We start from the raw sequence: 137,340 nt of genomic DNA, 5'->3' as shown, positions 1-137,340 counted from the left end.
GATGACACAACATCCTTCCTAGAGCTGCTGGCCAGAGCTTGGTCCTCTGGGTGGCAGGGCCATCATCCCTGTGTGGATGCAAACAGTGATACACAAGTCCTTTGCCTTCTTTGATGCTTTCAGGGCAAATTCCTCTAGAGCCTGCAAAGTTTGGCTCTCTATTTCACATTAGCACTAGTTTGTAGCTGCCCTCTGGCCCCCAGGGTGGAAGGTCAATCCTTTATTTACTTAGTTCATCTGCAGCCCTTTCAGTGCTTTGGATAACAGACACAAAGCAGGCTGCTAACCTGCTCCCTGGCCAGGAACCTGCAGTCCCCAGCTCCTGTGCTGGGGAGAAGAGCATTGTCTTCTTCAGGTGATAACAGAGCAGCACAGTGAAGCAGGCTGGGAGGGCAGCAGCTCTTTCCTACCCAGGAGCAAGATCTGATTCAGCGTGGAATGAAATGAGGGATGCAGATGCTTCCAGGCACTGATATGCTCAGGTTAAAAATCATGAATGGGAGGGGAAAACTATATCCCCAACATGACCACTGGCCTGGCAGGTCCTGCTTGCTGGTGCCTCTGGAGCTGGTTGCACCAAGTCCTTCACTGCCCTGTGGAACAGCAGCATCCCTGGACATTGCAGCATCCTGTGCCATTGCCCTCCTGGAGTGACCCAGGGCCTGTCCTGGGCTCATGAAATGCTCCTGCACTTGTGAGAGCCTCAGCAGGCAAAGCCAGAGCCCTGTGCTGAGCTGAGGAAAGTGCCATCTCCAGGCTGTGTGCCCAGCACAAGCAGCCAGCTCCCCCCTGCCCAGTGCCCTCTCCGCTGTTAGAGCATCCCCAGGATGTTGGAGCCTGGTGGGTCCCAGTCAAGCCCTGGACCCCCTGGGGTAGCTGATGAGTGGGCTCAGAGACAGAAAGTCTCCCAAAAGCAGAGAGGTGCAGCTCTGTAAGGCAGCCACAGCCCCCCAGCTGGGGCTGACCACAAAACCAGCAGGTTTCAAACCTTGTCCACCTGCATGAATTCAGGGAGTGACATTTTCCCAGTCCTGTCCCACTTGGGGACAGCCACCCCTGAGCATCTCTCACCTTGTCCAGGATGCTGCCACTTGCTGTGGGGCAGCTGAGCCTCCTCTCAGCCCCCCATTGTCTGTAAGTGACATCAAACAAAAGCAATCAATAGTAGCAAACAAGCAGTATTAATAACCAAAAATGTTATCAAATCATTGCTATTGAATAATATATTAAAAGGGTAAATTAAAGTAGTTCTCAAGCACACCCACACTTGTGCAGGGTTTAGGTTCTGAAGAAGCAGATGAGAGATCTCAGCTTTCTCAGAGGAGACCATGAACCAGATCTCTGCACAGGAGCTGGAGGACAGTCCCGTCCCACCCTCTCCCAACAGCAAGGGACCCGCGGTGCCGCTGCCGGCACTGCTGGCTGCAAGGGGCGGAGGTGGTTTCCAAGGGTCAGCCAAAAGCAGACACAAAAGAGGTTTCCTTGAAGGCTTCTGGCACTGGGAGGGAAACATGCCCTTTGCCTGGGTGCCCTGGGCCGAGTGTTTATTCAGGTCCTGCAGAACAATGCCGCAGCCGGAAAAACTGGCCTCCCCCCTCCACAGACCCGGACGGAGGTGCCGTGCGTCCCCGCTGCCGAGCTTGTCCCCAGGGTAGGTGAGTGGTGCCTTGGCTCACAGCCATGCTGCTCATGTTTGTCACCACGGGGGATTTTTTTTTTTTTAAATCTTTTTGTTTCCATGCTCTCCCGTTCCTTCAGAGGACGGGAAGCGGCATCTTCTTGGAGAGGAGGTTGGGGATTTGGGGAGTTTCAGGCTGGGAGGGAACGTGAGCTCACCCATCCTGACCCCCCATCGCAGCCCTGTCCCACAGCATCCTCTGGCTGCGGCAGTGCCGGCTGTAACCCAGCACATGCTCCTGAGAGCCCGGCTGATCGCTCCTGCCAAAAAACCCAAGCCCCTGCTCTAGGGATCCTGTCAAGCCCCAAAGCTGACTGCAGCCAAGATCAGGGAAGAGAAGGGTGACCACAGCCTGTACTGTGGTCTGTGCTCCAGCCCACCAGACTTCCAGAGGATAGAGGCTTCCCAGGACACCTGCAGCCCAGGGATGGTGGGGTTTCAAGGCAACACTAAGCTAAGCTTTAGCGTCCCCTGCACAGCCACCTTCTGCTGGGCAACCAGGAGAAATCAGCCAAACAGGAGCAGTGCCCCTGCTGAGGGTTACGGGGCCAAGGCTGGGCTGTGCCCTAGGTGCTCAGCATTTAGCAGGATTAAACTCTCACAGAGGTGCAGAGTTTTTGTCAGCTGGAGGGTGTTGCAAGGCAGTGCTCTGGCTCCTGATTGAGTGCACCTTGTGTTCCCCCAGTGACATGTGTTCCCACTTTGATTGCATTATAGGATGTGACAAGCTGATCCCTGCCAGGAAATTAATGAGCCCTGAACACCTTGCCCATCCATCACCACCCCAATCAGCTACCTAACTCACTACGCACCCTGGCCACACACCCAGCGCTGCTGGGCATTGAAGGTCACCGAGATCCTGGAAACTTCACTTTCCAAGGACCTAACTCTGCTGCCAGGCTGGCAAGGGGCCCAGATCACCGTTGGGCCAGCACAGCACAGCGCTGCTCATACCGCAGCAACGGCTGTTTCTCCTGCTGATGCCTCCCTCCAGGCTGCTGTGTCTGAACAGTGTCTGTTTTCCCTGCCTGTAGCCTGTAGGAGTCCCTGAGGCCACCATGGTCCTGAATGCCAGGGACATGGAGAAATGCCCTATGACTACGAGCAAACTCAAACCTCATGTTCAGTGCTGGCTGGGACATGTTAACACAGAGCTGAAAATGAGAGTAGAAAACCTGGGAGGCTGGAGAATTGTCTTCTCACTGAAACAGAGCCAGGATTTGGAGAAAAAAAAATTAAGGAAAATGAATAAAAGTGGTTCTAGGATACATTGGTGGGGAGAGCATTGTCCCAGGGCTGCATTTCCCAGACGAAGGTGCAAAGGTGTTCTTACAAAACACTAGCAAGTGGTTAGGAGTTTTCATAAACCATGATAAAAGGAGCTGGAAGGTCAAAGGTATGCAGGCACTACCAGCTCCTAAGGGCTGGCTGTGCTCCCCAGGGTCTGGTCCTTCTGTGCTGCCACACCAAAACTGGTACTTAATGTGCTCACAGCCTTGCAAAAGTTTTTATGAGACACTGGTGCACCGTGGTACATTTGCTCATGTTTGCAGCTTGCAAAGTGGATCCCTTGAAGCTGTTGATGGGTTTTGGGGCACTGATGCTGAATGCCTGATGCTTAGCAGCCTGGTGGCAGCGAGACGACAGCTCCCTGGGTTTGTGCCAGGTGACCAGCCGTCCTGCCTGGCACCACAGCATCCTGCTCACGTGCCCCACTGAGTACACATCTGGGGCTGGTGAGGGGCAGAGGGGTGCTAGAAGGTGGGGGAGATGGGGTTCCCCACCTCCCTGGGAGGAGATGCCCCTAAGGGGAGGTCTCTGCTGAGAGACCCCGTGCCTGGGTGCAGCCCTGGGGAAGAGGACCAGGCTGGTAGCCACTTCTCTCCTGCAGTGGTGGGACTGAGGGAGCTGGGGGGCACTGATACCCCAAAACCTGCCCAGGAAGGACTGGTGACAGCACATGCAGGGAGTGAAGCATTTTGCATGGCAGACGAGGCCAAGCAAAGCCCCTGTGGGTCTTCATGGGGTGAGGGCATTTGCAATGCCCTTTTGCACATTCCCAGCACGTGCAAAGAGTCCAGGCAGGAAGCAGGGGATCGGGTCCCAGGGATGGGAATGTCTGCAAATGCTTTCCAATGAGCTGCTTCTTTCCCTGAAAAATGGAATTTCATTAAATCAGCTTTGAAGTAGTGGCGGAAATTCCCACGTTGTGCTTGCACTTCACTTTGTCTCCATTGGATAATTATGAAAAATGCTGCTTTCCAAGCATGTCACTTGTTCTTCTTCAACTTAAAAATTTCTCTTTTACCTCATTCTCCAGGCAGTATTTTTTACTTCATCTCAATTGTGGAAAAAAAAATTAAAATCTTCTATTTCTGTTACTAAAAGAAAACAGAGACCAAAACTTCCCAGTTTAAAACTTTCTCGCCAATAAAATAAGGACAAAGTGAAACATTTTTTTCCCAATTTCTTCTTTGTTCCTCTTGAAGAAATTCAAAAGTAAAAAAGCCACCAAAACACAAAAATTCAGTAGTTTCCTCCCGGAGCTGATGGGGGATCTCTCTAGAGGAAATGTGTCCGATAAGCTAAAGTGAAGCCGCCTCCCCTGCTTTATCTCAGGCAGTGTCAGATGGGTATTTCTAGCAGGATCTCTCCTGGACACTCAGGGCATCAAATTACTCTCCCATCCTGTACTCCTCCACTGAAGTGTTTCGGAGCTCCTGGATCAGCGCTTAGTGGAGACAGCGGGCAGCCACGCTGCAGCGGGATGTGGCCCGTGGCGGGAGGGAAGGGCTCTCGTGGCAGGCAAACGTGCATCTGCATCCTTCAACCCAGCTGCTTCGCTGGAGGGGGCTAGGGATGCCCCGGGAGCTGTGTCCCGTGCCATGCGGTATGGATGGGAGGGGCCCATTTCATCAGGGGTTTTTCGGTCTTAGGAAAGCTGCTTCGGTGCCTCAGTTTCCCCACTGTGTTGCAAGCAGCCACCTAACTGCTGCCTTTCCTAAAACACGTGTGGATCAGAAATGTTTGCATTTCCCAGCATTAGAGGCATCTCAACTCACCTCTAAATGCAAAGCCAGCAGCCCTTGCTTCTGCCCCCACCTGGGGCCATGCAGGGAACTGAACCCCTGAAAGCATCCAGGTCCCATGGCTTGGACTGGACACCAGCTGCCAGCCTGGCCAGGGCACAGATGTCAGTGGTGAGCACAGGGCTGGTCACGTCCTCATCCCAGAGGGGTCCATTTTCCCTGTCTTGGGGTTTGCTGCTAATATTCCCACTTGCCCAGGGAAATAACCTCCTCAGCTGGCATCACTGGGGGATCAACCTGCACCTCCATCTACCGTGTCCCTCGGGGCTTTGCATCCAGGCGCTGGGATGGGGATGCCCATCCTTGCAGCAGAGAGAGGGCCAAAAGGAGCCCGGGCCAGAAACTCTGACCTAAAATGAGGCCAATTACCCATTAATTGATGCCGCCCACTCCCCAGTGATTAATTGTCAAGAGAAACCATGTCACATTTTGCAAGCCCAGACTCCAGAGCAGCGACACCGTGGGTCCTTTATCAGCCCCGGGGCCAGCCATGGCACCAGCCTGTCTGAGCCAGCCAGGTACCTCCACATCCCAGGGCTTGTTTGTTTTGGTGTAAGCCTGAGTATAATTGGGGCTAAAGAAAAATACCCACAGCAAAACAAATGTGGCGCCAATGATGGACACAGCCCTGCAGCCAGCACAAAGACAGATGGGAGGAGACCCTGTCCCGAGAAGCCCAGGTGGAGGTGCTGGGAGTGTTCAACACATGGCTGTCGACCATTTCCAGCAGCCCCTGTGAGAATGAAGACCCCAGCCAAGCACCTCCTGCAGCCTGGATGTGCCCAGGGCTGGAGGGAGAGCCCCACCACATCCTGCTCTGTCCTCCCAGCCAGGGGAGCGGGGCTGCCTGCATCAGCCACAGGACTTTCTCGTGGCTTTCCTTGCCCTAGCACCACCCTGAATAATTCATGTACGAGACAGAGAAGAGGATAAATCACAAGCAATGATTAACATGAGTTATTTTACGTGCTGGGAAGATCTATCAGCCTGGCTCCACCAGGTTGTGGTGATTAATGCAGCGCTGCTCCCCTGGATAGAAGCCCTTACATTCAATTACAGATGCTGGGGGGCTCCCGGACAGCAAATCAAACAGAGACAAGACTGACTGGGGAGACCCCAGGCCACTGTAAGAGATTTCAAGTGGATCTGCCCCATATTAGCCTCAACCAGGTTTAATGGGGTTCAGACAGGTTGAGAAACCAAACACACAAAAAAATCAGGCACGCATTGACAACCCTGTGCATTTGTGATTTAGTGCAAAGCCATCAAAGCTGGTTCCTAGGTCACGTCCATCATGCGAGTCTGAAGGTTTATCAGGCCAGCCCTCTGATGCCCTGGGAGCAGGCTAGCCTGAGGTGCAGAAGTTATTTTAAAAATAAATTGAAAAAAATGCAACATCCTGGCTTGATTAACATTAATTAACTAACTAACAATTCTTTAACATTAATTAAGGATTAATTGAAGTAAAGTGAAAAATTAAAATAACTGAATGTTATTTTAATTCCTTGGTAAGAGCTGACTCTGAATGCCCTTCTTCACCCTGTCCAGGGCTGCCTCTTGTGAGGCATTTGTTTCCAGGCTAGCCTGGAAGCTTTGCTCTTTTGAGGTAGGATCCCTCCTGTGCCCCACAGATACCAACTGATTTTTTTTTCTGATGACCAGCATCCTTATAGAGATGCTTCTGCATCTGCTGGAGGGCCCAAAGAGGGAAGCTCTGGGGGTTTGTAGCCAAACCCTTACCAAGCTCACGGGTGTCAGATGTGATGTGGTTTGAACCCAGCTCCTGAGCTGGCTCTGCATAGTGACTATTTTTTGCTGTTTGATCTCTCTGCTGCAGTTATACTTGACTCCTTCCTCTTGTATCATTGGCTTCAATAACAAAATAACTGTTTATTCAGATCTAAATCTTGCTAATCAATGCAAGACCAAATTTAGGACCAGGAGGGCCGCCACTGAGCTGTCTCCATGTGGTTTGGCTATGACTACGTATTTTAGAGCCTTGATCACATCAGACCTGCAGCACCCATTGAAAAGAAGGGCAAAGGCTGTGGTCGCAGACCTCTCGGTGGCAAAGCTCCCTGCACTGCTTACTGGTGTGCGTGGCCCCAGTTCCTTCCGCAGCCTGGCCGGCCTCTCGTTCCCCACCACACGGCACAGCGATCTGCCAGGGATGAGTTGTATTAGCCCAAGCCATTAACACAGAAAGTTATTAGTAGGCTCTTGGGCAGAGTCTATTTTCATATTCATTTGGCTAATTGAATGTAAATCATTGCTCAGGATTGCAACGGAGGACCCCAACCCCAATCAGTTAGCCTGTATTCACAGGGGAGAAAGGGTGTCACCCCCATGCAGAGGTGATTCATGGTCACACAGGACATGCCCGGTCTGCTGTGGCAGTGAGTGGCTCTGTCACCCACGGGTGATGACAGACATGGGGGCAATTTGAGTTGCTCCAAGGAGCAGACACCACTGCTTTACAGCTGCGGGGTGTTTAAAGCAGTGACATCTGGCCGTAGCTCTCTGCAACGGCAGGGCTTGCAAGATCCTCTGTGAGCATCCTGGCCATAATCAATATTTGGAGCCTGCTGGCCCTGGCTGCCCTCCCCAGGGTCCCGCAGAGCATATGGGTGTTCCCAAGCCAGCGGGTAGTGTTGCAGCAGCTTTTAATCAACTTGCAGGGACCCTCTGCCAGTCATGTAGGCTGAAAGGGTGGGAGAGTCCAGGGACCTTTCCAGGGTCACACCACCAGCATGGTCACCATGCCCGTGTTGGTACCTGGCACATCACATGGCAGTGCTACAAAATCACAGCAAATGAGATTTTCTTCTCCACACAGGACACTGAATGGCTGCAGGTGGGGATAGGAGGGGCAGAGATGGGTGCCCTGAGAAGCGGCATGGAGACGCTTCCCTGTGGCCCAGGCACTCACACGAGTGACGTGGACTCTCTGGTGAACACTAGCATCCTGCCTCTGTTTACCATGTTCCCTGTGTTTGGGTTGGGGCCTCGCCACAAACAGCAGCAGAGTCAGATTTGGTTTCACTCCTTTTCTCAAAGCAAACAAACACAGACAGCATCGCCGATGTGTCGGCCTGGGGGCACCAGGGCAGGCGGGCAGGATTTGTCCTCCCGTGGGCTCTGCATGCAGCTAGCCCCAGGCTGGGTTGGGTGCTCCAGGCTGCACCCACCATATCCCCCACCTCAGCCCAGGCACTGCCTCCTCCTGGCATCCCACTGGTGGGAGGAGCCAGCTCTTTTCCCCCCATGGCAGGGGGTCTTGGGACTTCTGTACTGCTCGTACAAGGATGAAGCCACCCTTTGCGTGGTACAGGCAGGATGGAAGTCAATGCCATGCGTGGGTGGGGGAGCCAGTCCAGCCCTGCTGCCTGGTGTCTGCATTTCAGCACCTGCGGCAAAATCCACATGCCACTCAAAGCAACCCCGCATCCGCCTGCCCCACAGCTCAGCTCCAGCTGCATGTCCTGGCTGGTTGCAGACAGATGGGCTGGGAAAGCAGGTCCCTACTTTTTGTCTCCAGCTCCATCCCAAGGCTGGGCAGCATTCAGGGCCAGCACTGCTGAGGGTGCCCTGGGTACTCTTGCTGCCCAGCTGTGAGACAGAGCTGCAGCATCACGCTCATCCTCCGAATTCCTTGTTTATTTGGCATATGCTGCCCGGCTCCCTGGAATCCAGCTCAGTGCTGGTAGCTGGCAGCATCAACCAAGCCAAGCACACACCTACAACGAGCCTTGTGAGGTGGGGAAAGCAGGGGATAGTGTCTCTGGGAATTCAGGGAGGGCATGCCGTGGGCAGCCTGTGCCACCTGCCTGCAGTCCCATGGACAGGGAAGGGGCAGGGGGCTTACTCTCCATCGCCTCCAGGTACCCAGCAGCCCCTTGCCCCATAGCCAGGCTGGTCCTGCCTCTGTCGGCTGCCGGCCCCACCACACGCCTGTCTCTGCTGCCTCCTGTTATCAGCCAGTGAAATCCCACCTGTTTTCCCTGCCGTTTGTAGTAGTAGCCCCGTCCGTATTAACCCCTGACCCCGCTGAGCTGCTCTTTTTTTCTTTCGACAATTGTGTTTACCAAGTGCTTGCAGGTTGGCTTTTTTCTCCATGTCAGAGCTCAGCCATCCTGTCTCCAGCCCAAGATGTTTCCTGGCCCTTCTCAGCTTGGAAGGTCCACAGCAGCCACAGCCCAGCACAGAGATGCTGCTCCTGCCAAGCCAGCCGATGAGCCAGAACAGCCCTGTAATCACTGAGAAGCCCAGCAAAAGCTGGTGCTTACCTTTTCCTGGGAGATCTTTGGAAGAAGTCCCCTATCCTCTCCGATCACTGTCCCCACTGAGTTCCCACAGGACCCCAGCCTTGCCTGGGTACTGACGAGGAGGGTCCCAGCCTCACCCCTCCCAGGCATGGGTGACCTGTGCTCCCAGCGGCTGCCCCAGTCCCAGTGGAGAAGTTGGACCTGCCTGGGACCTTAGGAGCAGGGGCAAAAGGGGGTTTGAGAGGGAAGGCCAAGGGCAGAACTTGTGGGGTAGAAAAGCTTCTGCAAGTACTCACCAAGTGAGCCCGCCCCAGCCTCGGCAGACTTCCCTTCACCCTCCTCCCTTCACTCACCCTTCCTTAATTATTCTTAATGGGCAAGCTCATAAGAGCTTCTATTAAATTTATTACCAGATCAATTAGTGCTTTCTTTCCCCCCTCCTCCTCCCCCTGTGCTAATAATCCCATCAAATATGAAGACAGCATTCGTGCTGGTACCCAGCAACCTGGAGAAGGTGCTGGGAAATGCAGCCTAGCTTGAGCTCCAGATGCTTTGTTGGGCACTTCCGAGATCAATGGATCCTCCCCAAGATGTGGCTCAGCAAGGAGGGGAGGGAGCCAGGGAGGGAGAAGATTAATTGTAGAAGACTTTGGCACTGAACTGTTCCAAAATCCGCCGACATGAGCTGAGCAGGAGTGGCTTGGCACCGGGATGCAGCCTTTTGCCTGCAGCCCTGCGAGCTGGTGGGGCTGGTGCAGCCGGCAGAGGATACAGGTGTTTGTCGATGGGTCTGGGGGAAGGAGCTGTGCCATCAATCAGAGCTCTGCAGGACGGCAGGGATGGGGCCATGGGGACAGGAGATGGAGGAATGGCTGCGGCAGAGAGGAGAGGACACTGCCCAGCACAGGGGTGAGAGCAGTGCCAGCACCTCTGCTCCATGCTATGGGAGACATGAGGAAGGACGGGGACACGCCTGGAGCACACACCAGCCGTCACAAGATGGCTCCGGGGAGCCCTGTATTCCCTTCAGAGAGGGAGGGATGCAGAGGATGAGTGCTGGCACTGGGCACATCATCCAGCAATCTTTCCCCAACCTCTGCCCCCTTTGGGGACCCAGCCCAAGCAGCCCGAAGGCAAGTGCCTCCCTCAGCCCTCGGCACAGCCCTTGCATACACACATGTGCTGGATGCACAGGTACAGGAGCTGGCTGTGAGCTGCAGCCGTGCTGGGTGCCCTGGCTGGATGCGGGGCCATCGCAGCCAGACTGACGGCCCCTGAAGGGAATGTACAGGGAAACTGTGGGAGCGAGAGGATTTTGAAATGTTTGACCAGGCGACCTTGCTTGGAAAGCAACTCCTCTTCCAGGGGCGCCAGCTCCCACCCCCGAGTGTTTCTCAGAGACCCCTCAGCCGCCCACGCAGTTTGTTCCAGCCTGAAAGGACGCACTTGAGCATCCCAGAAAGGCCACAGCATTCCCAGCAGCCTGAGCCATGTGTCCTGCTTGTGTCATGCTGACGGCTTGCAGCTTTGGCACTTGGAAAGGATTCCAGGGCCACTGCAAAACTCCAGTCTGCCCGGGCCATGGGGCAGCACAGCTCTGAGCCAAAGGACTACCAGCCCAGGGGCTCAGCATGGGTTATCAGCCTCTTGGTGAGCTGGGACAACCAGAAGGGCTGGAGTATAGGGAGGATTCGTGCCAGAACCTTTCCATTAAACAAGCACTCACACTCAGATGGGGTCCATGTGGCCACCAGCCACCAGGAGTAGGGCCCTACAGAGCCAGCTCCCAGTCCCTATGCATTTGGGCCGTGCTTAGCACTTGCATTCAAAGCTAGGACCAGTATGAGCTGGCTCACCTGGCCAGGTCCCCTCCCAGTTCCTGGGGATGCCAGATAGGGCACCGTATGTTTGGCCTGGCAAAAAAAACCCAAGAGCTTTTGGTGGCTGCTTGCAGTGACTTCTGCATGGAGATATTGCTCCCTGACTACATCTTCTGAGAAGATGTCCCCAGCCAGAGAGGAGTCAGCAAGGGATGGTATCCTGCGCTCCTCATGTAAGGAGGTCCCACTGCCTCTTAATGTCATGGGTGTTTTGCTATGAACAGCCAGCAGCTGGGTGCACATCTGTAGCCAATGATCCGATGGGGCACTGGGCATCTCCCAGACATGCTGCAGTGCTGGCTGCTGGCTGAGCACCCCAAATTCCTGCTCTTTCGGTCATCTTTCCAGCTGGCCCAAGTTTAGCTCCCTCCTGAAACAGCCCATTCCCAGGTCCCTGGCTGGACTTGCCCCTGCTCTTGCCTGCAAGCCTCCTTCTCTCTGTGGGGCAAATCCAAGACTCTTTAGACTCCCAACCCTGAACCTGTAGGACCTGCCCCATCCACTTGTGAGGCAGGACCAGATAAGGTCTCTGCACAGCACCTGGCCAGCAGAGAGGTCTCCAGCCAATACAGGTACAGCGTTCCTCTGCTGCCTGTGGGCTTGTCACTCCCAAGGCTCAAAGCAAAGAGAGAGCTGCCCAGCTCTCACCACTTCTGATCTGCTTCGTTAGCACTCCATTCCTGAGGAAGACCTCCTAAGAGAGCTCCTGGCCTTCATCCGCTATGGGATCTGCAGACTCAGCTACAAGAAGCTCCAATTTCAACTGACCCAGGGTGGTTCAGTGGCTCTGGGACCCTTTGGGGACACAAGGGGACTGTGCCTGTCTAGGGGATGCCCTGGGCTGAGCGTCACAAGCCTGGGGCCAGTCCCAGCCTCGGGGCTGGTGGGGAAGAGTAATGCCACTGCCATGGGTCTGGGAAGAGGAGGAAACCCAGCCTGAGTCTTATCAGTATCAGGCAGAAAATCCAGTGTTGTCCCTTGGAAAACTGACCCCAAAGGCTTCTAACTTCATGGCCGAGGGCTTCCGCTTCACACGTGGAGGTGGCAGGCGCAGGAGGGGGAGAACGATGCTCTGCTTGGATGGGGCTATCACTGCCGGGGATGGAGGAGGAGAGAGCAAAGCTCTGCTGCCTGCCTCCCCGCCCCCCCCCCCCCCCCCCCGCGCCCAGCCCTTCCAAAATAAACAGGCCTAGGAAATAATAGTCAATGTGAAAGGAATTAAAAAGGCTTCTGCATGTGTGCGTGTGTATGTGTGTGTGAGTCCTGCCAGGTTAATACTGCTGCCTATTCGCCTGACAGCTCCAAGATTGATTACCCGCCTCAGCGCTCTTTATAACTTGATCAGTCGAATTAATCTCTGGCTGCGGGCCCATCTGATGCCAGGCATCACAAATTTAATTTGGAGGTGTACAGGATCTTTTATTCCTCCCTCCCCCTGCCCCCCCTCCCATCTCTATCCCTGTCCCTGTCCATTTTTTCTCAGCTCACCAGTATGCGTGATGCTCCTACCAGGGATGATCTGGGCTGTCAAAGCTTCCTTGGGGCTGCAGGGAATAACGTCAGCAGGTAAACCCATGCTACCCACAGAAAAAAAACCCCAACAACAACAAACGGAAAAAAACTAAAAAAACCCCACCAACAGAGGCCAAAGCAGACACTAAGTAAGACATATTAATGTACTAAAGACTTAATGAAGTTTGGGGGGGGGGGGTGGGGGGGGTGGAGGGGAAAGTGCTTACTTTATTAGTTTATGGCCGATTAATGGGAACGGTCATTACAATGATGGAGATGGATTGCTCCCATCAAACCCAATCACCAGCCCCTTTTGGAAGGTAGAGGGGTGCCAGTGTTAACGCCTCGCTGCTCGGCCGCGGTTTGGGAAGTTGGCTGCTGGGGAGGGAGGGGAGATGGGGTCAGGGTGGGCAGGGGGCTGCAGGGATGCCAGGGGTGTTTTGGAAGACGCCATGAGCCAGAGACTGAATGAATGAGGGGTTCAGGTGGTGGGACTGAAAGATCAGTGCTTTGGAGGAGGAATCCTGCAAAGCAGAATAAAGCAAAGGGCGAAAGTGAGGAGGCAAAGGAGACCCCATGCCAGCAGGCAGACTGGAGGTGATTTCAGGCCCCCAAAGCTGTGTTCAGCTTCCAGGTCCAGAGGGATAGCACCTCAGATGTGTTTTAGTACCTGGCTCCCAGACAAGGAGAGCACAGGACGGACAGACGGACTAGGCAGGAGCTCAGGAGATTGGCTCTATGGGTAGTAAGGAGCTCTCACCCCCTGCCCCTCCTGGGCTCTGTGCTGGGACTCCCAAGTGGGGTCTGCAGGACCAGATCCTGGCCAGGATGTGAAAGTCACTTTGGCTCACTCGAGAACATGGTTAATTACCTGCTCACAGTCCAGGTGCCCCCTGGTGATGACCCAGAGGTCCCCAGACACCTCATGATAATCAGAATTATCCAATAACTCTCAAGACACTAATTGGTAGTTACCCTTTAACTCCCTGGGGCAGATCAGTAATTCTCATCCCCATGAGCCACGCTACAAGGGCCATTTACTAGGGCCAGGGGAATAAATGCAGCAGGGAAACGCTCACACTTTCATTTGCTCAACAGCCTTTGATTCCTCCTGTACCATGTTTGAAACCCCTTTCATTCACCTCATGTCAAAATTTACACCAACCATGGAGGGTAGTTTACTTTTTTTACCTTTAATGGCACTGAAGACAGGAGTTGGGAGACAGGAGGGAAGATCTTAGACATTTGTGCAAACTTTGCTGCTTATCTGGAAAGCTAAGGTCTGTTGAGCTTCACATATGAGGGAAAGGGGCAGAGGGAGACACATCTCTTGCCTTTTTCTTGGATGCCAGAGGGCACAGCCGGGACCTGCTCTGGCAGCTTCCTGACCCGTCTCTCCAGGCACCGGGTGGCAGAGGTAGAAGTGCATCTGCCAAACCCTTGGAAGAAGCCGACTTGCACCCAAAGCAGCTGCCTTCCCTGTGCAGCCTTACCCGTGTCTGTTCAAGCTGATGTTAAACCCAAGCTCTGGCCCAGGCTGGGACGCCGGCCATCCCTTCTCCAGCTGCCCAAGCTCCGCTCTCACAGATCATGGCCTTTCTCCATAGGGCTAGGACCAGCTTGTTGAGCATGGTAGTTTGTGGGTTGGCAGAGCAGTGGGAGATTGGTTTTGCCCTGCAAGCTTACCGTATAATTAGCCCTCAGGAGCCATAGGAGAGTCTGATGGAGCAGAGTGGGGCCATGGGTTTCCATCCCTTCAAGTCCTCTTCCAACCCAGAAGCTCTCCACCTGCGTGCATTACCCGGTGCTTCAGCCAGTTTCCCATCTGATTGCTGGACAAGCCTAAGACGACTTGGTCTCTGGAGCTTGGAGGAGCAAGACTAGCTTGCAATTTGGTGCTATGATGGGATTGGGATCACCCAGCAGCTCACTTGCCATGCCCACAGGCGGTCAGGCTCAGCAGTGAGGGAAGAGCTCACAGCCGCACGCCGGCATCGAGCAGTGCTGCTGCTCTCCAGCAGCCACGTGGACTCTCAGCCTTTCATCATTCCCGAGTGATGAATAACCACCCTAATGAATGGAGAGAAATTGGATTAGTGCTGAACACCCATGTGCTTAAACTGTGCCTGATTAAACCCCCATCTGTGCAGGGAAAGGCCGAGTATCACCGCCGCTCAAAAGCCAGGGAGCTGGCAGCACTTGTGCATGGCCTCATCTGCAGCCTGTTCGGACATTTCAGGTGTTCAGGAGCATTTCCCCCCTCTATCCCTGGCAAACTACCCCTTGAAGGCTGAACTGGAAAGTCTGGGGTTGTTTTTTGCACTCTGCTGACCTGTTCCCAATGGATGCTTTTGCAGCTAGAAGAGGAAAGATGCATGAGACTTCGAGTCATCTCTGGGCTTGCTACCAGGTCCCTGCCTCATCTGGGAAAAATCAGTCTCATCCTCTGTGCCTCAATTTCCCGATTTCCAACTGATATGAGCAACAGTTTCTTACATGCAAAGACTGTGTTTACTTTAAAGCAGAGACTGTCTCCCACTAGGAAATTGCCCCAGATTCTGGCCTGTGCAGAAGCCACCTCTGCCTTTCTTGATGGCTTTTCACAGACCCCTTAAAAACAGCCTGGGGACACCAATGGGGCTGACAGTTCATAAGACATAGGTGCCAGGATGTGGAGTAAGAAACCTGCCAGGACCAAGGCTGCAACTAGAGAATTCAAGGCTAGGAGAGATGCCAGGATCTTCTGTAGTTGCCTCTGAAATTACCCAGGCCAGGTCATATCAACCTGCCTGCAAACACTGATAGTTGTAGCTTGGATTTGCTTAAAGCATCTCTATGACAAAACCACATGGAAAACGATCCCAGTTTGCTCTGCAGACAACAAGAGCAGGCTAAGCCGCCTCTGATCTTGGTGGATGGGCTTATTTCAGCCACTTTCACAGTTAAAACAAAATTTATCTTATTTTAAAGTGTTTTTCTCTTAGTTTGAACTCAGGTCCAGATTCACGTTTTCCCTTTCTCAGTTTCATAAGCCAATCCTTCAGTACTTGGTGATTCCTCCTGACAAAGTGACCAGGGGCCCTTCTGCTCTTTTTGATAAGCTCAATCCACCAGATCCCACAAGGCATTTCCTCTGGGCCTGAAATTGCACTGTGGATCTTCCCTGTGCCAGCTCCAGTGGCACCTCCATCCTCCCATCCAGGAGAGGGCACTGACCCACTGACCCTTCATCCTGGGAAGCTCGCAGACCTTGTATGATCATTCCTTGCTGCAGGCCCTGGGGACGGCAGTGGGACCTGATGCCGAGCTCCTGGCTGCTCACAGTCCTGGTTGCTTGGGACAATTTTTGTGGAGGAACAGCCACTGCAACCCATCTTATGGGCAAATGTGACATGCCAGTGCTACCCCAAAGACACATCCCAAGGAATTCTTTCTGCTCCCCTCCCCAGACACAGGACCTTCCATGTCCAGGGCACTGCAAGACACTGCACAACAGCACCTGCCACACCAGGATCTGCACCTACACCAAGTCCCCAGCTCTGGCCAGTGCTGCCCCATCCTTCCTCAGCCTCCACAAACCCACACAGAGGACCAGGAGTTTGATACATTGTCAGCCTGACCATGAGCCACTTTGGATCAGCACGATGCCAAGTGCTTTTGGCATTGATTTTCTCTCACGCTCGTATGAGATGAGGCTGCAACATCTGCTGAATGGGCATCGGCATGTAATGAAACGCAGTCGCTGCTCTGATTGACAGCCCGGCAATCCTGCAGAAGAACTGAGGAGCAGACAACCAAGCCAGACACTAACCCTGGATGGCTTTTACCTGACTTCCATGCGGGAAGCTTCCTTGGGCTCCATTGGGTTCACAAGAACAACTGTTGTCTTTACATCTCATGGAGCTTGGCTGCTTTAATTGCTGGGCTCCTTTGCTACCAGGTCCTGAGCAGGCAGGTGCAGAGCTGACTTTGTCAGCTGTGCAGTGTCACTGCTGTCCCAGCCTTGCTGGGAGATGGCTGTGGGGCCACCCCATCCCAGGGATTTAACACAGGGACTCACAGGCATACAGGGCAGGGGACTGCAGGGACCAAGGGGGATGTCCAGCACCGTCCCTTGCCAAGATGGCATTACGGTCCAGCACAGCATCACAAGAGAGCCCAAAAGCCCTCAGCCCCTCTCTCCACTTCATGTCCCCATTGAGGAAACTTTCCAGTCCAGGACACGGTTGCCACCAAGGATCTATCACAAATAACGGGCGCTCAGGCTCCGTAACACCCAGGGTCCTGCCCTAGACCTCAGGCACATCCCAGCAGCTCACCCTGGGGCTGGGACTACCCATCCCAGACCACCTCACCAGCTCTACTCCTGCACACTTGCATTCCAGCCACACCAGAGATAACTTCAACACGTAAATGTACCCCCCACCTCCAAGGACTGCACCATGAAAACCTGAACCCAGCCTGCCTGCAAACACCCCGAGCGAGTTTTGCCTCCCAGCTCCACAAGCAAGGGTGGTAGGGAGCCTTCACTAATGCACCCAGCAGGGAAGGGCTGCGGGTGCCAGCAGCTCTTCAACCGTAATGAAAGTCTCAGGTATCCCAGCCTGGCCAAATCACCTCCTACAGATGCAGCAGTGTGCTGGAGTAGCAATAAAAGTGTCAGGGACGTCTCCTCGTGCATCACCAGACTGCAGCATTTCAGGAGCGGCCTGCGCAGAGGTTAATTATTGCTTCCCTCTCTTCCCCTCTCGCTCCCAGTTTAAGATGGATCTGACTGTCAGGAGGGGTGACAGATGAAGACAAAGCACAGGTACGGCTCCCATGAACTCTGCGCCCGCCTGTATCATCCTAGAGCAGCTGGGAGAGTGTGGAGAGAAGCCGGGGGGAGGCAGAGGAGGGGGCAAGGAGGGGGAAGAGCTGAGAAAGCAGCAACCCTACCAGTGCTGGAATGGATCCACTGTGGGGGACGTGGGGTTGCTAGACTGGGAGAAGAGAAATTACAGCTCCTTTCACCCCGCTTTTATGGGAGAAGGATGTTTTTTCCTCCTTGCCTCTTCATGCAGCTTCGGGACTTCACATAAGATTGGCAAAGACCTTTCCCCAAATATCAAGGAAAGAATGAGAAAGAATACATGGTCAGATGCCTTCTGCTCCATGGAGCTCCCATTGCTGCAATCACAAATACATATTTGAGCATCTCCCCTGTGAGACTTAATGTAAGAAAATCTGGGATCAGGGTCCCAGCTCTGCCACCATCACAGGTCTCTGAAGTCCCATTCCATAAACGAGCCTCTGGCTGGAGTAACATTTGAGTCTTTTGGGTGGAAGAACGTTTGGAGGTGCTGTTATGAGCAGTCCACAGCAGAGAGACATCTCTGAGCATCCCTCCTCCAAGTGTAGTGACAGGTGACTTGTCCTTCACTTTCCTCCCTGGCCAGTGGCTTTAGTACTAGCGTAATCATTGCCATTAAAACCTTGCTTCAGCCACTGGAGGTGGAAGAGATGACCATGATCTTTCTGTTTCTCAGGATGCATCCCTCTCTCCAGAGAAGCTTTCAGATTTACTGGCCTATTTTGACCATCATTGCCCTCCCAGTGACCAGACCCGCTGCCCAGGAGGCACCGAGCCTCGCTGTCCCCAGCAGGGACAGGACACAGCTGCCTTCGAAGTACCTTCTCTGCATTTTCCAGCCAGATGGGGAGAATCAGTTCCTATGGAGCAGACAGGAGCACATTGGGCTCTCCCAGGAAAAGCCAGCTGCTTTGCCTCCCAGGCCGTTTTCTAGTAGTTAAGGGATGCCATGACAGGGGAGCACGTGCCCTGCTGTTGCTGGTTTTCCCTGCTGCTCCCACACAGGAATTCCCCAGGCGTCAGGAGCAGGGGCCAGTCTTTTCCACTCCAGGAGGGTTTGGAGGGGGCTCATCAGGAAGATGGATTCATGCCCCTTCCCCTGGTGCTCCACACAATCTGGTTTAGCTCTCGCCCATGCGGGGGAGCTGCCAAAACAGTGCTAGGCATCCGGCTTCAGGGGGTCTGCAGGCTGGGAACCACAAGCCTGAGAGATGTGCTGGCTCCTCGGGGCAGAGCAGCATCCAGGTCTCCATCTCCTGCCTTTCCCTCGCTCATAAGCACAGACCCTGCAGCTAGTTCAGAGGGGTAGAGCTGCCCTCAGGCACCCAGGATGGCAAATTACCCCTGTTCCCATTCCCAAAAGGGTTTGGATTTTATCCCATGCCACGAGCTGAGGGATGAGAAATGCCAGCATTGGCAGTTTTCATTCCCCCTGGAAAGGCTTTTGCGGATGATCCCAATGGCAAGGTCTGCCTCGAGCCATTCCCAAACAGTGCCTTTCCTTTCCAGGCTTTCCAGACATTTCAGCTTCATCCAATGCCATTTAGCTGCAGTTGCTGAAGGAAACATCACTTCAAATTAAACCAAAGGGGAGTACTTCAGCTGGACATCTTTGAAGTAGGAGGTTTTGATAAAAGCCTGTATTTCCTCCCCCTCTTGATCTTTTTTTTTCTTCCCCCTCTCCAAATGGCAAGCTTTGGTATGGCTGCTCCCACACAGGCAAGGGAATGCTGCAACTGCCCCCCCCACCCCCCACCCCCCGGGCATCTGCCCTCACTCGGCCAAACAGCCTCTCCTGCAGCACGATGGGCTTGGTACCAGCAGCTGAACCCAAGTTCAATCCTTCCATAACACCCATCAGAATTAAAGAAAAGCCTCTGGGTAGAGGTCCTTTCTCCCTCCGTGTGTACCCTGAAAAGCCAGCTCCCTGCTGCTAGGATGGTGCTGAGCCCAGAAGATATTTCAAAGGACTTAACTTCCTAGAGGAAAGGAGCAACACAACTATCGTAACCCACTGCCAGCCTGCCCCACGGCTTATATGCTGAGGTTGCCACACTGCAACCAGGGTAGGATAGCCTCTTCAGAGCCAGAAGTGTTCTGCTTCATTATACCAGGGCAATAAATGAGAAGATAATTTTCAGCTGCCATTTAGTTACCCGCTCACTTCCAGACAGCTCTCATGACCCCAGGAGGCTCCCATCTCCCCAGCTGCTTTCCCGAGCCTTTTCAAACCCCAGTGCTCAGCCCCAGGCAGGCTGGGCCATAAGTGCACTGAACAAGCCAGGGCTCTGCCCATTCCCTGGGAAGCCCCCAGTGCTGTCCTTGGATAGAGGCTCCCACCTCCTCCTTGCGAGGCCTCCTGGAAGGCAGCAGGAGCACCCGGGATGCAGGCAGCACGTGTGCCTGCCAGGCAGGACGTATAGGGAAGGCTGAAGAGCTCAGAGCACATCCCTCCCCATGCGACAGCTAAACGAGCAGAGACAATTAAATGTGCCATTTGATGGCTGCCTGGCAGAGCTGGAGTCTCTCTCTCTCTCTTTTAATAAAAGGCCTCTTTCCCAAAGTCGCTCAGGCTGTGGTGAGGACTGCAGCTTGTGAAGGGCGAGAGCCCTTCACATTTAATTAAACAGCCCATCCAAGCCTGCCTCGTGTCGGCAGAGCTCGCCGCACTGCCAGAGATACCCCAGCACCTTGCTTGCACTGCAGCCCTCACTGGGTGAAACACCCCAACCTGGGCTGCTTGGACACCCTCGCCCCCTTCCATCTGCACCCTTAGCATGGGCAGAGCTGAACCCCAGCTTGCTTGGACTGCACGATGCCACCCTGAACCAGGTTGCCACGCCCTCAGATATCAGTGTCCGGAGGGTACTTAGACCTTGTAGAGCTGCCATCCCCTGTGATGTGAGCCCTGCTTTCCAAAGGGGTTGAGACCCAGCAGCTCATTGCATGCAGACTATAGAAATGAGATTCCTCTGGAGGTCTCCAGAGTATGAGACAGCCAGGGACAGGGGACCCCCTTGGTGGGTCCAGCCCCATGGTGGACCATACTACCCCTCCACATCTCTGACCTGCAGCTACAGGGTCCACCCCACAGCCAGGACACCACGGCCATGGCCTCCCTGAGAGGCGCGCGCAGGCAGCACCGGCTTCCGCCTGTCGCCAGCTCTGGTCCTCGTCAGCCCGAGCAGGGGAAATGCCCTGCTCTTGCCCAGGGCAGATAAGAGAGATGGATAAGGGCAGGGGCAGAGGGGAGGCCAGCATTTGGGTAGCTTGGCTGGCTTTTTTGGAGAGCACTTGCTTTGCTGAGACTTGCAGTTTAACCCTTCCTTCACCAAGGCCAGGGCAAGATGGCGCTGGGAGAGAGATGGAGTTTGGGACAACTCCTGAGGACACCACCCTAATGTGCTTGGTGCTTTCAGCCCTCTCCCCGTGTTTAAAGTGAGCCATGTTGAGCTGGAATCAGCAGCACTTGTTTCTGCCTCCTCCATCCTCGGGCAGGACAGGCAGCATCCTCCCTCCCAAAATGCTTGTGTGTGGGGAGGAACTGCCACTCCCATCCTGCAACCACAGCAGCCCAGTGGCTGATGGTTTTTTATCTACAGACAAGGGGGCTTCAATCCACTGGCTGCAGCTGTACTTGCAAGACACACCAGACCAGGGTCCCAAGACCCTCTTGGTCCCACTAACCCCAACCAAGATGCAGTAACAGATGGGGTTTTTTTCTGTTTTTTTTCCTCCCTACCTGAGCTCTCCTGGCGGGGAAGAAATGGCTCCAGCAGAAGTCCAGGACAGATACTGAACAGCAACCGCAGCCTTCGACCACATACAGCAACACATGGCTACAAAGCGGGAAGTGTGGATGGGAACGGGAGATGTGAGTCTCCCACCACTTCAGTCTTTCCTCCCAGCCGTGGCTGGGAGATGGAGGTTATTAAAGGGGAGGACTCAGGCTGTGCTTTGGCTGTGGACATCCAGCCAGGTGAATTTTGGGGGGTTTTACTAGTCACGCAAATTTGCTGTCCCATGCTCTCCTCCCACATTCCCAAACTGGTTGACCCCAGGCAGCCAGGGAGGCTGCTGATGGGTTTGAGTGCTCCCCAACCTAGAGGTGCTCAGGGGCTGCTCTGCAGAGACCCCCATCACTCACACTTTCAGACCTGCCAAGACAAAGGCACAGTAATTGCAAGCCAGATACCCCCCCCCACTTCCGAAACAGTGTGCTCCGGCAGGGACCAGGCGCGGGGGCTCCCATTTCCGCCTGCCTCTGGCTGTTACGGAGCAGAGAAGTGACAGAGAGCAGCCTCAGGGCAAAAAGGGCTGCGAGGAGAGACAGCAACCAGCTCCCTGATAAGGCAGGTCTCTGCTGAGTACCTTCTTGCTTCCGAGATAACCTGCCCCAGGCGCTTTCCAAAGGGTACCTGTGCTCTCTGCAGGTTGTACCCCCTGCTCCAGCTCATCCCCCTCTCTGCATGGGGTCAGACCCTAGTCCCACACAGAGGGGAAAGCCCCAGCCCAAATGGAGCGGTGCTGGGCACGGGGAGCAGTCCCAGGACATCAGATGAGCACATGAGCTGAGATCTAACCAGGACCATCTCCATAACATCCCCACATACCACCAAGGGCAGGTCTGTCCCCCAGCTGACTGTCGGTGAAGGTCAAAAACCCACCTGTGCTGCAAAGTTACTCCACTCCATGTGTGGACCTGCAGAGGCCCTCCAGCCCTCCTTGGGCTGGTGCCACTCCTGATGGCCCTGCACAGGGATTGTCACCTCAAAGGGACAGGCAAGACACCGTGTGCTTTCCCTGGATCCAGGTTCAACATCCCACTCACAGCCTTAGTAGTGGAGACATGGAGTCACATCAGCAGCCCTTGGGCTTTTAAAGACAGAGGTAGCGGAGCTTTCAGCAAACACAGCTGACAAAAAAGGCGTATCAAGTTAAAGCCTTTTACAGGCTCCATCAGGCACCAGTCCTGGCAGAAGCTGGGGGGGGGTGTTACCCAGCATCAATCCCAGCATGAACCCTCTGCTGTCAACACCAGCTAAAGAGCCCATGAAAGCTGCCCCACGCACAGTTCTGCCAGCGCTTCAGCCAAGCTGGAGGATGGAGGCTGCCTCCTGGCTTTATCTGGCTGGAAAGTCCTCCTTAAGATAGGAGGCTGCTTGATCTGCTGGAAGGAGCTGCAGGTGCCCTGGAGCCTCTGGCTCGGTCCCAGGTTGTCATTTGGCTGGACTGGGACAAAGTCCTGCATCTCCCACAGCCTTGGTGGGGGAGGGACTCTCTGTTGTCTAATATAGCATGAGCAAAGCTTGCATGCAGGGAACTGCCTTTCCTTGAGGACATTCCCCCTTACCAGAGCAGGGGGTGGTCATACAAACCCTGTTTCCATGGGGAATCAGCATGGGCAGTCCCCGCACCACTTCTCACTTCTCTTCCACCTGCCATGCTGGTCGCTGCAGGAGTGGGTACTGGGGTTTGCCAGGACCCTTCCCAAACAGAAAGAGTGCTGCTAGGATGCAAGACAAAGGAAAGGAGGCAAACCCCCGACATTCCTGGGGGAAGTGTTAGCATTCAAGTACCCAGGGAAGCCCACAGCAGGGACAGTGAGAAAGCAGTACCTGGCTCCTGCTAGGTAATGAACATGGGATGCTGCCACCTCCTTCACCCCTCATCTGTGCACAGAAGTGTCTCCAAAGGTAGCTGGACCAGCTATGTCACACCCAACTCCATCCCCCAGCTGAGCCACATCCCCACAGAGCTCCTGCTTTTCACCAGCCCTTGAGCAGATCCATGGCTTGAAGGGACAGCCGTGCAGCCCAGTGGGCAGCACACATGTTGCTGCAGCACCAGCCAGCAGCTCCTGTCCCCCATACCTTGCAGCACCTCACCTTGCACAGCCACACTGTCCCCAGGAGGCTCAGTTGTCCCCTCTGCTTGCTTTTAAAGGGAGCCCCAGGGGCAGCAAGGCTGGAGCAGGGCAGGGCTGCCCAGGTGGAGCTGAGTTAGGAAGGGATGTGGGTAAGAAAGTCTTGGGGGAAAGGGACTAAACCCAAGGCTGCAATACCAGGGCAGAGCTCTGCCAAAGCTGTCCTGGGTGGCTGGGCAGCTGTAGGGGGTGCAGCAGGCAGGGTGAAGGCAGCAGGCAGTGTTTACATCTTACCCCTGTCCATGTAATAATCCCCATTTTTCCCTGGTCTGGCTCACATCTCTGTGCCCTGCCTGGGGTCCCTGTGGTCCCAGCTTGAGAAGCATGTGGCAAAGCAAACCCAGCTCTGCGTGCCACTGCAGCCAGCTTGGCCAGCCTCCCCCCACAGCTAGCACCCTGCCGCTTGCTGTGACTGATACGGAGAACCTGGTGCTTTTATTAAACTCTTTGCTTCCTGTTTTAAGCTTAATAATAAATTGCATGTCACATTATGGCTGTGTTTATTAAAACCCATTGGCGTGGTCTCTGCTCTGCAACGGCATTTGAATTATTGAAAGCAACCCCCCATGGAGACCTATTTGCTGCAAATGCAGGAGGATTTATTTCCATTTTGTTTATCAGATGGCGTAAGTGCTGGGTGGAGGCAAGGAAGCAGTCTTGCTCTTTTTATTTTCTCCCTGAGCCAGCACAGTGGGTTGAAGAGATGCCATGTAGAGGGCACAAGGGAAAATATCACCCCTCCCTGGGGATGGGGACAGGTTGGGGACAGAAGCCCTGGGTGTAGCTGGCTGCTCTGCCCTGTTTGTGTCCCTGGCTGTGGTTGAGTTCCCCATGCCTGACAGCTCTGTGCCTCAGTTTACCCGCTAGCAGAAGGAGGTTACAGCACTGCAAGTTTCCATCCAGGTATGACCAGCACTCAGTTCAGGCTGGCCAAGATCCCTGCCAGAAGCCATGGAGAGATACCCACAGCATGGGGGGACTGGCAGGGTGGCCATGAGGGGCTTTGACCCTCTTGCAGCCCCGATTTAAAGCACTCCCTCAAGGACAGCAGCTGAACATCTCCAAGCTCTGCCCCATCCCAGCTGTGCCTGCCGCAGCCACCCAATGCCCATGTCACGAGGATGCTCTGGCTCCTGTGAGCATCCGGAGGGACAGTATAGCACCCATGTCCCCTGGGATGGCATCACCCCCCTCAGCAAGGCACAGCTGCTGCCAGGGGCAGGGGGAAGGCATGGAGCAGGCAGGGCTGGATTTAGGAGGTCGGGATGCTCCAGGGGTGCCCAAGGTCCTGTGTGCCTTCGCCAGCCGCCCAGCGCGGTGACAGGGCTCGGCGTGGCCGGTGGCTTTGCCAGGAGATGGCACTGTTCAGCGGCTAATCACGCCGGTGGCCCAAATCTGGACTCTGGGATGGAGGCGCAGATGTGCCTCCTGCCAGGCCCCGGCCGGGGGCAGGTCCCCGCACCCCCGAGGGCAGGGAAGGACAGGGACAGGGTGTTTTCTCTGCTGCGTCCTACTTACCTGACAAACCTGGTAGGGTTTCCGTACAGATCACAAAACCCCATGGCTTGGTGGCTGCTCAGGGTGCCTGATGCTGGATGAGTTCTGGGCAGCACTGGGGGGTGTGAGGATGAGGGAGGCACTGGGGGTGTCAGGTCGGCTGTTCGGGGAGTAGGGCACCCTGGTGTCACCTCTGGGGCAGCCACCGGCCATCCCACTTGGCCTCCTGTCCTGTGGTGATCCCTGGAGCGATCTGGGGACCTGGATGGTGCCCCTGCACCGAAGGTTGGAGTGGTGGGAAGAGTCAAGGTCCCACCAGCAGCCTGCAGCAGGGGCTGGGTGTGACATGAACTGCAGGTTTGGGGCAGAAAACAGCTGCTTTGGAGGCTGGGGGGGTGGGTGGGGGGGGGTGGGTGCTGTTTTACTTGAATTCCCCCCCTAGCACCCAGAGCTGCGAGTACATAACAGAGGTGGCCGAAACACTTGATGGTGGCAGGACGGTGCCAGCACTCTGCATGTCCCCGCAAGGGATTGAGGTCTGGTGGGTTTTAAACCACAGGGTTTTGGGTCCATTAGCATGTGTCTTCAGGGTCTTTTGGGTGCTGGCAGGACGAGCTCCACCCTTCTTCGTCCCCAGCCTCGTGGTGACCTCCGGTGCCTGGCGAGTACCTGCACCCTTCTCACCACAGGCAGACGGGACCTGCTGGGGCTGATGCGTGCCCAGGGCTGGTGGCCACGTTAGCACTTCTTTGTCCAGCTGACCCCATCCCTGACGTCAGCCTGACATCTGGGCTGAGCTGCTGCTGCTCTGAGCAAAGGCAGTTGGGCTGGCAGGAGCCGCTTGGCCCTCTCCATCCATGGAAGGCAATCGCCCCAAAAATCGGCCAGCAAAGGGATTTGGTGCTGCATGCCATCGGGGCACACTCTCTGTCCCAACACTGACACCAGGTTTGGCCAGGTCCCCAGGACCCTCCAGCTGCCCAGAGGCGAGGAGAGCATCTGCAGAGCCTGGAGGGACCCCCTTCTTGGGGCAGGGGCTGCAGAAAGTATCCAAGCAGCCAGTGGCAGAGCTGACCAAACGTTTTTAGAGCCAACAAATAACCTCAATTAAGCTCTGTGGCAGTGACCGATTCCAGCTGTGGAATAATATTGGCTGCTTTAATTTTTAAGTGGCTGGAAATGGCAAGACCGTGAGCTGGAGTGGGGGGACACCAGCCTCCTCCATGCCTCTGGGGCAGATCTGCTGCCCCTTGTCTTGGGGGGGACTGGAGCCCCAGTACTGGCTGAGCTGCCAGCCTGCAAATCAGCCCTTTCCCTCACTGGGATCTGAAGAAACTGGGAGACATAGCTCCCAGTTTAGATAATTTTGTCCAAGAGCCCTTGCTGAAGTTCCCCCCTCTCTCAGCCACCACATCGCTGCTGCCCTCCCTGCGGGGCAGGAATGGGAGTGGACAACATCCCCTGTCAGGTACCACAGGGACCAGGTGAGGAGCTGAGGGGGACAAGGACTGAGACAAAAAAGCAAATGCCCACCCATGCGCAGGCAGGGCATTGCCCCGCAGAGCACAGGGATAGCCAGGGATGGGGGTCCGGCCCATCGGAACCCCCCCAGCCAGCCCGGCCCTGCACCCACACCTGGCACAACCTGGGTTCGATCCAACGTGGGCAGGGCAGGCATGGGGACCCTGGCCCTGGGGAGGGTTGGCATGGCAGCCCTGGCTGGGGTCCAGCCCCAGCACTGACGAGGAGCCCAGCGAGAAGCTCCAGGTTGCTCTCAGGTTTCCCTGTGGCAGCCTCAGCCTAAGTGTGGCCCAGTTCCACCAGCATGCAAAATGGGGAGGGGATCAGGATGGGTGAAAATGCCCCGGCTTTGCCAAAAGCAGGTTTTACACCCAAAAAAAGCAAAATAAAAGCCAACAGCACATTTCTGTCCCTGGTCCCTCCTGAACACCTTCCAACTCTGATGTAGCAGCCCCAGGAGGATGTTATTACACTGTTAGATGGAAGGAGAAACTGAGGCACAAGTGGCTTTCACATTTCCCCAGCCAAGAAGGGGTTTGCTGCCAGAGAGGATAGGCAGCCCAGCAGGTGGGCAGGGAGGGTGGCAGCACTACCAGCTGTGCCCCGTCAGGCTGCGGTACAGGGGCCAGGGCTGGCCCAGCCTCACCGGCTGCAGGAATTTTGCTCTGCTGCCAACTCCAGACAAATCCCTTTTATTTGCTTGTTCAGGTTTCAATGCTGTAATTGCATCGTCTGAGCCAGCTCTCAAGAGAAAGAGGAAGAAAAGAAAAGAAAAAAACAAGGGAAGGAGAGCAGCGTGGCGCCCAAGCCACCAGCCTCCTTGCATCCTGCCTGGGGACTGGCCAACTCCTTCCTCGTGGGGTCTGGCTCCCAGCCACAGCTCTGGACCTCCCCAGAGCTGGGACAGAGTAACTGGGAGCAGTTTGGTCCATGGGGAGGTTTTGATTCCCAGAAGTCCTGTAAATGCTGCTCGTTTGGGGGGGAAAAGCACCCCTTGACTGTGAGCTGAGCCCCATGGTGCCCATGAGAAGAGGTCCTGCCAGCCCTCTCTGGGCACAGAACAGCACAGCACAGCTCTGGGCTTCCTTCCCATGCTCCCCCAAAATGAGTTTGCTCTAAATCACCAGCTCTAGGAAGCAGGTGGGTTTTGTTCTGGTGTGGGGTTTGTTTGTTTGTTTTTTAAAAAAGGAGCACTTCCAGTGGAAAAGGGAGCCTTCCTGTCCTTCCTCAGCCAGACACAAAGCTGTACTACCCCTCCATACTGGCAGGGCTGTGGCCATCTGGGTGGAAACCTCGGTGTCACCAGGCACAGGACCCCAAGCTGAAGCTGGGCAGAGGTGTGATGGGATCCAAACTGGCAGGGGTGCAATGAGCCAACCTGATGCATCCCCACTGCACAGGGGATGGTCTGCTGGGGACCCCATCCCAATACGGGGTGAAAGGGGCAGAACCCATGCCAGGACCAGCTGTGAGCACTAGGATGAGCAGGAGGGCTCCTTGACCCCCACAATGGACAAGGTATCATCCGCAGTGTTTGCACTCTCCCTCACCACCAGAATAATCCTTGTGGGTGCAGGGCAGTCGACTGATCTGTGTCGGCTTTGACCAATGTGTATATTTTAACTAACATCAACCAAAATGGCAAAGAGAGCTGCATGGAAGGGAAAGCACAAAGTCAGTCGAAAAAGGCCAAAGTGTTTCTGACCACATGGGTGGCTGGGCTGGAGAAAAGACAGCACTGAAAACCACAAGTGTCTGGTTTCCTCAGATCACTACTTTTGTGGTTAAAAACAAAACAGAAGACAAGGATGTTTTTGGCAGCAGGCTCCCCAGGTCCTGAGGAGAAGCCTGGCTATCCCTGTGCTCAGGGGACACAGATCAGCCCCGAGGGTGACACACTGGCTGTGTCACAGCCATGTCCCAGCCCTCCGCTCTGGCTTCCCCAAAATGCTTCACACAGGGCAGAGATGCCCCTGCCCCTGGCCTCCCTCTCCCAGGGGGTTGCCTCCACCCCCAGCAACAATTCCTTGTCACACACACCCCCCTGCTCAGCGCTGGAGGACAGACCCACCCTGGCCCAGGTGGGGCTGCGCCCAGTCCCAGCCCTGCACCACCAACCAGCCAGTGTCCCCTCCCCAAGCAACCCCAGCAAAGGGATGTGTCACCCTGTCCCCCACCCCAAAAAAGACGCTGCTGTGCCAGTAGTGTTCAGAGAAGGAGTTTTGGGCTGCGGGGTGCTTGCTCCAAAGATGTCCCTGACCCCTGGGAATGGCCGCTGTGGGTAAGGTGATCTCTGCAGCTGGACATCCCGCCTCTGGGCTAGTAATAGTCCTCCTCGCTCTCCCCGTAGTCTTCGGGTGTCGTGCGGGGCTTCGGCAGGGAAAAGCCTGTCAGGTTGAGCTGGTCTGAAACAGCAGTGCAGGGACAATGTAACGTTGCCCCCTCCCCACGGCTTGTACCCTTCCCCACCAGGACCAAAGCCAAACTGTGCACGGCAGCTTGCTGGGGCATCCCCAGCACAGCCTTATGCTCCAGCAGCTCCCACCATACCAGTGCACCCTGCCCAAACATCCCCTCCCTCATGCCAGTGAGACTGGGGGTCAAGGATGCTCACCTGGTGTGAAGACAGTCAGGCTGGCTAACGCCACCACCTCCCCGACCCTGTTCCTGGCGAAGCAGCGATAGGTGCCTTCGTCCGTCACCCGCACACCCTGGATCTGGAGCCAGCCAGTCACTTCATATTTCTGGGGGCCGCCTCTGAACTGCAAGAAGGGAGAATTTCAGTTAGTACTGAGGCCAGAAAAGCCCCAGGAGCTGGGATGGATGGGAAGGGGGACACAAGTCCAGGGGAACTCTCTGCCCCCCCACTAAGTACCATTCTGGGGTCAGGCACAGACCCCCTGGATGCAGGTCCCTCCTTTTCCCATTACCCAGGGGAGGTGGGAGGAATGGGCATCTTCTTGCCTTTAGGAGGGTCTGGGAGCCCTGCTTTGGGCACAGCCCTGCACACATGCCTGGACTCCCAGCTGAGCCCCTAGCGCCACCGTGGTCCCCAAATAGCGGGAGGATGCTGGCTTTGCTGCTCTGCAGGGTGGCAGAAGCAAGTGAGCATCTGTGTCACCAGCATAGCTAGCTCGGGACAGCTCAGAGGAGCCCCCTGTTTCAGCAGACAGTAAGGTCCCAGGAGTGCTCTGGCACCAACCACGCTATTTTCTGTTTGTCCCCAGCAAGAAAACCTTTTCCTGACCCAGCTGGGCTGCAGCTGTGTTTGCACACTGCTATTATGGTGCCGTGGCTGGGGGTGGAGGACAGCTGAGTCTCCTCCAGCCAGGCAGGGTAACTCTGCTTGGGATGAAGGTCCTCAGCTGGACCCTTTGACAGGCTATGGGACAGCACGAAGGGCAGAAAGATGGAAGGGCACCACCACATCACCCTGCAATGGTGCCGGATCCCACCAATTCCCCTGGCTCCCTGCAGCCATCCCATCACAATTTCCTCCCTGCTGGTGCCTGGCTGCGGTGCACGGCCTCTGTGCCTCTGTCCACACCCTCTAATAGCTGGGTACGCCCAGCTGGGCACTGTATTTGCGGCCGGCTGCAGGCAGGATCCTGACCCCTGGGCCTGCCAGATCTGGGAGAGGAGCCTTGCTCAGAGCAGCAGGCCAAGAAGGGCAGAGACTGCTTTAGTCTGCCGGTGGGATCAGAGGATAACCCAGGCTGGAAGGCGCGTCAGGAGGTCCTCTCCTCCAGCCCTGCTGGTGGGGCTGCAAGTGAAGCCAGCAGGCAGGGAGGTGGGAAACTCTCTGCTGCAGGACTCTACAGGTCCTAAAAAAATATTCATAAGCTCAAAAACTACTAGAGAAAACTGCAGGAAAGAGCTACGCTAAGGGTTCCTACCACTGAGACACCAGCTCTGGCTCAGTCAGTCCTCATGGTTGTACAGCCTCCAGTCGCCACTTCTTATCCCCAGACAGCCAGGCTTGGCCACCCTCAAACTATGAACACCCTCAGGTCTGGTTGCCCATGAGTGGCTGGGTCACCCTGGGGCCACATCCAATGCCCTAGGCACACCACTCACCTGGACAGAGATGTGGGGGTCATCTCCAGGCAGCAGCATCTCCATGCCATCCTTTCTCCACTCAATGGAGGCCATGGGGTAGGCGAAGACCTCACAGCCAAAGATGACATCCTGCCCAGTGATGTTCCACGTGTCATAGGGAGGAGAGGTGATCTGAGGCTCTGGGGAAGGGGACAGGAGAACAGGGTGGGCTCAGAAGAGGTTCCACCCATGGCAGGTCCCAAGGCTCTCCTGGGCTGGTCCCCTCTGGGGTGGCAGCATTTGACCCATACAGAGATGCTGGGACCCTTCCCATGCTCCTCACCTCTCCCACCCATGGCGGACCCTCACCTTGCCCCAGGACATGGTCCCTCCTTGCAGCTGGGACTGGGGGCTCCCTCCCCAGCCCCCCTAGCCCACAAGGGGTTGCCATCCTGCCTGACCTCCCTTTCCCCACCTGTGCAGTGATACTCAGGGATATATGGGCAGCAGGAACAGTTAAATAACAGCAACACTACAAAGCAAAACTCTCCTGTGCAATCAGAGCATGCTCCTCCTGTGGGGGGAAACTGTGAGGGGCACTCATCCAGCAAAGCTGGTGGGGATGGATGAGGTGGATGAGCTTTCAGCCGCAGGAGGCTTCTGCTCTGGCACAGGGCTCATGCCAGCAATTAAGGAAGCCAGCAGGTCCCCAGCTGCTGTATGGAGCCAATACCTCCAGGTCCCATATCCCTTCCCTGGAAGGATGGAGTGAGGACTACACTTCCTACCCACGCCTGCTCCAGGATCTGGCCCATAGCATGGGCCAGAGGTCAAGGAAAAGCCTCCACCTCCAAAGATACCTGGGGGAAAAACTCAAAGATGTGATGATCTACAGAAAATAACGTCAACCTTGATGCCCCTTGCACTGTGGTAACAGCACTGGGTGACCTGTGCCAGACCAGGCAGGCTGGGGCATGGCCTCCCCACCACAGCCTGCCCCCTCAGCCAGGTTTTAAAACAGGAGATGGAAATCACGCAGCCAAGTCAAACTGACCCAGGTTTCCATTTGCAGGAGGCAGCCGCGTTTCTTGGGAGCACCGGGCCAGCGTCAATCCAGCACCGCCGCCAAGAATTCGCTAACAATTCCCTGGAACTTCCCCATCTGCTCCAGCAGGATTTGCTGCTTTCCATAAACCCAGCTCCCACTTGGCAAAGCAGCTCTCAGACCTCTCCAGGCATGGGTCTGCAGGGACCGGGCATGGATCAGCAGGGTGCGGGGACCAGGGGGGACCTGCCACTGTACAGAGCAGCCCCCAGTGCTGCCGGGTACCTGTAGACACCATGGGTTTGCTGCCAGGTGAAATAGTTAAGCCAGACCCCCTTGTTGTCCCTTCCCGAGAGGTATGAGCCTCTGTCCGGCTGCCCACACAGCTGCTCTCAGGGCACTACCTGACTCGCAGGGACCCTCGTGGGCCACGGTGAGGTTGGCATCAGGGTGAGCACGGGCGACCTCCAGGAACCTGCAGATCTGGGCATAGGTTTTGCCGTCGGAGCCACAGAGGGCCAGGTGGGAGAGGCAGGTGCACTGGGGCTCGGGCACCTCTCCGTGCCGCAGGTCCCCGGCATCCAGCTGGCACTCCAGGTGCTCCCCACACTTGCCATAGAAGTGGTTGGTGTTGTCCAGGTCACAGATCTGTCCCTCTAGGTTGGCACACTCCCAGCAGCAGTCACAGGCATCCCGCACTGTGCCAGCCAGGCACCCCCGTGGCGTCGGGCACTCCTCCGGCCGGCACTCAGCACAGCCCTCTCCTTCCTCCAGCAGCCGCTGCCAGCCCCGCTGGAGGTAGTCGGAGGTGCTGGGAAAAGCCTGGCCCAGCTGGAGCGAAGCCCAGTGCAAGAAGAGCAAGGAAAGCACAAGGCAAGAGGAGCTCAGGGTCTTGGCCTCAGACATTCTCGTGGCAGCCCCTCTATCCTAGTCCCACCATCACTTGGACAGGGATCTCCAGCACTGCTCTGGCCTCCCTGGCTAGATCCAAGGAGACATCCTGGCCTGTGAGGAGAGACGACGTGTTAACAGTGCAGGGAGCATCTTTCACTGCTCTAGCTCCCAGCTGGTTTGCCCTGAGCAGCAGCACTGCATGATGTGCAGGGGAGGGTTGGTCCCAGTTCCTCTCACCCACAGCCACCTTTCCATCCTGGGGGCCCCCAACCAGCTCCTGCCCTGAGACACTGAGCATCCTCTAGTGGGATGGGGCTGCTGACCATAGACCCATCAGGTTTCATCTTTCTTCCCTGGCATCCCAGTGGGCAGAGCTCAGCCTGCTCTGATCCCACCATGGCCTGGGGAGCCACAGGGCTGGCAGGGGCCAGACAGGCTGCTCTAGACCATCTTGGCTCAGCCAGTTTGTACCCTGCTCCTCATCTCCTCTCAGGAAGCTGCTTTCAAGCCAGGCACCCCTTTCCTTTCCCACCACTTTGCAAGTCACGAGCCCTTTTTTCCTCCCTTACCATCCAGACAAGCGCAGTGGAGCGGCTGATCCTGCAGACAAGGGTTTTTTTCCACACTGGAGACAGCCAGCCAAGAGGAGCTGAGCCAGGAGGATGCTCCTGGTCACGCCTGGCTTTTGTCCTCCTCCTCTCCCTGCACTGTAACTCTTCTTTTTAGGCACCACCCACCTGAGCAGGAGAATACACACCCCCACACACACCCAAGAAAGCTTTGTGACCCCCTCAGTTCACACAGGCAACTAAGGCTGAGCACGGGGGAACTCAGTGCACAAGTGGACAGTCAGCAGACTGGCAGCAGGCCCAGTGTAGTCAGCCTGTACTGGCACAGCAGAGTCCCTGTCCTCAAATCCTGCATTATCCCTTCAACCCGGGAAAGCAGAGAGGCTGATCTGCCCCGGGCTTCCAGTCTCTGCTGGGGGCCCGCATGGGGTCTTGCAGCCTGTGCCCAGAGTGGGAGATGATGAACTGGACCCCTTGGTGAACACCCTCGGGTCCCCGGTTACACCCTGGCTGCCTTCCCCGAGATGGAGTGAAATCACAGTCACCTGTCCCAGGGCCACCCACCCAGCACGAGTGAGTGGGGCTGGGGAGGGGGGACCCAGGCAGTCGGGCTGTCCCCTCCTCTCCTGCTGGGAACAGCACCGAAGGGCAAGCTGCAACCCCCACAGCTGCACCCCGCAGACCACCCACCCCCCCCCCGAGGCTAACGCAGCCCAGAGCTGGGGTGGCGTGATGGGGGTCGTCGGTGGGTTACACATACATGCACCCCACGGATAAGAAAACGCAAAGCTTTCACCCGTTTACTGGAGACCACCGAGCCCCCCAAGGGTGGAAAGGGGCAGGGGGTCCCCGTGCCCTCCCTACGCCGGGCTGTACGGAGAAAGGCTCCAGCCCGTGATGGATGTGGGGGGGCAAGGAAGGCGGGGTGGGGGTGGGGGTGGATAACTGCAAAGATAGTCTTTGGCTCCCCAAGTGTGGAGTGCAGGCGCTGGGGGTCCTGGCTGAGCCCTGGGAAGGGGCACGGCGTCCCCTGGGGTCCCCCGGGAGCCACCCCGCCGTAAGCCGCCACTTACCGGAGGTGCCGGTGCCCGGGAGCGGCGGTTTCGCGGGGCCGCGGGCGGGCAGGGGCAGGCGCGGGTGCGGAGCGGCCGTGGCGGCGGGGCTGCTGGCCCCCGGCTGCTCCGGCACCCGCCGTGATGTCAGCGAAACGTGAGTCCCCCCGCCCCTCTCCGGGCCCACGGCCCATCCCTGGACCGGGCCACAGGCTGGCCGGCACCCCTTCCATGCCGGGGTCCTGCCACCCACTGCACCCTGGCCCCGGGGTTCTGCCGCTCCAGCCCCCCCCCCATCACGGGTACATCCCCGCGGACTCCGACACTGGAGTCACCCCAAGCCGTGTGTTGGTTCCTGGGGTGATACTCAGCTCTATTCGTGAGGCAGGTGGGGACCAGGGTGAGGGGCAGAGACCAAGGGGTCTGTGGGGACAAGTGGATGGGAGGGAAAAGCCATGGGTGGGCATGGCTGGGGAAGTGGGCAAAAGCATCTCTCAGCCTGTGATTTGGGGGAAACACAGGCTGAAATGCTGAGCAGCTGCTGTAATTAAACAGGGGGATAATTTCTGGGGGACGTCTGTGCTCACCCCACCCTGAAAGCCAGGCACAAAGGGAGTATTGGGGTGCAAGCAACGGCATTACCTTGGCTGGAGTGGAGCTGTCAGGACCAGTAGTGAAGCTGCTCTATGCCACAGCAGTGCAAAACCCACACGCCTCGCTGCTCTCTGCTTCAACTTCCCTGGCTCCAAGGAGCAGGGGACCCAACTTGCCTTTACAGTGCAAACACACCATGCATTTGCATTTTGCTCCCGCTGCTGTGCCGGTGGGGATCCCCCAGCCTGCTCCCCTCCTCCAGGCAAGGAGTTCACGGGATTTGCTTCCCTAGCGAAGCAAAGCTGTTGCAGGACCCCCCGGAGGATCTGGTTTCCTTCAGCACGCTGCAAAAATCTGTTTTTGCTTTCCAACACCCTCCTGCAAATGCGTTGCGGGCTCTGGGGCTTTTGCTTGGTCACATTATGAATCCGGCCGTGGTTAACGACTGAAAGTGCACCAGGCTTTGGGCCCCCTAAATCCACCTTTGCCAGCCAAACCCCCCTTCAGCCCCCATTGCAGAGGGGGGTTTCCTGCTGGCTCTGCCTTCAGCCTTGCATCCCGCTCCCCCTCCGCGGCCCCCAGCCCCTTGGCCCAGAGCTGCCTCCCTCGCCGGCTCCCCTCACCCAGCCCATGAAGCACAGCCCCAGCGTGCCACGGGTTTTTGGGCCCCGCATCCATGAGTCGCCAAGCAGCTGGGGCTGCAGCTGCTTTTGGAGCAGGGGAAAAGTCAGGAGGGGCTGAGATTTTCCTATGTGCACCCCCATAGCCAGTTCAGAGCCTGAGCAGAGAGGGGACAGGCTGTAGGTGACTCAGCCAGGGGTGCTGAGCCTCCCAGGCTGCCCCCGCTGTGCCCCACTTCCCTGCCTTGGGACAAAGCATAGCCTGTGCATTCTGGTGTCCCTGCACCAAGCACACCCTTGCCTCCCCCTGCCCCACACAGGGGGCAAAGCAGGGAGGCAAGCCTGGCCCCAGATGCTACCTTCAGTTCACACAGCTCCTGGCCAGCACAGAAATAGAGCCAGCGCTTGAATCCCAGGCACTGCTGAAAAGTGGGGCCAGCAATGGCCCCTGGTTATTTGCTTCTCTTGCCCTTGGCAGGGTGGCAAGGGGAGCAGGCCCCGATGCTGCTGTCCTTCCCTACACACAAGGGCCCCAGCCCTGGCTCCTTCTGCTGTATGCCATGGCCGTGGTGCCTGGCATGCCCCTGTCCCCGTAGGGTTACCATGGCCTCTGGGTGGCTGGGCTCATCTGAGCATCACTGCAGCATCTGCCACTTGCAAGGTGGGGAGAGGCCACATCTCTGGATGCAGATCCCCTGGCCAGAAGCGGAATCCAGCCGTGGATCTGAGCAGGGAAATCTCCAGCCGTAGTGCAACACAGCCCAGCACCTAGAAACCATGGGCAGCTCGGCTAAACAAGATGGAGCTCAAACCTGGCAGGTAATTAAACCTCCTGCTTAATGAGACCATTGAATGTGCTAATAAATAGTAGCAGCTATGAATGAGGGGTGGAAGATCTAATCTGTGCTTAATAAGGAGCTGTGCTTAATCACACCTCAATTCAATCAGTGTGGCCCCCAGCTGCATCCTGGGCTTGGAGCTCCAGTTGCTGGGAGCAGGTTTGTGGGGAAAAGGGTGGTTGCAGCTCTGCATGGCCTGCTGCTGGGTTAAATCACATTCCCGGTTCCCTGCCCGTGCTGGCCAGTTATCCCTCCTTCTTCCTCACTTGCCCCAAGCCCAGTAAAGCTCCTGAAATTGGGCCTCGAAGGTGCAGCAAGCCTCAAGCACCAAATCCCTCTCCTCTCTCCCTGGTGGGTTGTTCCCCATCACTGTTTCCCTTCCCTTCCAGCCCACTGAAGCCACGGATGCTCTCGGCAGACCCACAGCCATGGCACCCCTCCAGAGCTGTTGTCAGGATGTGCCACTGAGTGCAGAGTTGTCACAGCGGGTCCAGGGTGCCCCACTGCTCCCGGCCCCACTGACTCCCCCATGGCCCTGGGCTGATCTCCTGGACCACTCCACAGGGATCTGGGGCTTCCAGCAGTTGAGGCCGAGGAAAAAACCCACCCTGGAAAAAAAGCTCTGGGCCAAGTGACTCAACGCACGTCATGTCAGAGCGGGTTGGCGAGTGGCGTTGGGGCTGGCCGGGACAGGAATGCAGATTATGTCATGGCAGAAGCAAATGTCACCAGGAGATGCTGGGTCAGGGGGTGCTACCATCACACTGCCTGGGGCCACGGGGGTTTCATTCTGATAATAAACCAAATCTCCTTTGTTTCACCTCAAACACGCTCTTCTGTTTCCTGCCATTTGGAGCAGCCTGACACAGCCGGGATCCAGCCAGCCCACCCCAAGGCCATGCAGCTCTCAGGGGGTTCCAGCCGCATCCCGGGGGTCTGCCGTCGGGACAAGGGACGGGCAGCAGGGAGGTCCCTCCCACCTGTGTGCCAGGCAGGACCCGTGCTGGGCAGCAGCCAGGCTAAAGTTTTTCCAGGCTTTTCCAGAGCAAATTCCTCTCAAGAGTAAACCCGTCAGCAAATTCTTGGGGAAAAGGTGTCAGCTGTCAGCAGAAGGGACGGAGGGCTCTCAGGCCGGCCCCGAGGAGCCGTGGCCAGGTGGCGAGGGATGCTCTGGTCCCCAGGCTGTCACGGTGTCCCCGGCCAAAGGCTGCCTGGCCCCTTCTCCCCGCAGGATGCAGCTCAGCTTCTTCCCCGCAGGGATCTGCCCGCTTTCGCTGGAGTTTTTCCACCAGCCCCATCCAAGGGCAGGTCGTAGAACCCGGGGCCAGGAACAAAACGGGCGGCGGGGGCTGCATTCCCGGGGATGCCCCCCCTCTGCCCGCCTCCCCCCCCCCCCCCCCCCCCCCCCGGCTGACACGGCCGTGCCAACTTTGACACCTCGGGGCCGGGTTAGCGCGGTCCCCACCGCCCTGCGACATGCCAGGCTCCCCCCGCACCCCTGACCCCGCAGCAAACAGGAGCACCCCTAAACGTCCCTGCCTGCCCCCCCCCCCCGCACCGCCCGAGGGGCTGACCCGGCAGAGGGGTGCAGGCAGGCGGGTGCCGGCAGGCGATGCAGGCAGCAGGCTGAGGGGGTCTCTGCTGCCACCTCCAGGGCACTGCTGGCCTCGTCCGCGTCCCCTTGCCGTGATACTGTCCCTGTACCTGGGGCCTGCAGATCCTGGAGCAATGCATGGCCACCTCAGCACACCACACCACCCCCCTCCCATCTCCTTGTACCCCAAAACAGCCCCCCCGCCCATGAGCCCACCCTGGGGTCCCCCACCACAATGTAGTGTCCTGAGGAGCTTGGGGACCCTCCTCCTGGGATGCAGGGACTCTCTGCTCAGTCTGCCCTGTGAGTGGGTGCTCCGGACAGTGCTGACAGCTCAGTGGCACCGTACCCTGTGCCCGCTGTCCCCTTTGCCACCCTCCCTTTCCCCAGCCTCCAGCAGCACCAGCAGGGCTGGGACATGGCCAGGGAAGGTGACCCGCTGCCAGTGCCTCAGCACCCCCTGCCACCAGGGACGGGCACTGGAGAGGGGGAGCCTACCCACCCCCTCTGCAAGAGGCTGCCCATTTCCAGGCATCATTAAAGAGCAATTAACTGGAAATTAAGCTGAGAACAAGTATTGATTAGCTCATTAAGGCTGGGGGAGCCGGCTGTGGCGGTAGGAATTGCTGCCGCTCGCCCTCATTATGGGCAAGGTTAAAGCTTGCGGTTGGGCAGGTCATTAAAAATGCCAGGGACCAATCGATATCCCCAGCCCAGCGCCACCCAGCACCCCTGGGGACGCTCAGCCACTGCCTTTTGGGGACTGGCCCATGACCTCTGGCACGAACTGGCTCAGGAAAGCACCGAGCATCCTTGCTCCTCTGCATCCACTGCTGTACTCTGAGCTCCTCCACAGAGGCAGTGGTGTCGCCTTTGGGCTTGTCAGCTCCCCAAACTCACCAGCCAGGGAGGCATCTTTCTCTCCCCCCCAACCAGGGCATCCATGGGGACGGGTCCCCCCTAGCCCAGTGAAGTGACCGAGTCTGTGGGCTGACAGCAGTGCTGCCAGCTCCAGGAGAGGACAGCCAGCATGGATGGTTTTCAAGGCAGCACCCCAGACCTGCTCCCCACCAGAGCAGCGTTTGTCAATGCCAGCTTGTGCAGGTGGGGGACAGTCCAAAGGAGATCTCAGGGATGGGATGAAAGCAACTGGGGACATGGGAACAGGCGAAAGACACCCAGTGTGTGGCTGAGTGCTGCCGTGCCACCCTGCCCTGCATCCCAGCCCCACAGCTCTGGAGGCTCTTGGGGTAAGCCCAGACCCTGCCCAGCCATCCAGCCAGACGCAGCCACCCCAAGCCCTTGTGTCTCTAGTCCCCTGTCCCCTCCGGTGTCCCTCCCACCCCCATCTCTGCCTCTTGCAGCTCCCAGCCGGTGCACACATGAAGGGTGTCCCCACGCAGGCTGGTGGTGCGGTGGGCGGGGGGGCAGGTGTCATCATTATTTTTGTTTTCTTTGCACTGCCCTGGAAATATATTGTATTCTCAGCTAATCCCGTTCAATTACACCACAATAAAACACATAATAAAAACGTAATTCATTTTTCCCGAGCGCTCCATCTCCCTGTGTCTTGGCAAGCTATTAAAAATTTGTCTTCATTTTTCTGGCAAGAGCCTTGTACCTTTTCATCTTTAATTTATGAGAGCAGAATAGCTACTGACAAGCCCTTATTGCACGGCGAGGGGCTGCATTATTTATAAGCTGCCAATGCCTGGCTCAGGGGAGATATTTGCAATATGCCGGGGCCAGCAGAAGGAGGGGGACAAGTCCCCGATGCGCCTGTCCCAACCTGCTCCCCTGCTCTGGGTGGGTGCTGGGTGCAGGTGTCCTGCTGGCTGCCTCTGGGGGGAAGCACCCCCTGCCCAGCCTCTGCCAGACCCTGCCTGCCGAGGAAGCTACAGCACAGGGTGGCTCTGGGCTGCTTGGCCCTTATCTCGCCAGCTGCTGCATCTGCCCATCTTTGGCTTTGCAGCAACTCTCGCTCCTCCGTCCCAGCTCGGCACCAGGGCTCTGCAGAGCGTGGTTGCCTCCATCCTTCTTCACTTTGTGCGGACGTCCATTGCCCCTTCTGGCTGCCCTGGCCTGTAGGTGACACAGCCATTGCCTGCAGGCTTGCCAAGGTCCCACGACAGCAGCGACGTGCTCTCCGATGGCTGTGCATAGAAAGCGGGATAAAAATATCCTTGCTGGAGAGGCAGGAGCAGGCCCGGGGCCCAGATTGAAGCAGAGCGTCCTGTGAGCGGGCTGCAAGAGGGGGTGGGAGCGTGGGCAGAGCCGGAGGGATGCTCCAGTCTTTCCAAACCAGCAGAATCCAGAGCAGCAGCTTGCAAGAGCCCTCTGCGCGGTGGCGAGGTGCAAAGCCCTCGGTGCTAAAAAAAGCCCTCCCGACAGCTGGATGAGCTTAACCACAGGCCGAGCCAGCCGGCGCCACTGCAAAGGCAGCGGGCTGGAAAACAGGGAGCAGAGCCCGGCCCCGGGGGGGCACAGGGGCACCCTGGCAGCTGACCTGCTCATTCCTCCTCCTCCCATCCTCACCCTGATGGCAATCCCTTTCCACCATATACAAATTGGCAAGTGACATGCTTCTCTTTGCTTTTGGTTTTGTATAAACAACCTGTCTTTATTATTTGGTATATATAGGTACATTATACGTATATCAAAAATAACTAGAGGAAACCACAGTGCACTTAAAGCTATTTGAGAAGGTCCACCTGAAAGCAAGCACTCCAGGAGGGGGTAGAGTGACCCCTCGGGGGGAGCTCAGCCCTGAACAGAGATGGCATTACAATGAGAATAAAAACGTGGACTCTGCTGGGATTAAAATGTGCCATTTGCTCTGGGGATGGAAGGAGCAGAAAGCCAGATTAAATCCCTGGAGCAGCCCAGAGGAGAGCAGAAGGTGAGCTGAGAGTGCACGTCCGGGCTGGGAGAGCCCCCGTCTTGGGTTCGAGCCACTGTGTGCGCTTGAAATCACTCGCCCATGGCTATTTTGGATATGGGGAGTTTTTCTCTCCAAAAGCTGCTCTGCCATTGCCCAGGCACCAGCTGCTGAACCGCTGGGGAATGTGGAGTGCCTGCAGAGGGATTCAACCCTCAAAACGCCATGATTGTCCACAGCCTCCTAAAGCTGGGGAGCACCATTTTCTTTCCCACCCCACATCCCTGCTCACAAGGTCCTTGGTGCCGCTGCCCACGCTCCCCTGTGCACTGCACACAGCTACGGGCACACACAGGGTGAGCATGGGAGGAACGCACCAGGGTGCCAGCCAGGAAGTCCCCAGAGCAGGGCTGAGCCTGGGCGCTGGGATGGGGTTCACCACGGCACGGTGCCGTGTGGCTGTGGGCGCCCCGGGAAGCAGGGCTGAGCACCTGGGACCTACAGACACATGACGGCCAAGGGAAAGCGGCGGCGGCAGCCCTGAGGGGCTCCGAGGGGCGAAGCTCAGCGATGCGCCGGCCCAGCGGCTCTGCAGCACGCGTCTCAGCCGCCCCGGGCCCCCCGTTCAGAGCCCTTTGTTGAAGTAGACGGTCTCCAGCCACGGGGTTTTCTCCCGGATCCGAGCTTGGACTTCAGGCTCCAGGCGGCTCACTTGCATTGAGCTGCAGAGGAGACACGGATGCAGGGGATGGAGGGGGGATACCCACTGGGAGCCCCAGGTTGGGAAACCACCCGCTGCCACTCTTTCCCCACCTGCACCCCATGGGGATGTTGTCCCCAAGACGCAGCGCAGACCTTGGGGTCTGCACCGCTGCGTGTGGACAGCAACGTGTATGTGCACACACAGTTTCAAGCCTCTGACAGCTCGAAGGAGCAAAGGTATTTCTTGGAGGTCAGAGAGCACAAGGAGCCCACGCACCTCCTGCCTGCACCCCATGCCCCGCCTCACGGGGCTGCATACACAGGCAAAGTGCCCGTCCTCACCTTTTCTGTGGGAAGAGTGCGCAGCACAGCGGGGTCGCAAACACCAGGCTGCAAGGGAAAGACACAGTGAGGAGAAGCTGGGCTGCATACATCACCCACTCCCACCCACAGCCTGACTCCACAGCAGCAAGGAGGCAGCCCAGAGCCATGCTGAGTGCTCAGCCAGGAAAGGGGTAAGATGTCCTCTCCAAGCTCCAGACCCTGCATTCAGCTCCTGAAGTGGGGCAAAGCCTGTCCCCATCAGTGTGGGGGAACAGCAATGCTGAGGAAGAGCACATGGCAGGCTTCAGAGACGTCAAGATGGAGCAAACCAGCTCCCGGCCCCAGGACCTCATATCCCATCCCATCTGCCTCGGGGGGCACCAGCCTGGCTGAGCTCCGGCATCCCCCCAAGGAGCTCTGGGGCAACTCTCACCTCCCCTGCCAAGCAGACCCCCCAGCAGCACTGTCCCCCATACCCGGGCTCAGTCTGCGTCTGGGGCGGCGATGCCATCGGTGGAGGGTGACTTACCAGAGTCCCACCAGGCCGACCTGCAGAGGAGCGTTCAGGTACGGGTACCGCTGCCGGGGACAGGGAGAAGCCAGACGTCAGTGGGGCGGGTGGGGTGGGAAGGTGTCTGTTCCCCAACGGGGTGCCAGCCCCGAGGGGCGCCAGCACTGTGACAAGCTAGGGGGGTGTCTCCCTGCCCACCCTCCCACCCTGCACCACCAGTACCTTCAGGAAAGCTCTCTTCTCCAGCGCGTTCATGATAACCGGGGGGATGGCTGGGGCACAGGGAAAGGAGATGAGCTCCCAGTGCTCATAGAGCCCCGACAGCCATGGGACCCCATCCCATGCTGCCCGGGACCGGCTGCAGCCCCCAGACACGGGCGGATGAGGGGACACTCACCCATGGCCGGGGCTGCCATGCCGATGCGAGACACCACCACCTGGAAAATGGCCTTCTGGGCCGCGGCCGTGGACTCACCCAGGCGGTTCCCGTTCTCATCTGTGATGGGGATCCCCAGCTTGAGCTCTCTGCAGGGAGAGTGAGGGTGAGGGGGCCCCCAAGAAACAGGGTGTGAGGGCATCAAGGGACAGGAGAGGGACATAGCACTGGGGCACATCTCCAAGGGAGGCTGGCATCCTGTATTCTCCATCCACTGCCTACATAGTAGGTCGGGGGGGTCTCAGCTGGACCCACATTCACACTTGTGGGGTCCTCAACAGGGCTCAGTGGGGATGGGGAGTCCACAGCCAGATTAACTGATAAACCCTTGGGATGCAACCAGGTGCTTGTACACTCAAACCAAACCCCCAGGGTAAGGGATGCCAGCAGGACCAGGAAGGACATCCCTCGCAAGCCCAGGGCACTGCTCCCTGCATCCCCCACCAATGCCCGGCGAACCCCAACACGAGCCCAAGCACCCCATCCCAGCCCAGGGGCTCACCTCTGCCTCATCAGCGGGATGTTGATGCAGTTGGCAGCAGCCACGGCCGCAAAAGGCACGTACCGGCCGATGATGGCTGGCAAGTGCTGGGAGGGCAAGCAGGGAGCACATCACACAGAGGGTCGGGGGCAGAGCTGGCTGTCCCCATGTCTGCCACTGTCCCCCTGAAAGACCCTGGGGTGTCCCAGCCCCACTTTCAAAACTGTTCCCTCCTCCCCTGCAACTCCCAGGCAGTGAAAGCTGCACAGCCCAGGGGGTCTCATGTCACCTCCCAGCATTGGAGGGAGGCCGAGGGGCGAAAGAAGCCTGGAGAGATCCAGGTGGGGATGGAGTGGGGGAGCTAGAGGGACAGGCCATCTCCAGCATCATCACTGGGGAGAGGGGCTGCCTTGTGCAGGTGTCCCCAGGAAGCCCCATTCCTCCATTTTCTCCCTGACTCAGGTGATGGGGAGCTCAGGAGACCCCACGGGGACGGTCCAGGTGCCCCAACCAGAAATGGCCAAGCACCACCTTACCTTGGTCAGCGACTTGAGCCCCAGTGCTGTGACAACTGCCCCTGTGGTCGCGCTCACATAGGCCGTCCCCAGCTGGCTGCGAGCAGGAGGTGACACCGATGAGCCAGGGTCCCCCCATCCCACCAGCAGCCCAAAGGAGGTGACAGCACGCCCGTCAATAGCAGCAAGACACTTGGGTTTCTCTCCCAGCTCTACCACCAGCCTTGATAGACCGACTGGCATCCATCCCTGGCTGTGCCAGGGCCCCATCATCCCACCTCATAGCCTCCCGCTACTCAAGAAGCTATTCAAGGCCCGCCCCCCCCATGGCATTTTGAGGTGTCCCGGTGACCTGGTCAGAGGGATGATTACCTGGGGGTGATGGGTGCATCCCCGCTGCGGTTGGTGTAATTGACAATGGCATTGAAGGACTGGTTGACCCACTGCCAGAAGAGCACAGCCGGGGTGGTCCTACCAGAGAGAGGAGGGTGCTGGTGGCTCTAGAGGATGCCACCCATGCTCCTATGGCATGGGTGTTTTGCGGGGTACAGGGCACGCGTCCCTTCCTCCCCTGCCTGGGCACCCTCCTGGCCCTGGGGTGAGGAGGGGACAGGTACCTGTAGAAGGTCAACATGCAACCAGTGATGGTCATGTTCATGGGGACCTGGGCGGACATGCGCCCTATGAGGAGCATCTTCTCGCCTGTGTCAGGGTGGAAAGCCGAGTCGTAGATGTACTTCGCCCGCCAAAGCTGGTCCTCCGTCAGCCCCGGGGGTACCGTGCCTGCCCTGCCAGGTAAGAGTAGCACTCGTTGGGAGACCCTCTGCCAGCACCCCTGCCCTACCTTGTCCCCCGCCCCATGAGGGGCAGTTGGGAGATGCCTTAGGGACCCGCCAGGCAATAGGGGGAGGGGGGCTGGCTTTGGCCAGGAGGTCCAGCACCGCGATAGCCCCTGGGTACCTGTAGTCCTCCACCACCCGACGAGCCTCCTCCAGCGTGGCCCCCGAGAGCAGCAGGTTTCGGGGGTCGGTCACCATGAAGAAGTGCTTGGCCCGGCCCTGGAAGGTGCTCTGGTCCCAGCGGGGCTCCCGGATGTTGATGGTGGCAGGGAGGGACGGTGGCATCTTCTGGTGGGGGTGAAGGGGGGGGGCCGGGCGGTGGGTATGTGGGATGCGGTGCCTGTGTGCCCCCCATGCATTCCTGCTGGGGCAGGTCTGGAGCTCCCCTAGCCTGGGGGGCACACGAGTGGGGGACAGGGAGCCCCCTTGCAACGGAGCTGAGCAGGGACCCCCGAGCCCACCCAGCAGACAGGACAGCTCGCGGGAGGGGTGACCCCACCACTGCACCCCCCTCACCCTGCCATCTGTCAGTGCGGATCCCCCCAGCCCGGCTTGCACTTCACCAGGAGTGGTTAGGGACCCCCTACCCCAGCAAGGCACCCCGGCCACGCGTGGGGGGACGGGGACCCCCCTCCTCTGGGCCAGAACTGCTGCCAGTCATGGGGGGCGGGAGGGTGGGGGGTGCGGAAGGGCACGGGAAGGTGGAATATCCCCCCCGGGAAGGCAGAATATCCCCCCCGGGAAGGCACACAAAGGCACAGCCCACACACCACCCCCCAACCCCACCGCTAGAAGCGGGGCTCTGCTCTCCCCCCCCCGGGCCGAGCACCCCCCACCCCCCCGCGTTACACCCCCACCCCCCCCACCCCCCCCCCTAATGACCCTGGCCAGGGCGCCCCCGCACTCACGGCTTCCCGGGCAGCGCCCGCCGTGCCCGCGCCACCGCCGCCGCCACCGCCCGGCGCGTTGACGTCACGAGGGGGGGTGGCCCCGCGGCGGGAGTTGGGGGCGGGGGGGAGCCGTGCGGCGCGGCGCGGGAGGCGGCGGGGGCCACGCGGGACCGGGCCGGCTGCGGTGGGGGGCGGTACGTGCCGAGCCGCACGCGGCGTCTGCGGCCCCCCCTCCACCCCCCCGGATTGCGCGCGTGGGTGCGGGTGCGCGCGTGGGCGTCCGCGCGCGTGGGCGGGCGCGCGTGCTCACGTGGGTGTGCTCACGTGCGTCTCTGCGTGTGCGTTCACGTCGGCTTCCGTTCGCTCGCGTGCTCGTGTGTGCGTGTGTGTTTTCACGTGGGTGATTCACGTGCGCGTGTCCGCGCGTGGCGGTGCGCACGAGGGTGCCCCCCCTCTCCTCCTTCCAGCCGCGTGTATCCGCGGGGTCACGCGGGTGTCGGTGCTTGTGCCCCCCCGCGCGCGCGCGCGTGCCTGTAGCGTCGAGCTCACGCGCGTCGCGTCGGTGCTCACGCGTGGCGTGTGCGTGACGGCGAGGGCTGCGCACACGCGCGTGCACCGCTCCGCGGGTGAGCGTGCGCAGCGGCGTAAACGCGCATGCCGTGGGCGTGTGAGTGCATGGGGTGCGTGTGCTTGTGGGTGCGGGTCCCCACCCCCGCCGTGCCCCCCCCGCCCCTAACCCCGGCGCTGCCCCCACGCCCCGTGCGCCCCGGGGTGGCTGCCCCGGTCCGCAGCGCGGACCCTGCGCCGGTGGGAGCTGGGGGACCCTCCCGCCCCGCCCCCCGCCCGCGCCGCCCGGCCGCAGCCCCCCCGCGGCCCCCTCGGCCGCCGCGCATCACTTGAAACCGCCGCGGTGTCGGGTTCGCGCTGGCGGCGCCGGGCCCCGCCGGGGGGGGTCACGGCCAGTCCGGGGTGGAGGCGATGCCCCCCCGGGGAGGGGGACACGGGGGGACACCGACTCGCAACACCGGAGTGAGCGGGGACGACGACGACACACCCCCTCCCCTGGCCGTGCCTCAGTTTCCCCTGTGTGCCCCAGCGATGCTCCGCGCTAAGGGACGGGCTCGGGGGGGGGGCACCCCGTCGCGAGCCTCACGCAGCCCCGCGGGGGGACGCTGCCCCCCGAGCCCCGCCACGCCGTGCCCGGGAGGGGGGGCACGACGAGGGACACAGGACTCCCCCCTCCCCAGCTACAAGGCCAGCCCTGGCCGCTCGTGATTGACAGCTCCCGCGCCCGATGGCCGCGCCGGTCCCGCAGGGGCAGCCAATCCCTGCGGGCGGGGGGGCAGGAGGCGGCGCTGCCCCCCCCGGCCTCTCCATCCCCCCCGCGCTGCCGGGTGTCTCTTTCGCAGGTGGCACCATGGGGACAGGTGAGGAGGGCACGGGGCGGGAGGGAGGGACGGCGGTACGGGGTGGTGGTGGGGGTGTCCCCAGCGCCCTTTCAGGGAGAGGGCACCGCCGGCTGATGCTGGGGGGGGGGGGCGCCATGGGGGGCGGGCGGCGGGGACAGCGGCGGGTTCCTCTAGCCGGGGCCGTCACTTATTTATCGAGGTCAGGCTGAGGCGAGCGGGGGACAAAGCCGGGGGGGGGGGGGGCTGGGGCGGGGTGTTGGCCCCGTGATGGCGTTTCACCCACGCCTGGAAAATCCCCGCGGGAACAGCCCTGGGGGGACAGCGGGCGGTCCCCTGCTCCACGGCAGCTCCTGGCGTTGTAAATCCGGAGGGGGTCCGGGGAGGATGGAGAGGGGCTCTGGCCCCCCTCCTGCTGCAAGGCCACCCCGGGGAAGGGCCGGGGGGGTCAGGCCCTGCTCTCCAGCGTAAAGCTGAGATCCCCGCATCCCCTCTCCAGAGCCCTGCCAGATTTACGCTGCCAGGTAAAGCCCCTTTGCACCCCAGCATCCTTGCCCCAGAGCAGCCTGTGCCTGCCACCCCCATGGTAGTACCCGGGAGCCCTTCAGCAGTTTGGCCCCTGGGGTGCTATAGGACAGGAGGGGACGGGGCTGGGGAGGGGATCATGAAGCTCCTTGTCCCCCCAGGCTGTGCTGCGCCCGGGACCTGTCCTGCCAGCGCCGAGCACCCACGCCAGCTGGCCCCGGCGTCGCGCCGCTAAGAGGGAGCGGTGCCCGAGCCCGGGCATGTGCTGCTGGACTATGCCATGTCCCCCCCCGACCGGCGGGCAGCCCCAGCCCCGTGAGGACGCGGCCAGCCCCGAGCCGGACGCCGGGACGCCGGGGTGCGCAGCGCCGCCATGGCCCAGGGCTGGGACGCGGGGCTGCCGGGGATGATGGCGGGCAGCCGGTCGCGGAGCTCCAGCAGTGAGGCCAGCCTGGCTCCCCGCTGCCTCCTCAGCAAGCAGAGCCGCCTGCTCAACGGGGCCACCCGGGGCAGCCATACCGCCTCCCCCATGGGCCGTGTCATCCTCATCAACACCCCCATCGAAGGTGCGTGGGGTGTTCCAGCTCTCTGCCCACACACGTGGCCAGGGGGGCCCAGATGCCTGGGTTCCTGGGTCTGGGGGCAGGGAGAGTTGTCCTGCAACCGGGCACATCCCCAGCAAGAGAGACACTCCTCACACCCAGTCTGGGTGACACTTCCTGTCCCCCATCCCACAGCCAGCAGCAACGAGAGTGACATCATCAACGCCATCACGGTGGAGAAGAGCGTGGACGGCAAGCTGGGCTTCAGCGTCCGCGGCGGCTCCGAGCATGGGCTGGGCATCTTCGTCAGCAAAGTGGAGGAGGGCAGTGCTGCCGGTAAGTGGGACAGGGCAAGGGACACCACTGGGGACAGGCATGTGCCAGCAAGACCCTTTTGGGGAGTTCCCAGTGACATGGTGCAGCAGTAATGATGCCACTCTTCATGGTGGCAAGCTGCCACTTGCTCCCTGCCACCTCTGGCCGTGGAGTTTTCAGGCTTACCACAGAGAAGGGCAGGGGACAGGAGTGGGCAGCCCTGTACCAGTGGCTCTGAGCTCCATCCCCAAGCCACAGTGAGGTGACAAGCCCCCCATGCCTGCCATGGCCTCAGTGTGATTGCCAGGCATCCCCACCTCTGTTCCCATTGGGTTTGGATCAGACTGGGGACACATTTAGGGAGGGGACACCAAACAAGGGCATCGATGCCATGTGAGGTGCCAAGCCGAGCTGTGTGCCTCTTGCAGAGCAGGCCGGGCTGTGTGTTGGTGACAAGATCACAGAGGTGAACAGCGTGAGCCTGGAGAACATCACCATGAGCAGCGCCGTCAAGGTCCTTACCGGCAACAATCGCCTCCGCATGGTGGTCCGGCGGATGGGCCGCGTGCCAGGCATCAAGTTCTCCAAGGAGAAGACGGCATGGTGAGTCGAGTATCCTCCATGCCAGCACCCCAAAGCCCAACCCCATGGAGGGCATGGTGGGAAGGCTTGGTGGGGGATGCTGGGGGGCAGGAAGGATCCTAGAGCTGAGGGACCTCGGGGGGGGGGGGGGGGGGGGCATCAGAGGTCTCTGACAAAAGTGGGGAGAGCCCAGGGTGGAGCACAGGATGGGATAGTAAGGTTTGGAGCAGGTAGGGTGGGTGCAAGCCTCATTCCCCCTCCCCGTCCCTCTCCTCCGCTGGGTGACACCAATGACTCCATCCTGCTGGAGGATGAGAGCTGGACCCCCAAACCCGCCCAACACTGTGCCCGTGCTCCAGGGTGGACGTGGTGAACAGGCGCCTGGTGGTGGAGAAAAGTGGCTCGACGCCATCTGAGAGTGGCTCCGAGGATGGGCTGCGGCGCATTGTCCACCTCTACACCACCTCTGACGACTACTGCCTGGGCTTCAACATCCGCGGCGGCAGGGAGTTCGGCCTCGGCATCTACGTCTCCAAGTATGGCCATCCCGGGGGGCACAAGGGGAACGCGGCACCCTGATCCCTGCTGTGTCCACGCTGGGGCTTGGCACCCCCTCTCTGGCTGAGCCCCCCACGCTCATAAGATGGTGGGCGTCACCACTGTGGCTGCTGGGGCATGGGGCCGCCCAGGCAGAGGTGTGGGGCAGCACAGGGCTCCAGCGAGGGCTCGGCCCCATCATGTCCCCCTGCTGCTGCCATAGGGTGGACCCTGGGGGGCTGGCGGAGCAGAATGGCATTCGGGTGGGAGACCAAGTCCTTGCAGCCAACGGAGTCAAGTTTGAAGACATAAGCCATAGCAAGGCAGTGGAGGTGCTCAAGGGGCAGACCCACATCATGCTAACCATCAAGGTACCAGTGCCCAGCCCCACGGGGACCCCAGGCAAGGTAGGGGATCAGCATGTCCCCGTGCTGGCGCTGCCCCAGCTCGGCCCGGCGCCTGTGGGGCTGGTGCAGCTGCTGGCTGGTTGGGTTTCAGGCGGGTGGTGGGGGGGATGCATTATTCATGGCTGGTACCAGATCGGGTTCACCTGGGGTGGCCGGTGCGCGCTGACCCCCTCTTCCTCTCCCCCTGTGCCTAGGAGACAGGCCGGTTCCCTGCCTACAAGGAGATGGTGGCCGAGTACTGCTGGCTCAGTCGCTGTAAGGGCAATGCCATGCGGGTACCAGCAGGGACACTGGGCTGGGACATGGAGGGGCTGGGACCCCCATGCAAGCGGCATCTGGCCACTGAGGGGAGGGAGAAGGTCCACGTGCAGGAGGTCCCATGGCCTTGGAAGGGGCATGAAGCTCCTGGTGCCATGGTTAGCATCCCCACCGTCCTCATGGGCTTGTAGGGTCCCAGCTGTCCCCCATCCTCAGAGGGGGACATGAAGAGCCCCATGCCATAGCCAGCAGCCCTGTGGTTCCTGTGATCCTGCAGGGTCCTACACATTCCCATCCTTGGAAGGGACGTGAAGATCCCTATGCAATGGCCAGCAGCCTGCTGGTCCGCACGACCCTGTGGGACCACACATGTCCCTTGTAGGGGACACAGAGCTCCCCATGTGACCACCAGCAACCCTGCAGTCCCCATGGCCCTGTGGGTCCCGACATGTCCCCTGTCCTTAGGGGGGGAACTGGAGCTCCCTGTGGCCACACAGTGTGTCACTCCTTGTCCCTGCTATGCCTTTGCAGTGACCAATGGGCAGCTGCAGCAGCTGTCTCAGACCTCAGAGACCAGCTCCTCCATCTCCTCCTACTCCTCGGGGCCGGCACCAGGGGCAGTGAACGGGCTGGGGATGGCTGCCTCAGGGCCCCCCACCCGCACCGTGGACGTGGCCATCTCCACAGAGGACGGGCCGCGGCGGGGCTGGGCACGGGAGCGTGCCGAGCGGGCCATGCAGACCGAGCCGGCCACCGAGGGGCTGCCAGAGACACGGCGCACGGTGCGGCCCCCTGAGCTGCTGCGAGACACAGCCATCCGGGGCCAGGGTGCCCGTGAGCCCCCTGGCACCCACCCACGCCGGACCTTCGCCCACTCGCCCAAGACGGCGCTGCTGCTGGCGCTGAGTCGGCCCCGGCAGCCCATCACGCGCTCCCAGAGTGACCTCACTGTCGCTGGTAAGCATCGGGGCACGGCCCCATGTGCGGGACTCACCCCTGGCTGGGGTCCCCCTCCATCCCTGCACCCCCAGCCCTGGGAGTTCCACAGGTCAGTCCCTGCCCCACCTGGAGCCTGTCCCCGACTCGAGTGTCCTATAGCCCCTGACCCACATGGATACATGGCCCCGGCTCCTGGGCATCCTGTAGCCAAGTCCTTGGCCCCTGCCCTGCACCCTATAGTCCCCAGCCCATACGGACAGACCCCTGGCCACCAGCCCTGGGCATCCTATAGGTGTGTGTAGCCCCAGCCTTGTCCCTAGGGCTTGCCAGACACCCCAAACCCCAGCCCCATGGCCCCTGGAGACCCCCTGTACCCCACAGAAGGACTCTCTTCCAGTCAGTGGCCCCAGTAGCCCCTACAACCCCACCAAGTTCCCTGCCCCCAAACACCATTTGAGGTGGCATACCCTCCACTGGCTCTCCACTCCAACTCCCACTCTCTGTCCCCAGAGGAGAAGCGGAAGAAGGAGAAGCCAGAGGGACAAGGGGCACGGGGGGCCCCCCCAGGGCTGCACCGCTCAAAGACCCTTGTCAACCTCTTCTTCAAGGGGGGCCGTGCCACCAGCCAGAGCTGGGCACCCCCCAGCCAGGAGCCCCCCACCGCCGACCGCCGGGCACGCTCCAAGTCCCCAGGGCGCCTCGATGGGGACAGAGGTACCAGGCTGGGGGACACAGCGGAGAGGGACCCAACCTGGGACTGGTGCCCCCTTCTGTGGGCACTGTAGCCCCATTGTGGCATCCCTGGCACAGAGGGTGGCATGGGGAAGGGAAGGGGTCCCCAAGCATGCAATTTGGGCAATAGGCAGTGATGCTGCTGGCCCCTGCCAGGGGCACTCACCCCTCTTCATCTCCCTTGCAGTAGGCGCTGTGCAGAAGTTTGTCAGCCGAAGCCTGAAGCGGGGTAACGGGGGTGCCCGTGTGCCGGGGGGGAGGCTGCAGGGCAGGCTCGGCATGTACCTGGCCCTGCACTGCATGTGTCTGTCCACCTCTGGAATGGAGTGAGCTGTTGGGGTGGGGATGTGGGGCATGTGGGGGTTTGTGGGGTGCCTGGGGCTGTCCCTTGCCCTATTAGCCACCCCTCCTTGCTGTGCTCCCCCAGAGAAAAGCCAGCGTGCCAGCATCCTGGGCCCCACGGGCATCGCCGCCCTGCAGCCCAACGGCAGCGATCCCGAGGCCCGGCTCCCGCACATCCAGGACACCGCTGCACGTCTCCTCAGCCCCGACGAGGTGACAGCCGTGCTCCGACACTGCTCCAGGGTACGGTGCCATGGGCAGGGTGCGGGCAGGGTGCAGGCAGGGTGCAGGCAGGGTGCAGGCAGGGCAGCGCCAGCACCTTGGACTCATCCCCGGGCAGCTCCTGCATCCCAGGGGGCACTGCCATCAGCACTATATGCCCATGTTAAGCTCTGGGTGGTAAACTGAGGCACAGGTTGGGGGGCAGGGTGGGGGCAGCCATCACTGATGCCCCTCTTGTGCCCACAGTACCTGCATGAGGGCAGCGTGGAGGATTTGGTACGGCCACTGCTGGCCATCCTGGACCGGCCTGAGAAAGTGCTGCTGCTGCGGGATGTGAGGTGGGTGGTGCTGGGGGGGTACCTCGGTACCGCCCAGCTGGGTGGGATGGACCTGGAGCCTCACATATGCTCTTCGGCCCCGATCACTCACCATCCCAGAGGCTGCCACAAACTGTCCCCTCCTCTTTGCCCTGTTAGGAGCGTGGTGGCCCCAACGGACCTGGGCCGGTTTGACAGCATGGTGATGCCCCTGGAGCTGGAAGCCTTTGATGCCCTGAAGAGCCGCTCAGGTAGAGCCCAGCCCCCCGCCCCGTACCTTGGCTAGGGGGGCAGCAGGCAGGAGTGGGCACAGCTCAGGGGGGTAACTGGTGGCTCTCCCTGGCTGCAGTGCGCTCGCCTGCCCTCCGCCCAGCCCACCACAACGTCACCCCCAAGAGACACCTCATCACACCAGTGCCTGGTGAGTGCCACCTCACGGGGTCTGCCTGGCCGCTGGGCTGCCCCGTGGTGGGAAGTGCAGGGTGGAGGGGATATGAGGGCAATTTGGAGGAGGGGAAAGGGAGCTGGGATGCCTGGGTACAGGGAGTTTGTGAGGAGAGGGCATCCAGTGTCCCTGGGTGCTGGGAGGTCCTGGAGTAGCAGGATCTGTGGATCCTGGGTGCCAGGGGGTCTTGGGGAGGAGGACTTGGAGTCCATGAAGAGAGCTGGGGTGCCTGGGGGTCCCTGGGTGTCAGAGGTCCTAAGGAGGGGAGCTGGGGTGTCTGAATGTCCCCGGAGGAGGAAAATCTGGGGCCATTGGCACTGAGGGGGTCCCTAGGTGGCAGAGGTCCCAGGGCTTTGGGGTCCCCAGGGGATGCCTGGATGGCAGAAGTTCCAGGGAGCGGGGCTGTGGGGTCCAGGGTGGATCCCCGCGTGGTGGTGGCCCCAGGTAGCCAGGCTATGGGGTCCTGGGGGATCCCTGGGTGACAGGAGTCCCAGAAAGCAGGGTTGTGGGTTCCTGGGGGGAGAACCCTGAGCTCTTCTCGTTGCAGACTATCGGGGCGGGTTCCTGCTGAAGCCGGCAGGGGCCCCGGAGCCAGAGGAAGTTGGGGGGCTGCAGGCGAGCTCAGCCTGGCTGCGGGCCTCCCCCAGCCCCCGCCGGCTTCACCCCCGCACCTACACCCCACTCCCTGACGTGCCAGTGGACGCCTATGCCTGCACCAGCCGCCCCCTGCCCGCTGCTGGCCCCCGGCCTCCCAACTGGCTGCTGGCCGAGCCCCCCCCGGGTGAGGGGCACAAGCACTCGCACAGCCCCAGGCCCACCTGGCGCAAGGAACCCCCCAGGACGGTGCCCGACGGAGGGGCCGAGGTGCTGGGGAAGCCCCGGCGGGCACGGCCCCCCCTCGCACCTCTCTTTGCGGGACCAGGGGGTGAGGCAGGGGCTGGCGCGGCCACCAATGGTCCTGGGGATGCTGACAGGGAGGAAGAGGAGGAGGAGGAGTATCGGCTGCTCACTGTCACCCTCTCCAAGCTGAAGCACTCGCTGGGTAGGTGGCACACGGGTGGGATCCCAGGGGTGGGGATCCTCTTCCTGGCACCAGCATCACTGGGATGGGTGTCACTCCCTTGGCAAGGGGCACCCCATTTAGGGGGCAGGGGGGGCAAAACCCTGAGCACCGCTCCAAAACTAAAGGGGGAGAAGAGGAGCTGCCCCAGCCCCTTGTCCCTCATCCATGTAGGACCTACCAACACAGGGCAGGACAGAGCCACAGCTGCCCAGGGAAGCGGGTGTGGTGCCTGGGGGAGGGTGGGGGTCCCAGCCTACCTGGGTGTGAGGGTCTCCTGGCTCCCTTGCAGGGATCAGCATCTCTGGTGGGATTGAGTCAAGGGCGCAGCCAGTGGTAAAGATTGAGAAGATCTTCCCTGGGGGAGCTGCCTTCCTCAGTGGCATCCTCAAGGTACGAGGGGACCCAGCACACCCCGGGGAGTGGGCAGGCATCCAGACACCCCCATCCCACCATGCTGCTGGGTGCTGGCAGTCCCCTGGCACCCCAAAAGCAGCTGTATTTCACCCTGCTGCCTTCCATTGTGGGGGCCAGGCTGGGCAGGAGCTGGTGTCAGTGGATGGGGAGAGCCTGCAGAACGTCACCCACCAGCGGGCTGTGGACATCATCCGCCAGGCCTACCACAACAAAGCCAAGGAGCCCATGGAGCTGGTGGTGCGGGTGCCTGTAGCCCTCCCAGAGTGATGCTGCGCCCCACGCTCCAGAGGAGCCGGATGGCTCATTCCTGCACCAAGTTGTGGCCGGTCTCAGCGCAGCCAGAGAGTGCGATAGCCAGACCCACCCCATGGGCCTGGAGGAGCTGCCTGCGGTGGGACCCAAGGGGGGACACCACTGGCAACACAGGAGGACCACAGGCGGCCCCCCCAACTCTGCTCTGGACACACAGATGCAGCCCTGAAAAAAAAACACAACCAGGGGCTTGTTTTTAATCGGCGTTTCCAGGTGGTACATGGGCAAGCCGGGCTCTGGGAACAGGACACGACTGAAATAAAGTACAAAAATCCCCCCCTCCAGAGCTGGGGGCGACCAAGCCAGAGCTGGGCACAGCCAGGCTCTTCCTTTGGTTTGACACCCCCTGGGAACCCAGCTGGGCCCCCACCTCTGCCCATCCCGGGGGCATCCCCAGGGTGTCCCCAGCTGGCAGCCCTGGCACCACACCCCTCTCCCCTGGCAGGCTGGGCATCACAGGGGCATGGGCCGGGCTTTTTGGGGGGGGGCAGGAGGGGGAACAGAGGGATGCTGGGGGCAAGGGCGTGGGAAAGGCACTGAGGGCAAGCTGCCCCGTGGCAGGGATGAAGGGGGCACAGACAGGTGGGGTGTGAGCTGGGAGAGGGTGATATGTTTTGGTAGGTCCTATAAAAATAGAGTTATTTAAAATGGCACAGAAACAAATCCCCTGACAAAGACACGGGGGGCAGGGGGGAGGCTGGCATGGGCAGGGACAAGACACAGGCCATCCCCTCTGGATGTGGCTGGGTGACAGTGCCAGCAGGGACGAGAGGGAGGGGACGTGCCAGCCCTCCCCCTGCCCAAGGTGACCCTGGCTGAAGCCAGCACAGCTAATCCCCCGGGAGCTAAGAGGATCAGCAGGAACCAGCTCCGAGTGGCCCCAGGGCCGGCACTCGCACCCACCTGGCCCCACATCTCAGAGGCACCCCCTCACGCTGCAGTGGGTGCTGATGCACCCTCACCCCAACACCTCCCTGCTGGGGAGGGGGCAACGCTAGCAGTCTCTGCAGAGCTGGGGGGAGAGCAAGGATCCCCCACAGCCCCACGACTCCCGAAATCCCAGCAGCTGGAGGCTCCCCCCATTCTCTGAGCACAGGGTGAGGGCAGGCAGCATCTCAGATCTCCGTGGCCGTGATCTCCTCGAAGGGTGGGTCAGGGCCAGGGCCAGGAGGGTCACAGGGCTCAGGCGGGGGGTCTTCACCCTGGAGCCGGAGATGCTGGAGCCGCTGCTCGAGCCGCCGGTTGCGGCGGTACATCTGGATGTAGCTGTACTGCAGCTGCTTCTGGTAGCGGATGACCCGCTCCTTCTCGCCCTGCCACGTGCCGCGTTCCTGCTCGAAGGCGTCCCGCTGCTCCTGCCCACGCCGCCGCTCCAGGGCCACCTCCGCCCGCAGCCGCTCCAGCTGCTGCCGCAGCGCCGTGCCTGCCCGGGGCTCCTCGCTGGGTTGGGGGCATCCCTCGCCGGGTTGGGGGCAAGCCTCGCCGGGCTGGGGGCATCGCCCACGGGCGGCTTCCCGCAGCCCCGCCACCTCCTGCTCGAGCCGGCCGGCTTTGGCGCGGAAGAGGTCAGCCTCGCTCTTGCGGCGCTGCAGTTCGTTGGCGCAGACCTCCAGCTCCAGCGCCTTCAGGCGGGCGGCCTCCTGCAGCCCCTGCGCCCGCCGCTCGCCCGCCTGCAGCTGGGCCCGCGCCTCCCGCAGCTGAGCCCGCAGCCCCAGCAGCTCAGCGCCCCGCTGCGCCAGCTCCGCCTGCGCCTCCTTCAGCTGCTGCTTCAGCAGCGAGATCTCCCCCGACTTCTGGCACACCTGTGGGGACAACGGGGCTCAGACGCCGGATGGGACCCCCGCAGACGAAGCCTGCGCCCACCCTGACTCGCCCAGCGCTGTGGGGCAACTCACCTCCCACTTGGTCTCCTCCAGCCGGGGTGCCAGCTCGGTGCGCTCGCGTTGGAAGGAGGCGCAGCGACGCTCCAGCAGCTCCCGCTCCTGCAGCAGCTGGGCGAAGTCCTCTTGCAGCTGCTTCTTCTCCTGCTGCAGCTGCAGCACCTGGAGCTGCAGGACCTGCTGTCCCCGCTGCGCCGCCTGGGCCGCCTGCCGCGCCTGGGCTGCACAGCGCTGCCGCAGCCCCTCAAGCTCCTGCTCGCAGCGCCGCTGCTTCTCCTCGTACACCTGGGCGGGGGGGGGGAGAACAGACATGCTGGGGGGGGCAGCACAGCACCCCCGCACTCCTGCTGCCCTCCCCAGGATAGGCACCCCTTGCCCACAAGGAAGGGGGCAGTGCAGTGTCCCCCCCCCAAAAGGAGGAGGGGTGCAATGTAGTGGTGCCCCTCTCTCCTCATGCCCCCCATCCCTTGGGGTGCTGGCCCCCCCCCCATGTCAGCGCCTCCAGAATCTATAGGGGTCCTCCAGCCCCACCACCAGCAGGGAGAAGTCCCAGGTGCATCCAAAATAGGGCACCCTAAGACAAGGCACCCCAGTCAGTACAGTTGCCCCCCACCCCAGATCATAGCAGGGTCCCCCAGGGACTATATAGGACCACCCACTTCTGGGGAAAACCCCGATTCCCAGACCCACAGAAAAAAGTATGCCCATACAAGGGTCTGTAGAGGGTCCCCAAAGGGGGTCCATGCCCTGCAACCAGGTGGGATGTCCACATGAGGGGCCCCAGGGAGGGGGACAGGGACAGGACGGGGGGACTCCAGGGGCGTACCTGACAGATGGCCACCTCATTCTCATCCAGGCTGTCACGCAGGAGCCGCAGCTCAGCCTCCCTCTCCCGCAGCTTGTCCTCCAGCTCCCGCACCAGCAGGGCCTCCTCGCCGGGCAGGGGTGAGCGACCACAGGAGCCACTCTCTGAGCAGGGCCGGCCCCGGCCGCTCAGCGAGCCCGTGCTCTTGCTGGAGGACGAGCGCCCGCTGTCCGAGTTGGAGGGGCGACAGCCCCCCGAGGGGTCGGGGGGACCATGGGGGGTGGCCGGCAGGGTGCCCACCTCGGGGTGCTGGCTGCAGCCCGTGCTGTAGGTGGGCAGGCTGGAGAGGGAGTTGCGTCCCGAGTCCGAGAGGGTGCTGGCGCGGCAGCTGAGGGAGCCAGGCTTCTCAGCACCCAACAAGTGGGTGAGGCTCACCTGGCTCTCTGAGAGCCCCGGGCGTGTGCTTGGCTGGGTGCTCCGGAGCTTGGGCACCACCGGCTTGAAGGCCATGGGGCGGATCAGGGTCTTCTCCACGTTCTGCCAGGGGGGAAGAGAGGAGAGCAGGAGGGCTTGGGGGGGCCCACCACCCTCCCAAGAGGTTGCCTGGGGCAGCGATGGGGGGGTGCCCCCAGCCCCGACACCTTCGCACCGCAAAGGAGACAAGGGCTGGTCACGTCCTGCTCCATCATCCCTCCACGGGGTGCCCAGGTGGGCTCCCACACACAGCCCTAGCAACAAGGAGGGGACATCAAGGGCATGGGGACCACCACCTCCCCAGGGACACTAAAAACATGGCAACGTGGCCCCAGTTCACACACCTGAGCTAACAGCCCCATCAAAGCCAAGACCCCAGCACCCACCCACCCTGCTGCCACCCCACACTCACCTCCTCCAGCTTGCCGGAAACAGGGATGAGCTTGGGGGGTGGCCCCCGGAGGTGATCGCTTGGGGCTCGATCATCGCGGGGCTCATCCGAATCACTGCAGGGGCTAGTGGGAGAGGGGGTGTCGAGCCAGTCACCACAGAAACCCCCATTGGCGTAGACGTGGGTGACACCAGGCGCAGCCGCTCGTGGCTCCTGTGGGGATGGGGGATCCCGGGGGGTGGCCCGGAGCAGCCCCTCCTGCTTGCGGAAGGAGGCAGCGGGGGGCTCCCCATCGCAGGGCTGGCTGGCACGGTCGTGGCGGGGCCGGCCGGGCAGGAGGCTGCCGACACTGCCCATGGTGGTGGGGGGCGAGCGAGCAGCAGTGTGGAGCTGCGCAGCCCCCTCAGCAGTGGTCTCGAGGGGCACCGGCAGCGTCTGCACGATGGCCATGGCGGGGGGGCCCCCAGCGGGCAGGGGCACGCGGGCAGCCTGTAGGCAAGGGAGACAAGGCATCAGAGCCAGGTGGGCACTGGGGCACCCCCAGACCCCCAGCCACCATCCCCAGTCTTGTAGGCATGGGCCAGCCCAAGGGGAAGCAGGCAGGAGGAGATGGCAAACGAACAAGAATAAACCCAGGATTAGATGGGGGGGGGGCACCAGTACCCCCCCAAGCTGGGCTCAGCACCCTGGTAGAGCATCCCCGGGCTGCCAGGGCCTGTGGGGTGCTGGTGGCACCGTGGGGCAGTGGCGATGCAGTCCTGCCCCCGCCCCCCCACCGTGCCCCGGCGTGACCCCGCTGCGGGAAGCGTGCCAGGGCTGGAGGCAAATCCCGAGAGGCCCGCGGAGAGCCAGCTCCCGGGCAGCCTGCCCGCCTGCCCGCCCCACGGCACCGCCTGCCCCACGGCACCCGCCAGCACAGCCCCCACAGAGAGTGGGGGGCAGCCCCACACACTGGGGACAGCCACTCCTCCTGCCCCACAGCCCAAACCTCTCTGCAGTGACACCACAGAGGGTGCCCCCCAACCCTAACCATCCACAGCGGGTCATAGGGTCCCCCAGAGTGGGCCACCGAGGGGGCAGCTGCCAGGCAGGCGGGTGGTCCAGGATGTGGGCACCATGTTCTTACCCAGCCCCAACACATGGGTGCCCCTCGTTCTCACCCTGCACGCCTCCTTCCAGGCTGGGGGGGGCTCTGCCAGTGCCCGGCTGCAGCCCCCCCTGCCCCAACCCACGCCATACGCCCGCGTGACGGGAGCCAGCCGACGGGCTGGATCCGTCCCCCGCTGCCTCACTGCATCTCGCACATGGCTGCGGCTGGCACAGGGCGGCGGGGGGGGGGGCCGCTGCCCGCACGGTCTCGCCCGCCGAGCTGTCACCTGAAATCAATCCGCCTGCCAGCTTCTGGTGCGGGGGGGGTGGGGGGGGGCAAGCAGGGGAGAGATGCCGGAAAGCCAGCCCCCCGCGCTGTCACCCCCACCGGCACGTGCCGTCCCTGGGCACTGTGACCTCACACCGTGCCCGTGACCCCCTCCGGGTGGGAAGGTGGGTGAACCCCCCCCCAGCTCCACTCACCTCGCCAGCCGCTGCCCATCCGTCCGATCCACTCGGGCCCCTGCACAGTGAACACGGCTCCGCCGGCCCCTGGAGCGGGAAGGAGACAGAGGAGGGGGGTCAAATAGCAGTGGGAGTCCCCGTGATCCTCGCAGCCTCCCCCCCCAAGCCCCCCAACTGGCAGGGCCAGGGCAGGCGGTGCCAGCGTGGCACAGAGGGTGGCAGGGGAGCCCGGTGGCTGCTCCCAGTGCCCAGGGAGGGCTGTGGCTGCTCCGAAAGGGGTGCTGGGGGCAACGGCCCCCCGTGGGGACCTGCCGCTGCCAGAGGGGCAGGAGCAGGGATGAGGGACCAGGCAGGGAGACAGAACTCCCCCAAAGGGACATCTCGAGGCTCCCCAGGCACAGCCAGCCAAGGCGCAGCACCCCAAATCAGCGAAACGTCCCACCCCGGGGACGTGCGCGTCAGGGGGACGCCCCTGGGGACACCCCGCACAACCGCGGAGGGGACACCGCCACCGCCGGGGCCCCGCACTCGGCAGCCGATGGGAAGGGACTCCATCTTCTCCCTCCCGCAAGCCCCCACGGCCCGCCGAGAGGGTCCCACCGCCGCCCGAGGGGGACAAGTGCCCAGGGAGGGGGTAGCCAGCTCGGCAGACGCCAGCGCCCTGTGAAACCTCCCTCCAGCCACCCAGTAAAACCAGTCAGCAACTGGGGCGGCGTCACCTTCAGTCGCTCCGGCCGGAGTGCAGCGAAGCCGGATCCCACCGTTCCGACCCCAAAACGGCAAGGGAATACTCGGCCCCTGCTCGGCCGGACCCCCACCCTGGGCAGCTGCTGGCTGTTTCGGGCCCCCGGGGACTCCCGAGCCTCGATGGCACCTCAGGGCCTCCCCAGGGCAGGGGGAAGCAGCCCCTCATCCCTTCCCATGCCTCCGGCATGTGTGGGGTGGACATGCCCCCATGCCTAGCTGTGCCCCCCCACATCCCGAGGGTCCCTGGGTGGTGCTGCCCCCCTTGTCCTTCCCATGCCCCCCTTGCCCTCCCTCCCACTCACCCCATGCTGCTCCACTGAGCCCCACAGCGCCCAGCCTACCCCATGGTGCTTCCACCCTGCCTGACCCCATGGTATCCCTAAGTGCCCCACGGCACCCCTGGACTCCCGCTGCCCCACAGCTCCCCCCAAGTTCTCTAAAACACCCCCAAAGTTCCCCATGACACCCCCAAAAGTGTCCCACAGAGCCCCGGGGCCTGTACTGCCCTACAACAACCCAAAGTGCCCCACGACACCCCCAAAGTGCCTTACAGAACCCCTGGGCTTCTGCTGCCCCACAGCTCCCCCAAAGCACCTCCAGTGTCCCCCTGTGCCTCTGCTGCCCCACAGCTCCCCTAAAGTACCCCTAAGGTACCCCCAAAGTGTTCCAAAACACCCTCAAAGTGCCGCACTGCACCCCTGGGCCTGCACTGCCCCCCAGCTCCCCCAGAGCGCCTCCAAAGCACCCCAAAAGTGCCCCGCGACCCCCTAAACTGCCCCACAGAGCCCCTGGGCCTCTACATCCCCAGGACACCCCCAAAGTGCCCCTGAAACACCCTCAAAGCACTCCACGGCGCCTCAGGGCCGCCGCTGCCCCCCAGAGCGCCCCGGAACACCCGCCCCCCAGCGGCTCCTGGGGGCCCGGCCCCCCCCCAACACCCCAAGCACCAGCAGCTTCCCCGAAGCACCCCATAAACCGCCCCACCCCCCCGAGCGCCCCCGGGGGCCCCCGGGTCTCGGCCGCCCCTCGGCTCGCTCCCCGCGCCGCCGCAGCCCCCCCCGGCCCCGCGGGACCCCCGGGCGCCCCCGGCCCCGGCCCCCGCACTCACCGCGGCCCCGCTGCCGCCCTCCCGCGCCGCGCCGCGCCCCGCCGCCCCGCCCCGCGCTAGGCCCCGCCCCTTCCAAAGCCCCGCCTCCCCGCCCCGCGAGGCCACGCCCCCAGTGGGAAGGGGGTGCGAGTACGGGGGCTGTGGGCGGCGGGGGCTGTGACACACGCACACACGACCCCCCGCGTGGGTCACCCTCGCCCAGCACAGCCCCAGCCACGTCGATTGCGGGGGATTCCCGCGCTGCGAGGGGGCGGCGGGGCAGGCCACCCCCTTCTTTGCACCAGCCGAGCCCCCCCCCACCTCGGGGCTCACCATCCCTCAAACCAGCCCCAGACCCGCAGGATGAAGGGCGCCCCCGAGGATATTCCCCCCCCCCCCCCCCCCCAACTATCTGGGGAGCCCAGCACCCCACAACGGCTGAGGTGGGGCTCTGCCCCGTTTGACATCACCCCCCCCCCCCCGGCATCTCCGTGAGATGTTACAGCTATTGCCACCCCCGGCTCTCCGAGAGCCCCAAACGGGGGGAAAATGGAGAAAAAAAACAAACCCTCACCAACCTACCCACAGCCCCGGGAGCCGTGGGTGCCCACCTGCCCCTCGCAGTGTCTGGGATCACCCAGTGTGTGTGTGTGTGTGTGTGTGTCCCGGGCTCAGCTCCATCACCCCCTCCCAGCCCAAGGAGGGATGGGTGGGAGATGGGGGTCCTGAGCTTTCCCACTGCCCCGCTCCCAAGCCACAGCCCCACAACAGACCCGCCCTGAGCCAGACTGGGGGCAAATGGGGACCAGGAAGATGGAGGAGGCCCTCGGGAGGGGGACACCCCCAGCCCCCACCCATGCCGTCATACAAACCCTGACCCAGTGGCGCTGGCGGCCTGGCTCCCCCCACTCCCCACCCCACTTACCTCCACTTCCCTGGGACCCTCCTCCACCATCCCCCCCAGCCTGCCCTGGGGCAGGGGGTGTCCTCACACCTGCACCGAAAGCACCCAAGGGTGCTCTCCAGGCCAGCCAGTGCACCCCGGAAACCCGGGGCTGGGTGTGTACTGCCTGCCCGCCCTGGCCCCTCATTATGGCTCAGGTTAAAACTATGCCTGGCACGGAGGCAGGTAGCGACCCGTGTGCCAGGGCCGGGATGCTTGGCACAGTGGGGACCATATCCCCCCAGCCCTCTGTGGGCCACCCGCTCTCAAGCCAGTGGTGTCCCCGTCCTCCCCTCCCGGTCACAGGGACAGCAGCACAGAAAAAGCACTCACATTTATGTTTTAACGAAACTATGAATGGGAATAAACCCCAAAAGTATTAGACCAAGATCCGGCCATGAACTTGTCCTACCATGGCGAGGACTGGCCAGGTCACAGTATTTGCTGCCTGCAGCCCAGAGGGCACGGGGGTGGTCACCCTCCCAGCCCCCAGCCCACCAGAGCAAGGCAGGACTGCTCCCTCAGAGGTTTTACTGCTGGTGATGCTCCCTGGAGAATGGGGCTGGGGAGACCCTGAGCAAAACGGGCCGGGACAGGCGTTAGCTAAGCAGGCAGAGCTGGCACAGGACACCAGTGCTGCCTTCAACCCTCCGTGAGCAGCGATGCCACCGGGGTCCAGCACCCACCCTCCCACCGTGTCCCACGGGGAGCGCGAAGCTCCCGTGCAAGAGCCACCCACAACCTCCCACACTTCCCTCCACCACCTTCCGCTCACTGGCTCAATCCCAGCCACGACTGAGCCCACAGAACTCCACCCGTGACAAGGGGGTTCCTGCCGTGCCTCCCTCTGTACAGTCGTGTCCCTCCCCCCACAGTCCCTCCCACCAGTGACAGCCCAGGATTTTGGCTCCATTTTAGCCACAATTAACGACCTGCCAACGTCCAGAGATCGCCCAAGACCTGGGGCTGCAGGTCAGTGCCCCCCATCACCCAGCCCATGCCAATTCCACTCCTGCCCCGTGCTCCCAGCACTCAGCACCAGCACTGAGCAGCCAGTGTTTGCCAAAGCACCCTCCCCTGGCTGCTCTGCTCTCATGGTGGCCCCACATCTCAGAGACACCGTGCTGGTGGCCAAGAGGCTTGTTCGTGCAGAAGAAAGGGCCACAGCAGCACGTGGCTGCTGCTCCTGGGGGAGAGGGGCTGGCATACCCCAGCCCCGTGCTCCCAGCACCAGTCCCTGTCCCTCCTAATGGACGAGGAAGAGACCTGCCAGGCTCATGACTTCTTGGAGGCTCTCGAGCCTCCCTCTGGGGCTTTCTTGACTAAAGGCTCCTTCTCCTCCTTCACCTTCTTCAGCTTGACCTTGCTTTTGCTAGAGGACGAGAAGGTGAGTGAGGCCTTGCTGAACTCCAGGGGGAAGACGCCCACATCCCCATCGAAGCGGTTCTTTGACACCTGCAGGTAGCGCTTCCCTGGCCCCGTCATCAGCTTACGGTCCTGCAGGATGAGGACGTTGTCGGCCTCCTGGCTGGCCTGGGGAGAGAAATACATATCCAGGAGAGTGCTGGGGATGCAGCCAGAGCCACAGGGCTCGGAGGTGCTCATGGGCTGCCTGCTCAGCTCCTTCGAGCCCCATTACAGGGCATCCAGGCAACTCCGGCACCTCCCTGACACCAACCCCTCGTCTGCCCTGGGGACATCCCAGCGACCCGCCGAGCTCGCCCTGGAGAGCACAGGAGGGCTGTGGACACTCACAGCACCTCCTGCCCACCACTGCAGGGTTGTTCAGCATCACGGCACAGACTGGAACACTCAGAGAGTCCATCCCCACACCCTCCCTGGCTCCTTCTTTAATTATCTCGTATTACATCCTACTCACAGTCAATGAGCATTAATTAACTGCACCCAAAGCCCCAACAGAGCTTTAGCTGGCAAAGTGTTTGCTCCCTGTCTGCATGTCCCTACCAAGGCCTGGCCACATCCTGCCTGGGGACATCCTGTCCCTCACAGTACCTTTCAAGTCTGCAGCCATTGCTCAGGGTGCCGCTGGGAGCTGGGGACAGCTACCCAACATATCCCAGCTGCTTCCTGGGAACACGCTGTGCCCAAGTGACAGGAAGGGCCACCCTGGCCCAGCTCACCTTGGCTGAGCCAAAGATGGAGGCCGTCTGCAGCTCCTTCTCGTCGTCCTCCTTGCGGGGATGGATGACCAGTGTGATGTGGCAGGTGTTATCCGTGGCAAACTTGCGGAAGGCACCAATGATGTAGTCCTGGGCAGCAAGCCTGCCACGGCAGCGAGAACAGGGTCAGGGGCTGGAACTGCTCGGTGGATGTGGAGCAGGGGCAGCGAGGAGCTGTCAGGTTCAGCCCCACGGCAGGAAGCACCCAGGGGTCCGAGCTCACACTCCGTGGGGCAGATGGGTCCACGTGGGCAAAGGGATGGGGCGTGATAGGGATCACAGGTAACCTGCCATGACGCCCGACAGGGCCAGCTCCAGCAACGAGGGTGGCAGAGGAAGGAGGGGGCAGCTTGGAGAAGGGCTACCTGTCCACAGAGAGGTGCTCTTGTCCCATCATGAACTGGAGGTTGTCGACGACCACGTGGGTGATGTCGTACATGTAGACGGCATGCTGCATGGTTTCAATCACCATCCTGGGCGGGGGGAGACCGAGATCAGCCCCGGGGGATCAGCGGAGGCGGGGATGGGGACACTGAGCTGTGGAGAGGCAGAGCTGGGAGGTACCAGGCTGGCTCCCACGGGGCCCTGGGCACATCCCGCCTCTGCATCTCCTCGGCCGCAGGACGGGCGCAGCCCCGTCCCCACAGGTGAGGTCGGCTGGATCAGGAGGACCCAGCTGCTGCCCACGCAGCCCCTGCCCACCATCCCGCGATACTCCCAGCCCGCGGGGACCCTCGGGGTGCATGGGGATGCGTGCAGGCGCCACAGCACCTGGTGGAGGTGCCCGTCCTCCCTCCTCAGCAAATGGCAATGCCGCCAGGTGAGCAGGGTGTGGGGAGGGACACATCCTGCCAGGGGCAGAGGCTGGTTTTAGGATAGCCAACTAGCACAGGGACAAATCCCCTCCCTTCACCCCCACCCCAGAGGGAGGCTGTGACAGTCCCCACGACAGCAGGAATGGAGCCTGTTGAGCCACACAGTCCCCCCCATGCCAAGCCCGGGACTTGAACAGGCCCAACGTGCCTCTGCCCAGCCCCAAATCCGCGACCCACCACAGGGGAAGAGCCCCTGCTCCCCAAGGCCCCGCAGCACATGCTGTGAGGGGTAAACACCACTGGGGACGAAGAGGGGAAGAACATACTTGATGTTCTGCTGGCCATGGAAGGTCATGAAGTAGAGCGGGAGGTCCTCGAAGCGATCGGCCCACTCGTCGTACAGCTCCAGCTGGTCCTCCAAGCGCTGGGCAGCAAACTGTGTGAGCATGATCTTGGCCAGGCGGACGTTGTTGATCTCAAAGCTGCCCCAAAGTGTGCACACCCCCTGCATGCACAGGTCCAGCGCGTACTCACTGATAAAGGTCGTCTTCCCGCTGCCTGTCGGGCCTGATGCAAGGACAACGACAGGAGGAATTAGCTAGGGGAGACCTGGCCCATCCTGAACGCGCTGCGGGGTTGTTTAGAGGTGGAAGCTCTGGGGAGCGGGATAAGAACAGCCCACCCGCAGCACTCCGGCCATAAACAAGCAGTGTCTCATGCCAGGCTGCATGTCTGTGTGCACATGCACTGCGGGGAAGGGCTAGGCAGCTGGCGGTGGGGCAGAGGGAGGGCTCAGACAGGAGGTGGCAGGTGGAAGCAGGGGTAAGGGACACCCCAGGACTTCCTGTGCCGCCCCAGGCACGGAGCCTGTCATTACACCAGCGTTCCCAGCCCTACCACACCTAGGAACACCCCACAGCCTCTCGCTCACTGCCAAGTCAGGCTCAGCCAAAGCCATAAGCAGAAAGGGACCTGGAAGACACACAAAGTGTCACCCCCAGGAGGATGAAGCCACCACAGAGCCCCCTGCTCCCCCCACCCACCAGCCATTTGCCCATCACCTGTGAAGATGGTGAGCTCCCCTCTGCGGTGCCCTTTGAGGAGCTTGTTGAGCTCAGGGAAGCGTGCCCACTTGATGCCGGCCACCTGCTCGGTGTTGACCAGCTGCCCGAACACCTCCTCGCGCAGCTGCCGGAAGGAGACGATGGATTTGTGGCCAGCGGGCAGGGCAGCACGTAAGATCTTGGTGAGGTTCAGGCCCTGCTTCAGAGCCTCCAGCGGCCGGGGCTGCAGGTTGCCAGGGCGCACCAGGGAGCAGCGCCTGAGGCTCAGCTTGCGGGCAAAGAGCTTGGCGGCTTCCCAGGAGCGCAGGTCCTCGCCCAGCCACAGCGTGATGCGCTTGAACTGCTCCAGGTAGGGGAGGAGGGCGGGGGGCAGGCAGGTGGCCCCCCGCGGCAGGGCCAGGCTGGCCACCCCTGTAGCTTGGTGCAGGGCCAGGGCATCCAGCTCCCACCCAGTTAAGACCAGCTCTGTGTCTCGGCGGCCGACCAGGGGCAGCCCAAAGAGATTGTGATAGGAATCGAAGCGGGGTAAAGTCTCTTCCACGTAAGCTATCACATCCCCCTTCTTCTCCGCCCTCAGGAGCTTCAGGCCCTTCAGGGTCCCATCACGGGGACTGAACCAGGGGAAGACGAGGGACTTGGCAGTCCTCAGATAACGCACCCCGAAGCGTTTCAGGGTGGCGTCCGTCACCAGGGAGATACCAAACATGGCCTTGGTCTTGTTGGTCTCATCCTCGTCCAGCAGCTCCCAGAATGGCAGCGCCCGGTCCCAGATGCAGCGGGCATCCTCGCGAGTCCGTCGCATGTCCTCCTCTGTCTCCTCCGAGCTGGCAGGGGGAACGCCACGGTGCCGCAGCTCCACATTAGCCTGGAAGTCCTGCCACGTGCCCTCGGCCAGGGTGGCCGTGCACAGGAAGCTGCCCGTGGTCTTGTCAATGAAAAGCGTGTATGGGATGCTGGCGGATGGCGGTGGCTGGTCCTCCCGGGCGCCGGTGAAGAGGCTGGGGGTGTGCAGGCAGCTGTACCCGTCATAGAAGGGGATGCCCTGGGCCCGCAGGTACTGCCGGATCTCGGTGATGGAGACGGAGGGCACGGGCCCCTCGGGTGAAGGCAGCACGTCCTTCTTGTAGCGCCGCTGGGTGAGTCGGCCCGGCACCCCGGGGTTCAGGGACACTCCTTTGCTCCTCGTCCCCCCGCACAGCAGCGGCAGGAGGCGGCCGGCGGCTCTGCAGGGCCGCAGCGGCACCACCGCCATCCCGCCCGCCTCCGCCTCCGCCCGGGCCGCCCCGGCACCCGCCCGCGCCGCTGCCGACCCGCATCGGCGACGGCGACGGCCCCGCTCCCCGCCCGGCCCTCCCGGCCCCGCCGCCCGGCGCCGCTCAGGCCGCCCCCCTCACGTGGAGCTCCACGGACGCCGCCATTGCCTGACCCCGCCGCCGCCGCGCTCAGCGCGTCACTTCCGGGAGGGGCGCGGGAAGCGGATGTTTTCCCTTTCCCCGAGCGCTTCCGATTCCGGGTGAGGGGACGCCATGACGGGCCGAGGGACGCCCAGCCGGTTCCTGGCAGCCGTCCTGCACAACGGCGTGGGCCGCTACGTCCGGCAGCTCCAACGGCTCCAGCTCCTCTTCAGCCCTACGGCGGCCGACTCCCGCGGCGCCAGGTACCGCCGGAGGCGCCCCGCGGGCTGCCCCCGACCGCCGGGATGGGGGCGGAAGGGAAGGCGGCCTGGTGACCCCGGACTTGGTGGGGGCGGGGCTTACGAGAAGCTGTGGTGACCTCTGACCTGTCTGTATAGGGAAGGGTGAAGGTGCTGCTGACTTCTGACCTACAGAAGGGGGGGGGGAGGGGCTGTGACCCCCGATATCTTCGGTAATGGGGGAGGGACCAGAAGGTGGCACTGCTGACCCCCAGGCTGGGTGGCGACCTCTGACCTTCAGGGAGCGCCCCCCCCGACCTCTGCACTGTGACCCCTCCCGTGGGCAAGGCACCAGGGTGGGGGTGTGACCTTTGCCCTGGGGCAGAGGCCACGGTGACCCCCGCCCTCTGACCCCGCTGGGGCTGACACCCCCCGTCCCGTCCCCCCCGCAGGCAGTTCGTGGAGGAGGCGGCGCTGGATTTCGCCCGGCGGCACCCCGATGTCGTCCTCTACGTCAGCCCCCGCTCCGGCCCGGCCCCGCTGCTGCTGGCCGAGTACTGTGAGTGCGGGGGGGGGACACGGGGAGTTTGGAGGGGGGCAGGATGGGAATGGGGCCTGCCCTGCCCTGCCCCACCCCGGCTCTGCGCTACCTCTGCCCGGCCTAGTCGGTACTGGGCCCGGCTGCCCTGTGGGATGGGGGATCAGCAGCTGCCCCCCAGGGGCTGGCTGGGGGGGGGAGGGGGCGCCGGCCTGACTCCTGTGCTCTGCCGCAGTAAACGGGACGGTGCGGGAGGAGCCCATCGCCAGCAAGACGAGTGAGGAGATCGTGCAGCTGGCCACCAAGCTGGCCGGCCAGTCCGGCCTGGACATCATCCGCATCCGCAAGCCCTTCCACACTGACAACCCCAGCGTCCAGGGCCAGTGGCACCCCCTCACCAACAAGCCCTCTGCCCTCACCGTCCGGGGCCCACGCCTGCAGCCCCAATAAAGCCTCCGCTCGCCCCAACCCAGCGCCTCCGAGTCCATCTCTCCTCCTGCCCGCAGAGGGACGCCACCACGCCACGTCCAGACAGAGCCGCGTTTATTGCCAGGGGCACGTGGGGCTGTGCACGAGGGATGCCAGACGCGGAGGGCAGTGCCTCTCCATGGCTGGGGGGGGGGCAGGGTGTGCTTGGGGGTGGCTCTCTCCCCCTCCCTTGCAGAAAAAACAAGGGTAGGGGCAGGATGTGAGAGTCCAGGCGTCCGGCTCTTGCCTTTTGCCACTAAGCCTTGCTCTTCTGGGGCAGGAGGGCCTGGGGTCCAGCCTATTAGTGACCCATGGGGCTGCCACATCCCTCCTGCCCCTCTCCCAGGGGGGCTGCAGGGCTCAGCTCCAGGGTTATGTCCTGATCCTGGAGGTGACAGCAAGGAACACGGAGGGAGGACACACACCCCAGCAAGTCTGTCCCTCCTCGGCTTCTCCAGTGTCACTGCCCTGTCCCCGGGCCATAAGATGCTTTTGTCACCCCAGTCCCTCGGGTTCCCCCAGGAGGCAGCAGGAGCAGAGGTAGTTGTGGGGGATTTAGGGACAGTGGCTGCCCCTGGAAAGTGCCATGAAGAGCAGGAGGCCCCAGAGGGAGGCAGGCCCTTGTCCTGGACTTCTTGCTGTGTGAGGACATTTCCCCTCCCACATGTCGTCCCACAGGGCTGTGCCTGAACCTCAGTTCTCCAACGCCACCATGCAGGAGGGCAGAAACACGTGGTGCCTGAGGCTGCGGGGGCACAGAGGACATCAGGGGGATGTTGGTGCTGTGTTGGTCCCCTGCCACGCTGCAGGGCACGGCGGTGGCTCTTGGTCCTGTTGCCAGTGCACCTTGCTGCCTGCTGCTGCATCCTGTTCTTCCCCTGCCGTGCCCTGGGGAGAGGGGGCACTGTCAGGGTCAGAGGCCCCGGCGGTGCCACCTCCCCAGGGCCCTCAGCCCTGCGTTTCACCTGGGGCCTCCTTGCAGCGGGCACTCGCCGCTCCACCAGCTGCTCCGGGGCATTCTGGACGTCGGCTCCTCGCCCTGGCTCCATCCCTCGCCGAACCGTCCTCTCCCGGAGAGGAAATCCTGGGGGGCAGACGTGGGAGAGCGGGCAGGGGCTGGCAGCCACCAAGGCCACCCCCCCACAACGCGAGATGGCCCCTCTCCTGCCTGTGAGCGGGCAGCTGGGGAACCTCCCCCCCAGCCCAGGGAAGGGACCCCCGCACCCTGTGAAAGGCACAGGCACTGCGTGGCAGCCCCCAGCCCCGCTCCCCGCTCCTCACCCACCTCTCAGCAGCCGTCTGGCTCCCGTGCGCCGAGGGATGCCCAGCGGGGCAGGCCGAGTCCACGTGTCCACAACAGCGTCTCTCTCTCCCGCCTGGACAGGCAGACAGAAACTCTCCCTCCCCCCCAGTGTCCACCTTCAGCCAGGCGCCAGCTCCTGCCTCCAGCTCGTGGCCGCCGTCAGTGGGTTTTTATATATAAATAGAGCTCCCAAATTTAAATAGATTCTTTTTCTTTTCTGTTTTTCTGTACAGTGAGTCACAGAAGTGAGTGAAAAGCCAAAGGAACGGCCGAGCCCGGGCCCGGCCCGGCTCTGCCATCCAGGAGGTAGTTTCGCCTGAGTCTTGTAACACTGCTGGCAGGGGGTGGTGGGAGAAGGGGCCGGAGGTGAGGAGGGTCCTGCTGGCAGGACCCCCCCACCGGCCCCTACACGGAGCTCTCGTCCAGCTTCTCCACCAGCTGCGTGTGTTTCCGCTTCTCCAGGATCTTGCTGAGCTCCTCGGTGAAGGACGCGCTGTAGAGCGGCGAGGCCAGCGGCTCCTCCTGCTGCTGCAGCAGCATGTAGCTGTTGCCGTTCATCTTGCGGAGGACGTTGGGCAGAGCCCCCACGCCGTTGGTGAGCTCGGCCGGCAGCGGCGGCGGCGGCGGCAGCGGGGACACGGCAGCCGGCAGCTCCTTGACCGGGGAGGTGGCAGCTGTGGGCGCCTCGCCGGGGATGATCCGCAGGCAGCCGTCGGGGTAGGCGAGCTCTTCCTCCTCCTCCTCCTCCTCCTCTCGGCGGCCCTTGCGCAGGCAGTTGGCCGAGACGGTCTGCAGCTCCACGCTCGCTGGCCGCGGCTCCCCGAGGACGTACTTGCCCTTGCGCTTCTCCAGGCAGGACACGTAGAGGAGGATGGTGCTGAGCACGGCACACAGCACCACCAGGGCGACGATGGCAGAGACATAAGCCACCTTCATGTCGCCGGCAGCCTGGCTGGCAGCGTGGGGCCGTGGGGCAGCCGTGGGGCCATGGGGCAGCTCAGGCAGCACGGTGAGGCTGTAGGCGGCCAGCAGCGTCCGGAGACCCCGCTCCTCCCCGTAGCAGCGGTACTCGCCGCCATGCTGGGGCAGCGTGTCCGTCACCAGCAGCCCGTCCACCCCCACGCGCAGCCGGTCCTGCCCCACGCTCGACACCTCGCTGCCGTTCAGCAGCCAGACGGCTCGTGCCAGGTTGGAGCGCTGGTCGCAGGGCAGCAGCACATCGTCCCCTTGCAGCACCGTCCGGTTCTTCCCTGGCAGGGAGCCTGCGGGGACACGCACTGCCTCGCACCTGGCCCGGCCACCCGAAGGGACACCCGGATGCCAGCATCCCCCGTGACCCCGAGGGGTGGCGCAGACTCACCCCGCCCGGAGATGCTCCGGCATCCCTCGTTGCCGCTCTGAATGTCCTGCACCAGCCCTGTGCTGCAAGACGCGGCGGGTTCAGCCATACAGCTCCGGCTGAGCCCACTCTCATGGTGTCACGGCCACCAGCAGACCCACCGCCGGATGCCAGACCCTTGGGGGTGCCACCGGGGCGACTGTGCCACGGGGTGATGTGCAACGGGACGGGGCAGTTGGAAGGCTCGTGGGGACCCTGCAGGCTGACCTTACCTGTCGGCGGTGGCGGTGGCGCGGCAGGCCCTGCCGTCCCAGGCGCAGTAGGGGTCCCGGGCGAGGATGCAGTCGTAGCAGGAGGCGTACCTGGCGCAGGAGGCCAGGGGCACCTGCAGGATCCCGCTGGCTGCCCCCACGTACAGGCTCCTCTGGGGGGGGAAAGGGCTGGCTCAGCACTGCCCTGGCACGGTGCGGCTGGGCTGTGGGGTGCCCCGTGGTGCCCAGAGATCCCCCCAAGCCCCACAGCACAGCTCTCCCTTGGGGCAGATGCACGGGGAAAGGCCCCCAGCTCCAGTCAGTGCCAACAGCTGCAGCTGGCACCTGGCAAGAAGGTAGGGACCAGGCTGGTCCCTTTCTCCAGGCTGCTCCACTGGCTTATGGGACGTATCCCAATGTGGGGTGACCCAGGAGTCATGTCCCCCATATCCCCCAAACAGCCCAATGGCAGCTGTGCAGCACAAACATGCCCTGTGTGTGGTGTCCCCCACACTTCTTCCACCCCTCACCTGGGCGTGGGAGATCACCAGGCTCTCCACAGGTTGTGGGTCCCTGAAGACCTGGACCTCCTCCACGATGTGGATGCCAGAGCCCACCACCACGGCCTTGTGGATCCAGCCGTCCCCTGGAGAACAGCCAGGGGGAGTCAGGAGGGAGTGTGGTGTGCAACCCCCCGCCCCGCCCAGCAGAGACCCAGCAAACTCATCCCGTGCTCACCCGTCCCCATGAAGAGCACATCATAGGAGAGGCCGTCGAGGGCCCGCACCCTGTCCACGGCCAGCTGGCTGTACGCCACGCTCTTCTTCACCAGCAGCGGCTCCCCGCCGGCCGGCTTCACCTCCTCGAACATAAGCGGGTGCAGCTTGACGAAGTCCAAGACGCTGTTAGGCAGGTCCTGCGAGGAGTTGTAGCCCTTCCTGCGGGAGTGGTCCGTGATGCACTGCCCGGGGGGAGACAGGGGTCAGGGGGTGGATGTGGCCACCCCACCCCACCCCCAGCTTCGCACCCTCAGGGCACTCACAGAGCCGGGCCTGGGCTCAGGCACCGCACCATCATAGCGGGACCACTTGCGAGCCGAATCCTGGTACTCCATGTAGGGGCCCTCGAAGGCGCGCTGCACCGCCGAGATGCTGTAGCGGCACACGGCCGAGGCCTCCATGGTCCTCCTGGGGGGCAGAGCCCCGCCTGAGCCCGGGCAGATGCACGGGCGCACCCCCGGGTGCTCAGCGCCTGCCTGCGCACCCCCTCGAGCATCTCAGGTCCCCCCAGTGCCGCAGACGTGTAGCCCCGGGCATTTCGACCGCTGCCCCGCTCACCACTGTGCCGAGAGTGTGAAGGCGGCGTAGAAGACGGTGCTGGCCCAGCCGCCCCCGTCCAGGCTGCAGACGCTGCGCAGCACCTCGTAGTAGGGGATGTAGCAGACCAGGCGTGCCTTCATGAAGGACGTCCACTTGCGCTGCAGGATCTTCTTCCCCCCCACGTCACTCTGGCAGGGCGCAGGGAGCATTTCTGCACAGGCTGGTGGGGGGGATGTGTCCCCCTCTGCCCGTGCCTGTTTCCCCTAAGATGCAGGCACGCAGCCCCTGGGCCGGGAGGAGCAGCACTTGACTCCCCGTGGCTGAGGACATGCCTACCTTGCACACACGGGCCACACGGGCCACACGGGCCACCTGGCTCTTGTCAAAGAAGGATGTGGTCTCCTCACCCGCCCGCTCCGTGAAGAAGTAGTAGATTTTGTCATCGTCACCCACGGGGCTGTCCTTGCTCTCCCGGAGCAGCACAGAGGCCACAAATTCAGCATCTGGGGGACGCGGAGCGAGAGGTGGAGATTGGGGACCCACCATGGGATGGGTGATCCCTCGCTGCCCTGGTTTCCTTTCATGGCAAAGCACCCCCAACCCCTGCCCCCGAGGTCATGCATGGCATCCCATGGCCCATGACACCGGTCCTGGAGAGGGGGGACGGGGACATCTCACCGTTCAGCCAGTGCAGTGGGGACTCCTCCGTCTTCAGCGGCCGCTGGTGCAGGTTCCTCCGGATGTCGGGGAGGCTCCGAAACTCGTAGCGTGTGGCCGTGTACAAGCCGCCGTCTGGGCAGGGCAGGCACCCATCAGCATGGCCCCACACCCCGGGGACAGCAGGGACAGCCCCAAAAATCGCCAGCATCCCCACGGCCCAGGCAGAGAAGGAAGAGGAGGAGAAGGCAGAGAACCAGGGCCTGGCTCGCTAAGGCCCCCCCCCACAGAGCCCACCTGGCTGGGGAACCCCCGAGGGGAAGCTGGGGATGGGGCCAGGGTTGGTGGCATCCTGCAGGTCCCCGCCAGCCCTTGGGAAGGTGCCACTTACCCACGATGAGGCCGGTGTAGCCACGGGCAGGGTCGTATGGGCACTTCTCCTTGCCTTCCTCAAAGTGAGAGGGCAACATGAACCTGTCGGCATCCTTGAGGGGGACAGGGGACTGGGTTAGGCAGGAGGGGACAGACCTGCCTCACCTGCCAGCCCCAAGGCTCTCTGCAGAAGCTGCTAGTGGGGACAAAGCAATGCCCATGGCCATGCCCTTGTTCGGGCAAGACAGACCCCCCAGCACTTTCAGAAAGCACATGGACAACCAGAGCCCCCAGCTAAGAGCAGGCAGAGGGCTCAGGGTGGAAGGGGAGCCCCAGCACTCCACTTTGGCATCATGTGGGCACCAGGCAGGAGCCGGCCAGCGCAGCCGATGTTCCTGGGCTGTGCCTGGCTGGCAGACGCTGCCCAGCCGGGCTGTGTTCCCCTGGGTGATGTCCCCATCATGGCAGGAGTTATTTTCTTTGGGGTTTGCAGTTCAAAGCATGTCAAATAATGACGGGGCCCTTCCAGCTCGGCGGCTCCTCCACCTGACTCCCAGGGCGTGCGATGGCCAAACCGGACCGGCAGCATGGCCGTGGGAACGGGCACAGCCCCTCCAGGGCTCCCCAGCCATGCTGGGGACACAGCCCCAGGCCCCTTTGCTCCCCAGCTCAGGCAGGGAGGTGGGCAAAGGACAGCCTAGTCACAGGGAGCCACTGCATGGGGGGTGAAAGTCCCACTGCCCAGGGACGTGGCTGCCCCTGGCCTCCCTGCTGTGAGTCACGGCCACATGGGGACCCCCCAGCCTGGCCTGGGAAATCCCTAGGGAGGGGCGGCTGAGTCAGCCCCATCACCATCGTCACCTTCCCAGCCACTGCCACCCTCCCCAGGCACGCTTGCCACCGGCTACAAGCCAGCCTGCAGCCCCTGCTTTGGGAAGGGACCCTGCAACAGCAGGGGCTGGGGACCAGCTCCAGCGCTGGCACGTCCCACCCTGCCGGCCCCGCTGAGCCCACGCGTCCCTCCCACGGCACCGATCCCCTATGGGATCACCGATCTCGCTATGGGGTCAGAGTCCAACCCCAGCGCCGAGGTGGGGACTTTGGGCATCTTCGTCACAGTGCCTGCGTCCCCAAACTGACTCACCCCAGCCGGGGGGTCACTCGCCTTCCCCACCCCGAGCCAGGGAGGGGCTGGGACGAGAGCAGAAAAGGAACAGGGCTGCATGTGGAGGTGGTGGGAGAGGACAGAGGCTGTGCCACGTGGGGGTGGCATGGTGGCAGGGGATGGGTGGCAGCTGCAGTACTCACGATGGCGGCGCAGAGCGGGTGGAAGGCGTAGGTCCCGCAGGCGTAGAGGTGGGTGCTGTTCAGCCGCTGCAGGAACCGCACGTGGTTGAAGCACTCGGTCTGCAGAGGGAGAGGACAGGTGTCACCACCCAGGGAAGGCGGCAGAGGCCCCCCCCGGAACCCGGCACCCACCCACCGGCTCTACCTTGTTGTTTTTGCCCTTCTGCAGGCAGTCCATCTGCTTCTCTGGGGAGGCTTCCCAGTGGATCTGCAAGGGGAAAAGGGAGTGTCACTGCACGACCCCCCATCATTGCATGGTCCCCTCCACCACTGCAGGCTCCAGCCTCTGCCAGAGCTGTCGGAGATGCCAAAATCCTCTCTTCTATTTAGAGAAGGGACAGCTGCTCAGAGCATGAGACAGCACCCTCCCCATGTGCCCCCAGCCCAGGGTGAGAGTGGCCCCACACCCCGACCTATGGGCAGAAACCCCAGAGCACCCGCAGGAGCCTGGAGCATTTTGGGGTGTCCTTCCCGGAGGGAGCAAAGGCGTGTGCTTCCCCCCCCTGCCCCTCATCCTGCCGGGCTGTCCCTGGAGAGGGCAGCTCTGAGCTTGGGGACATCTCCCACCGCTGTCTCCATGCTGCCTGGCTGGGGACAAGGACCAGACATCCACAGGGGACCAAGGGACAGACCTGGGGACAGCACCTCCAGGCAAGACCTGAGATGGTGAGCAGGAGGATGAGCAGGGACAGGGCGGCCATGATTTGGGCAGGGACCGGGCAGCGGGGGACAGGAGAGGACAAGCGGCCGTCGGCGGGCAGAGGCCGGGCTCACCGTGCGGTGGGAGCCGTCGGCCACGTCACTGGAGTTGAGGGCGAAGATGGCTCCCCTGGCGCCCACGTAGAGGATGCCCCGGTCGTCCTCCAGCAGCAGGGTGCTGTAGTTGAGGGTGCGCGCGCTGAAGCGCCGGACGCCCGACAGCTCTGCAAAGGGAACGGGGGGCTGAGGGGGGACCCCGGGGCAGGCGCAGCGCAAGCCACTGGGAGAAGAGAGGACGGACCTGGGAGCAGGTGGGAATGCACCCACCGAGGTTATCAGGCAGATGGTGCCGGGTGCCAGTGGTTACAGCAGGAGGGAAGGAATTGGGGAGGTTTGGTAGGAGGCAAAAGGCACTAATTCGGCTCAGGCTTACAGGAGCAATTTCTCCCTGCTACGGCAGCTCAGGGGTGGGAGCTGCAATACTCGTGCCCAGCATGGACCTGCCACACTGTTTGAGGAACTGCTGGAGGCAGCAAAAACATGCCAGCAGTGACCCCAGCTCCAAACCAAACCCAGCCAGCCCAAAAGCAAGGACGCAAAAAAACCTGAAGCAAAACTGCTGTTCAAGGGGAAGGCTCCCGCAGCAATGCGGGGCACTGCCTGCCCACAAAGCCAGAGAAACCATCCAATTTGGGGTGCTGAGAAGTGTGAGGTGGGACTCAGCCCTGGCCAGAGGGATGCCAGCCAGGTTCGGACCCTCTCACCACAGCAGAAGAAAGTCCTGTGGGGCTTGGGACCCTGGAGGCAGCTGGGGAGGGAATGACCCCCCTGAAAGGAGTCATTGCCTGGGGAGAAAAGGGCAGCGCAGCTGCAAATGAAACCCTCTCCTGCCATTGACCCCCGAGCTGGGCTTCACTAATGAGGTCAAAGAAGTTGTGTGGATGTCCAAGGCACGATGACCTTGTGGGGCTGGCTGACACCACAGAGGCTGGAGGCCAAAAGCCCCATGGCAGTTAGAGAAAATCATGGAAGAAAGCTCCCTGCTGACTATTTGGGCCAGGAGAGCCCAGCCTGGGTGTGACGCCCAGCTCAGGACACCCTCCAAGGGCTGCTGGGCAGGGCTGGGGGCTGGCCAAAGCTGGCTCCCTGCGCCCCCTCGTTCACCCCTGGCTTTTGGCGAGATGCCTTTGCCCTGCTCCATCCCTTGGGGCACATGGTCTCCGGGCACCCGACGCCAGACAGACATGCAGGCTCCGGTTTCTGGAGCCCAGGGGACCAGAGGCTCCCCTGTAGCCACACCCACACACCCCCCCCCCCGCCATGTTGAGCCCCCCACTCCAGGGGGGCTGGTGAAGGCTGGATGCAGTCACAAATGCACCAAACCTGATGCCGGCAAGATCCCAAACCTCACCACCACCACCAAGACCTGCACCCCCTTACCATCAAAGGTGACTGTTGTCCTGGGGGTGGCGTCCAGGTCGGTGGCAGACCGCCGTGACGGGTAGCCTATCGCCGCTGCTGCCGCCATGAAGAGAGCCGTAAGGAGATGGGCTGTGCCTCCGCTCATCTTCCCGCTCCCCCGGCGAGGGCAGCTGCCCGGCCCGCTGCCGCCACGCCAGCACAGCCGATCCTCGGGACGGGCTCCCCAGCTCCCCAGGACAGGGCTGGCCACAAAACCCTCCTGAAACACAGAGCACTGGGTCAGACGCTACTGCTGTCCCCAGCACCTCACAAGCAAGTGGGCTTGGGAAGGAGGTGGCTGCGCACATGCATGGACGCTTGACCGGGCACAGCCTCAGCCCAGGGACGGCTTCAGGGAAAAGCAAACCCTCGTTTGCCAAAGGGGAAACTGAGGCACAGTGCAAGACGTCGCGCCTGCAGCCAGCACAAGGCAGGGAGGGGAGCTTGAGTGGAGAGACCCTCCGCAGCATCCCCCTGGCTCAGCATTTGCTCCATTGCAGCAGCAGCAGCCGCTTGCTGGGCGCTTCGTTCAGTTGCTCAGAGACTCATTTTCCACCAGGTCTGCTCCAGGTTCCTCCTTCCATCGCTCCCAGCCATCTTCTCCCACACCTCCTCCTGACCAAAGGACATGCTTCAGAGGGGCCAGCTGATCCCCCTTTGCATTTCCACACCTGAAAAGCAGGCATGTTTTCCTGCAAAAGCTCGAGAGTGGAGCTCAGAGCCAAGCCCCTCTGCAGGTCTCTTGACGTGCTGGGGTACCCCAAGCCCCACTCCCTGGAGTGGCTGTGGCAGAACAGGTGGCAGGGGGCTCCCAGGGAGCCTAAAGGCTCCGCTCCTCCCAAAAGCACGGCTGGCTGTCTCCTGCCGTGCGAGACACTTATCCCCAAAGTTTTGCCTCTCCTGAAATGATGAGACTCCCCAGGACAAAGGGCGCAGGGAAGGATGTTTCAGGCATGCACTGACGCAGGGCAAAAGAAAACCCGTACAGGAGCTGCTTGGCATCTTCATCAAGTCTTTTCAAGCCAGAACAGTTTTTCCCCCGCAGTGTTTTTCCATGAGATTTCAGTTTCTCTTTCATCCCAGGCTCCCCTGAAGCTCAGCATCTACCTCAGCTCTCGCTTTCATGCATCCAATCCCGCCTGAATAACCCTCCGCCTCTCCCAGCTGCTTCGAGCAAAGCCACTGGTTCATTTTGCACGTGCTAAGGAGGAAGGAGATGACCCGGTATCTCCGAACAGGAGACCTCCCCATAAAGTGACCAGCACCTATATGTTTGCTTAGGGTTGGGGTTTTTTATATATATATATAAAGCAAATACCTGGCCCCCAGAAGCTGTTCAAACACGCTTGCTGCAGACAGTTTCCCTGAAGCAAATACCTTGCCGGGTCTCAGGCAGAGGGGAGGTAAAATCCAAGTGAAATGAAAGTGAAAAGGGCTTTAGGGCTGAAAAGGAGAAGCAAGTGGCTAGGTGTGGGATTGAGCCGTAGTCCTGGAGCCTCCATTAAACCACTGTTTCCTTCGGGGTGGGGTTCAGACCCAGACCTGTGCTGGCCACTGCCCTGGAGCATCCCAGGAATGGGGCAGGGGGGAGATGTCTCCCCCTGCTCCCTCCTGCCTCGCTGCCCCCCCCAGGCACCAGCCCAGTGCAGAGCACCTGTAGAGCATCCAACCCTGGGCACAGGTGGGGTGCTGTCCGTGGGGCTGAGCCAGCCAGGGAGCAGAGGACAGCCACCCAGAGCACCCTCCCTCCAAGGAACTGCTGTTCCCAGGATGAGCCCTGGCCGGACCAAGGGTATGCCCGCGAGCAATGGGCCTGGCAGGGCGATGCAAGGCGGGTGAGGGGGGATGGAGGTCAATGGGAAAGAAGTTGCTTTGGTGGCACCATGTCTGGCACAAGCCAAACCCACTAAGCTTTTTGGGCAAAGCCAGCGGCTGGGTCACATCTGGAGCACCAAAGCACCCTAAAGCACTCCAGCCAGCCCCACGCTGACACCTCTCCATCCCAGTGGGACCAGGGCCACCCCGGCAGCTGTGGGGACCCGTCCCCAGGCCTCCGTGTGGGGACACAAGCCCGGCATAGCACAGAAGTCATAAAAGCTGCCGTGCACCTGGGCTGGGAAAGCAGAGGGGAGGAGAGACCTTCTTACGACAAGGCAAACAACAATCTCTAATAAATGAGTAACAGCCCTGTTTCCTGCCTGCATGCTGCCAGGTGTCCTCGCCTTATCACCCCTGAACAAACAAACCCTGAACTTTGCCTGCTGCCCAGCTCCTGGCGTGACGAGGACTGGAGCCGGGAGTGCAGCCGGGCAGGGATGGTGCTTATCGCAGGGCGAGCGCTGCGCTGTGAGCCAGCCCCGGCTAACGTTTAACCAGCATGAGAACCAAGCAAGCACAGGGAGAGAAAAATAAAAATAATAAATTAAGATGTGGGGTTGTGCAGGGTTCCTAGCAGGGCACGAGCAGGGGACAGCAGCCTCCCCTGCCACTGGGGCTGTGCTCCTCTGCTTTTCCCAGGGGAGCAGCTACACCCATTTCCAAAGGCTCCTTTGCCCGAGATCAGATGTAACTTTGTCCTAAAGGACATTTAATCAGTTAGCCATAAGAGCCAGTTAATATTTTACTCAAAGGGAAGGGCTGCTCTGAGCTTCTCTATTTATTTTTTTTTTTTTTAATTTTTCATACCTAGGATGAGGGAGAAGGAACAAGAAGGAACTGAAACCATCCTTGGCCCCACTCAGATCATCACCCTGGGCTGCAGCTGCACCAAACACCCCCAAACCCATCATTTCCCCCTTTGCAGGGTGCAAGTTCAAAGCTCTGGGTGCAGGCAAGGGCCGGGGCGGAAGGCAGAGAAGGTCTCAGTCTGTGAGACCCACTAGTCGGGCTGGGGGTGGCTGGATCGCTCAAGCCCAGCACTTCCATGGGAAATGGGGAAAAGCCAGGAGGGGAAACACCACAGAGAGCTTTCCCTTGGGGAGGGACACAAAAGGGGTAGAGGAAAAGGCTGAAAAGCAGCAGGTGCAATGAAATGTGGAGTTTAAGAGAAAAACTGCCCAGAAAAGCCCATCCCATCCCCAGGAGCGAGCTCCCAAGCCCCTCAGCACCTCACCTACTTCCCAGCACAGGGGGGGCTGACATAGGACCTGAAATCTGGCCCGAGCTCCCACCCCGGCTGGCGACGCTGAAGGAGAAGGGTGGTGGAGGCAGGATCCGGCTGCGGGGCAGACGGCCACCCCGAGAGCGGGGCGAAGCCAGGAACCAGCCGCTCTAATCACAACATGCAACGTCCACAGGGGCCAAAGCCCACCCTCCTACCGCCGGCTACCAGTGCTCCTGCAGGATGCAGCCACAGCTCCCAGCACAGAGCCGGGTGAGCCCGACCCAGGCACCGGCTCCCGCTGGTGGGGTGAGTTTGCTGGTTCCTGGGAACGCCAGGAAAGCAGTGGGGCAGAGGAGGCATGCGTGAGCGTGCAGGGGAGAGAGCGAGCGAGCCCTGGTCAGGTCTGACTGGGTTTACTGGGTCACGACGGAAGTTGTGCGAGCGTGACTGTGCTGGCCTCAGCCTCCCACCGGCAGCTAACCGGCACAGCACACCCAAACAAGCTAGCCCAGTTAGCACCTCCTTAAAAATCCCCACGACCAGCGACCAGCGTCTCTGGAGGCACAAAAAGCTTTTGATGAGTGAATTTCCTGGCGGCAGGTCTCACCAACCTGGATCCAGCCAAAGAAACCAGCCAAAGCTGCCGCACCCCTCGATGGCCGCTGCACCGGGAACTTTTGCTGGCCATGGTGACCCCTTCCTGCTGCCCCACCGTCCTCAAGGCCACCAGGCAGCAAAACCCGGGAGCAAGAGCCAGCTGCAAGCTGTGGTGCAGGGAAGCTGTGCTGTCAGTGGGGCTGGCAAATATGGAGGGACCTCAGCGGGGGTCTTGTAGGCCCCCCCATTGCTGTTTCCTCGGTGGCAGAGCTGAAAAAGATGCCAGCTTTTTAATTCAGAAGGAACCTGTGAGAAATAATGGAAACGCCGGGTTGGAGCAGCCTTTCTCCAGCTCACTCCCAGTATCCATCCTGGATGGCAAGACAGAGATCTGCAGAGCGGAATCGCACGCTTCCCCATCCTGCTGCTCCCTGGACAACTTGTGGTTGCTCCACCGAGCTCTAGCAAAGCGCAAGCAGGCTCCCGGAATGGCTGCCAGATCTTTCTCCCCTCCTCATGGACTGCCCCTCTTGGCATCGTGCGTTCCTACGAGCAAGGGCTGCTGGCTTCCCGGTGGGGGCCAGGTTTCCAGCGGGTCTCCTCCAAGTTACAGGGTTGCAAAACAGCCTTAACAATACTCCCAGCAGGGACTGCCCCAGGAGCCACCATTTACACCTCGCTTTTTCACAGCAGCCCAGTCCAGACACTCCAAACCCCCCACAGACAATTCAGCTTTACTCATCAGGGCCAAGCCCAGCACGTGATCCCCCCGGTCCCCTCGATCCCCCGCCGCTCACACCCCCAGCCATGTTCCCACTGGCCCAGCACCGTTTTACCCCCGCCAGGGACCCGCGTGAGTCGCCCTCGGGTTCAGCTGAAACAGCCCGACCTGTTCCCGGCGCGGCGGGGGGAAAAGGCGCCTGCCCCAGAGGATGAGGCGGAGAGAGCTCCCGGCTCCCAGGCGTGGGAATGAGCCAAGGAATTACGGGAAAAGGGCCATCCAGAGAGAGGCAAGCCTGGCTGCGAGCACGGTGCGTTTTGGGCCCCCCTTTCCCTGGAGCCGGCAGACCTTGGGTGGGAAATCCTGCGAGATGCGGGAAGAGGAGCCGGGATGGAGGTTGCCAGGCAACTTTAATTCAGCCCTTGACGAACTTCCAGCACTTAGCTTCTGCTGTGGAGCCCAACCAGCAAATGATAAAACATCAGGTTCACCTCGAGCCCATGGTGTCCATCCGTCCGTCTGTCCATCCATCCATCACGGGGGGTTGCTTGTGACCCTGTTCCGCAGCATCCCTGAAGGCCAGCCTGAGATGAGCTGCCCTTCCTGGCAGAGATCTGCAGGGGCAGGATTTGACCCGTGGGACTGGGCTGGCGCTGCTGCACGGATATTTCTCAACCAGCTGGGATTTTTGTCAACAACAGCAAGAAAAAAATGCTAACGTGCTGAAAGCCCTCCGGGAAAAGGGGATCCGTGCTGGGTTTAGGGGCTGGGGACGGGGAGGGAAGGAGCATAGTGACCTCCTGGCAGCCCCTTGCTGAGTTTGTTTTAGTTGCTTTCTTTAAACAAAACCATGCTCGACCCTGAAGTGCTTCAGCGGACACACACGAGAGCTTTGGCGATCTGGGAAGAAGATATAGTCCTTTACCCAAATTTGGGATTCAGGCACAGCAGAGGGGAGGGAAACCAGTGACACTGGCTCCTCTCAAGGGGCATCCTGCCCCTCTCCCACCGCAAAGCCCCCACGCATGGCAGAGCCACCATGGAGCCAGGGGGGTGGGTGGCAGGCACCAGCAGGCCATGGGAACAGGCTCTGAATTCCTCCGGCATGGCACGGCCCCCATCTGCCACTGGCAGAGCCTGGTTCATCCAGCGGAGGAGAGCACCCAGCTCTGATCCCACCACTGTCACGGTGGGGAGGAGGCAAGTGAAGAAGTAAAGTGATGGATGGGAGGAGAGTGAGCAGGGCCAGCCGGGGACGTGGGCCTGTTTAAGGCGCACTAGTGCCAGCAGGAGCCAGACATCTAAACATCCTGAAAAGACAAGCTGATCCGTCAGCGACAAAACTAACAGCAGCCCAATTTCTGACAGACTGGCCCCACTGGCCCCCCAGCACCATGCCTTTGTTTCTGCCGCCCTGCAGCGTCCCACTGGGGGATGCTGCCTGCTCAGTGAGGGGCAGGGTCCAGCCATGGTCTCCCCCTGCACGGTTGCAGGGTGCAGGGTGTTTTAGCTTCTCCCCAGTTCCCTGTTTTCACTGCTCTTACAAGAATTTGTTCCTCTCCTCTATCAGGTAGGGTCTAACGTGGGCCAGGAGGTTCAAAGGGGCTGCCAGGCAACGATGCAGCTCACTGCCAAGCGTCTGCGAGAGCTCTCCCAGCATTCCTACCCAAACTCACCCAAAAAACCCAACTGAGACAAAAAGGAAAGGTGCTCCAGCCTGTGCCATGGGAAGGCATCACCCGCCAGGCGTGGGGACAGCTCCCCTCCAGTGGCTCCCAGAGCACCACAAGCAGAGGGCAAGAGCACAGTGCCCAGGACGGCAGGACAGAGTGCTCCTCTGCTCTGCTCCCCGTCCATACGGAAAACCCACCAACGCTGGCCATCAGTCAAAACAGCTCCTTGCCTGGCCCTATTGCCCCAAAAGCCTTGCTCAGAACTGGCCCAGGAGGGAAAGGTGCAAGGAGGGGAGGCTGAAGGGCAAACCTTTGCAGCTCAGCGGCAGGACTGGGAGCACTAAGGGATCCCTCGGCCAGCCCAGACCCAGCACCCCCAGGCAGGGCAGCAAATCTCCCCTTGCAGGAGCAATTCCCCACGTGCCAGAGGCTGTTTGGCTCTTGCAAGCTGGCAGTGAAGACACAGTCCCCGCGGCTTTTCCCTCCCATCCAGCACATCTCCCCCTGCAGAAACCCCATGGCAGCAGCCCTGGGCTGACCCTGCAGCTGGGGAGCACCGGAGAGCCCAGCCAGGAGCCACGCAGGAACCGGGAAGTGAAACCGGAGGACACAGAGACGCAGACGCTGGCTTCACCCTGCTGCCAGCCCACCCCCACATCCAGGCCACAAGGGAGGCAGAGTGTGGCCACCAAGCCTTGGGACACGGGGTGCAGACCCCCGGGGCTCCCACCTCCTCCATGGCAGGGAAGAGGCATGCTCAGCGCTAGCAACATCACCCCCAAACCCCAACATTTTCCATCCTTTCCCACCTCTGCTGCAGCAGGACAGGCTTCACTGCTTGCCGGCAGCCCCTCGGCAATCCGGATGGACAGAGAGACTGACAGACGGACGGACAGACGGACGGACAACCCTCCACATCGCAGCAAAGTTTCCCAGTGAGAGGGCGTTCGTATCCAAGTGGTTCAGCGCTGGATGTGATCTGCAATTCAGCCTTCAAAGGCTTTGTGGTTGAAGCACATTGTCTCCACGGCAGAAGTAGGAAAATAATTGTAGCATTAAGTTCCCAGGAACAATTACAAAGAAAACGAGAAAAAAAATCCCAACCCTAAATGTAAAGGGACATTTCAGAGCCAGCAGATTTCGGTGCTTTTTGATGCATTCGAATCCATTTGCTTGTCCCTGCGGCTGCACTGTGTTTCATTCCACTGGGCTCGTACAATGCAAGACAAGGAATTAACTCGGGTGTTTGTTTAGAGCCGGTTTGTCTTCCATTTTTTTTCCAAAGCCAGGTTTGAGTTTCAAAGACGTTTCTTGGCAATGCCCAGGGTTCCCACCGTCAGCGCAGCACAAGGCCTCCCTGAGGGGAAACGGAGGCTCAGAAATCCTGTACGACCTGGGGTCCCCTCGGAAGCAGGGGCAAGAGCTGGAGCACAACCAGCCTGTCCCTCTCCCTTTTATTTATTCCAAAGATAAACTGTTTTCTTTTCAACAGTCCAGCAAAGCCAGATGACGGGAGCAGTTTAATGGTTTCCAGCTTTAACAACCTCTTCTTGTCTCCTCCGCTTTCCCTCCAACAAAGCTTCAAATTTGGGGTCAAACCCAATTTGACATTCAACTCCACGTTCAAAACTGCACGGCGCAAGGCAGTAGCACCTGGCCTTTCTTACAGTCCTTTGCATACCACCAGCTTTGCTGGCCCCAAATCACCTTATTTGCATGGGCTGGGCTTTGCAACAGGCAAACCAGAGCCCTCCACCAGATAAGGGGAGATGGGGTTGTACCTGGGAGGAGCTTTTAAACAACAAGAAAAGCACAACCTGGAGCATACCCTGAACCGCCAAGCTGAATCCCGGCCCCCGCACCAGTGGGTAACATGGTGCCTGAACCCTTGGCTTCCCTTGCCTCCGAATGGCAGAGCTCAGGCCCCGGGAGGAAGGAGGGGGTGGGTTCGGTGATGACCCTGCTACGGCAAAGCCCTCGTGCCTGTAAATCACCAGGAGCGGCGGCACAGCCAGACGGGCAGGGACGACGGCGGCATTTCCTCCTGAAGCTCCAGCGGGGCAGGGAGCTCTCACCTTTGAACGGGAACAAGCGCCCGCGCAGCACCCACAGCAGCAGCCAGCCACTGCTGGGGGGGGGGGCTTTCACAGCAGGGGAGCGTAAAAAACTCTGGGGGCATTGTCCCCCAGCTCCTCGAGGCAGTGGGTCTCCCTGGGACTGGCTCCCCCTCACCAAACTACCCATCACATGAGCTGCTTCCCAACAAGTCCCATCAAGATGCCAAGCAGAGCCGGCGGGCAAGCGCAGGGAGGGAAATTCCCCGCACGCGGCCAGGCGAGGCTGGCACCAAGTCCACCGCACCCACCGCTGCCCTCCTGCACGGGGTGCTGGCAGAGCCCCCCCTCGCCGGCCCTGCCGAGCGCACCTGGGTGCTTTTTCCTGGTGCTCAACCTGCCAGATTTGCTGAATAAACCTCCCGGCTCCGGCAAACCCGCTGCATTCCTGGTGGGGAAAGCGGTGAAAGGTTCAAATGGATGTTGGAAAAGGCACGGGGCGGGGGGGAGAACAAGCCTACGACACAAAGCCCTCATCCGCAGGAACCGAAAGGGTTGTTGGGGTTTCGTTTTTTTTTTTTTTTTCCCATCCGGTTGCAACACAAAAACGAAGTCAAGATATGGATCTCGGCATGCTGGGGGGCAGCTCCCTGCCCCTCGTCCCTCCGTACAGAGTGAGCCTGGCCAAACCGAGATGAAGCAGAGACGCGTCCTGCAGGACACGCGTGCAGCATCACCACAGCCATCCCGCCCGGGTTCGGGGTTCAGGCGGGGGGAGAGGCAAAGCAGCCAGAGCCCACGCTGGCAGGCCAGCTAGCACAAAAAATGCCATCGTTGTTATTAATAATTTCCCTGCCTCTGGGGGAATCTGCTCTCCTCATCCATTTTGGGCAGTCTCTTTGTCTTGGGAGACTGTTTTTCTTGGCACCTGAAGAGTCCTTTCATGGTTCACACTCCCACTTCACGCTCTTGGTTTTAAAGATCAGGCACAAGCCACTGGCCCACCTGGGTACTGATGGGGAGGGCAAAGAGAGCCCCAATTCCCAGTGCTGCCTGGCTGCACGGCAGGTCCCTTCTACCCTCGGATCAGCAGAGAGATGTAGCTCGACCCCAACGCAGACAAGCCCCCAGCACAAAGCCGGACCCCTCTGCCTGGGGGCATCCAGAGTCCCCACAGCAATGCATCACAAGGAGCCAGGGCTCCAACAAGCCATGTTCCATGGCCCCCCACCTCCCGAGGGGAAGGGGAGGGAGGCAGGGATTGTACTGCAAAACCTGAATCTGTTTAATATCTTGTCCCAGCTGGGTGAAACACCAGCTGCCCCCAGGTAACACCCAGCCTCCCCAAATACCACCAGTAATCCCCATCCTCTCAGACCCCAATCCCCCCTCCCAACCTGCTGGGGAAGGGAGGGGCTGTATCTAGCCCTCCCCTCAGGAGCTGGTGCCCTGTCTGACTGCAATTGCCACCTTTGTCTTCCCTCATGCCCTCAGCATGTCCCCCCCATCACTCCTTCCCAGGTCCCCCAGCCCCACCTCACCCCAAACCTGTCCCCAAAGAACGCTACTTGCGTTGACACCAGATCCTGCATATCCCCACCTCCCCTCCAGCTTGTCACCCCCAAATCCTCACCTGCACCAGACCTCCCCTGAACCCCTCTCCATCCTGTCCTCAAGGCTCTGCCCCTCTGTTTCCCCCAAGCCATCACTCCCTGGACTTCAGCCACAGCAGGTCAGACCCCTGCTCCTCCTTCTCTGGACCCTGTCGGTATGCCCAGCACCCCGGGCCCTGCCTGTGCAACAGCACCTGCACCCAGCACCCCAGATCCTGCCTGTGGACTCAGCACCTGGACCCAGCACCCCAAACCCTGCCTGCAGACCCAGACTCTGACCTGGCACCCCAGGCCCTACCAAGAGACTCAATACCCACATCTGGCACCCCCAATCCTGCCTGTGGGCTCAGCAGACACATGCAGCACCTGAGCACCCAGATCCCGAACCCCCAATCCTGCCTGTGGGGTCAGCACCCAGACCCAGCACCCCAAATCCACCTCCTCTGGACCCTGTCTGCAGATTCAGCACTCAGACCCAGAACCCCCGACCCTGTCCTGAGGACTCAGCCCCCAGCCCCAGCCCCCAGCCCCTGCCTGTGCATACAGCACCCGGACCCAGCACCCCGGATCCTGCCTGTGGACTCAGCCACCCAGCCCCAGCACCCCCAATCCTGCCAGTGGACCCAGACACCACCCGGACCCAGCACCCCAGATCCAGCTTTCTGGAACCCCCCTGTGGCCGCGGAGCCCAGACCCAGCCCTCCCGGTCCTGCCTGCGGACCCGGACCCAGCACCCCGACCCGGACCCAGCGCCCGGCCGGCGGCTGTCCCCGCTCGCCTCTCCCCAGCACTTGCCCGGTGCGGTGCGGCTCGGCGCGGCTCGGCGCGGCTCGGCGGCGCAGCAGGTGCGGGCGGCCCGGTACAGCGCAGCGCAGCCCCGGCGCGGCCCGGCTGTGCGCGGCCCCGCCGTACCGAGCCGTACCGAGCCGTACCGAGCCGCGCCGCACCGCCCCCTGCCGGCCCCGCCGGTGCGCGGAGGCTCCGGTGCGCGGAGGCGGACGGCCGCGGTGCTCAGCCCCGGAGCCAGCCGGCCGCCAAGCACGGCCGGGAGCGGCCGGGAGGGGAGCCGGGGCCGGGCCGGGCTGGGTCTCCCCAGGAGACGCCGGGAAGGAGGTGGCAGCGCAGCAGAGCCGCCGCCGCCGCCGCGCAGCCCCGCGGGTCAGCACCGGGGGGTTCGCTCCGCACGGGCGGTGGGGGTTACGGAGCCCCAAGAAAGGCGTCTGGCAGAGGAGCCTGTGTTCAAGCCCTTTGCAAGGTCAGGGAGGCAACGGGCTGGTAACTCGGGCTTGTAACTACAAAAAAAGCGTTACCGAGTGCAGATAAGCATCATCCCGCTCTGCCAACACAGCACACGCGGCGTCATCGCACCGCAGCCACCCAGCCGGTGCCACGGTGCCCGCCGAGGCTCCCCAAACCCACCCTGGCTCCTCGCATCCTGCACCCTGCCGTATCTTCTCCCTCCTATTAGCACATGCCTCCCCATTTAATCTGCATTTACCCATGGTGGAAGCTTGTTTGGGAACACGGGCAGGTAATGGTTTCTCTAGGGCCCTGTGTGGAGCCTTTTTGTCCTGGGTGGCTTCTGCGGCTCCTCCCCACAGGCAAGAGCTGCCAGGTTCAGGCTTGTGTTTGCTTTCCTTTCGCAAGCTTTCAGCGCCTGGCCAACTCTCCCTCCACCCCCATCACGGCGGCAGGCCTCCCAAAAGCAAAACCCCGAGCGCTCTTTGTAATCAGCAGGTTGGATCTAGGGCAACTGGAAATCAGCTGGAGCGGGAGGTGGGGAGATGCTGTTACCTGCACACGCTGGATTACAGCTCCCAAAGCTGGCAGGGTGAAGGGGTGCTGCCAGCCTGTGGTTACAAAGCCATGTGGTGCCCAGTCCCAGCACCAGCCCCCTCAGATGCTGGCTCATCCCCTCCACTCCACACCGACCCCCGATGAGGGGTGAGGTCTCCAGGAAAGGGACAAGGGCCACCCTGACCCTACACCCTGCAGACCTGGAGGTGGACCCGCAGCAGGGCTTAGCGTTGAGCAGGTTGTGCTGAAGTTGCTGAGCATCATCTGGGGATGAGGGTCAGCCCTGGTTGAGCTCTCATCACCACTCAGATATTTTAGGGTTGGTAAGGGTGGCAGGGGCAGGGTGCTCCCTTGGGGAGCCCGGCTAACATACCATTCTCAAGGCTTCTCTCTGCCGGTGTCCTGCCTCCTAAAAACCTGCCTTGGGTGGGAGGGAGAGCAGTAGAGACTTGAATCCCCCCAGTCCCCATGCACCAATGGGTCTCAGACGAGGAGGAACCTATCTGGGTGCTCCTGTGGATGGCGTGGCTCCCATCACCCTTGCACACATACACCAAGCAGCCACCAGCCCCTTGCCTGCCGTGAGATGCCAGAACCCACTCCTTGTCCCCACTCTCAGGGACCTCAGGAGAGCAGAGCAGATGCTACCCACCTCCTCCAGTGCTACCAGTCCTCCTGCCCTCACCTCCTGTAAGCTCATTACCATTTCCCCCTGTCCTTGGGCAAAATCCCATCATCTCCTCCATGCCTGGCAGCACCTTGCTTCTCCGCCCACCCTGCGGAAGCAGGACGCCCATGCACCGGGAGCTGGGCTCACCCACAACCCTGCCCAGCCGGACCTGGAGCACAGCACGGGCAGCAGGAGGGCAGGCTGAAGCAGCAGGCACTGCCCATGAGGCAGGGATGCTTTTGGCCAGCCTGTCCTACCCAGGGATGGGGGGGGGTTGGGTGCTGTGAAGCGACCAGTCCCCCACATCCACTCCAAACCCCATCCCCTACCTTAGCAGAGGCGCAGCTGAAGGCTGCGGGGCCGGTTATGGGGAGAACTGGTCCACGAGCGCTGAGGAAGGGGGTGCCAGGGCTGAGACAGGGCTGCCCAAGGCTCCCTCCCTCTCCAGGGCGCTGCGCACGTCCTGTCCCCCAGCAAAACTCCCTGCCCGCGCAGGCAGGCACCCTCCCACGTGGCTGCAACCCTAACCCAGCACAAATTGGAGCTGCGTTAGCTCCTGGCCTTGCAATGGGGTAATTAGTGCGTGAGCAAAGAGCGAGCAGAGCCTGGCGCGTTCGGCACTGTGTATTTACAGGCCCGAGCTTGCGAGGCTTTAATTAATTAACGCGAGTCATCGGCAGCTGGAAACAGATCTATTTTCAGAGCCTTCGCCTGCTCTGCTGCCCCCGTGAGATTAACTGGAGGAATTTAGGGCCCCCGCGAGGCTGAAGGCCAGGGCCTTGCTCTTATTTGCACGCCTTTCCCGAGAGCCGGAGCGGGATGCGGGCAGCAGCGGGCAGCAGCCGAACCAGGCCTGACCCTCTCCTGCGCCTGTGTCCCTCTGCCCCGCAGAGTGGTGCTGCCAAGCGGGGAGGTCTTGCTTCTGCTCCAACCTCAGCCCAGAGCCAGAAAGGTGTTGGAACTGGAATTTCCCATCAGAGCAGCCCTGCAGCCCCCAGCCCAGCCCAGGGGACAGTTTGGAGCAAGGGACCCTTTGGGTCATGCCGCAGCACCTTGGGAAACCGCCCTCCCCATGGCTACACGGGGAGATTTTATCCCTAATGCTCTCTCACCGTTAATCCAAATGGCCTTTAGGAAAAGGAGATGCTTTAGTGCCCTGATCACCAGCCCAGATTCTGGTTACTGTTTAATTGCTTCTTGTTGTTACTTAAACACCATGTCCCATGGAGAGAGGACTGGGCAGAGCAGGCTTGTCCTGTGTCACAGCCCCGTCCACGCCAGGGTCAGCTGCCCTTTGCCTGTGCTGGCAGCTGCCCATCACAGCACAGCCCCACCACTCCGGCACATGGCAAAGTCAGGGGGATGCCCATGATGCCCATGCTCAGCGGGGATGTTTGGGTTCACCCATCTCTGCCAGATAACCCTACCCACGGCAGCAGGTAGAAATGCCCACAGCCAGCCCCTTTCGCCCTTCCAACGTCTGAGGAGCCAGGGCAAAGCCACAGCAGCTCTCGTGTCTCACTTGGCACTATACCCCCATCCCAGCCAGCATCCCAGATGACGTGAGGAATTATAACAGGGCCACAGCGCCGTGAAATATTGATGGGATTAGCACGGATCAGCTCTCCCAGCACACATGCTGAGCACACCCCGAGCCCGGGAGCCAGTGACCTGCATGAACTCAGGTTGCAGCTCGGTGCCCGGGGCAGCAGCACTGCCCAGTGCTCCCTGCCGGGCCCCCAGCCAGAGACATTTCTCCAGCCACCGCCAGCCTGCAGCCTTCCTGGAGGGACACGGGGGATCCCATCGCAGCACAAGACATGCGTTAAGTTGCTTAACGCACAAAACCGCTGCGCCTCAGGCTCTGCTGGGGATGAAGCACTGTCTGGTTTGGTTGCAGCTCAGCACCCACTGCCACCCTGGGCCCGAAGGGACCCCCACCCTGCCTGCAGCCCTGAAACGTGCCAGCCCCCAGGCTCCATCCTCTCCAGCCCATCTCAAGTTCATTCTGCACATCCAGGACCACAGAGGATGCCCCATACATGAGGGTGCTCTAGGTGACCAGCGGGAGACCCCCACCCCCCCTGCTGCTGTGTGACCCTGCTCCCACCACTGGGAACCAGGTTTGGCTGGGAAGAGGGTTTTGTTATGGATCACAGCAGCATAAATACAAACAACTTAGCAGGATCAAATAACAGCCAGCATTACATTGGAAATATGCTGGCAGGGGCGCACATTATGGCAGCAGTATGTCATGAAGCCCCCGGTTTTGGGGTTGCAGCGCAGATGGGGTGTCAGTGCCTATCAAATCCATGGGGCTGACCAGGATCTGCAGCCTTTGGTAGGAAAGTGGCTGGAGCAGGTCTGGCTCCTCCTTGGCAGTGCCTGCAGCCTGCCTTTCTCTTGCCCAAAGCAAGAAAAGCGGGATAAACCCCTAACATCTGGGATTTGGTTTGCCAGCTTCTGCAGTCTGAGGGGCAGCAGATCAAGCTGATCTCCAGACTGGTTTGAAAGCCACCTGGGAGTTACAAAATCATGGCACTCCAGCAGCTGAGGATTTATGAAACCCGCAAAAGAGTTGTGAAACTTATCCTAAAGCTGTGCCAGCCTGCACTGTGACGAGAGGTGTGTTATAACGTCAAAACCACTGGCAGAAAAACGGGTACCTTTCCCTTTCAACATGAGAAAGCAACAATGAGCAAACCAGCCTTTCGCCGGTTCCCTCCATCCCCCAACCGCGCTGCGAGACCAGCATTGCTGCTTTGTCTGCCTCCGTGGAAGAAAAGCCCAGTGGGGAGCACACCAGCCCCACACCATGGGGTCAGTCTCCCTGCTCCAGCATCCGCCATCTCGGCAGTCCGCTCTGCCCACCCCAGGACCAGCCTGCCAGGCTCTGGGCCGGCAGCACTGCTTGAAGCAGATGAGTAGGAAAAAAAAAATCTCACTGGCTATGCCTGGAGCCCAGCAGCCAAGTGCACGCTCACCAGCCTTGGCTTTGTTTTTTGAGAGCATCATGGACTCGTCAAGCCAAGCGTGATGCTCCGCGGATTAGCCCTGGGAAAAAAAGATATTCCAGGGGGCACAGAGCATGAAAGGCTCGGGAGCCTCTTCCCTTCGAGTCATTGAGCAAACTTTCCAAACCACTGTTTCTTCAGGCTGAGAGCCAGCAAGGAAAATTACAATTGCAGAAGAATTTGTCTGAGAAAGTTATAACGAGCTGGAAAAAGGCGGGGGCAAGCCAGAAGGGCAGAAGGCAGCCCAACAGCCAGCCCCTGCTGCAGCCGCTGCAGCCTGGGGCTCTGTTTCAGGTAGGGATGGGACTTTCCCCCCAGCTCAGTACAGCAGTGGAGCTGCTGCCCCAACTTCCCACAAGATCAGATGCTGGATTTCTCCCCCGTAAGTGTTTGGCAGTGGAAATTAAATGTTTTGCCCAAGGCCATTTGTTGATGAAGGCTGCCAGGTGCCGGCAGCCCCAGCCGCAGAGCCGAGCGTGGTGCCAGAGTGGATTTTCTCAGGGGAGAAGCAGCTGAGTCACAGCAGCCTCCGATCTGTTCCCACAAGCCCGGCTGCGAGAGACGCGCGGGAGTTCACAGAGGACAGGCACTCGCACGGGGAGCCGGCGGGGTTTGGTTTGCTTGTCTGCAAACCTCTCCGAGCCGGTGGAAAGCATCTCCCTGGCTCGGGATCTGTCAGCATCGCACCTGCGGGGAAGGGCTGGCAAGACTGTGGGAGGGCAGGCTCCTGACCTGCCTTTCAACCAGGCAGGGCTTCTTCGGGATGCTCCTGCAGCACGGGGGGGCAAATGCCAGCAGCCACTGGGAAACCTGTGGGAGAGGCAGCTCGACACAACGTCTCGTCCCAGCTCTGGGGCAGGAGCAGGACCAAGGTGGTTGCAGGCAGGGAAGGGGTAGAGCCACAGTTCCAGCCCCAGAAGAAGTGGCTGGCTCAGATGGGCACCGGCAGACCCTCTGCCCATCATCCCAGCTGCTCCCAGTAAAAGCAGGCAGGCTCCAGCCTGGATAGAGAGCACAGGGATCTCTCTTTCTGTTTCTGAGGCCGGGGTACGGCCCCATGTTTTCACCTGCATGGCAGGTCAGGTCCCTGCCGCACATTGCCAAGGGCAGCGACGCACATCCCTGGGGTTGTACAGGGGCTGGGGAAACACCAGTGGCTTTTAAGATCTGTCCTTTTAGGTGAGCTAAAGCACATCGCCCCAGAGCGAAAGCCAGGAGGGTGTAATGGCCCCCAGCATCCACCCTCTGCGCCAAGCCACCACCCAGGATCCGCGTCCCCATGGCTTCACCTTTTGGCCATCTGAGCCCCCCTGCCCAAGCAACCTCTCCCCAGCCCTGCCTGCTCCAGCCCAAAGCTCAGCTGACCCGTGGACAGCCTGCCTCTCCTTCCCCAGCACCGAACCCAAACCCTGCCATCGCTGCCACCGAAGAAGAAACCACCCGAGCAGCGCAGTAAATAACCCCCTGCGCGCGGGCAGAGCACTGGCAAGCAGAGCCGGGTGCATCCATCACTCTCACTGTTTTTCTTCAGCTCTGACACTTCGATAGGGGTGAGGGGGTGGGGAAAGGAGAGGAGCTTCCAAAATTTATGAGCTTGGATTTAAAAATACATGTCCTAAAAGCGCTGCAAAACCTGGAGACGGTGAAGGCGAGTGGCTTAAAAGCTGCCTTCAGGAACAAATGTGAAAGCTGTGCCTGCTGTGGAAAGAGGGATTTGGGAGAACTGCGTGGCTGATGTTGCAAACTGTGTCCCTGTTGGGATCGTTTTGCAAGTCACAGCTCTGTGCCATGCATTACAAGGGAAATGAAAGGTACAGGTAACAAATGTCAGGTTAAAATCCCTCTGGCCCTATGGTAATGTCAACCTTAGCGCAGAGAGGATTTAGACTGTCACCTTCAATCTCCCAGAGTTTCTCCTTTACATCCCTGACCTCCCACTGCTCCACGCATAGCCAGCCTCCCGGCCCTGTTTGGAAACAGATCCCGTTATGCAAAGAAAATAGCTTGTAGCTGTAAATTTAGCTGAAAACATCTCTACCACAGGGAATCACATATCCAATAATAAAGCCAAACGAACGTCAGGAAGAATATCCAAGTCCTTGGTCTTTGCAGAGGGACTGTCCCCCAGCAGGGTGCTACAGAATGAACAGCTGAAAAGTGTTACCCAGTCATCAAAACCGTCTAAAAGTAATTTAGCCTGAGTAACAATGATGCTCAAAGCAAGTTGTTTGTCTGCTGAGATAAAATAAGCTATTTCAAGCTTGCCTTTTATTTTCTTTTAAAGTCAGAAAGCACTGAAAAATGCTGAGCCAACAGCCTTGCCGGCAGAGCCCGGGTGCTGCGGCAACGGCACAGAGCTGCCGTGATCCCCCCTGCCATTGTGCTCCCGCCTGCCCTGGAAGGATGCTCAGAATGGACCAGGAAGATGGTCCCCAGGGCCATCGCCGCTTCTCTGCTGAGTTACAGTGCCATTTAGGATGATGGTTTTGCCATGGAAACATCTCCCTCCTAACAACAGATCTATCAGCCTATGTCCCAGAAGCAGCCCGGCATTCATTACACAGTAATTTTTGCTTCCCTGTGACAGAGGCCAGAGCCTTATCCTTGCCATGCTTTTGTTTTTTCTTTAAAAAAACCAAACTTCTGGGTTAACCCATCAAAAGCATGGCATTAGCCCAAGGTTCCTCTAAAATCTCCTTGTAAGCAGATTTTTCGTGGGCTCCTTAGATACACAGAGCATTTCAACTCCCCAGTGCTAAATATTTCAGGTGAAACATAACTCTTCTGAGTGTAGCCAACCTCGCTCTGAAGCTCCAGGACAGGGAAATTTCTCTGCAGCCTTTGGGAATTGATTTGCCTTTCGCTGGTACCTTTTCCCTGTATTGTTCAACTGAGTTAATGTATTCCAAAACTTGATTTATTTTTTTTTCTCCCCCTGCGTAATCGGATTTTGGGAAGCTACGGCGAGATGCCTTACAAGCAGTTTTTGTCCTCAGGTGTTTTCCAAGCAGGCTGCATCCATCACGTCCTGGTGCTTTAGCACATCTCTGTGCAAGTGGCACATTCGAGAGTCAGCTAAATTCCTTTGATTCATGTTCCTGCATATCCGTACAACTAATTGACCTTTATTTAAAAAAAAAAAAAAAAAGAGGGAAAGAAGCAGCAGGAGCTATTACGAAGGACAGTGTCAAGGCCAGCAGAGTGTGTGCCCAAGGGCTGGGTTAATGAGCTGCATTGTCGCTGCTGTCCGAGCACCCAGGCAGGTTGGAGCCAGGAGCTGCTGTCCCAGCAGGACTGACAGTCCTTCATCGGGCAGGAACGCGCTGCAGCGTCCCACACCCCTCTTTTGGGTAGTCCCTGTGCTCCAAGGTCCATGGTTAACCCCATTCGCTCCAGCCTCCTTCGCCAGTGCTTTCCCAGGGGGTTCCTGCATGTGTTGGGCTTGGGCCAACCCCCCTACCCAGCCCCAGCTGCATCCCTGCGCTTTGGGGAGAAGGTGGAACAGGGATACAGATAAGTCGATCTGCCCTCGCACCTCACATGAAGGCCACCCCATTGGCCTCCCACAGCCAGACAAGCACGCTGCCTCCCCCTCTGCCTGCGCCAGCAATGTCACCGAGCTGCTCCCTCGCAAGGACACTTCTAAGGTGAGGGAGCGGGGATTTGCAAGACACCCGTCATGATCGTTTATTCTTGTCGTTTCTGACCCTCAGGGTAAGAACATCATCAGAGCACTGCAGGCACGAAACAACAAGCTTTGTAGGTCGTATCAGCGTGTAAAGTACCATTAGGAACCACAGCACGAAGCATGAATAATACTCCCTTTACCTCAACGCCCTTTAACTAAATGCAAATGGTTACTTATGGACAGGGTTTGTATAGGATGCCTGCTCAGGAACACGGGGCTAAAACATGTTTTAGCAGTACGTTTGCTCTCTCCCCTATATACGAGTCAGAGCAACTGCAGCACTACTCAGTGGGTTTAGCAATAGTCCAAGGGATCCCAGGCAAAAGAAGAGCAGGGAAACCACCATAAATCTTCCTCACACAGATTTACGATCTGTCCATTAAACCAGAGCCACAAAACACGTGTCCTTCCATGCCACCCTCCTCTCTGAGAAGGACAGCAGGGCAGGAAAACCTTTGAAGGGCTCCAAGCCTGGAAAGGGACCTTCAAGAACCAATCTTATCATTTCTGAAAAGCTGCAAACAGTCAACCTTGACGGCTTTCCTTAAATCCTTTCAGCAAATAACGACCTCGATTGCCAAAATTGACCTGCTAATGCAAAGGCAGCGAGAGATGAGCAGTGAGTCATCATCTCCCAAGCACGTTGAGCTCCCTTTTGTCTTCACAATGACAGAAGCCACGCTCCCAGCTGGAGCAGGGCGAGGTTGCCCCCAAGAGGCAAAGCTGACACAGCAACTAGAGAGGGGAAAAAGCTGAATTCTCTTCTGAAGGTACCACACAGGAAGAACTTTTTTAAAAAAACGCCCTTATTTTTACCTCTCCCTAGCTGAAAACATCTATGGATGGGATGGGAGAGGAAGGAGGCCAGCTTTGGTGTGTGGTTGGTTGGGTGTTATTGTGTTCTGCTGGAGCTCCTGAACCACACGACTTGTTTTCCTAGTCTCCCTTGCAGTGTCATTAGAAAGATCAAAAAAAGCCACTGGGTTTTCTTCAGCTGCATGAGCCATTTGATGCCAAACACCTCACTAGGCTCCTTCAGAGCAAGGGCTGGCAGCACCTTCAACAGCAACTCAGGAGTGGAAGGAGACACGCGTTTGTGTGCAGGACAGACAGTTTGGCAACTGTGAGGTGACACGACATGAAATCCCTCAGCCGTTCACGTAAATCACACAGGCAGCCCACCACACTGGACCAAACCCCTAGCCCTTACAGGGCTACAGGAGCGGGGTTACCTCCCCCCAGCACACACTCCACCCTCCAGGGATCAGCAGCCTGAAGCTTTCTCAGCCAGGGATGGCCGCTTTGATTTCATAGACCCTGATGGATTTTTCTGCCGTGAAACGCTCTTTGAACCCCTAAGCTTTTAGCATCCACAGCATCCTGAGGCAAGCAGATCCCCAGCTCCTGTCTCCTTTTGTTTGCTTTGAGCCTTCCTGCTAATAAAAGAAATACCGAGTCTGAAGCCAAATTACAGAGCACCATTGAACAACTTCTCCCTATTTACCCTTTTTTAGGCCATTTGATTGTCGAGCTCTCCATCTTACTTTCCAACATTACAACTATTTCTGAGCTGGAGACATGCAGCTGACTTGGGGCCACTGCTATTTATTCCTGTCCTATACACACACATGCAGATTCCCTCCCAAGGAGCTAAACCTGCGATACAACCTAGAATTTAACCATTCCTGGAGCTGCTTTTCAGGAAGACACAGCTTAAATACCCCAGCTGAGATGTACCCAGGGTACTCACTGCTCCTGCGCCGGGCTCCTCCTGGGTCCCCCTGCCCCACTGCCCCGCTCAGCCGGAGAACATCCCCGCATCCCCAGCACCGAGCCCCTGCCGCAGCACCCCAGCTTACTGTCAGCTCCAAACTGGAAGCGTCATCTCCAAAATGACTGTCGCGCTGGCTCCTGCCAGACTCTTAATTACGAGGAAGGCTGACACAGTTTCTCAGCAAACGGTGTTCACGTACTGCGGGGAAAAACAGAATGAGGGCAAGAGGAAAAATGGGCTAATAAGAGAAAATCGACTGGAGGGAAAAACACGTTGTGCTGTGCAAACCTTACCATAACAATGCTGGAGCCCAAAATACTGGAAAAAAAAAAAATAGGTTAGTACACAGGGGAGGCAGGCAGCGCTCCACAAACGTGGAGGAGAGCTGATATGCAGTGCAGCATCTTGGCATCCTCGTCTGCCAAGCCTCTCCCCACAGCTTGGGTTAGGGCAAAGGGGACAGGTTCAGTTTCCAGCACGCAGATTAATGTGTCCGAGAGCCCGAATGATGCCATCTGAAGAGCCCACGGCCATCCTGCATGATTTATGCTGCCTTTATAAAAGCCTGCAGCATGAATAAAGCATGAAACTTAATGCCTAGCCATCCTCTCCCCACCGCCAAGCCTGGCAGCTTTAAGCTATTATTCTTATTCCAGCCCCAGCCTGGTGGTCAGCCTGCAGAGGAAAGGGACCCCCTGCTCCTGCCTGCCCTCCGAGAGCCAGGACTTTCATCTCCAAGCAGGCTTTGAGAGAAGAGAGCCCCAGACCCAGAGGCAAAGCCATGGAGCCTGTAAGCCGAGCACCAGCTTGCAGCACTCACTGCTGGGGTGAAGGACTCGCCCGGTAGCACAAAAGCAGCAAAAGTCTATTTACCCTTTCTGCTTCTCTCTGCGAGAGGGAAGGAGCATCACTCGCCCGGCTTCAGGCAGCTGCAGTGGTGAATGCAAACCCAAAGGGAAGCACTGGGAGAAGGGTGTGTGAAAATGGCCCGGTATCCTGTGGCCAGGAGCCCTCCCCTACACACCATACGAGCCAAACCTGCCTTAAAAAGCTTTAGGTCTCCCCCGAGGCTGATGGCAAAGACGCCTTGATGACAACGAAGGGAACAATTCCATTCAAGTTTCCATCCCTCCCCTATGACCTCCCTATGGGGAACTGGGAGGCGGTAGGGAAGCTGAAGGAGATGAAACATTCACAGCAGCTCACCACGCAGAGACAGGGGAGGCATTCAAAGAAGTACAACATATCTGAACACCACTTAAAAGTCACCTGAAAATAGACCTTAACCAGCAGCCTGCAAGTATGGGGACCAGCTTTCAGCATCCAGACCAAAATATCCAGGCGGGAAGATGTGAATGTTTTTCTTCTCTCACCACCCAGCCCTCCTTTTGATACCAGATAAAACATTCCCTTTTAAATTCCTTCCTGCAAAGGCGAGGAAGCACTGGCTGAAAAAAGCAGCAGTCAGGCAAAACTAAAAGCACCTCCACAAGGACAAGCCCTTCGAGGAATTTACTTTCTCTAGGATCCTCCCCGCCAGCAGCCCACGCTGTTCCCCAGGACTGAAAGCGCTTTTCAACACTAGGTAAGAAGGGGCCCCACCGGTAAAGCTGGCAAAGCATCAAGGTATTTCACAGGCCAGGGGGTGGGGGGCGGGGTGGGGGGGAGGATGGGAAAATGGCAATTTGAATGCCATTAAGAGCCTTCTGATAACTTAAATCACAAGGAATGAGCTAAATCCACTAATGACTGTCTGACCTCTCTGGTCAGCTCCTTTGGAGCTCCAAGGGAGGATCCCACAGCAGCTGCCTAGGCTCCTACCAGCTCACCAAGCCCCTTCTCTGCCCCACACCAGCCAGTCCCAAGAGCCTTTTCTCTTTCTCAGGATGCAGAAACAAGCACTAATACGTCAGTGCCAACAGCTGCCCCCCTGGCACAGCGGGGGGCTTCCCACTTGGGCAAGAAGTTTCTCAAGCTCATAAGCCCAAGGAGTGAGGCCCCAGAAGAATTAGGAGGGTCACCTCCAGCAGCACCCTTTCCGATTTGTCCCTTCCAGAGGAACAGAAAGTCACACAGTGTGTGAAGCCAGTGGAAGCAAAACAACCAACCAACCAACACATGAACCCAAGCCAGGGTTACTACGCTGTACACACAGCTCTCTGGGAAAGAAGAAAAACAAACATACGAGACCAGTGTTAGTTCTGTGGCTTGAGGTATTCCTGCCAGCAACAGGGTCAGCAGAAGAATCCTCTTTGTAACCCAACCAGAAGTGCTTGCTCAAATCTCCAAGAGACAGCCCAGTCTCTCTGGCAGCCCACGTGCCTGGTGTCCACCCCTGGGCTGGGCCATCTCTGAGACCCAGAACTGGCTGCTACACGATGCCAGTCGATGGAGACAGACCTGGCTCGTCTGCGCTCAGAAAGTTCACGCTGCAGTACCCATCCCTCATTATTAAAAAAGTCTTTTTCCACACTGAAACGCTACTTCCAAGATCCTATCACAGAGCAACCTCACCAGCTCCTCCGCCAGTAATAGCGGCGCACTTCCAGCCGCTTGCCTTTCCCGAAGGTATTTACAACGCAACCACCACCAGCTCTGGGGACTTGGGAGAGTTCCTGCAGCCACCACGTCAATGAAGCGTACATGTCCTACTGACCTTCAGCCAGGCCTACCTGCAAGTCATTACTCACTCCTGAAATCCCCGTCCATTACCAAGTTCCACAACGGGAGCAGTGAGAATACGATTATATTTTCGCTGGCAGGTTTCTGCAACTTAAAGACAGAAGCTTTTTTTTTTTTTTTTTTTTAAGCTATACAGAGGCTTGTCAGAAAATAATAAAAAAAGGCAAAGAGCCACAAATGTGTATTTTATATTCATCCTTTAATTTTTTGACTGTGGTTACTGCAATAAAGTGCACCTAATTTCACATGAAATGAGATATCATGGCTCTTAATACAGCCAACACAATATCAAAAGATAAACGTCAGTGCAAAGTGCTTATCTGAAGACAACCAAAGCAGTTAAGACATCCACTGTGCAAACAGCCTTTTTCAATCCATGTGGCTTCTGGATGGGGGCCAGTAAATGACTCGGCAAAACACAGCAGCAGCAGGTTTGCCATTTCATTTCCAGGAGTCCTGAAGCAGCGCTCAGCCCAGCAGTCCCTGGTAAAGGCTCTGTAGCAAGGCTTTGGGATCACCTCGGTAAGGATTTTGATGAACTCCAATTCAACCTACGTCTAGACTCCAGCAACTGGGGAATTACTACTCAGCTCCGAAACAGATGGAAGAAAAGTTCGGACAAAGCAGGAGGAGGAGAGAGAGGGAAAACGCCAGAATGTATACACAGGCATTAAGCACAAAAACACACAACTGGCTGAGCTGAGAATGATTTCAAGACTTTCTCCATCTATAGTGAGCTAATCAGCTGTGAACCTAAGGATTACACCGTGCCCTGAGACCAAAACAGGATCCGCAGCCATTTGTTGTGAAACAGAGCTGAGGCATGCCCATTTTGTCCAGGGACATTTAATTAGAAAAGCATGTCTGGTTTTATTTTTCCACTGTTCTATCAAATAAAAGTAAATATCAAAGTGGTTATTTCACCTGGAAAAAAAACCTCAGCAGTTTCAATGTGCTTTGAACTGCAGTACAAAAGCTCTTCATCTAAACCCCTCCCCTTTCCTTCTCCAAAATATACATGACAGCAACTTCAACTTCACATGGTAAGAAAATATATACACATTACACGCAGTAAACAAATTCTGCATTTTTTTTAAGACTTTATACAAATTAGTGAGGGAAAAAAATTAATAAAATTACATACAATATATTCAACAGTGAGAAACTGCTCCCAAAGGGAATACTGACACACTACCAAAGACAGGCAAAGGATGGTGTTGCCACACCTATATAACACCACAATTTAAAATTTTTTTTTTTTTTTTTTTTTTTAGACTAAAACAGTTTTATTGCCAAACAAAGACACCCTTTGAGGTAGATTCTTCCAATTCTTAAATGACATGTTGAGATTTTAAAAACGGGATTTCCCCCCAAAAGACAATGCCACGAGCATAACTTTTGTTTGAACAAAGATAAGCTGATTATCCTGTGAAGGGCACAGAGACGCTGCAGTCTTAGGCTAACTCTCTAACACTTGAAATGAAAGATAAAACATTTAATATGAATTTGCAAATAAAACACCTTCCCTGTTAGACATGTGACCATTCTATAGCGGTTCCTTCATATGTAATATATATATACTTAAATCCGAAGGTTGGTTTTGTTTTGTTCTTTTCTAAGCCTTATTTTACATTCTCATCTTGAAATGCTGTAGGGAATTTGTCATACAAAACAAGACAGGGCAATCTACAAAAATTAAAAGGTAACAGTATTATAAAACACACGTGTTGATATTATAAAAATCTCACTTGTTAAGGGAATCCCAGCTGGTGCTTGACCCAATACCTTAACTACCTCTTCATACCTACAGACATCCTACAGACAAACCCCAGTGTGAGATTTAAACGCTGGCATTGGCATGGAAAGCACAGATGGAGACCACATCTTCCGCTGGCCGCTTCACAACCAGCGCCCCAAGCTCTGCACACGTGCTGTGCGCGCAGCAAGGCTGCACACGCAGGAATCCAGACCCCGTACAGCTTTCACACCGGTGGACCAAACGCTCATCTCCTCAAATCTCCACTGAGATGATATTGTAGGATTAGTATTTCTCCATTTAAGAGAAAGTCCCGAAGCCAGATAACAAATACAGATGCGTTTGTTCCTTAAAGAGCAGGACAACCACACTACTGGTGTAATAAGATCTCGTTTATAACTTGGGCTTATAGAAACACTTCCTGTGCACTCACATTCACTGCATAAATAAATTAATGCCTGAAGATGAGGAAGTTCAGTTAAAATGAATCCATCACCGTAATAACAAGTTATATTTTGTTATTTGATAAAACACAACCACAGAGCAAAGCAGCATCCACTTCACCTGTCTGGGCAACAACCACTCTTAAGCTCTGTTTCCACCCTGAAGCGAACACAAGGGCAGTCACTCGTTCACATGCAACTGCTGTATTTTGTATTCTTTAGACTTTGGATGGTCATACCAATTCTGCTTTGCAGATTAACACGTGCAGGCAATTCTGGTGTTCAGCCCAGTTCTGAACCACTTCCTCACCTGCTCACAACAGGAGAGGTCTAACACTGTTTCTGAATTCTCATTCCACATCACAGGGCAGTTCTTTCCCGGCCATTCTAAAACAATGCTTGCAGGTGTGTGCTGGCAAGAAAACTAAGACACATTTTTCAAGTATGTCATGTGATTAACAATGGAAACAAGAAAACTTCCCTCAGCTTTCAATGATAAAATATTTGTAGCCAGTTCAGGCAGGGCTATACAAATAGCTGTTTTGGGGTTTTTTTTCAGCTTACCCACTTCCACTTTTCAGAAGTAGTGCAAGAGCAATGTTAACCATTGTTATATCCTTATGTTTGTCTGAAACAAGCTCAAGTTCTAATTCAGGTGACTAATTTCTTCTGTTCCGATCAAGGTGAAGCTCCTTTGTTCTACGTCTCCCTTGGCTTCAGAGTTTTTCTGTTATTTTCCCTGAACTAGGCAAGATTTCATGAATCTGGCTCCCAGAAGTCATGTAGTTTTCCCTGAAGAGTAAAAACAAAATAGTAAACAAGTCAGAAAACCAATGACAGAAGTAAAGAGTAGAGCAGGAAAGTGCTTAGCTTGAGATCACCACAGTGTGTTGCAGGGCCCTAGAATTTTATTCAGAAACAATTGTCAGTCTCCCCATATGTGAATCAACCCCAAAAACAACTCCGGAAGAGCTGCTTCATTATCAACCTTCATCAACTGCTAAGAAGTTTCTGCAGCCATGTGTTATTGTCCAAGTCCCTTCCCTCCCTATAACAAGAAACATACATGAAAACTACAAACGATGAAGTTTTTCGCACTTTGCTAGGAACAACTAATAGTCTTTACAGACATATGGTTGACTACACAATTTTTAACTGAAATCAATACTAAGCGTACAGGTATGATTTAAACTTCATATAAGTGATACATGGCATTACCGGAAAGCTAAGCTTTTCCAAGAGAGGCAGCTTTATATTCCAAGACAGGACTCAAGCAGTTGGTCTGACCACATTACAGAAGAAACCTTACAACCCTAGACTGGAAGAAACAGCTCTGAACTCTGGATAGCAGTAGAAACGATCCACCTGTTCCACCAAGGCTAGGTACCATGAAGGCAAACAGGCTGCCCAGAGAAGCTGTGGCTGCTCCCTCCCTGGCAGTGTTCAAAGGCCAGGCTGGATGGGGCTTGGAGCAACCTGGTCTGGTGGAAGGTGTCCCTGCCCAGGGCAGGGGGTTGGAACTAGATGGTCTTTGAGGTCCCTTCCAACCCAGACTGTTCTACGATTACTTACTACGGCATCCTTTTACAGAGCACGCAATGCTTTGCCTAATCACTGCATGAAATCTGACACATCCGAAGGGGGAGGAGTTACCAAGAACCATTACACATCTGTGGATAGAGCCTTGGACTCAAGGAGCCGAAGTCACACGCTGCCAGACCACAGCAGGAAGTGCATCACCACATTCCTGCCCAAACGTCCTTTTCGACGCATCTGCTAATAGCTATAATCAGAAACAGGCCCTGTGACCTGACTCAGTACCAGGATTTTTGTGTATTACACAAGCTACTTACAAAATAAGCACTTCTAAGGATAAAGATGAAATCTTGGTTTTACTGAAACCAGAAAATTAAGAATTTTAATTAAAATCTATTCTAATGCATCTAAGTGTATTCCACAGCCACGCCATTTATGAAGGAAAAAAAATTATCTCTAAAAGAATATGCTATTTTCAAATGCTAAAAAAAGGGTTAAATGCACCCTGCAGTATGAAAAGAGAGAAAAAGGTTTCATTACAGTACCTGAGTAGGCCGAGTGGTTTGTATCATATCTTGCCATTTGCCATATATCCTAGCAACTAAGTCCTTCACCTGCAAATTCAGATTGATTCACTTAGCCACTTATGTTAAAAAAGCCAAAATCACACCCCCTCTCTCCTCCCCAAGCCCCAAACTCATAAAACCCTGGATAACCCAACACCCGAGGTTTACTGGGAGGGAACAATTTTACAGCTAGCACAAAGTACCACCAGCTCAACTCCAACCAGATCCCTGTAATTTGGGACTCTGAATTCAAAGTCATGTACTCCCCACAAACACATGACAGGCACATGACTCCCCACGTTAAGTGTCTGGAATCAGCATGCAAGCCTCTGGCCTCCAAACACCCACCTCATCCTTCAGGGGAGTTGGGTTTGTTACACAAGTCTGCTCGTACCTAGAAAAGGTGCCTGCAACTGCAATCACAAAAGCCAGCTATGTTTGCTTCTGAAATGAATTCCTTACACAAAACTGTACTTTATCCTAACCCATCACAAGCAGGTGTTTAATCCAAACCATCCAGAACTGAGATTTGCTTCATGTGCTACGTTAAAACCCTGCACAGCAGAGTCCTCTGGAAGTTTCTGTACTATTATGCAAATCAAGTGATGGGGAAAAACAGAGCAAGATTTTCCCCTCTCAGTGCAAGGGCAATAGAAACAAAAGTGAAAGTGACCTGAGACAGAAAAATCCAAGGCAAGAGTAACTGTTAAAAAGGACCCATGCTCTACCAATCTGGCTGAATAGAAAAGAAAAATCTTCTTGAGAGGCAAGGATGCACACAACTGCAAATGTCTGATTTAAAGCTGAAGCAGACAAGGCTTTTCAAGGCTGAGGTCGGTCACTTTATCACTGATCTGATTTGGTTTGCTACAACGACATGCAAAGCATGAAAGTCACAACATTAGGACTACCATTAGTAAGCCCCACACCACAAACCAAATGAAAGGCAATTATCCAAGCCCCATGCTACATCACACACATTAACACTACTGGCTTAAATCCACAACATTAACTCATTAATTTGAAAATAAACCAGACACACACGCAAGACAGGCTAGTTCTTCAGTCCTCTCTATCCTGCCCTGAATCTAGCCTCTGCTCTTAAAAGTAGAGTCAACTATCAGTGACTGCCAGGAAAAGAAACAGAGCAACTCTGTGGGTCTAGAAGTTGAGATGCCTGGCGAAAAGACTGCAATCTCGCATTTTACAGTGTTCAGAGTCCCGTTGTTAGCAAAACCAGAGTATTTTCACTGCATTGAAACGGGCCTAAGTTTATGCACACACAAAGATATGATGCAGATAGAGAAACCAGAAAAAAAAAAAAACCAAAAAACAACACAACAAACCCAAGAGGAACTCTCAGAATTTCTAGGGCTGGGATGAGGGAACAACACACATCAACACCACTAAAAATCACCCCAAACTAAAAGAAACCCCCCAACTTAGGTGTCTTACCTTAGTTCGATAGAACAGCCTTGCATCTTCCCTAATATCACATTTTATGTGCTTATCTAAGGCACCACAAAGCTTCAGTAAGTGTTGCTAAATAAAGACAAAAGTGTACAGCTATTTAAATCCTCCATGTCAAAACTAAAAGCTTTCTTCAAATATTATGTCAATTGAAAAATTATATAGTTCACTGAGGTTTTTCTCAGAAATATACAGGCAGGAAGAGGGAAAAGAAAGAAAACAAGATCACAAGATCCTCTATCAGTTGCTAGCACGCACCTGGCAAACCAGGTCTAAGAGCTTTAAAAAACAGTTTCAAATTAAAGAGCTACACATTACAAATGTTAAAGTTCCTACTAACTAATTTGTAAATCCTTTCCGTCCCCAAAGTAGCAAGTGCAGTGCCATTCAAATCTTTTAGCATCAAAAAAAGTTCTAAAGTTACAGTAGCTAAAAATAACCTTTTCACTAATGACGACTCAGGTCGTTTTCGTTTGTAGGAACTGCCTGAACATGTAAAACATATCCAAGGTTTATGCACTGATCTTTTACTTTCCTCTCAATCTCTGATTACTTTAATAAAGTAGTTTTGCAACCTTATAATGTCTTGATAATAGCTCCCAAGACCTTTCACATTCTGTGAATTTCTTCATAAAATTTCTGTTTTCAGTCCCTCACTGAACAGCTTCAAAGAGGCTCTGCTCTACAGAACAGCTGAGATGTGCTGAAATTCTATTTAAAAACATTTGCCGGTGTCTCAAGACCATCTAACTGGAAGAGGACCAGAAACGAAATAGTTACAGCGATTTTATACAAAGTCCAGCCTGCACAATATTCAGTCACACCCCTCTTGCCACTCGATGTAGCCATCACAGGTCAGTGAATAAGACTTTTTCTTCATTAAGAAATAGACATTAAGAAAAAAAATACAAAAAAAAGATCAAGTTCTCCACAAACCTTCAGGAAGGCAGTCGTAAAAAACAAATCTCCAAAGATCATCACAATATAATGTAGCAAGAAAATTATTTCCTTTATCAAACATGGTCTTGTTTCAGATTAGTCTGTGATTATCTTTTTGCATTGAGTAGGAAACTGAGACACTTAAGCTCCGAAATGGAACCAAACATTACTGCTTCACCTCTCTCAAACAGTTCTATGACAGATTTCTTAAGAGCCAAGAGTGATTCCGTGGGGCAGAAGGTGCACACAAACACCTTGCAGCAAAAAACTACAGCAATCTGAATAGAATTACTGAAAAGCTAAGCAGAAGGTATTACTTAATGGATGTTCACGTCCCATGGCACTATGGAACCAACACTACAGAGGACAGAAGAGATACAGTCTCAGCTTTCACGTGCTGCACGGCTGCGCCCCAGCACAGAAAACTGTCACGTGTTCGAATACATTTTACTGGGTATTTTCAAAGTGGATTTCTTCTAGACTGGAAAACTCCAGAACTTCACAAGTTCATAGGATCATCGTAGTTCTTAGAATTTCTGTGTGGAGCTAATCTCCAGTTGCTTTCTGAGGAAGATTATCAAAATACATGTCTGCTGATCCACAGCCTTATGTTTTGAGGTAGCTCCCTCTGCAGAAATGCAGAAGAGGTTTCTTTCTCTGAAGTAAGTGCACAGAAAGCTCTTCTGCATTTACTTTGCCCCGGAACAAAAGTTTCCCCCAGTGCTATTATTCACTGGCGGCCTTCTATCACATGACAGCTCTTACCAAAACAGAGCAAGTGTGCATGATAAACAGTCTTAAAAACGAAAGATCTAGCCACTGAAGTTACTTACCCTTTGATTAGAATTTACAACATCAAAGAAACTAGCCTCACTGACTAGATGAAGGAGGACGTAGGTTAGGTAGTATGCCTGGAGAGAAATCAAAAGAGCTTTAGCAGTCAAAGCACAATCATAACTCTTCACATCTAGATATAGCACTATCTTTGCTTTCTGGAATGATTCCTCCAACAGCCAGACCAACGGACAGGTATGTCTATGCATTCACCTAAATAACTGATCACAACATCCATATATTAGAAACATTTTAAAATGGTATTACACTGGTTTAAGTTACCCAAGTAATCTACAGCAGTTTCTGCAGTTTTATTTACTGAGAACTGAATTCAGCAGTTGGCTTTATTTTTCCATTATCTACATCCCGATCAAAATACTTGCTAAGACATTCCATGATAGACCCAAATAACCAAACCAATACTCAATTTTTAGATGGAAGGAAATATTAAATCTTTCTAATACTTGTTTATGAGAAAAGATTAATAAATCTCTTTCAGAAGCCTGCAGATGAAGGTCTGGCTCAGCATCAAACAGTTTCCACTGATTACATCAGAAGGGAGGGAGGATGGTCCTCGATTACAGAAGACAGGACTCAAGACATCCATGTGACTTAGCCATTCAGAAAATCTGATGATTTCCCAGTTTGTGAAACAGCCTAACGCAGCTTCCTCCACCACACACTACTTGTTTCTTTCCTCCCTGACTATAATCAAGATTTAACACTAGTAATATTTTCATTATACAGATGAACGGCAACAAAGCAGCGTACATACAGTTCCACGTACAGAACCGTCCTCAGTTAACAGAAACTTTCTCAAAATCATAGAAGATACACAAAAGGACAAATGCAAAAAAGCACCATCAGCTATATACCTCCTGTTCTAGGTCTGTATGAAGGTGCTCTCCATCGGCATTCTGCTGCTCCAGTTGTTCTCTCATCTTCTTTAGTAGATTAGAAGGTTTCATGTACACCAGAAACTGATACAGAAGAGACATCTACAGATACAAACATTAATAAATCGGACTGGTTTACTAGCAACAGACAATTGGAAACGGAGTGACACTACAATATTCTTTGTCCACTAAGACAAGAACAGAAAAGGCATTTTTAATTAAAACAGAAGTTTTCACGCTTTGGGTAATTTTTGACTACTCACAAACTAAAGCGTTTGTACATTGCCTCAACAAAGGACTGACACTATTGATAATGAAGAGTGACTCTAGACAAACACAACAGGAAGACCGAGAGAAGTGTAGACCTCTTTCCAATGTCCAAAAGGAACATTTAGGCACATAAACAGTACTGCACTTACAAGCTGCAGAACATGCAGGTTACACACGTGTGCCAGTGTATTTCTAATACTAATCTAAACTAAAAATTACTAATTGGACATTTTGCAAGTTCTTGAAAATAGGCTTACAGTATTAAAACATGAAACACAAACACAATCATAGACATGTTTTCTAAACTTCCAAATTATACACACACAACACGTATGCAGTACCTGGTTGTCACTGTCATCAGGTATTTCTATATGCTTTTTATTAAGAAGCTTTGAAATTATCACTAGGCTAAGACGTCTTCTTACTTCCCTGAAAAAGAATTAAAAAAGTTTCTTTTCCAGAGAATTTCTTAAATCCATCCTGTTTCTACAAAGTATATGAGGCTATGCATGGCTTCCCTAGACATAAACTTGCCTACAACTATTAAATTGGATTTTTCTGAATATGGGTGCTATTAAACTAGTAAAGAGGCTAGTAAAACATAAGTACCCTTATCTCATTGCAGCTTTCCTTCTCCACCAATAAACATTGCTAGATATTTGCCTCCAAGCCTGAAATTGAGGACCCAATTCATTCTCCTCGTCAGACACATTGTAATTTATTCACTTCAAAGACACAGAACTCCTAACAGACTGACACTTAAAAGCAGACATGAATCACCCAAAGAAAATTTAATACCTATTGCATTTATCAGACTTCAAGCTTATACAAATAAATCGGCTGTTAACGACACGACATATTTCTGATGTTACAGTGTCATTACCGTCCACGGATTATCCAGCTAGGCACCAGCTGAACCAGCCACAGGAGATTATGGTGATGACTGGAGAGTTCACTCACTGCCACGCAGAGCTCAGGCATCTTTAGAACAACAACAACAAAAAATCTGGATACTGACGAACAGATATGGTGGGCATGTGCTTTATTTCAGAAGGAGTACACATCTACTCCCTAGAAACACACACAGCATCAACTTTAAAAGGAATTGATCCAGTAACAGATGATGTGCATGAAGATATTTCTGCATTGTACCTGCAGTTAAGTCTGCTAAATATTATTTTACAGCAGGATAGTTGAGGTCACATTGCTTCTAATGACATTTTATCAGCTTAGTGTAATCATTTTCTCATTCTTTCAGAGAGTCATTTTAAACATACAGCTATTTTAGTAAATATAAGATTAAGTTCAATACAACAGTTCCCCTGCAGAAAAGGACAGGCAAGCATGATGTCATGTGACAAAAACCCTCTCGGTATACCCACCCACCTCCCAAATCCAAAGCTCCCAATTTGTTCATAGCACATTTTCAAGCAGTACTTTTCTGATATGTCAAGAAAAAATGAAAACTTCAGAAGTTTCTTGGAAATTAAGCTGCAGTTTCATAAATCTAGCACAAGAAAATTATTTATGAAGTTACCTTTGTGTTCCAGTCTTCTATACTTAACAGAAGCTTTATGAAAAGGCACTGAAAATCCATCAAAGGAATTTGCTTTAGCTGTTTCTCCAAGCTTATTTTAAATAGCAGTAGAATCAGCAGCAATATTTCTTGATCGGTATATCCACCTTGGATTACTGTTGTACAGAAACCTAGAAACTTTAAAAGAAATGAAAAGCATCAAAATCTGAAGTTGGTTTGGCTTAAAGTATGATGAGAACTTAAGTTTTCCCCCTCACATTACAATGTACCTCAAATGATTGTTCTTGCAACACTTGTGTACTGACATCTCCCAGTAGCTGTGCTGTTTTGTTTGGTTTGGTTTTTTTCATACCTGCTGGAGGCTCATCTTTTGAACATGGCAATATGCCCTGTTACATCACAGGAGTAGGAAAGATCTTTCTCCACTGCACATATAGTCCTCATCCAACTGAACGGAAGACTGACAGACTTTCTAAATACACAAGTAATACTGAAAACATAAATCAAGAGGTTTTTCCCCCAACCAAGTATTATCACATGGGTTACTTACAATATGGGATATGTGTGTAAATGAGAACACAAATTAATCAAGAGACGCGTATTCTGCCCCTGGTGGATATGCTCCAAGTGCTTCCTCTTGAACTAAATGATTTTATAAGTAAAGATCTCTAAAGAAATGTTAGGAGGATTCCAGTACTCCCACAAGGAGCTCTGAAATCAGTTATAAAGTCGGTATTTTCACCATACAACCCTGAATCATAGAGAACTAGCTTGTGAAGTGTGACCAGCACTTTCAGCCTACGGTCTCACAGGACACAACATGTGGACCTAACAGCTCACTTCCACAGAAGAGTCAGTCCCTGCTCCACCTGCCCTCCACGAGTTCCCACCTCACTCCCCTTGTGCTGCATGGGGACTGAATGCATACCTCAGAGTAATACACTGAGGCAGCATAAAACATACCACCCAACATCACTCCCCTTCCCATTTCCCCTGGGACACAGAAATGCATAGTTTCTTCTACATGAGGGAAGAAAGATGTTGGATAAAGTGCCACAGCTGGAAAAGGGAGGCAGCAGAACTGTGTAGTCTGAGGGAAGCCAATGGAAGTCAGGAAACTAAAGTTTGCAACAAGCCTGCAATAATCTCTGCTGAATGTGAAACTGAAACCCCAGGATAGCATCTACTCACAAAACATGCCCGGGACTAGTTTAAGACACCGCAGTTTTTGCTAAAAACCAAAACAACCCCTCACCCCCCCGCCCCACCCCACACCCCCACCCCCAACCCACAAAACCCCCTCCCACACCAACTGGAGTTTTCTCACCTTAACCACATTAATTAAATTGTTTTCTGGTAGACTGGAGAAGGCTGGACTGGCAGAGGTTAGGTTTCTTCTTGGCTGTTGTTTACTCACTGTTTCTTGCATCTGACTTCTAATAAGAGAGACACTAATCTGAGCAATAAATCAACAAATTAAAGGCTCACAATGGCTTATTTGCATCAAACTGAAGGAAAAACAACACACCTGCATGTTTCAAAATGCCTTCAAATCAAAACAATCCTCAGTTACGTAGCGCACACGCACATCTATCTCAGCCTCTAACCAATTACTTGCAATTCTGCCCAGCTACTTAGGCAACAATTCTTGTAAACCTCCATGAGGAAGTTGCAGGACAAAGGACAATGCTCTGGTTTGCTGAATCCTTGCCTGGCAGGCATTGTCTGAAGTTTTAGCTTATTTACTTTTACTAAGACCTGAGCTGAGAATTTAAAGAGCAGAATGGTTTGATGGAAGGGAGGGAAATAAAGGAGAACCCTCTGATTCTACATTCTAAGCACAAGGCTTGTTTTCACAGGATCTAAGCAATAAATATCAAAAGGAGAACACTTACAAAATATCACTTTCGTTAAAGCCGGGCTGAAGATGCTGCAATGGAAAGAGAGATCTAAACGCAACACCCATATTGACAAAAACAGCTGACACGTCAGCTAGTGAAGGAATCCATGGTTTAGACTGTTCATCACTGATGGAAGCTACAAGTAAAAGACATGGAGTGGATTAGTTTTAAATTTAGTTCTTAGCATTAGTTCCTTTTAAGGGAAACAAGTAAGCTCACCAGTCTGCATCAATTCTACCAGCCCCCATCTCAGAAGAGCTGGTACATTGAACAATACGATTATTTTCAGAACGATGGGGGGGGGGGGGGAAGGAGTCTAACACAGTATTTTATGCTAGAGGAACCTCTTGCCTATGTAACAGGAGAATTTATACTTTATAAAGTTCCACCCATTTTCCCTCACAGTGTGCTCTCATCACAAACAGAAAAATAAGCAAGGAGGCAATATTTACTTTCAAGAATACATAAATTACCATTCTGTGTAGGTACAGGTAAGAGGGGGTTATCACAGTGGGACTGGAAGTGGAGCTAAAGACGACTAGAAAACAGGCAAGGTTTCTAGAACAGAAGTGCTAAACAGGTGGAATTCACTTATTTGATAGAAATAAGAAACAGTGCTCATTTGGTGGATGAAAAAATGAATATGAAAACTGAGTATGAAAAACTGGTGGATGAAAAACTGAATGAGCCAACAATGCGAGCTTGCAGCCCAGAACATCAATCACATCCTGGGCCGCATCAAAACCAGTGTGGCCAGCAGGTCAAAGGAGGTGATTCTCCCCCTCTACTCTGCTTTGGGGAGACCCCACTTGCAGTACTGCGTCCAGCTCTGGGGCCCCCAGCACAAGACAGACATGGAGCTGCTCAGGTAGGTCCAGAGGAGGCCAGGAAGATGATCGGGGGGCTGGAGCACCTCCCCTGTGAGGACAGGCTGAGAGAGTTGAGGTTGTTCAGCCCGGAGAAGAGAAGGCTCTGGGGAGACCTTATAGCAGCCTTCCAGTACTTCAAGGGGGCCTACAGGGAAGGTGGGGGACGACTCTCTTTATCATGGAGTGGAGTGATAGGATGAGGGGTAACCATTTCAGACTGAAAGAGGGCAGATTTAGACTAGATATTGGGAAGAAATTCTTTCCTGTGAGGGAGGTGAGACACTGGCACAGGTTGCCCAGAGAAGCTGTGGCTGTCCCCTCCCTGGCGGTGTTCAAGGCCAGGCTGGATGGGGCTTTGGACAACCTGGTCTAACGGAAGGTGTCCCTGCCCATGGCAGGGGGTTGGAACTAAATGGTCTTTAAGGTGCTTTCCAACCCAAACCATTCTGTGATTCTATGATTGCGGAAAGGGGTGATTTGTACGATGACTTGTATCTGAAAGTCTGCGAACTGTACAGAGGATTCTCTATGGGACACTAAACTAGCAAGGTAACATCAAACTAGACACAGTGTTTTCCAAACAATGACATAAGTCTCTAGAAGTCTGAATTAGGTCAATTTTGTGTCTTAGAGCTAAGTTTGTAAGAAAAAACCCAAACAAAATGGAACATAACAGTCAAGAACTGCAGGTTCAGATCTCAACGTTCAATTCAGTAAAAAAGCAACAACAAAAAAGATGCATCCTTAGTTAAGCACTGTAACAGAATGTCTCAGAACGTTTTAGACTCTACAGTTGGCAATTTTAAAGTGGTTAGATAACTTCCCAGGAACAACTGTAGCCTATTTGATCCTGCTCTGAGGTTGGAGATCTGCTGGCATTAATTCTTTGAATGCTCATTCTACAGCTTCAACTATTCATTCAGAATCAAGCTTAATGCCGGCAAAGCACAAAATGAAGGAGGCTACACTACCTCTCCTATCAGCTCACAGTCTGATTACAAACAAGATGCAAAATATGAGGTACAATCTGGACAGACCTGAGCAAGTACTTCAAGAAAACGGCATTACTTTAACAATATTAACTGGCAGGATTAAATGAATTGGTGACTTTGGACGGATCTGAATAAAGTGAAGACATGGAGAACACACAAAGGAACTCGTACTGGAGAAGCATTTGAGAGTACAGATGAAGGAAGGTAAAACACCAGACACAAGCAGCAGTGTAGGCTGAAGCAGATTCTTGAAAGTGTTTTTGTGCAGGTGTATCATTCTTTTCACTTTCGCTGTTTATCTGGAAAGTAAACGATGCAGTGCAACAGACTGGGTATGACTATGTGAAAAACATCTTGTAGGCCTTAAGCTATGAAACTGATTTCTGCATCTTCCAAAGTAAAAGATGGAAAGGAAAGTAAACTTTTCAGCAGACTGGTCAAATCTATTTGTGAAATAACATCAGTGAGTTTAAAAGGCTCTGTACTGGATGCACTGCCTTGCAAATACTCACCAGGACCACATCCTGTGGTACAGCTTGCACACACTCAGTGAAGACCAACTCCTAGCATTTGTGCATTACGTAAGTAACAGAAAAACCTAAATTCATGCCAGAATCACAGAACAGAGCCAGTGCCTTCTACTCCCCCCCGCCCCATACCCTTCTATACTTAACAAAAGGGAAATGCCTTAATTCAGGTGGCATATTTTCCATCCTTCAAATTCTCACCATTTTTTAGTGTTATCTCCATCAATCTGTCTAAAATCTGGGTGGAAACATAATAGTCAGGATGAACAGACATCATCTGTGGAGAGAAAAGCAGCTACATGTCAAACACCAAGTTGCATGATGGCATCAGTTTTCTTTTAATTAAAAAAAAAAAACAAAACCAACTCTTTGTTAAAATAAAATAAGAAACAGTAACAGAAAAAAAAATTACCAACCCCAAAGCCTCTAAAGGAAAGTACACCAAGGAGACCAGAATATTGTGAATATTGATTATTTCAAGTAGTGCACAGATGCTATGAATACTTTAATTATTTGCAGTATTAGAATACTGTAACCCCGTGTGGAATCTCTTGGTTCATAAGAAGGTATGAGGGTTAAGAGAAGGGAAAGTATCATGTATTCCCTTGGAACCCATTTGCATCTGTGATCAAACTGAACTCCTTGATCAGGAGCAGGGGCAACACCGTCAATTACAAGCTTTTCCAGTCACGGGCGACTTGAACATATACAATTCTAAACCGAAACAACGAATTCTTAGTTTTTCACAGAACTCTTAACTACAAAAATACGACTACAAAGTACAGTTCAGGTTTCCAAGAGCACTTCACTAGCCCAGCAGAAAAAACTCTTCTTTTTCTCCCCCAGGTGCTGGACAGTTTCCTGTTCTGTAAGTAAGCTGAACTGGCTCATGCTGCCTCCTTATTAGAGGAACGCCAGGGCTCACAGAAGGGGCGGAAGGTGACTTTTTACTGTCTGGAGGGAGGGACGCGGAGAAGCAAAATGTTTCCCTTTCAGCAAAAGCAGAAAGCCAGTCAACAGACCTCAGCTGCAATTTCAGAGGCAGCCCAGCTTTCTTTTTTGTTTCAGGCACAGTTAGAATGTGGCAAATAATAGAATGGAGAGTGGAGAGGGGCATTTTTGTGAGTAACAGAACAGTGTAAATTCCTGGGGATTTAGACACCAACACAGGCACCCAGAAAGCAGACAGCCACCATATTTCCTTTGAGAATAGCTCCAAACTTCTTCCTGAGCCATAATGCAAGTCAACCTTTTCCAAATGACTCAGAAGGTGATATATGTAGAAATGCTACTTCTACATTTCTGCATACTGCAGCACATATTTTGTGGTTTTTTTTTGTTTGTTTGTTTTGTTTTGTGTTTTTTTGTTTTGGTTTGGTTTTTTTAGGGTGGAAGGAAATAAGATTAATATTCTCTTGTGATTTGGCCCATACTATTATATCCTGAAGTCTCTTCTCACCTAGCAAGTACTGTGCCCTTTTCAAAGGCAGTAACACATATGAAGATGGACAGAGACGTGCAGCTTTGCAGTCACTCAGAAAGCATGGAGAAGAAGCTATCCCTAGTGTCTTACCCCTAGTGACAATCAAATTTCAGACTTGAGAACGAATCAGAACCCCAGAAAAAAGTTTTTTTGATTTAAAAGCTGTTAACCTAACGCAACAGATTCACAAACTTGTTCTGATTATCCCTGCCACAACTGGCTTCCAGAAAGAATATTATTACTGGAAAAAGTATAACTGCATGAGTAGCATAGTCTTACCTGGAAAAGCCACTTTAGAATTGGTACGGGACACAAGATACAATTGTAAGCAGAACTCAGAAACCCATTAATAGCTAAAGCAAGCTGCTGTGTTACACCAGAACTGTAAGACAAAGATGAGGGTGGGGAAAGAGGAGAAAAATCATTTACTCATTGATACAGCACTTCCACAAAAGCCTAAGAATTTCCCCACCCCTCAGATCATCATCAACAGCAAATAAAGATCTGAACATCTGAAACAGATGTTATTCTTATGCTCTCACCTATATGAAATACTACAGTAATTAAACCTTATTTGTTACTCAGAACAACCACATTTTTCTCCAGAATGCCATACTATATAATTTGGAAACATTTGTATTACTATAGAACAATAGCTTCAAACAAATATTGATTTACACTATTGTACTATGAACCATTGTGCCTGTTTACACAGACAGGCTGATATGCTCAATGAGACCAGTGAATAAGATTTTTTTTTTTTTCTATCCAGTAACCTTTACCAAAACTTTTAGAAGAAAAGGGGAAAAAAATTGTTTGAAATTTTTAAAATCATCTTTTAAATAAAGAGTCTGGAGGCAAACAAATCAATTAAAATCAAATAGTCTGATCTGACTGCGTAAAAATTCGTGAGGTGCAAGAAGTAGCTGTTGGAAGAACAGTCATTTTTATTACCGAATTATTTCAGCTTTAGACTTCTTTAGAAAGTTAGGTATGTCATAAACAGCTGAATCAATGATATCCAGTTTCCCACATACCCTTCTTCAGTCCCCTCTATTCCCATAATCTACTAAAACAGGCAGCTCTCTTGAAAGATCTGTCTCCCAACTTCTCCATATACCCTCTACCTGTCTGACTGAGCAAGTGGCTACGAAGACATCCATGTGCCAAGTGGACAGACAGTACACGCCAGCTGTGCCAACTGGGCAAAATGCATAAGCAATCAAATCATAATTGCCTTCTGCAAGGGATAATTAATTTAATTCTCATTCCTTCAGTCACTGATTTACAAGACACTTCTAAAGCTTATATCCTCAAGATCTTCAAAACACACTAATAGCCCGAAGCCAAAGGAGTGTATCACAACACCACTTCCTCAAGAGACAAGGAGAAGCCACCCTCCTCTTAACAGCTACAAAAGCACACACACGTATACAAAATCCTTTAAGGTTAAATGAATTCTCTCAGTTTCACTGATCCAAGTTTGAAATAAAATGCCAACTGAAATAACCAGAATTTTTCAGGATTTGCACTTGTGGTATTAGTCAAGAATTTCCGCAGCTATTTGTAGCCTGACAGCCTCAAATATCGAATTCAAATCCTTATGAGTTACAGAGCAGTTGTGTATATGCACACAGACACACTGCTAGCTCAGTGACCAAATCAACAAAGGTCAGAAATCACAACTTTCTGTAGTCCTCATCAGGTGGAGCCCTAAGTCCCAGGCCCACACAGGACAAAAACACATAGAAGTCTGTCATCAGACATAATGCAACATTAGTGGGTCACAAATCAGTTCACTACAAAGGTCCTCTTTCTGTCTTGGGATAGTTAAGCTTTTGTTCATTAGAACATTTCACTTCTGCATTTATCTTCCTCAAATTGTTCAGATTATCAATGATAGCCCAACACAGCAGAAATACAAAAGAGGCCAGAACACCTATTTTTTTTCCCCTTATGTCTCATTTAAGATTTCTTTCAAGAATTTCAGAAGAGGAAAGAAGGAAGCTTGAAGTAATGAGTCACTATCCTGTAAAGCTAACCTGGAAAGGAGAATTCCAGGGGAAGACAGTATTGCCTACTTAGTAAGACAGAGCCCATTTGCATGCAAAGATATTATTTTATCCTAAAAACTGCTAACATTGAAGAAAATGATACAAGTAAACACAACAGAGTGAAGAGGATATTCTTACCTAAGAAGAAGCTTTTCTATAGGATTTTGAGGGATGAAGTGAAAATTCCTCACATCAAGGTTATGTCGATTGAAGATTTTCCCAGAGCTTGATAAATCAAATATATCTTCTCCAGGGTGGTAGTCAGGTATGGCAACAGCTACTAGTGAAAACCTCTTTATAAACAACCTGTAAAATTCAAAATTGCTTTTATGAATTTAAACATTGAAAGGCTATTTGCTGGTTGAGACAGTTATTTTCAGATGATGAACATACATCAGTCTTATGTGAAAGCCAAACTGTTAAAATACAGTAATGTCAAAGAAAACCCACCCAACCGTGAAAGATGATAGAAATGATTCACATTAAACATATTAACAACAACTGATGGAAAGAGACAGAGATTAGAAAGAAAGGACAGAAAAGTGAAGAATTAGATTTAATTAGTTCTGGAGTTGGAAGTACCTGTGTTCTTCCGAAATACCTTCATCTCCACTAGCATTCTCATCTTCTCCATCCGAAAAATCAGTTTCCCTTCCTTTTATGTCTTCCTGTAACCTGTTTTCTAGTTCATCTACCCTGAAATAACAGTAGCAGCAGAAAATATTATCACCATTTAGTATTTACAACAGAAACCAAATTTAAGCTCTGAATGTGAACCCAGGAGTCAGTAGCCAATTATACATAGCAAAAGCATGTGAAACATTGCACCTGTTTAAAAAAAAAGCATCTTGTTATTCCAAGATACAAAGCTGATGTTTCCCAAAACCTAATGAACTTCCAAGACCACAATCAATCAATCACTAGCTTGTCAGAGACAAAGATACTCAACCAACTTCTCATATAGCTTTTTTTTTTCCCCCACACAAAACTCCCCATCTTCTGGTTTTAAAAAAATTAATTCAACTACATACTAGTATTTTACTTGTTAAATAGCATTAGTATTCACTACTACATAGTCAGTCAGCCCATAGTTACTGGGGTCAGATTCTTTAATCAAAACAGTTAATCACACACATACACCCATCACCAGCACCTGCTATTAGTATATATACACCACCTTGCACCTCCCACCCAAAAGATCTTTTGCAAGAACACTCATTAATTCTGTTCACTGAACTATGTAACTGCTCAGATATCAATAGTCTGCACAACTTTGGAAACCAAACCTGAGCTACAAACGCCTTTGAAGAAACTAGTACAGTCAGTCTACATAAGCAGCTACTACCTGACTTGGTGACCTATAGCAAAGGCATTGGTAAATTTAGTCTGGCTCTTGAGGGGTAGACAGGTGTACCACAAATCATCCATTATTGCTTGGAAGGAGCCTGACACTCCGCTTTTACAGTTAAGCTGCACTTGTAGGTCCTATCAGATGTATGCTGGTGGCATCAGCAGACAAAGCTTAGCTTGCTACTACTCAAACTCCATCAGTTTTAGGGAGACAAGGCAAACCTAAGCTTCTACAACTCCATCCTGGATTTTTCAAAGCAGCTTTAAGAAACAAACCTTTTAGACTCTTCTTTCTCCTTCAAGAGGTGTTCTAAGCTGTTCATATATGACACCTGGCTAGCAACAGGAGGCTTAGAAAGCTGTAAATGAAATAGTAAGAAATTAAAAAAATACCACAAGCTATCTATTCATTCAGTACTAAAACAATAAACATAATCAAAATAGAAACCTCTTCCAATTTTAATGATATTTTACTTGAAGATAAAAACTCAAAGGAGACCCTGAAAAACAGGACAATGAACAGTTTAGGTTTCTCTGTCCCTTGACAATTTTATATAATGGTCAAATCTCTCTTGGTGATTAATTTAGAAATAACTGCTTCATGATGGATCTGAACAGCAAAGGAAGTCTCTGCGTCTCTCCCTGGGGCTGACCTCCAGCTAACCTTCACAAAGAGCATTAACATCAAAAGCCTTTTACCTCACACATTTATTATTATCATCCATCAAGACCCTGGGAATCCCCATTCTTGTGCATGAGACAAGAAACTCCAGAAATGATTCAGTACCTCTTTGTTACCTTCTGGAGTCCCTAGAGGGCAAAGCACCAGCTGTTTGCTAAATCACCTCCAAAAACACCAGACAAAACAAAGCTTCCAGTCAAAATCCTAATACAAACCCAAATTAAGAAGCTAATAAATAGAATAAAAAAAACAAAACAACACACAAAGAAAGTCTTAACCGCTAACAAATCAGTTTGTTTTCCAGTAGCCACTATTTTATTCAGCTAGCAGTAGACAACACAGATTTGAAATCTTTTTATGGCCACGATTCAGTTCTTTGGACAAGCAGTGCCCTTCTAACACTACCTTCTAAAATCACAAGCCTCTTACTAGCGACAAAGCTTCCTCCTATGAGCTCTTTCATTTTAGGAGAACACAATTCAGTAAGAATATACACTCTCACTGGGGATTTTCTATTATCCAAAGGTAACAGAGGCTAGTTTAAGAGGTTAGTGTCTACCTGCTAATAAAAAAGTCTGTTAATACAGCATTAATTTTTGGCATTCAGAGATATCTTTCAAATTTAACAAACAGCATGTCTTTGTGTGGGAAATCTTGTGGGAAACCTGAGGAGCTCTTTCCTTATTTTATATCTGGTTTAAGTCTGAAATGACTGTTGAACAACTGAGGAATAAAGACTCTATTCCAATGTGCACATATGCCCCTTCTCACGAGACAAGAGAAGAATGCTAGTATACGCAAAAACCATGACCACGGAAATTTCGGGACAGGTCTTAACTGTTTTGTCTTACTTGGCCATTAATCATGCAGAAACAGGATAGGCCTAATGTTGTGGTCACATACATGTTCCACAGACATTTGATCTAGGGTGCATCTGTTTATCAGTCTAATTATGTAGACACGATGGTTAGGATCGTGCAACACGTATGTAACCGCAGAAGCCGTATCTATAACGTGCTTGCATAATGAATCGCAAGGGCAGATAAAATTATTATGGCTGTTTCACATCTGCCTATGGAGATAGTAACCCAGTCAATAATAAACTCAAACCATTTCAGAGACTTAAAAACGGTAGGAGAGGAGGACGAGAGTATTTACAGAGGTATGCTGCTGTTTGTTTTCTACTGCAGAAAACCGCGGTGGACTGACCCCTGCCAGCAGCTAAGCACCACGCAGCTCGTTCATTTCCCCACCCAGTGATGCAGGGGTGTGAATAAGTCCAAAAGCAAGAAAACTCACGGGGTCAAGATAAAGGCAGTTTAACAAGTGAAGGAAGAAGGGGGTAAGGGGAAAAATAAGAAGCGATGCAAAGGCAATCACTCAGCACCTCCCACAGGCAGAAGGATGCCCTGCTAGACTGAGTAATGGCTACAGGCCAGACCAACCCCCCTGCTTGGTTTTGACTGCTGAGCATGACACTATGTGGCATATTCCTTTGGTCACCTGGGGTCAGCTGCCCCGCCTCTGTCCCCTCCCAGCTTTGTGTCCACTCTGACCTACTCACTGCAGGGGCAGAGCAGGAAGAGGATAAAGCCTTGATGCCGTGCAAGCGCTGCTCCATAACAGGCAGAAGACTGGTCTCTTATCAATACTGGTTTTGTCCAAAACACACAGCACCATACAGCTGTTATGAAGAAAAATAACTCCAACCCAGCCAGACTCGGTACAAAATCTTTTTATTTAAAGGCAGCCATTTCCAACCTGTACCAACTCTGTCAGGAATGCCACACTAAGTCCTACCACAGGACTTTACTAACTGAAACACTGTCTTACAATAAAACTTCAAAATCACTACTTATTTGACAAGCTGTTATCGAACAATTAGGCTTTTAAAAAAACACGATCAATTAATCATCATAATATCATAATATCCTGTAAATTGGGATTCAAACACTTCATCTATCCCTTGGGAGCAGAAGTGATTCAGCTTTTTGAAGTCCTTTCTAAAATACTTCCAATTTCCATGAAATTCAGCCTCAAAGCAAACATGACACTTTTAGATGAAGGACTCGTACCCAGGTTTCTAACAATCACAGACTGTGACAAGGATATATGACTGGAGTCTAGCACAGATCTCTCAACATCTAGATCAATCTTCTCTAATTAACTTCAACTTATAAAAATCCTACCTGATTAGGAAAATGAGAACATTAGACCCCACGCATCATCTAAATGTAACCTGCAGCCTTTTTCTTTAGGGGAAAAAAGCAAAAACAGAGCTCCTAAAAACCATTGAAAAGCACACAGCTAATGCAATTCGGCTGCACAAACCCATCTTTCAGCCATTGCAAGGACAAGCACAGTAATAAGCACACACTTTCTCTGACTACTTCCACTATACAGCACAGGACCCTTAAGCCAGGTAACCAGTTTTGCAGGAAAATAACTCTTGAGTTCTCATGCATTATGAATACAGGAAAAAATCATATTAAAACCACAGTAAAACAAAGCTGATGCAGTGCTTTTTTTGGGTTTTTTCAACACTTACCTGAAGCTTCAGTAATGAAGCCATGGTGTCCTGAGAAAAACATTCAAGAAAAGATTTTTCCAGAGTTCCTGCCTGTGGCTTGGGACTTGAAGAGAGAATTTCTTGCAGTGGCACGAATACTTCTTCATCATCGTCGTCATCATCACCTAGACTGCATTCCAAACTCTCATCTTCACTATCAAAGCTGCTTTTTGATTTTCCATTCAACTTGGACTTGTCTGTACAGATGCTTTTAACCTTTAACTCTCCTGAGAGTTGTGAAGACATATGGCTGCTGTCCATGCACCCTTTTTCAAAAGGCAATGAAGGGGGAACACTTTTACCACTCTCTTCTGAGAGCGCAAGTTTCGAACAACCTCCCACCAAACAAGAATCAGAAGCATTTTCTGAAGCCTTGTCTTTTGGTTTTGAAAAACTGTTGCTGGATTGAATACTGTAAGCTTTACTGTGGGCACCTCTTTCTGGTCTTTTCCTGTCTTGTTCTTTCTTAGCATCCAATACCTGAGATAAGCCAGCATTCTGGAGATGGGATTTCGCACCTTTTGTTTGTGTTAAGTGGTGGAGAGAAGGCAACACAGTACTCTTTTCCTGAGAAAAAGGAAGGGACTTTTCCAAGAAAAAGCATGAGTTAGCCACCTGCAACTGATTCTCTTTGGTATCCACAACAGAAATGTGGTTATTTTTACCAGGACTGTGTGCAGAACATGAAGATGACAAACCTACAGAGGAGCAATTATTTTTCTCATTTTCATTGCTTGAGTTGAGGTATTCCTCTGGAAGAGCAGAATCATGTCTAGGTAGAGCAGCAGCCTCCATTAGTTGCAGAACACCATCACAATGAGACTTCAAAAGGCTAAGTTTTACAAAGTCAGACCTCTTATTTTCGCATTTTGCAGACGATGTAAGAAAAGTAGGGTCATTCAAACTTGACACTTCAGGTTGATTTGAACTGTCTGCATCCACGCTCATGGCAGTGTGTTTTCTTTTCCCAAGGAAGTCTATTTGTTTGGATTGCCCAGAAGACATCTTAGACCTAAGGCAGCAAGAAGGAACAGACTGGCTCTTCTGCCTACCAGTGGCCATCCCAGATGTTCTCAGTGCATTTGGAGAAGATGCCTCATGTTTTGAAACCTGCTTTGGCTTTGGTTGAGATGGGTCATCTATGACGTGTTGAATAAAAAAAGTAAATCACTGTTGTCACGTTTAAAAAATACATTTAAGAAAAAAAATAATCAAACCCCTAACAGCTTAAACTCTAAAAAACCCTAACTTCTGTTTTTAAGTCAACTATGATTGAAATTTTTATCAGAAACTACAATACCTCCATTCTGTTTGAACACAGTGGATTATAATTACATTATTACTGTAACTAACTCACAAATGAAATTAAATCCTTGTATTTTAAAGCAGGTTAGTAACCACCATAGAACACTTCTCCTATACACTAGAATCAATCAGTCTTTGGAAACAGACAACAGCCCAGTTGAGGTATGGGACTGGAAGAAAGTTTCTCTAATTACATATTACAGTTATAAATAATGAACAGTATGAAAAGTGTTTTGGAAATACTGCAGTAATTTTAACAGTGGTCGTAAAAAAAGCATTCAGAATATGAAGAAATCTGTTTTGAGGCTATGGTTCTATGGCACCAGAGCCCACCTTCTTCATCTTGCTTTTCTGCTTCCTGCCTTAAGCTGGCACCAGCACTTCATGGCAAGCTACTTCATGGAGCTGGTGTGTCTGAGAACTCCCCAACTCAATTTTCAGCCAGATCAGCTCCTTGCACTGCTGGCCAAGTCCCAGTGCTAGCACAGGCAGAAAGTGAAGCACAGCGGCAAAGAGTCTGACAGGTTTACACAGCCACGGACCCACAACACAGGAATACTCTCCTTGTTTTGGGTCTCCCCCCTGCCCTTTTTTTTTTTTTTTTTTTTAATCATCCTACTGACCCAGCTCAAGCTTCTAGTCACACAACCTTTTCATATTCAGTTCTAACTACTGTAGAAAAAAAATCATGTGGTTAAACAGAACAAAAAGCAATATGAGCTAAACTTCAGTGTTCGGTTCAACAAGAATGTCTTTTTTGGATTAAGCGGAAAGGCAAAATTTGTTAACCATGACAGTGAATGTGGATTTTCCGAAATACATGAGAACCCATAAAAATAACCAGGGACTAAAGGCTTAAGACAAAGAAATAGCATGACTTCTAATTAAGTTACAAACACATCTGTTTTTCACCAAAATCCCAAATTACTTTTAAACCTCTTCAAGCTTGCCATGTATTAGAAATAACCATGACCATACAGCAGTAAATTTTTTTTGAAACAGAGAAAACAGAAAAACATAACTTAAAGGAAAAAAAACCCCACAACCAACATTAAAGAGACATTAAGTGATAAACCTGATTGTTTAATTAATTCTATATTATCAGCTTCTACCTGAGGCAGTCTTCCTTAAACAAGAATGTTGTGTTTTGCCTAAAGGACATCCACTTCCCTAAAAATAAGGACAGAGAAAATAAAAAAAGTTAGTCACTTTTTAAAACCAGGATGTTGACGTCTTGAGACAAGCATTGAATACGGCATAGACTTAGTTCCACACACTCCTAGAAATATGGCAATATACTTCATTTCAAGACAAACTAAAAACACAGCTGCAGAGATCTCAACAAAAGGACTCTCCACAACCCAAATTTTACATCTTTTCTTCAGACTGGCCTCCGGTTCTATATCTCCCCACTTTTAGGGCCATTAGACACTTGCATCCCTGGGCTATATGGCAACACAGCCCATCTGGCTTTCCTCAACAAGTCATTAGGAACTTAAATGACAAAATGACAGAAAGCACAGACAAGCAAACACAGAGGGAGGGGTGCTAAGGAGAAAAGGAAACACAAGGTAAACAATCTTTTTCACTCCATCCATAGCACATTAGGGAGGCACACATAATGATCTTCCTCACAAGTAACTAGCACCCTTTTAAAGGGTTTTCTTGGTTAAAAAGTGAATAGAATTCAACCTGTAATGAAATATGACAAACTTAGGACCACTCCCACCTCTAGCTAAATACTGTGGCTTAAGCGCATAAATCTGAACTTCTACTAACTGCAACTTCTAACTAGCAGAAATTTGCCAGGCTGTTCCCTACAATACACTGTAAGAAAACACAAGGTTATAAGACATTTAAGATAAAGATATTTCTTCTACAAGATATAATTTAAAGTTACAATTTGCGCTGCATTTCCATGCTTTTCAACCAGGATTTCCCATTTATTGTGACACAGTTAAGAACTGGCTTACCCAAGCATGACCTAAAACTTACAAAGGAATAGCAAAAGAGCATAAACATTTGTTACATCTGAAAAAGGCAGCACCAAGCGTCTCATCCTACACTGAAAATGAAAAAAAAAAGTTTAAAAATCACATGCACAATGGGTCACCGATTTCCACCTTTAATGACCCTTTTAAACACACCTGATGCGATACACTTGCTCCTGAGAGTGGCTTTGCAGGATGTGGCTTAGTTTGCTTCATTCTATGTTTCTTCCGCTTCCTCTCCCTGTGAAGAGCTTCCAGTGGCAACCTAAGTTCAGAGCCAGTGGGAGTGCAGGGCAATGTCACGGGAAGACCTGGGGTCTGGCACAGAGCTGTGTTGTTCACAGTGCCATTATTTCTAGTGCAGGCTTTTCGAGTACCAGCTTCTGATGACAAAACTCGTTTGTCAGAATCTGAACTAGTGTCTTCCAGATCCATACAGCCAGTTTTCTGTTCCCGACTATTTCCACAAGACAATGGTGCTCTTGTTACACACAGACACTTCTCATTTCTTCCCTGTTCTGACTTGACGGTTTTATCCTTTTTGACCAAGAAATAGCCGTGAGACCCTGCGGTAACAAGGAGTTTTCGAATCACAACTTTTGGGTGCAATGAACCCAGTGCCTTGCATGCTCTGCCATTCTCCAAAATATTTACACTGTCCTTTTTCTCCTTAATTCCTCTCTGAAAGGCATCTACCACAGGACTTGTGTTTGGTGTTTGGTCTGGCATCTTTTTTCTTTTGACCCTCTTTGGAGAAGATATTTTCTTTTCAAAACGTTCAGAGCGTAAAACTGACAGTCCAATTCCTGCATCTTTTGCAGTTCCTCTGTCTGGTGAGCACAGCACAGTTCTGTCTTTATGGCCAAGGACCAAGAGAGAAAGGAAAAAGACAAATTATTCACAATCACAACATTGGAAAAAACAAAATCTTATTGGACTGTATTACTTGATGTTTTATCTCTCTCTCTCTCACACACAATCCAAAATGAATTTACTTAATCATTTAGTTTTGCTGGTGCCATGCAATTTATTTTGTATTGAAGAATTGCATGGTCTAGTCACAGCTTCAGTTGTTACAAAAAAAAAAATCTACCTTAAGCGTGAGACAATAACTCGAAACAATAGAATCATAAGGCTGGAATGGACCCCTGAGATCATCAAGTCCAACTGTTGACCTAATACCACCATGCCCACTAAACCATGCCCCAGAGTGCCACATCTACACATTTTTTGAACACCTCCAGGGATGGTGACTCCACCACTGCCCTGGGCTTAATAATTACATCACTATTTGAAGAAATTAATTTTAATAGGAAATTAATGTTTTCAGCTACATTATTAGGAAAAATTGTAAATGTGCGCATTTTGACATATTTGTAAGTTATACTCACTATATTGCTGCTTCAATTTGGAGTACGATTGGACTACACTTCTGCACACTTATATAATTAAAACTCATACTAATATCTTCCATTTAAAAACCACATATTTACCTTGGTTTAAAACTGGTTTGAAGAACTCTGTGATGGTCTTGTTTCTGAAAAGAAAACATAACTTCATCTTTTTAACAACAACTAAATGCCCATACAGTGAATACTGATAAAACTAAAATGCCATAATTTATTTCTACAGATTGTGTTTTAATGCCAGCAGCTCTTATTTCTCCTACTTTTTCTGACAGATCAGAGAAACCATCCTCATTGCCTTCTAGCTTTCACTCTGATCAGCTAACAAAGCCAACCTGTCAGATGCCTCACTCAAACTGTTTCCTTTATCATTCTGGTAAGTCTTAAACACCCTTCCAGCTTAAACTATGCTTTCTTAAACAGAACTGACCACACCTGATCCAGTATTCTAGGTGAGACCTCACCAGTACCTTCTATGATGGTGGTAACAACCTTCTCATCTCCACTGAAAAGGCTGAGCTGCTAACTCCTACTGGGGTTTGTTTGTTTGTTTGTTTTTGGCTTTTTTTTTTTTAAAGATGTTATAGTGGTAAGCAGCTGGCCTTATCAATACCGTCAGTGACCAAACCCTCTTCAATACATTACTACGTTATGAGATATTAGTTATTTAGCTTAAATACGTGAGTTTTAAATAGAACAAATCACTGAAGAGTTACAATGTGTGATATAGTATGCCATTTGCTTAGCTTTACTCAGCACGAGTAGCTAGATTTGCTGAAGGCTTAAGCTGCAGGCTGTAAACTTTTTTGCCTAGATTTACTGGATGTGTACAGAACTTGTACCCATTCAAGCAAGACAAGGCCTCCAGAGCCAGCAGAAACCCAAATATAAGGAAGCTTCAAGGCTACAACCACCACCAGCAGCTGCAACTAGTCAAGATAACAGCCTGCCTGGAGACAGTGGACTAGGAGTCCAATAAGGAGTCAGAAGATGGCCGAGGATCTGAGGCCAGAATCATCGTTGGATCAAAGGGCATGTGAAGATCACTGGAGGGTGGATGCATGGTCTGTAAGGGTATAAATGCCCAGGGATTTCTTTGTTTGGGGTTCCTGTCTGGAGGCACCCAGCTCCAGCTGACCCTGCTGCTGTACCCTTCTATTACATTATTATTTTTGTAAGATGCAATGCCTGAAACTCTGGTTCAGGAAATCTAGGGTTTGGACTGCGCTTCTTTAACAATTAGTTGCAAACAAGTCTAACCACAAATTTCTAGCTGCAAGTTGTAAAGTTCAACCAAGCCTGTAACTTTCTTCTTGTTGTCCAAACCCCTTTCTGCACCGCTGTTTGTTGCCTTTTTCACACATCTGGTGCCAGGCTGGGACGCAAATTCCTGTCCGCCCTATTACCAGACTTCTCAGCAGGAACTTGTACCAGCACTGCCCCTTAACAAAATACACACGTCAGTGGCCTCCCTCCCAGCACACATTACGGGCATCTTCTGGCTTTCCAACAGAAACTGTGGTCTACAACCACCTTACTTTTTACACATACACGACAAGATAATTAATAGTGTTAAATCAGAGGTAATTTCCCTGGCAAGAATAAGTGGGATGTGAGAACACCAAGGCATTTCTCCATGAGAGAATGTCACTTCTAAAAATGGGCAGATTATCAGAGTAATGTACAATTTGAACACTAAAATACACCAAGAACTATGAACTTGTTATCTTCACTTTCTCCCACATAGCAAGGAAGTTTACTAACAACTTCAAGGCTATAGTTATGCCTGCTTTGGAAGCATCTGTTCAAGTTCAAACAGGATATTGGTGAGAGAAAGCACAAATAACACAGATTTAAGACCTTCTTCCACCTTTTGTCATCTTTCCGTGCATTCTAAGACAAAGATAGATTGTTAATGCCTGTGTTAACAGTGATTACAAAGGCAAAACTTACTTATTCCAGATTCTGAGCTAATATATTCAAGCATCCATACATGACTCTGCTTTCATAGACTCAATAACCATTTTTGAAGTTCAGGACAGAAGAACCCACTGCTCATTCAAACTAAACCTGGGTTTAATTTTGAATCCTTCCGTAAGCTTGTTACTTTCACTTCTGCACTTTCTAATATGGTTTCTGCATTTTCAGCACCTACAGAAATACAAAAAGCTGTTCATAACACATCGATACTTCTTTAATTAGGCTACTGGCAAGCAGTGATCTTTGAGAACACTGTAAGTCAATGAAAAGCCATCTGTAATCAGAATATGTGAGTACATAAAACTTCCAGCTTACCAAAGAGAGCAGAAAAGACTCTTGTCAAAGACTACTTTCCTCCAACCTGTCCCAGCTTAATCTGATGTAGGCCAAAACACGCTTGTTCTTCCCACATGCCGAAACAACAGGGTCCCCAAATTTCAGTTGAACAGAGAATCAAAAGGCTACGTTGCAGGTTTATTTGCTGTTATTGCTGCTGCTGACTCATTTGTCTTTCTGCACTAGACTGCCTCTCACTCTGACACCCTGACCCCACCTTCTCACGAGGCGCTCTCTGCTTTGCATTCTTCAGAACACTCCCAATGCCGGCTCGTAACTGCTCTTGCACCTGCAAAATCACCCCGTGCCTGCAGCTTTCTGCATTGCACTTCTTTCCAAAACCTTCTATTTTCCCAACTAAGCAACTGTACTTCTTTCCAGGCTACAGCCCCATCTGCAATACCAACCACTGCTGGCAGTCCAAACCTCATCTCCATTTACCTCTCAGATTCCTCTTCTGCACTTGAATCTTGAAGACAAATCAAAACCAAAGCCTTCTGCTATCTTCTTCCTTCTTTCCACAGCCACTGATTTCAAATGATTGCTTGTCTCCCTACCACACCCACTATCTCATTTTATCTTTTTGTTGTCTTTTATTCTAAATGCAAGACCTTTGTAACAAAATTCGTGTTTGTTCTGTAATTATACAAAGCCTTGTATAACATAAATGAGAGAATGGAGGCACTGACACTGAAAAAGCAGCCTTTTTTTTTTCTCCCTGCCATAAAAGTTTAACTCTAATGGAGAGTGATTCATTTTAGACTGTTTTAAAGTGCTTATCCATTGACATTTTCTACTTTGCATTTGTAATTCTGCTTTTTGGAAGTGCAAGGGATAAGAAGTGTCCAACTACAACAGTGATTTCTCAAGTGCTCTATTGTATCTCAGACAAGGAAGTGTATTAGAAACTTCAAACAAAAGCAAAGAGTGGGGGGAAAAAAAGCAGGTGATATGGCAAAGGGAGAAACATGAGAAAGTACTGTGCTTTCCAACCTGCTTTTCATACATATGAAAGTATAAAATGTCACTGCTTTGTGACTTTCTATGCGAACAGGACCATAACTGTCCACAGGAGAATTTCCACTATTGTTTTAGTAAGAGGTCAAATAATCAGCACTAAAAGAACAGAGAAATGATGAAGCAACAATAATTACTGGTTTTCACTCCTTCTTACCTCACATGAAAGTCACAGTTGTTCATTGTATCTTTGTCAACAACTACATAGCTCTGGTTAACACTTTTCAGCAAAATATATAAATTCAGCAAAACACTTTTATCCCCACTAAAAAGTATTCCATCATTTTTTGTGAAATTGCATCTTAACTGAGACACCAGGGAGACCACAAAAAACCCAGATAAGAAAAGGCAAAACCCATAAATACATGATCTCACTTGACAAAGAAAAAGGCTACACAGCCAGGAGATGCACCTAACAGACCTCTTGGGTCTTTCAAAATTAAGGGCACAACCTGCATGAAAGAGAGAGGGAGGAAATCCTTTCACTTGTTTAAAAAGACAAATCCCTGAGATTCTTTAAATTAGTGTTTACAGCTGAATCAGTGGTTACCTCTGATTGGATAAAAACTGTACTTTTAAGAATCTGTGCTGGAAACACTAGCAATAGCTCAGAGAAAGCAAAGCCACACAACATGGATACAAACTACAAAATGTTGCTACATCTTTGACTAACAGGAACATCTTGAAAAGCACTGTATAAATAACAAAAAAAACCAAACCAAAACACAAATAACCGAGAAAGTCACACATAAAACCTCACAACAGTCTTTTAGATGACCACAGCAAAATCAAAACACAGAGTAAGTTCTGATTTCTTGGTCAAGAAGCAACAAGAAGAGAAGCTGAACTTTTACCTTCTCACTTTCCTCCAAATGTCAGGACTATCAAAGAAGAGGATCAGCAGAAACAAAGTAAGGTGCTGCTAATGGCATCATGTCATGGTTTAACCCCAGCCAGCAACTAAGCACCACACAGCCACTCATTAATTCCTCCCCCCTCACCCCCAGTGGGATAGGAAGGAGAATCAAAAACAAGTAAAACTTGTGGGCTGAGATAAGAACAGTTTAATAATGGAAATAAAATATAATAATAATAGTAATGAAAATGAAGATAACAAAAAGAGAGTGAAATAAAATCCAAGACAGACAAGTGATGCTCAATGCAACTGCTCACCACCTGCTGAGCGATGCCCAGTCAGTTCCCGAGCAGCGATCCGCCCCTCCCAGCTTACTCCCCCCAGTTTATATACTGGGTATGACATCGTGTGGTACCGAATACTCCTTTGGCCAGTTTGGGTCAGCTGTCCTGGCTGTGTCCCCTCCCAACTTCTTGTGCTGCCCCCCCCGCCTTCTCACTAGCAGGGCATGAGAAGCCAAAAAATCGTTGATAAAGTATAAACACTACTTAGCAACAACTAAAAAAAAAAAAAAAAAAATAAAAAATCACTGTGCGATCAACGTTATTCTCATACTAAATCCAAAAGACAGAGCTGTACCAGCTACTAGAAAGGAAATTAACTCTATTCCAGCTGAAACCAGGACATCTAAGAAAATTATGACTTGCCTCATACTGCAAGAAACAAAACTTATTTAACTTGGCAGCCTCTGGAAAGCCTCATTAAGCCTTTGGCAGAATCTGGATTTCTAGTTGGCAGACAGGTTCATCATGTCTAAAAACTGTCACTGACGGCCACCGCCTTCATGGGAGGCCCTGCCCTCCAGCACCGTTAGAAGTGCGGTTCACAGCTAGAACAGGCTTGAAAGCTGAACCGATGACAATGGAAGTTGTCCCTTCAGAGCCGAACTGCTGAAGCCTACCTAGCTCTGCCGGCGGGCCTGCTAACAACCACCGAGATGTACGGTGGGAGGACACACGGGTACACGTGGGAGGGCTCGCTTATTTTGAAGGGTGCGCTGAAGGTGCTAGTCACTATTCAGCCAGACATTTCCTTCTGTTCCTTTGCGTGCTGTCAGGCTGCCTGGCTATCAGACCCCTTTCACCCTGGCCAACAAACTACCACCACCGCACGAAAACAAGGACCAGCGTCCCCGGGATGGAACTGCCAGTGGCGCAAGCACGGCTGCGGAGGGCACCGGCCGCCACACCACCGCGATCCCCGACACTCCCACACCCCCATCCGCCACGCCTGGCCGGGACCGAAAGCCTGGAGCCGGGTCCAGCACCGTGAGGCTCCCGCAGCCGCCATCCCCCCGCGCCTCCGCCTCGGCCCGCGCCATTGCGGCGGCCCGCCGCCCGCGCCCGGCGGGGAGCACGCCGGGAGCCGCCCGCCCGCGGCGCCCCCTGCCGGAGGCACGGTACCCGCCGGGAGCGCCCCCGCGCCCCGCTGCACGCCGGGAGCCGAGAGGCGCCCCGCGGGGCGGGCCCGGTGCCTGGCGGCTGCCGCCTCCCACCCCCCCCGGTACCTGAACTCTTGGGCCATTTCTGTGGCCGCGGCTGCCGGCGTAAAATGGCGTCGGAACCTGATGACGGGCGAGCCCGGCGACGGCACGCCCACGCCGAGCGGCCGGGTCATGGCGCGGGTTGCCCGGCTGACCCCGCGCGGCGGAGGGGGAGGGGAAGGGGAAGACCGGCGGCTCCCGGCACCATAGCAAAGGCCAGAGCGACCCTCGCCTCCGGAGGCTGCGAGCGGGAGGTGACGAGGACGGGGTGTGGTTTTTTAAGCTCGGTCGCTGATTGGCTGAGCCGCTGAAGAAGTAGCGCCTCCCGTTGGTTCTTTGCCGCCAGAGGCGGGATGGGGAGACGGAGCGCGGTTGTGATTGGCTGTCCAAAGAGCGGGAGGTGGGCGCATCCGTCGGCGGCCGAAGGAGGAAGGGGTGTTTGGCGCCTTGGTCTCGTGCCACTCACCCACCCACCATTCCCGCTCTCTGATTGGTGAGCACGGGGCGGGGCCCACCCCCTCCGCGAGGCACCGCCCGCCTCCCGCCGCCCTCAGGGGCGCCTCTGGGCCGCCTCAGCCCGGCCTCGGCGGGCCGGCTGCGCTCCGGGAGGGCGCGCTCGGCCTGGGGCACGCCTCGGGGGCTGGATTGCTCTACAAGCAGAAGTGGCCCGTGAGGAAAGAGGCCAGGGACAGCCAGTGAGCTGCCAGGCCACGGGGCCTCTGCTGGTCTGTGAGACAATCCAGGCTGCGCATCCATCTCCATTGCCACCTGACAAAGTTGCAGCTGTTGGGAGGCTAAAAAGTTGGGAAGGGAGTGACGTTCCTGAAATCGCACGCTTCTCCGCCAAAAGAGCATGCAGACCTATACCTTCCCAAGCACAGCCTCCTGCGCAAGCTTGGCTCTATACCCTGCCTTACGTGTGCTCCCCCACCTTAAAATGCATCCTTCGTGCAACTGCCCTATGTGCTGCACTACCATGTTTCAAACACTTTGGTTCAGGGTCAAAAATCTGGACTAGGCAACCTGAAGAACCAAGATTTGCAAGCTTAGGCAGACTAGTACTTCGATCTTCATTGTTCTGTGCAAATATGCATAATTAGTCTCTATAAAAATAAGTGGTATCAGTAACATCTCCACAGCAGTAGCTCTTAACAGTTAAAAGCAGGCACTGCACAAATAAAACTAATCCGTGCCCTTGGTCTGCAGAAATAAAGAGGTAACACGAACAAAGCTTCCTCCATCACAACAGTGCCCTGAAGGTTATCTGGGGCAGTTTTTTGTTTTAGCACTTTCTATAAGAATGGAGATGACCAAGACCACTCTTTTCTGAATGTTTTTCTTGGATCTAGAAACACCAGGAGACAATTCACTCAAATGGGAAGGAGTGACACATCTGATGTCTCATTCCGCTTACCAGAGGTAGGCTGGCCTAGGGAAAGTCTGCAAGGGAGAAGTAGCAGTAATGCAAAACTGAAAGCACAAGCCAAAATAGGAAACCAGTTTTTGAGGATCTGAAGTGTCTGAGTCTGCCATGTAATAGGCACTGCAACCCACCCTCTCTCCTCCTGCCCCACCCCTCAGTCTGTTTTTTGAAAGCTTTCATCCATGTGATTTATGGTGTCTTAAACCCAACCTCAAAAGAGTAAAACATTGGCTGCCATCGCACTGTGTACCTTTCTCCTTCCTTGCTTTAATCTATTCTACATCCTGTCTTCAGCTGCAAGCTCTCTGCCCCAGGGACCACCTATGACTATTTGTGAGAAACCTACCAGGAGGGAATCTCACTCTGACAACGCACTTCGAGACCCACCATACAAAACAGTAAAAGCGATCCGTGTTTGTGCTTGGTGCAACTTCCTTTAGCAACAAACGAAGAACAGTTGGAGTTGCTGTCATATAGATCTGCTTGAAAAGACAACAGTGTGTATCTGAATTACTGTCTAATGAGTGTTACAGCAAAGTCTCATGCCCAGTGTTAGCCAGGAATTTAAGAAATATTTCTGTCACACTGAAGGAGCAGATGAAGTTGAAGTAATATAAGTATTTGCTTTACCTTTCAGTTTAATACTTTAACCCTGCAAGATTACAATAGACCCGGAGACACAAACAGCTACAAAAGACAACAGAAGAGTCAGATACAGAGCACATTGGTAAGTTTGCAGGAAATGCAGAGAACACCAAGCAGCTTTGGCAGAAGGTCCAATTCCAGCATTGATGACAGCAAGGTGAAGCAGCTTCTCATAAGGAGCAAACAGCAAGGGCACAAAACCCAGTAATTCCCTAAGTAATAACATGGCTTATAATAACCTGCTTATGACAAGTGTCTGAAATACAGGAGCTGCAGAAGGCAGGGTATTGCGGCACTGAGGACAGCGGGGGAAGTAAGAAAAAGGTGCAACAGCTGTAATGGTATCAGCTTATTTGATATCCGCCCCCCCCCCCCAAACAGGACAGTTATACATACACACTGTTTAAACTAATACATGCCCTGCAGCAGGCCTTCATTTAAAATAAATAAATAGCAACAACAGTCATTAGGCACACAAGTATAGCTATCAGTAAGTAATGATAACACTCAAACTACTTTTTAAACTTATTTTAATTAGAATAACTCTTATCACTATAGATACTAATTATTCCCAAGAAGGAAAAAAATCTTACTTTCCCTGACGATTTTGGAGCACTTCCATGTTTATAATTCCCTTCCTCCAAATTAAGCAAAAGTTAGAAGACACTTACCTCATGCCTTGCTTCAAAGAAGTTGGAAAATCATTTGCCTCCTGCCCAATCCTGTGCTACTGATTTTCATTTCTATTAGTCCTTCCCATCATACAGTCTGAACGCCCACAAATAACCAGAAACTTTGAAAAAGTACAAATCTGGGAAGCTTGGTAAGGTTTTACAAGTAGATCTGGAAGTATACTGAGGGTATTATGCAAGTCATTCTTTGCTATTTATTTCATCTGTTCCTTAATTGCCTTCCAGAATGACTCATGCTTTTATTTTCAAGCAACAGCAGGAAGTATCCCAGGGTGTGGAGGTTTTAAGCAGTATCCATAGGGAAATGTGTTACCCACAGCACAGCTACATCATGATGAACTGTGAGTTGGCCACAACCTA

General features: G+C 55.3%; 8 protein-coding genes across 11 annotated transcripts; 2 read left to right on the top strand and 6 right to left on the bottom strand.

The window, feature by feature from the left end:
- Positions 1 to 28,539: 28,539 nt before the first annotated feature.
- On the bottom strand, positions 28,540 to 32,209 carry KAZALD1 (Kazal type serine peptidase inhibitor domain 1). Its single transcript, XM_009952593.1, has 4 exons — positions 31,708 to 32,209; positions 30,298 to 30,458; positions 28,835 to 28,982; positions 28,540 to 28,625 (listed from the first exon to the last, which is right to left on the bottom strand). Exons 1-4 carry the CDS (start codon positions 32,207 to 32,209, stop codon positions 28,540 to 28,542), a joined length of 897 nt encoding a protein of 298 aa, XP_009950895.1.
- Positions 32,210 to 40,968: 8,759 nt separating this feature from the next.
- SFXN3 (sideroflexin 3) lies at positions 40,969 to 44,436 on the bottom strand. The gene is made up of 10 exons (XM_086466520.1): positions 44,273 to 44,436; positions 43,930 to 44,100; positions 43,685 to 43,783; positions 43,334 to 43,409; positions 42,819 to 42,904; positions 42,278 to 42,405; positions 42,103 to 42,152; positions 41,899 to 41,948; positions 41,388 to 41,435; positions 40,969 to 41,065 (listed from the first exon to the last, which is right to left on the bottom strand). Exons 1-10 carry the CDS (start codon positions 44,434 to 44,436, stop codon positions 40,969 to 40,971), a joined length of 969 nt encoding a protein of 322 aa, XP_086322646.1.
- A 2,909-nt stretch (positions 44,437 to 47,345) lies between these two features.
- PDZD7 (PDZ domain containing 7) lies at positions 47,346 to 54,354 on the top strand. The gene is made up of 16 exons (XM_086466942.1): positions 47,346 to 47,538; positions 47,710 to 47,850; positions 48,258 to 48,432; positions 48,771 to 48,947; positions 49,172 to 49,319; positions 49,550 to 49,610; positions 50,145 to 50,570; positions 51,063 to 51,266; positions 51,472 to 51,513; positions 51,712 to 51,869; positions 52,095 to 52,186; positions 52,325 to 52,416; positions 52,515 to 52,586; positions 53,158 to 53,652; positions 53,963 to 54,063; positions 54,205 to 54,354. Exons 1-16 carry the CDS (start codon positions 47,346 to 47,348, stop codon positions 54,352 to 54,354), a joined length of 2,727 nt encoding a protein of 908 aa, XP_086323068.1.
- A 1,117-nt stretch (positions 54,355 to 55,471) lies between these two features.
- Positions 55,472 to 58,399, bottom strand: LZTS2 (leucine zipper tumor suppressor 2). Its single transcript, XM_086467094.1, has 4 exons — positions 57,971 to 58,399; positions 57,106 to 57,621; positions 56,295 to 56,564; positions 55,472 to 56,201 (listed from the first exon to the last, which is right to left on the bottom strand). The coding sequence occupies exons 1-4, from the start codon at positions 58,397 to 58,399 to the stop codon at positions 55,515 to 55,517; spliced, it is 1,902 nt and encodes a 633-aa protein (XP_086323220.1). The 3' UTR covers positions 55,472 to 55,514.
- Positions 58,400 to 63,405: 5,006 nt separating this feature from the next.
- On the bottom strand, positions 63,406 to 67,591 carry TWNK (twinkle mtDNA helicase). Its single transcript, XM_009956949.2, has 5 exons — positions 66,337 to 67,591; positions 65,602 to 65,842; positions 64,826 to 64,933; positions 64,422 to 64,563; positions 63,406 to 63,813 (listed from the first exon to the last, which is right to left on the bottom strand). The coding sequence occupies exons 1-5, from the start codon at positions 67,589 to 67,591 to the stop codon at positions 63,556 to 63,558; spliced, it is 2,004 nt and encodes a 667-aa protein (XP_009955251.2). The 3' UTR covers positions 63,406 to 63,555.
- Positions 67,592 to 67,865: 274 nt separating this feature from the next.
- On the top strand, positions 67,866 to 68,978 carry MRPL43 (mitochondrial ribosomal protein L43). The gene is made up of 3 exons (XM_086466339.1): positions 67,866 to 67,996; positions 68,425 to 68,531; positions 68,746 to 68,978. Exons 1-3 carry the CDS (start codon positions 67,866 to 67,868, stop codon positions 68,958 to 68,960), a joined length of 453 nt encoding a protein of 150 aa, XP_086322465.1. The 3' UTR covers positions 68,961 to 68,978.
- A 1,708-nt stretch (positions 68,979 to 70,686) lies between these two features.
- SEMA4G (semaphorin 4G) lies at positions 70,687 to 77,832 on the bottom strand. 2 transcript variants are annotated; one of them, XM_086466337.1, is made up of 14 exons: positions 77,706 to 77,832; positions 76,341 to 76,489; positions 75,712 to 75,774; positions 75,528 to 75,626; positions 74,239 to 74,332; positions 73,869 to 73,982; positions 73,527 to 73,693; positions 73,209 to 73,378; positions 72,914 to 73,058; positions 72,610 to 72,832; positions 72,402 to 72,517; positions 71,893 to 72,044; positions 71,642 to 71,703; positions 70,687 to 71,558 (listed from the first exon to the last, which is right to left on the bottom strand). In XM_086466337.1, the coding sequence occupies exons 1-14, from the start codon at positions 77,830 to 77,832 to the stop codon at positions 70,687 to 70,689; spliced, it is 2,553 nt and encodes an 850-aa protein (XP_086322463.1). The 2 variants fall into 2 exon arrangements, with proteins under 2 accessions (XP_086322463.1, XP_086322464.1); XM_086466338.1 differs by having other exon boundaries at positions 70,687 to 71,543.
- Positions 77,833 to 103,793: 25,961 nt separating this feature from the next.
- On the bottom strand, positions 103,794 to 134,354 carry SLF2 (SMC5/6 complex localization factor 2). Of its 3 annotated transcripts, none has more exons than XM_086466521.1 (20): positions 134,245 to 134,354; positions 128,575 to 128,619; positions 127,239 to 127,950; positions 126,204 to 126,261; positions 123,766 to 124,925; positions 120,812 to 120,894; positions 119,768 to 119,881; positions 119,324 to 119,491; positions 117,411 to 117,513; positions 115,850 to 115,925; positions 113,255 to 113,396; positions 112,687 to 112,795; positions 111,360 to 111,536; positions 110,706 to 110,803; positions 110,164 to 110,251; positions 109,532 to 109,654; positions 108,656 to 108,733; positions 106,869 to 106,955; positions 105,393 to 105,461; positions 103,794 to 104,103 (listed from the first exon to the last, which is right to left on the bottom strand). In XM_086466521.1, exons 1-20 carry the CDS (start codon positions 134,352 to 134,354, stop codon positions 104,068 to 104,070), a joined length of 3,636 nt encoding a protein of 1,211 aa, XP_086322647.1. In that variant the 3' UTR covers positions 103,794 to 104,067. The 3 variants fall into 3 exon arrangements, with proteins under 3 accessions (XP_086322647.1, XP_086322648.1, XP_086322649.1); XM_086466522.1 differs by having other exon boundaries at positions 127,239 to 127,936; positions 128,576 to 128,619; XM_086466523.1 differs by having other exon boundaries at positions 123,766 to 124,934; positions 127,779 to 127,936; positions 128,576 to 128,619.
- Positions 134,355 to 137,340: the final 2,986 nt, after the last annotated feature.

This window comes from Leptosomus discolor, chromosome 6 (genome assembly GCF_034619465.1).
Source record: "Leptosomus discolor isolate bLepDis1 chromosome 6, bLepDis1.hap2, whole genome shotgun sequence".
In the NCBI taxonomy this organism is placed as follows: domain Eukaryota; kingdom Metazoa; phylum Chordata; class Aves; order Leptosomiformes; family Leptosomidae; genus Leptosomus; species Leptosomus discolor.
Note: the sequence above shows the minus strand (reverse complement) of the source record. Positions and strands in the feature narration are given on the sequence as shown.

Coding starts and splice junctions, on each gene's coding strand:
- KAZALD1 (XM_009952593.1), bottom strand. CDS start 32,209: ATGTCTGAGGCCAAGACCCTGAGCTCCTCTTGCCTTGTGCTTTCCTTG. Junction 30,459..31,707: donor CGAGGGTCCCTGCGAGTCAG/GTAGTGCCCTGA, acceptor CCCCTTCCCCAG/AGCCTCAGATCACCTCTCCT. Junction 28,983..30,297: donor ACCCCCACATCTCTGTCCAG/GTGAGTGGTGTG, acceptor CCCTTCTTGCAG/TTCAGAGGCGGCCCCCAGAA.
- SFXN3 (XM_086466520.1), bottom strand. CDS start 44,436: ATGCCACCGTCCCTCCCTGCCACCATCAACATCCGGGAGCCCCGCTGG. Junction 42,153..42,277: donor CATGGCAGCCCCGGCCATGG/GTGAGTGTCCCC, acceptor CCTGTGCCCCAG/CCATCCCCCCGGTTATCATG. Junction 41,949..42,102: donor AGAAGAGAGCTTTCCTGAAG/GTACTGGTGGTG, acceptor TGTCCCCGGCAG/CGGTACCCGTACCTGAACGC.
- PDZD7 (XM_086466942.1), top strand. CDS start 47,346: ATGGCCCAGGGCTGGGACGCGGGGCTGCCGGGGATGATGGCGGGCAGC. Junction 52,187..52,324: donor CTGCTGCTGCGGGATGTGAG/GTGGGTGGTGCT, acceptor TTGCCCTGTTAG/GAGCGTGGTGGCCCCAACGG. Junction 52,417..52,514: donor TGCCCTGAAGAGCCGCTCAG/GTAGAGCCCAGC, acceptor CCCTGGCTGCAG/TGCGCTCGCCTGCCCTCCGC.
- LZTS2 (XM_086467094.1), bottom strand. CDS start 58,399: ATGGCCATCGTGCAGACGCTGCCGGTGCCCCTCGAGACCACTGCTGAG. Junction 56,565..57,105: donor ATGAGGTGGCCATCTGTCAG/GTACGCCCCTGG, acceptor CCCCCCGCCCAG/GTGTACGAGGAGAAGCAGCG. Junction 56,202..56,294: donor TGGAGGAGACCAAGTGGGAG/GTGAGTTGCCCC, acceptor TTGTCCCCACAG/GTGTGCCAGAAGTCGGGGGA.
- TWNK (XM_009956949.2), bottom strand. CDS start 67,591: ATGGCGGTGGTGCCGCTGCGGCCCTGCAGAGCCGCCGGCCGCCTCCTG. Junction 64,934..65,601: donor CATGGCCAGCAGAACATCAA/GTATGTTCTTCC, acceptor CCCCCCGCCCAG/GATGGTGATTGAAACCATGC. Junction 64,564..64,825: donor GAGCACCTCTCTGTGGACAG/GTAGCCCTTCTC, acceptor CTGCCGTGGCAG/GCTTGCTGCCCAGGACTACA.
- MRPL43 (XM_086466339.1), top strand. CDS start 67,866: ATGACGGGCCGAGGGACGCCCAGCCGGTTCCTGGCAGCCGTCCTGCAC. Junction 67,997..68,424: donor GCCGACTCCCGCGGCGCCAG/GTACCGCCGGAG, acceptor TCCCCCCCGCAG/GCAGTTCGTGGAGGAGGCGG. Junction 68,532..68,745: donor GCTGCTGCTGGCCGAGTACT/GTGAGTGCGGGG, acceptor GCTCTGCCGCAG/TAAACGGGACGGTGCGGGAG.
- SEMA4G (XM_086466337.1), bottom strand. CDS start 77,832: ATGAGCGGAGGCACAGCCCATCTCCTTACGGCTCTCTTCATGGCGGCA. Junction 76,490..77,705: donor GACAACAGTCACCTTTGATG/GTAAGGGGGTGC, acceptor TTCCCTTTGCAG/AGCTGTCGGGCGTCCGGCGC. Junction 72,833..72,913: donor CTGAGCCCAGGCCCGGCTCT/GTGAGTGCCCTG, acceptor CCCCCCGGGCAG/TGCATCACGGACCACTCCCG.
- SLF2 (XM_086466521.1), bottom strand. CDS start 134,354: ATGACCCGGCCGCTCGGCGTGGGCGTGCCGTCGCCGGGCTCGCCCGTC. Junction 110,804..111,359: donor TAGAAGACTGGAACACAAAG/GTAACTTCATAA, acceptor GTTGTTCTAAAG/ATGCCTGAGCTCTGCGTGGC. Junction 110,252..110,705: donor AGCTGGATAATCCGTGGACG/GTAATGACACTG, acceptor ATTCTTTTTCAG/GGAAGTAAGAAGACGTCTTA.